Genomic DNA, 125,067 nt, shown 5'->3' with positions numbered 1-125,067 from the left:
AAGAATTTGGGATAGAGTGCACCCCCATGATATATTTTTTAACCAACTTTTTTGTATTGCCTGAAGTGTATAGTTAATGAATCTTGATGTTCCCTTTTCCAAATCGTGTCCCATGGGGTTCCAAATTGGCAATTTTTGGTGGCCATCTTATATTTTTCATGAAAATTAATTATTTTCATATTTTTGCAGACAATGGTAAAATCTTCCATGTAAATGAAAACACTTTTTGCTATACAAGTATACATGTATGCAGTTTAGATAGTAGAAATCGATTGCAACCGTTTTCTAGACAGTCCAGTTAATAATTTTTTTAAAGAATTTATGCCAAAATTTTTATATTTTTTTCAAAAAATTGCATGTGCACTGATATCCATTAGTTTTATCATAAACATCAACGACTAATGAAACATATCAGCATTTGAGACGAAAGAGAATATATTAACAAGTATATTGATATACTTCATGGCAGCATTAATGTAATAATTTTCTTACATGTACATGTAATACACCGAAAAGGTCATTTTCTTACCATACTGTATGAGACAGATAGAGAAAAGCAACATTTGTCCCATCTGTAACCAATATGTCCTATCATTATGTCCCATCAGTCACAATGGAAAGTGTGTACATTCTTATTCTAATTGTTCATTTGTTTGCTAAATAGTTATGATTGTAATTGTCTATTGATTATTTTTTACTTACAAGTATTTGATTACAGTTCTTAAAGCTTAATGACAAGTTAGGAAGCTTTTTGGGGGGTTAATGTTCCCTTTATATATATGAAGTGCATGAAAAGATGTTTCTGCTCTTTGTTGAATTTATTTCTGACACAATGGTATGAATTATTAAAGATGTCATCTTATTAGGGAATATTTATTCATGCAGAAATTAAGTTTGACTTAAAAAGTCATCGAGAGGAAATGTAAATTCCATGAAATGAGATAGGGTCCCATCAGTCACATTTACTTGTCCCATAAGTCACACACGATTGCACACAACTACTGAAACAAATGAAATGAATCAAGTCCAATTCAAGTACTGTTATTGAGCACTATCACTGGTTAATCTCCAAGCCCAAATCTAAGAACATTGTCATAAAACTGAGATAGATATGGCACTTTGAACAAAAGAGCTCAATTTGTGTGGTCCATCGAAGTCCCATAAGTCACAATGACATTTCTGAAGAAGTAGCACCCTATGCAACCAAGCTGAAAGCATACATTTTTGTATGTAGTAAGTTTCAGTATTCTTCTTACAGTTTAATAAAGTAAATCCATGTTTGTGCAGCTACTATTTCAGATATGCACCTCAGTTATGTGGAAAAAAGTATCAAATGTCCCATATGTCACAATGGAATTGACCTGTTATATTTTGTTGCATATCAAAACAACATCCATTGAATGACTGGTTTTGAGGGTATTAATTAGTTTTACATCATTGTTCTTATACTGAAAATGGTCATGCGTCATGAGCTCGCCCCCCAAAAAGGGTGGTGCTGTTACACATTTTGGCTTCGTGCTATAGTAATTCTTAATTATTTTCAAAACCATAGAGGCTATTCCAACAAAGTTAGTATCATTTTAAAGCTGAATTAATAAGGCAATAGCCTGAAGAGTTTCATTGCTGTAGACTTTATAGAACTTGAGTTATAGCTCTCAAAAGTCGGGACACCAGAGGTGATGAGGGGTGGTGCCGGATGCGGCGCTCCCGGAAGCGGCGCCGCCTGTACAAAGTCAATGGGAAAACGCAATTTTTGGTGCAATTTTTGGGAAAACATCAATATTTTTGTCAAAACTTGGCCTAAACCTGCAAACTTGGTATCAAATTAAAGCTAACATACTCTACTTTACTGTCTAATGATTGAAAAGTAGGTTTGGCCATGTCATAGACCTTTGTGATAAGGTTGAAACATAAAAATCTGATAAATTTGCAATGTCTTAATTTTGACATTTCTTCCTAATTGACACATATTTGAATGACAGTTATTGTTTAGCACTAAACTTGCATCAATTACAAAAAAAAAACACTTCCTACAATTCTGAGGGGATGAAAATAATGCTTAGTATCAAGGCAAATCATCCAAATTATTGATGACCTTCAAATATCCAGAAAATGTGTTACAAATTTTAGAAGGTTTAGCATTATTTTCTTAAAAGCACCAAGTTTGTACATCTTCACTGATGTCTTATTACACATTCATGTATACATATTTCACTAAATACACACACTGACATTAAAATAAGTGTCTGTGTGAAATGGTCAAATTGTCATAACCTACCTCACATGCTATCATACCAAAGGACTGCATACTATATTTTGGCTTGAACTCATCAAAACCCGCCATGGCTTTATAAACTATCAAACACAGACTATGTGGATATAATGTGTGCAATTGCACTTTAGAAACTTCTTTCATGAAGCTGCAGTAGTCATATAGATATATGTATGTTTGTACATATAGCATCTGCAAACTTGTTTCAGTCTTTACTCCTGAACCTATAGACATTGTCACTTGCATGTCATCATCACTTGGCAGATCATTGTAATAAGAGCCTCGGTAAGCAAATTGTGTAACTTACATTTCATTTGTTACTTTTCCTTTGAATTGTTTATGTACCTACATGTACCATCAATTCCTTTTAAAATGTAAATAACTTATTAATTCTGATGTACAAGGCAAAGAAAACCCAACAAATGTTGGTATTGCAAGCATTATAACACCTGATATATAGAATACGATTTCTGAAACACATGATTTTTTGGGGCTAAAGTCGGGGTCAATTTTCAGATCACTAATTGAACATGAACCCTACACAATTATATATGGTTAGAAAAGTCTGAATGTGTTCTGTCTTAATATAGCATTATTTTTGTCATAGGGGGACTACACAAAGTTTTATGACAAAAAACATGAGATTAAAAAAAATATCAGAATTTCCCTATTCAAGTCCATGTAAAACTGTTGCCTTACACCTAATGCTATTTTTTGAGTGCAGATTTGGATTCCTTGTGCAATTTCCTTTCAGAAAATGTATACTTTTGCTATCATAGGGTGTATACTTTGTCGGATAAATGTTTTTAAAGTTGAAAGTGCGTCGCGGAAGCAAAAATCACCATGTAACGCAAAAGGGGGCGACCTCATGACACATGACCATATACATGTAATTAACTGCAACAACTTAAAAAACTTGCAAAACTGGGAAAGGGGTTAAATAATTATCAGGGAATTTTTAAACTTCATCAGGGAAAAATCAGGAAATTTTGTTTTCTTTAGAAGCTGGAAATCCTGAGGGTATATCCAGAAGTTCCAGAACCCCCTGAAGTACAGCCTTTGTAACTAGAGGCAACTTTACAATTGTAATGCATGAGATAAGGTACAGGACTGGTTCACTTTATGCACATTTTCTCCTCCTCCAATGCCTATATTTATGTGCCTTGCTAGACCGATAAATCAGTCTATTTCGGTCAGGGATATGCTTGGCTGAGACTTGGTCTTGCTCCGTGGTATCCCCTCTGTCGATAGACCGCGGACGGCCATAGTCCGTATACGACTCGCTTTGTGTTATCGCACGAGCCTTCTTGGTATGGTACTATATTTGGCCATTTTTTATGCTAAAACCTTGCAACTGAAAGCCATTTATCGACAAATCATAAACTGAAGTTTACTTATCAACAATATCTCAAGGCAAGATGACGTCATTTTTAAAAGGTCACCTGACATCTTAATCCCTTGCTTTTCGAGTCACATGACTTGAAGCCGGAATATTCTGGCTTTTATGCGCACTCGTGGTGAAGCCGGTTTCCGGATCAAAGGGTTAAATTAAGATGTATTTCTATTGCGCTCATCACTTTAAATATATATATATACTTGATAAAAATTTTACTTATTAACATTTACGACACAGCTCATCTCAGTCCCTTTCACATTGTTTCATTTTGGTTCTGGGCAAAATATTGGCCTCTAGAATATGAAGCATTTTCTGAATTGCAAATCCTGAGCTAAGGCAACGCATGTGCACACACATTACTATGTTCAGACACCGGTTCGCTCTTTGCCTCTGAAATATTGTGATTTCAGAAAGTTCTGAATGCAAAATCTTCATTGGCGGCGGAAGCAAAAAAATTTAGTGGGGTGTCCACCTGAAATTTTGTGATGGACACATGTAAAAAATTTGACAAGCCAAAAAAAAAAAAGGTTATCAACAAAAAATTAAGCGGGGGACCATCCCCCCCACCTTAAATTTAGGGGGGAACCTGTCCCCTCCGCTTCCGCTGCCTATGAAAATCTTGTTATAGTTTTACTGAATTCACTGACTAGACGCAGTCACACTTCCTGAGATGCTCTGTTTTACCTTCAGAATGATTAACTCTGGGAGAAACAATAAAAATTTGAGCAAATATTGATTGGTGTGGTGAGCAATTCTCTCACAGAATCACTTGCTTCTTCAATTTTGTATCCACCCACACGTTTCCGCGCCACCGTAGAACCACACTCTTTAAAGGTCAAGTCCACCTCAGAAAAATGTTGATTTGAATCAATAGAGGAAAATCAGACAAGCACAATGCTGAAAATTTCATCAAAATCGGATGTAAAATAGGAAAGTTATGACATTTCAAAGTTTCGCTTATTTTCAACAAAATAGTTATATGAACGAGCCAGTTACATCCAAATGAGAGAATCGATGATGTCACTCACTATTTCTTTTGTTTTTTTATTGTTTGAATTATACAATATTTCCATTTTTACGAATTTGACGATTAGGACCTCCTTGCCTGAAGCACAAAATGTTAAAATAATGGAATTCCACGTGTTCAGAGAGGAATGAAACTTCATTTCATATGACAATGACGAGAAATTAAGAATATTTCATATAATAAAATACAAAAGAAATAGTGAGTGAGGATGTCATCAACTCTCACTTGGATGTAACTCGCTCGTTCATATAACTATTTTGTTGAAAATAAGCGAAACTTTAAAATGCCATAACTTTCTAATTTTACATCCAATTTTGATGAAATTTACAGTGTTTACAAATCAAGTTTTTGTTGGGGTGGACTTGTCCTTTAAGTCTTGCAAGTCATTTTTTCTCTTCCAACTCTTCAGCGCTCGTAGCCTATGGTTCTTATCAGAAGGAGCTCCTCTCTGTCCCTTTTGGTGACTACTACAAGTGCAAGTCCTTGAATGCCTCCTTCTACCAATTCGCTGTAAACCTGGCCAATCCTTCGTTCCAGCCGTTTGTCCAAAAGACCAAGTCAGGAGACCTGGGCAAAGGTAAACCAAAGTGTTATGATTGATCCAATCAATCTCAAGTATATATATGGAAATCCATCAATATCATGATTTTTTTCTTTAGAAAATTTGCTCGTTGTCCTTTGAAAACAAAGAGAAACATACTGAATTGTCAAGAAAACAGTGAATATTTATATAATATTGACTGGCCTTGAGGGGAACATCAAATATATTGCCAGCAAAAGAATCATATTGGCCCGAGTCTTTAGACGAGGGCAATATGGGTCTTTTAAGGGCAATATATTTGATGTTCCCCAAAAGAAGAGCCAGTCAATATTTTTATTATCATCTAAATCAGATATCTAGAGCAAAAATCATGGTAATGGGGATATTTCTTTTAAAAATAGAGTTCTATTGTGTCATGTTAATGTCGGTCTAGGCTCTGCACTTTACCATTATGACGTACTTGCAAGCGCTCGGATCCAGCGTTGTCTTTATTATGACGTATATTGTTGGCGCGGGGATCCTTATGAAGCGTATCTCTTTATACGCATCCACAAATGCCCAGATGTGAGACCAAGGAAAATACAAAGGTATATTTTGAGACGTCTCTGCATGCAAAGAAAAAACGCACATTGAGACCGAGGAAAATACAAACAATATACCTACCCTTCCCGATATTTAGAAAATGTAGGGCAATACGGTTTTGCAAATGACCAGCTCAGATGTCTGATACGGGTGATAATTGAATATACATCATATCTAGAAAATATTTTGAACAAACATGTATTTTAGATGTTGAGGTTAAGGCTTCCCATAGTTGCGATTGATCAGATCAATCTTAATTCTTTGAAAGATGGGGCCCTGAAGATTATTACTTTTAGAGCATGTTTCCGTTTCATCTTAGTAACTGATGGTGATGATGAAGAGGAGGAGGAGGGTAAAAATTGTGATGAAGTTAATGAGAGTGACAATGATGATGATGGTGATGGTGGTGTTGGTGATGGTTATGAGGATGAATACGTAAAAAGGATGACGATGATGACGATAATGATGATGATGATGGTGATGATGATGGTGTTGGTGATGGTTATGAGGATGAATACGTAAAAAGGATGACGATGATGACGATGATGATGATGATGATGATTGTGATGATGATGGTGGTGGTGGGGATGATGAAAATATTTAGTAAGCATGATGATGATGATGATGATGATGATAATGATTATAATAACAGAATATCAAGAAGAAATATGATACACGTAATTAGTTTACAATGATATTTTTTATTCTTCCAATTTCTCACAGAATACCTATGTAAGAGTCCATCCACAGGGGTCCGTACCAATGTCATCATCGGAATTGTCATTGGAATCATCGTTCTTGCTGCTGCCATTGCGGTGACGTATTACGTGGTGAAACGCCGAGGAAAGCCTTCCGACCCTCCCTATAGTAGGGTTCAGTGAGATTCCTCCAAACTTACCAATATTTTCAATGCATACTATCAATCTGCCTCAAAGAAAAAGTCATGTTGGGGTTAAAAATTATTTTAGTGGGTATTTGGGCATTTAATTTCAAATCAATTTAAGCCCACTAAACCAATCATAAGTCTGGAATTGATTTTTTTAAGACCCTGTTCTCAATTTATTTTGTGTAAACTAGTTTACTGGAAATTGGTTCAGAAAACTAGTTTGGAAGATCACTTTGTCTTTGGTAGCATTCCCATTTGAATCTGAAAGTGGTTTTCATAAGCGCTTCATGCAAAGGGATTTTGCTGTTATGGACACACTTTCAGTGGGGTGACATGTTTCATGCGAAATTTGCAACCGCAGCGTAGACATTCTGTACTCTGTGGAGTATCGCGCTCAAAAGTGCGAAGATTTCTTCCTGAAGAGCAATTTTGTCCTCACGCTAAAAACTAGTTTAACGAGGCAAAGCAATCTTTGTTCGTTTTTCAAACGGGTTTGAAAGATCCCTTCAGCCGTTATATTTTCATGTTAAACTAATTTCCACTATAAAACTAGTGTTACATGTAGGACGATAGTGACTAGACTAGCTTCCAGTAAACTAGTTTAAATGTAAGATGGTAACGAGAACGGGGTCTAATATATATCCTCAAATAAACTTCTCAAAAAAAATTCTGCAACTTCGATTCGAGGGATGGTATCTTTTTTGTTACTGGACTATGAAATCGGAAACCGGTTACAGTAGAAACCCTCATTGCTTCTCTTACGTTGATGTACCATCTACTGTGATCATATAATCATGGAATGTTACCATGGATTTAGGGCAAAGTCAGAAGTGAAATGTTGCAAAAAATACATTTTTTTCTAAGAAAAACTTCTTTTCAATCCCTTTCGAGTATGCATGTGTTTGGAATATTTCCCTTGTGAGTTGTGGTCAAGTGTTACTTGAAGTGAAAACAACATGCATTATGAATTGTAAATGTTCAACAGGCAATGAAACCAACCTCCCAAACTTGTTTGATATCTTTTAATAATACTTTTCAAAATGATGGGGTTGATCATAATACCAAGCTTATTCAATGTAATGAAATGAGATCACACCATACATGTATGTGGTCTTTCACACATCAGCAAATCAACATCATCCAAATTCCCTCCATCCTCAAAAACAACAAATTTTGTGTTATTTCATTTTTAAAATCAGGTTACTCCATAATTGTATTTGTATAACAAATACTGCATCGTTGTAAAGAGTGATAATGTGGTTCCGAATGCCACCACATTCACATACATGTACATGATAATTGAGCAATACAAACTTTATTACCTTTAAACTTGACTTGTAGTCATGGTCGTATGCAAAATTTGATACCATTTTTCTCCAATGATTTTCTACTAGTAGTATGCAATTTTAAATGTTCATAACATTTATTTTGATTTTTTTTCCAGCCAACCTTTCACTGTACAATTTGCTTAATTCTCTTCCTGTTCATTTTGTTCAAAGTTTTAAAAATGGAGATAGACTCTTCACGAAATTAAATTGCCAAGTTTGATTGTTGTAAAATTGTATATTGATTCTTAACAGCTTTTTATCAGGTTGTTAAATGAAATCACAGAATCTTCACCATTTTTGTTAGTTTTAATTTCTCTCCATATTACCGCCATTTTGCTATTCTATATCGGGTTTCTGGCTGCCTTTTTTCTCTTTTCTCACAGCAACTTTCTTTTTTATCTTTATGTCTTGTGGGTAACATTTTTTGTCACATATTTCCCTTGCCATCTCGTTATTTGTCTCATAATCGCTTCTTTAACATGCTGATACTTCTACAATGTATTTCTCTCAATATTTTCATCCATGCTTGTCATATATTATACATTTTAAAATTACTTGCAATTTTGTTTGTTTTAGGTTTAATAACGTCTTTCTAGACTTAAACTGAAAAATTACAGTGCTTATTCTTGTACTTGTGTACATGAAGCTAAAAAAAAATTGTAACAGGAACTTTATTAACAGAGTGTTTTATTTTGTTCATTCTTTAGTTTGTTGATTCATTACACAATTCTCTTGCTTTTATAGACTTGTTTATGCAGAAATGATTTATGAATCATTTTAAGAAATATAGATTACATTGTATATGTTTTGCATGTACAGTTTTGATTTTGTACGATCTGTGTGCCTTGATGTGGGGATAATAACACTCAGTCTTTCTCAATCTTGTCTCTTTCTTGTCTTGTGATATTTTGTGAAAATGTAAGAAAAAGATGTAAATATAATTCTACGCATGGATGCTAATGTAATCATCAAATATTATCATGCCTTATACCTTAATATTATCGTGCCTAGGATTGAATTGAATTTGCCATTTTTACTTCAAGTTCACTCATACATGTAGGTGACTGTGTCAAGGTTCCATATACAATAGGTATTGTAATTCGTGCGATTCATTATATATACGCAGTGTTGTGCCGTTACGACAATCACCCATCGGCTTTAATCCTGTGAGATTGGTCGGCCACAGCATACTCAACGCGATGCATCAATCACTGTGTTTATCCATGTTTAAATCACTACAATTTTCGTGGAGCTCCTATATTTCTACTGATCAATCCTTATTCTTTCCTTGGGTGGGATTTGTCATGGAGTGAAATATTGTTTTCATCTTTAGATTATCACTAGTAGCACAGGCTATCTTGTATATATCTTACAATAAGAATGGTTGACCTGCAAGCCTCGTTTGATAATGAATGAACTTTGGTGGTGGTGCATGAATTATTAAATGCTTAAATTCAGAGCCATGTTTGTTGTAGAGTTAGGCTGATGTTGGGTAGATTTTTTTTATCTTACTTGCAAAGCAAGACATAACTGGCCATACTTTATACGCAGTTTAAATCAGGTTCATTTCCACAAAACAAACTGCTGAATATTTCATATGTTGTGCATGTTCAGTTCATTTATTTTCCATTAAAAAATGGGCAAAACAGAATAATACACATTTATGGATACAAATCTGAAGGACCTCAAGAGAAGCAGATTTTGAAGGATGGACCCTGGTTGAAAATAAGCAAAAAAGATCAATTTTATGCATCAATCACTGTGTTTATCCATGTTTAAATCACTACAATTTTCTTGGAGCTCCTATATTTCTACTGATCAATCCTTATTCTTTCCTTGGGTGGGATTTGTCATGGAGTGAAATATTGTTTTCATCTTTAGATTATCACTAGTAGCACAGGCTATCTTGTATATATCTTACAATAAGAATGGTTGACCTGCAAGCCTCGTTTGATAATGAATGAACTTTGGTGGTGGTGCATGAATTATTAAATGCTTAAATTCAGAGCCATGTTTGTTGTACAGTTAGGCCGATGTAGGGTAGATTTTTTTATCTTACTTGCAAAGCAAGACATAATTGGCCATACCTTAAAAGCAGTTTAAATCAGGTTCATTTCCACAAAACAAACTGCTGAATATTTCATATGTTGTGCATGTTCAGTTCATTTATTTTCCATTAAAAAATGGGCAAAACAGAATAATACAAATTTATGGATAAAAATCTGAAGGACATCAAGAAAAGCAGATTTTGAAGGATGGACCCTGGTTGAAAATAAGCAAAAAAAGATCAATTTTAAATAATTGCTCATAAGACTGGAGATGATATTTGAGAATACATATTTGGAGTTGAGCCAGTTGTGGGTTAGATTGATTACTGCCGGGTATTAGCCATACTAACCTAGTCTTACCCTGGTTCCTGTTTTATTGATCTAATCAAAGCATAAATTTGGTGAACATCTCATTAAAAGAAACCCTCCAAATTACTGAACATATTTCATAGGATATCCACATTGTTTGTAAGAATAGAGATTATTTTTGAGAAAAATTTCCTCGGTCAGCTGAACTTTTCTGAAGAACATTTCATTCAAATTGATACTGTGCTTTACTTAGAGACCATATTTAAAGTATTTTTTAATTTCATTTTATATAGATTGAATATACATTATCAAGATTATTTCAGATTTTTCATGTTTTTGAATGCCAGTATGATGCCAATGTGTGTAGTTTATCTTTATCGGTAAAATGGTATTGGTTGATAAGCCCGGGGGGGCCACTTACATTGACGAGTGGATACCATGCGCGACCAAAAAAACACGTAAAAAGGATGTCCTTTTCACGATAGGGCACGTTACGTACGTAACGTGAAAAGGGTGTCAAAAACACAAAAATAATGAAAAAAGGGTATCTATTTCGCTAGGAAAATTACGTGTTTAGGGTCGAATTTGCAGGGATGATAAAACAAAATTAAAATGTTTTATAAAGGATGTCCTTTTTGCCCCAACACTACGTGTTTAGAGTCCTATTTGCACGAGGTGTAGAAGGTGGGGTCGTACTAAACCAAAAAGGTAAAGTCGACAATTACCAAAGGACCCATAACAATAAAACATTCCTGTACTTGTTTAGGGGTTCATTTCAGGGAATATTTGCCAAGAGTATCATTTTGTTTCCGATACTTGTTAAGGGTAAGGTTTCACACGCCAATACTTGTTAAGGGGTGCATTTTCAGAATATGGAAATTACGTGTTTAGGGTGCTTTTCGAGACCCCATGGTCGCGCATGGTATCCACTCGTGAATGGAAGTGGCCCCCCGGGTTGATAAGCTTGAATGTTTAGATGGAATCATATTTGGAATATATTTTTCTTTGTATTTCTATGTTATGTTCCATGTAATTTCATGTAGGGCTGTAGTTATAATTAAATTTATATTCTTAAAATAAGAGGAGAAAACTTTTCATTGTTTGTAACTTAGTCTTCTATTTCATCAAGGAATTTGAAAAAATGTACTTTTTACAATGTTACCATGGTAACTACAGATTATTAGTTGAATAAAAGCATGATGCACAGAGTTCTCTTTTTAAGTTTTATCAGATTTTTTTTATAAATGTTTTATTTTTGATTTTCTTGTTTTAATCTTTAAAAAATAGACACAAAGGAATAGTTCAACAATCATGTTGAATAGACGATTTACTTCAGTAGTTGAAAGAGAATATTTTTAATGCAATTAATGCGATCAGACTAAAATGTTTCAACAGGCGTACATTGGATTATAAACTGTGTAATCATATTGTATAGGTTTTGAATAAAATCTAGGAAAGTTTTTAAACATTTATAGAGATATTGCACCATTGTTTTCATTTGCATAACTGCATTTATTACAATCTGTGTGGTATTGTAAACAGTTTGAGAGAGAAAGAACAAACAAATGACATTCTAAAAGAAAGTTTCTTTAATCGTATACGAAACTTGGAAATAATCCTTTCGTATTTGAAGCATTCAACTTATATCTCCCGATTGCTTATATACTGAGCACCTTTGCCTACCCCCCCCCCCCGCGAGCCCGCCCCTGCTTACCCTCCCTTTCTCTTTCGGCTGTCCCCTCTTCCTTATATTTACCCCCCCCCCCGTCACTTCAAACTATCTTTCCTTCTCCCTAATGTTTCTCATTAAAATAATATTTTCCCCTGAATTCAGCCTCAATATCAAAGTGCATTTCTATGGTCATGATGCCCAGTATCAAAAGCCACGTTAACCTCTCCATTAGGTAATCGCCTGTATTTGATGCTATTTCTTCTAGATCTTTTCTTTCTGTGTATATTTAGAAGACAGAAAAGAGCTAGCGAAACCAAAATAAAGGTGGATATGATAACGTAAAATAAATACGTCGGCGTGTCGGCTGCCCCGTCTATCTCGTTGACTACTTCGAAGTTTGGGATTGCCTTGCCACTCGCCGATGTGTGCTCAGTGTAATCTAAGAAGAGCAATAGAGGAAGAAAATAAGTACATGAAAAGACGTAGAGAGAAGCAGGGGCCGCGGAACGGTTTTTAAAGTGGGAGGGGGGGGGGTGCCCATGCAAAAATCACAACCCTATGGTAATTTTTACGTTTTTGTACACGGTTTTGGAAAAACAGTTGGGGGCTGAAGCCACCCCTCCCCCCGCTTCCGCGGCCCCTGAGAGGGGGTGGGAGTAGGATGGGGAAGGTGTGGGGTTGAAGGAGAGAGAGAGAGGTACTAAAGAAATATTAATATAAAAGGTAAGAAATGAATATGCAATTTCCGCAAGAACAGCGATCGATCTTTAAAACAAAATAATGTAGGGCATCTTTCTTAGATTTTAATAAAAATTGAACAAAGGTTGGGAAGATGTACTTGGATTTTCTTGGACATGTTGGATGCACTGCATGATAATGACAATATTCATGGCCTAATAGTATTTCAAGCAAATGATTTTAGAATATGACAGTCTTACAAAATCATTGGCTTGAATTGCTTAATATATTATCGAATACCCTAATCCATTATTTTATTTCTCCAGGCAGTAAACTATTGCCCTAAAAAAAATTATAGGGCGTCATAACCAATAAGGATTGAATACCCCCCCCCCCCGTAAACAAGAAAGAGAAGATAATCCTCAGACATTGTTGAATGCTTACCTCTTGAACACACTGGCATCGTGATAGGTGGAGGGGGTAAGTCACTGTCATTACCCACACGGAACACAACAGCCATACCAAGCTGTATGAGAGGAAATGTAACAAAAGAATATTCTTTAAGTACGACTTCTACGACCTTCCGATCCAGGCGTTACCGAGGGGGTGGGGGCGATGACCCCCTTGATTTCAAGTAGTTAAAAATGACCAAGGGGACCAATTAAAAGTCAAAAAATGATTAAGAAAGTAAAGTATCAGAAAGGGATTGCTTGTGTTTAGGTGTACTTAAAAACACCTCGTCAGAAGGGAAAATCATTTTTGACTCGCAAAAATGTATAAAAAAAAAGTAAAGAAAAGAAAACAAAACAAAAAGAAAGAGGTTATAGCCATTTCAAGAAACACTCTCCAGGAGATTTTCTCACTATAATTTCAAGCAATGAGGATTGTATTAGGGTGCACTCTGCCCCCCCCCCCCCGGGTACGCTAGTGATTTTTTTTCTTCTGTTTTTTGTTCCTTCTTTTACTTTTAAAACATGGTACCCGGTTCAAAAATCCATAACAAATTTACAATGACAGTTTAAAGTACTGAACTTATTTTCATTGGATGGTATTAAATTGATGAAGTAGGTCCTTTACTCACTAGACCAACATCAACCACCCCCCCCCCTCCCTTCCTCCCACCCCTACCCGCTCCTTACCTCTAGATGTACATCCATATGACAATGGAACAACCACCAGCCCGGATTATCAGCTTTGAACCGCAGTATGGTCAACCTCTGAGCCATCATCAATGTGTCTTTTCGTGGTGGGCGATTCAGATTTCGTTTTATTTCACCTGAGATGAGGGGAAAAAGACTTCCATAAGTAGCGCTACTGATGTTCACTTTACCATCATTACCATGTTAACAGAGACTGGCTTTCCTCTCCAAATAACTTGGACTAGACTTGTCAAGTTCTTGACTTCTTTTATTTCCATTTATAATTGCTTCTTTAACGTTATTTTGGTTAATTAAAAACAGAAGTGACAATTCTCGAATTCAAATATGTCGATCTTGGAGTGATTAGAAAGCTGTGTAAAAAATCAAAGAGCGAGGGTGCACTAATGGTGTAGTTCATGCGTTAGTTTCTTTATGATACAGTCTACTTTATAAAAATTACGAGGTCCAGCACGAAAATGATCTTGAAACATATAATCCTTTAGTTTGATACAAATATTTCAATTAATGGTTAGGAAAAATATTTTAATAATTATACATCTTCCGTCCATGTCTTTTATCGTCTGTAGCGGAAGTTGTTCGCCGTTGTCGTAACCGATGACGTAAAAATGGTTACCATGGAGATGGAGTGGGTGTGGCTCGAATTCTCTCAAAGACTTTGTCACCAATATGAGCTCAACAACCTAGGAATCGTGTCAGAAATTTAGGTCGTTTTCAAGTCGACATTATCATTAACGTTGCCTCATGCGATCATGTCAAACCACTTTTCTCATAATATGTACGTGCACATCTATTAAGGACATTGGAATAAACGTTCAATCAATCGCAATAAAAATCTAGGTTCCTGATTAAACAGCTAGTCTTACAATAAACAATATAAAACAAAATAAAACAAACAATAATAAAATTGATCATTGTTCTGCTCCCTGCAATAAATAAACGTTCTTTGATTCCTCTAACTGGTGATAATAGAAGTTTCAACTGAAAAATTCTAATTGACATAATCAAAAGCGACCAACAGAGCCATTAATAGAGTCTGGCCGACCGGGTTTCAATGGCATGAATTGTTTACCACCAAAGCACGATTTCCCTTGAAATGAGCTTGCCTATAAAAAGCATTAAGCGCCATGCTGGTTACCCAGTGAACCCAAATTGACCGAACTCTCTCTATCAATGCCCCTTGCAACTAGCCTCTTGCATCAAGCCTTTTATTGCGTTACCATATAGGCCTATAGATCAATAATCGAGCTTGCGTCTGTATACAGTCAACCATGTTCCGCTGTTTTACCATCTACTGTAGATGGCAGTGACAACCATTATAATACTCTCAGGGCGGATCCAGGATTTTCCAGGGGGGGGGGGCATTTTCGTAGAGAAACCACCCCCCCCCCCTCAAATAGGTCTTCAATCCGGATTAATGGTGATCTACGTCAACAAAAAGGGTCCTCACTTGTGTATGCCCGAAATATTTGTTATGATGGCTCTCAAGGAGGGGAGGGGGGGGGGGGGGGAACACGGTCCGGATGTGCCCTTACCTTGATTTGTAATATTATTCTTTCAATTTGCATTACCTTTATTTGGATGGGTACTGGGATAGGCCATTCGAAACGAACTCATGATAAGAATAGGAAGCAGAGGAGGGCACAGACTGTGTATGCCATAATGGTAAGAAAAGAAGGGGGAATCGTTTCGAATTTTGAACAAAATTAGAGAAAGAAAGGGAGAAGGGGATTAGAAAGAGAAGCGGGGGGGGGGGGGGTGAATAGCAAGCCCATAAGACTTGCTATTTTGACTTGCCCAACCTGGTTCAACTCGACCGGAATGACGTGTGTACACTCGCAGTATTCTTTTTCACAGTCACGTCCGTAGTCCGTCATCATCGTCGATTTCGTACAAAGACCCCCAGCATGGAGATGACTATGATGCGTCAGCAGAGGGACGGCGGGGAGGGCGAAACTGATGTTGTTCATCATATGAGTTCTTTTCGCTGTGTATTTGTGGCCCGCCTTTTCTACGGGGTAGTAATCGTGGTGGTGGAGATGCGGAGAGTTGCGATACACGCTGTCGACTTCGATGTAGTGTGTGACGTCGGGTTTAGGACGAACGATGTCCGGGTCGATGTCACCTATAGGAACAAAGTAATTTTGGTATCAAGCGAATCTCATTTTCGCTTTTTATTGATAAATAATCATTCGAAAATATTATCGCGTGTAACAAAACCCATAACACAAGCCAGAAGATAATTATATCCTACGTAAATCCTGAATGGTTTAATGGCATCATCTGACCAAACATATCCTCACTATTTTGCGATGATGATGAAAATGAAGCACCCACTGAATAAAATTTATACTATTCCTTGACGTCAATGATGGAATAGTACACTATTGCCCCCCCCCCCCTTTTTTTATTACAGCATATATTTTAATGGGAATATGCCGTTAACACAGCATGTCAAATTTTCCTCAGGAAAGTGTCCCCACCCCCCTTTAGAAAATCTTTGATCTGCCCCGGCCTAGATGACTTTTAAAACTATGCCATCCAATAATTTGCAGGTGAAGTGGGGGTAACGGGTAACCCGTTCCTCCAAAGGGAGGAGACAAATTTGGTGCTACGGCCTCTTAAACTCTCCATCTATCTCACCTGCATCTCTGAGGTCATGAACACCAGGTCTTCCCTCACTGCTCTCAACAATCGGTACATTAAGAACGACGCCGTCATCTTCTTTGCCCGCTGGTGACGCCACTTCCTCCGAAGTTGATCCTTCATACCTCAAAGTCGCAATTTCTCCAATTCCTTCACACTCCGATCCATCAACACCTCTCACCTGAATCGGGTATGTGCCAATCGCTCTGTCGGCTGACACCACGAAGTCATACCGCTCTCCTCCTGCGATGACGACGCTGTCTACTGATAAGGCGTCAACAGCCGAGCCGTCGGATGCTATTATAAGAAGTTTGTGATTGGAGATGGATATCTTCAATGGGCAGTTAGTGACCGCTGTATTGATGGTTCGGAAGCGATAGCGTAATCCCTTTTTGACGGAGAATATGGAGTCCGGGAGATGGGCCTCTTCGCCATCTCTTTCGAAAACCTGAAAATTTTGAGAGCAATTAAAACAATGATGATTATCGGTGATATGGTGTTACATAATTCAAATTCATAAAGTATAGACGTTTCAAGTGTAGGAGTAGGAATACTGTTAAATATATAAGCTAGAGAATATATGGTTGGAATCAACAGAACACTATGTAACATTATGTTAGGTTATGAGATAATAACACAGGTCTGGTATAATTATGATCCGTGATGTTAGTTTTTATTTTTTAAAGATCTCTTATCATAATTTATTATCAGTCCTGTCAATCTAATCACAGGTTTTCGTTTGAAAAGTTTTCAGCATCCTTTGTCGAAATTGTTGTAAATACTTCTACCAATAGTAGGGGAAGGCGAGGTAAGTTGTGACAGTTTTTGCTTTTTGCATGTTAGAATTGATATGATTAATAATCTTGTCGAAATAAGTACCTTTCCTTGAAATTTAATTCTTCTGAAATATTTTCCACCTATATATAACTTTCTATCGCCACACTGAAAGTCATCGTGACCTTTGAAAAAAAAAACGATGTCAAATGGCTCAACTTGCCCCATATATGGGGTAAGTTTGAGCCACCTTCTGGGGTAAGTTGAGCCACAAAAACTATGTAGGGGAAGGCGGGGTAAGTTGTGACAGTTTTTGCTTTTTGCATGTTAGAATTGATATGATTAATAATCTTGTCGAAATAAGTACCTTGCCTTGAAATTTAATTCTTCTGAAATATTTTCCACCTATATATAACTTTCTATCCCCACACTCAAAGTCATCGTGACCTTTGAAAAAAACAATGTCAAATGGCTCAACTTGCCCCATATATGGGGTAAGTTTGAGCCACCTTCTGGGGTAAGTTGAGCCACAAAAACTATGTATGAGGGGAGAACCAGCATGTCAATTTTTTGTTTAAAGTCTTTTCACTTGCTAATTCTCTATAAATACTAACATCCTTTAAAAGGAAAAGAGCAGTCATGTAAATTTGCTCCTTTCAGTCAGCATTTCAATCGATTTTTATGGTTTGTTTGTTTTTTAAGATACATTACCATAGGAATTACCATGGCTCAACTTGCCCCATGCTGTTTGGCTCAACTTACCCCAGTCCGAACTTAGTGCGATAATTTTGTATCCACACATTTATTATGCATCCATCATCTAAAAGACTATGACAATGAATATGAAGATCCATACCTGGACTAACAATGTTGTTATCATGTCTTTACTATATTTGAAGACGTGTGTGTGTTTAAACCCCTTATCTTTTTCACACTCTTTTTTACTTTTTTGGCTGAAATTCATGTTTTTCCCTCTAAAAAACTACTTTTTGTTTCAAAGTTGAAAACAATGTGGTGGGGTTAGGGGTTATGCTATGGGTCATCAATACATGACACCACCACAATGTCTGACTCATTCATTATTGGCCTGGGGCTGGTGGCTCAACTTGCCCCTATGCTCAACTTACCCCGCCTTCCCCTATCTATTGTCATGTACGTGGCCCTGTATCTGAATATTCATATTCATAAATCATCACTCTGAACACCACTTTAGCTCGTGGCCTAAAATTATGAAGATTACGACCAGAAGTGGACTCTTTGATCACTGTTTGTATTTTGAAAAAGGTTCCAGTGTACCTTTCTTTTCGTGCCACGCCCATTAATCAGCACGGCATCAGGACCACCAGGTCCATCAGCATGGAGATCTTTCATCATATGCTGCATCGATAGCGTATCGGTCCAATCCGACATCGTCATCACATGGTTGTGGTCATCGACGTCGTAGAGACTAGAATGAACATCATCTTTCTTCTTCTGCCTGACGATAAAGGGACCAAACAAACCATCAGCCCGTTGAAGTCCCGAATGTGAGTGCCACCACTGCGTGCCCGGTGTGTCGGCAACGAAGTCGTAGGTGAAAGTCTGGGGTCGAGGGATGGGGCACTGCGTGATCATTGACGTACCATCCATGTAAGGGGTATTTCGCTGATGCTGACCATGCCAATGTATGGTCAAACCTTCCGAGTTGTCCAGGACATTCCGAACGGTGACACGGACTCGATCACCCTGGCAAACCTGTTGAACAACCCACAATAATGACAAATTAAGGTCTGATATAGTTCAGTCAAGGAGGGTGTCAGGGGCGGGACAGGAAGCGACCGCCTGTGATTTTTATATATAAATCTAGTACATGTAGTAGGAAAAATGGAAAACGAGCGGGAGCAAAAGTTTGAAAAGGAAGAAGAAGAAAAGAAGAAGAGAAGAAGAAGAAATTGAGCCTTTTCACAGTAGTAACTGTTAATCAAGTTAAGTATAGCTGTGGGAAAACTGCATTCACAATATTGCTGAATGGTGCGTGGTGCGTGTGGATGTCAATTGAAAAAAATGCGCGCGAAGCGCATGACGGAAAAAGATACATGTATACCACAATTTTGTACTTAATATTCTTCTTCTCCTCCTTCTCTTTTTATTTGGGGGCGAGAAAGCGTCTTTTTATGTAGATTTGCATACGGATGAAATCAGAATTCTTTGAACCTACCTCAATACTGGGCCCTGGTATCTGTCGATTTATTGCCAAGACTGGTCGCTGAACCCCATTCAGAGCTATACAATGAGGTCGCCTGCAGTCACTTATATTAAAAGGGCAGTCGTAGCAAGCCTTAGACATTGAGTAATACCACTCTGCTACAAAGTGAAAGTCACAGGTTCTCCTCTCGGGAAATCTCGTACAATCTCGTAAACATGATGCACTGGAAGCGCCATTCGAGAGAGTGGTTGATGTAGAATGTGACAGAGCGAAAGGGTAGAAATGGAATAAATCTAGAATAAAGTGAATAAAGGAGTAAGTAGTATTTTAGTGACTCTATGAATGATTAATAATTATTTATTGTTCATTGGTTTACCTATGACTGTTTATTCGCTCTATTAATGTATATCTGACACAGTGCCTATTCACTAATAGGCCTATGATTATGAGTGGGTTATTTTCCTGTTTCTGTCCATACGAAAGTGCACTTTATATCACATTCAGTGGCATTGTATGGTGATCCTTTAATTTGCAACTATTCTTTGACATGGGGGCAAACCGTCTATTGACCCATTATTATTATTATCATTTTTTAGGGGGGGGGTCTCTCGGGGGAACAAAATGATAAAACCATTAAAAAGTTGTTTATCAGACATGGACTTATAACATAAATTAATCATATATAAATGTGAAGTATCAAAATGATACCATGGAGCTGTTAATGGCTCTATGATGATACGATGGCTACGAACTCTCCCCACTCTCCCCCTCGCGTCCCCAAATCTATAAGATATGGATATTGAATTAAATTTGAAACCCTGGCGTATTACATCGAATTTGACAATATGAAAGGAATAAGAAATTAAGTATTTAAAGGGCATTTCAAAAATTGTTATTATTTTAATGTGCCCAATTTCTGCTGAATTCCCCAACGTAATTATAGTCAACATATAAACCTAATGAGGTATATACCATGCAAACGATCTTTACATTCCTTTCTCTACATAATAATATGCCTAAATGTATAGAAATTAATCGAAGCATATAAAAAAAAGGTGTTAGAGGAAAGTCAGAAACTTACGTAATATCTGTATAAGGAAGAACGCAATGCCGAATGATACCATAGAGGCCATTATGAATTGATAATTCATTACACCTGCAAATAAAGAAGGATTTCATTTTAAATGCTAAAATGATCGAAGCGCTTAAAAAGTATATAAATCATGTTGATGAATTTGAGGTACCCCCCCCCCCCCCCACACCCATATCCATGGATTTGGTGCTGTCCCAGAAATGAGTACAACGATATAGTAGGCCGAGAGACAGTTTCATCACTAACATTATTTTGTTGTCTGATAAGTTAGATCTGAAAAATCCCCTTGATTTTGATTTGCTGAGAAGCAATAACTGCATGTGATAACTGTCGGATACTACGCCCGACAAGTCATTTCATGGAATTCTTGATTAAAAAAAACACGGCAAAAAATTAGGTATAAACATATAACTATACAAAAAAAATACAGGAATCGAGTAAAATTGCTTCGGAAATGGAAAATGCTACACCTCTTTCGAATCAAAACCCATCACATATTAGTTCGTTCATTACGCAATAACTCCCTGCTTGCGTAACGTATACATGGTCCCTGAATTTACAGAATGGATCATACTTTTATTCTTAGAATATAATCTCTAAACTGTCACTAAAATAAAATGGTTACTTATTATTATTGACATAAAATTGAATTTATGAAAATTGTCAGCGAGGGATAGAGGGGGGGGGGGGGGAGTAAGGGGATACACAATTAAGAGACAGGTGAGAAGGGGTGGGCATATTACATGATTAATCTCTAGAATGATGATGGACGCACTCACCTTAATTGAAACCGAGATTTATCAAACTGTCATTTGTCCACTCAAGATGATCGAGCACAAGATTCCAAGAAATCTACCTGTTTTCAATATTTCATAAACGTCATTCCATATCAAACGCAATTTATTTGAAATTGCAAATGTCATTGGTGTTCCGTCATTCAAATCTACAGTGCTCTCCTACAAAACTTCTTTAGATGTTTACCCTAAGTAATCTTCTAATCTTAGGTTGGTGTCGATGACTTGAGACCATTGTTGTTGTATGATCTTTGGACGACGTCTGACCCTTCAAAGATAACGGAGGTTTGCAAAGAAAGGTTCAAATACCGTGACACCTTACTGGTTTTAATTGTCTACTCAATAATCAGGCATTCACTATAGTTGTTGATTGAAATATGAGAGATATGAACATTCGGATTAAAAGTCGTCTGGGATATTAGGATAAGCTATATGATAAAGAAAACTTGAAATCATAGCTTATAAATAGTAGTAATAATTTTAATAAGTCTGGCTGAGAATAACGATAATAATAATAATATAATAAACACAGCATTTATTATGCGCCATCTATCTAGTGAACTATTCCGAGGCGCAGAGGGATTGGGGATTACAGATAAAATAATTTGCATATGTATGGGTGCATGAATAAATGAAATTAGCTAACAATATTTAACAAAAATAAGAAGAAAACAGATAAGATTTTAGGTATTTTTTAAATGCTTCAAGTGATTCTGCTGATCGGATCGTCAGTGGAAGAGCATTCCAGAGAGATGGAGCTGATGCGGCGAATGCCTTTTCTCCCAGAGTTAAATTCGTTCTTTGTACATTTAGCTGTTTATTAGTAGAGGATCAGAGATTTCTTACGGGAATGTATTCAGAGATTAGATTTTGAAGGTATAAATGAGACTGACCATGCAATGTTTTCCATGTGTGGAGTAGGATTTTGAATTCTATTCTTTGATTTTTGAGGATTGGAGTGATATGGGTGAAACGAGATGTTCCACTGAGGACCCGAGCAGCAGAATTTTGAGCACGTTGCAGCTTGGCAAGTTGATACGATGTGATCTTAAACAATAAAGCATTTCCATAATCAATACGAGATATTAATGATAATAAATAATATAATAATAATAATAATAATAATGGTGATGATGATAAAAATAACAACAACAGTATCAATGATAATAGTATATTAATAACAATAATAATTGTAATAATAATGGTGATGATGATAACAATAACAACAACAATAACAATGATAATGGTAATAGTAATAATAATAATGATGATAACAAGAATAATAGTTATAATAATAGTGGTAGTGATAAAGTAGCAATATTTGTACGATTTTCACCAATTTAGTTGTTTTTCCTGATAGCACGATCTTGATTGCCGCATTATTCCCGTCCATGTAGAGATGTATTATTTGTGTTACTTGCTCAGTAAAGAAAGACATATTGATATTATATTTTACAAGGCCGCCATCACTTTCATCGCTCACGATGGCGGTCTCCTGCAATCTTTTTTTTATTATCATTTTTTTAAAGTGAATACCGGCAACACATCTTGTTAATAATAATTGTTATATTTCATTGATTATATTACGTCTAATTAAGTTATTGATTTCTTATATGTATTACCAGGGGCCGCGGAGCGGTTTTCAAAGTGGGGGGGGGGGGGGGGGGGCTGACCTAGACCAAAAGCTTCAGTCTCTGTGTTTTGGTTGTTCCGCCGAAATGGGTTGGCTCACTCACCAATACATGGTGAATGGGGATTGTAGTAAAATGTCAGAAATTGTTGAATAAATCCCCCAAATCGACGGTTATTTCTGTCTAGGGCTGACCATGCTAAAAATCACAATCATATGGCCATTTTTACGTTTTTGTACACGGTTTTGGAAAAAGGTGGGGGCCTGAAGCCCCCCCCCCCCCGGTTCCGCGGCCCCTGATTACTATGTTATGTTCCATATTCATCATGAATGCAGAAATAAAATAATATCGAATCAAATTACATGTACATGTATTGTATATTGCCTACCAGATTGCCTACTCATGTTCCCGTCTACGTCTCACCCCTCCCCCTTTTAATCCAGGGGAACCCCCTTACCTTGAACAACTAGTCTTGCTTCAGTTGTTCATTAATTATTTTTTATGAGCATAATCCCCAAATGAACGTTTAGTGTAATAAGATCTAAATATGATAACTATAATAAAATGTTATTTAATTATATATCACCGTGCAAAAAATATAATTTTACGACACATCTGTAATTCCATTTATTGCTTGACGAAAATATAGGCCTATTTCTCTTTTTTTCTGCCGCAAATGCCACGCGTGCAAGCTGTTGTCGGAGATGGAGATTTAACGTTAAATGTGCAGATATTCGTTTTCGGCCTCTTTCACAAATTAAATCCTTCTACTACTACATCAATCAGAACTAAGTCCCCAAGATGTCTACCCCAAATCCTAGGGCACAAATTACTCATGTAATTTTCGACATGGATGGATTGCTGATAGGTAAGAATATAGTCATTTGACATCCGTAACTGCAAATGAGGCAACGTCGGCGCAGCTACATGATTTCACCCCAGGACTTCGGGCATCTACTTGGCCAGGGGCCGCGGGTGACCGTGATCGCATCAGTCCGGTCGATCGACCACATTTGATTATCAATTTGATTATGGGAGTCAAGTGTAAAAAAATAAAAATTTTGCATTTTATAAGTGGGGAGTGTTTAGAGGTGCACTCATATGTACATGATGTATGTGTGACTTGATTCCCACTAATGAACTAAATCATCATCATTTTGAATTTCAGGATCATCCGATCACGCATGCACACTAGCACAGTACCGGTACTAGTTAGTACTTAAACTAAGGTCAAGTCCACCACAGAAAAATGTTGATTTAAATCAATAGAGAAAAATCAGACAAGCACAATAATGAAAATTTCATCGAAATCGGATGTAAAAAAAAATAAGAAGTTATGACATTTCAAAGTTTCGCTTATTTTCAACAAAAGAGTTATATGAACGAGCCAGTTACATCCACATGAGAGAGTCGATGACGTCACTCACTATTTCTTTTGTTTTTTATTGTTTGAATTATGCAATATTTCAATTTTTACGAATTTGATGATTAGGACCTCATTGCCTGAAGCACAAAATGTTAAAATAATGGAATTCCACGTGTTCAGGGAGGAATGAAACTTCATTTCACATGACAATGACGAGAAAATAAAAATATTTCATATTTTATATAATAAAATACAAAAGAAATAGTGAGTGAGTGATGTCATAAACTCTCTCATTTGGATGTAACTGGCTCATTCATATAACTATTTTGTTGGAAATAAGCGAAACTTTAAAATGCCATAACTTTCTTATTTCACATCCGATTTTGATGAAATTTTCAGTGTTATGCTTGTTGAATTTTTCTCTTTTTATTCAAATCAAGTTTTTGTTGGGGTGGACTTGTCCTTTAAATTGTCACTTCTTTACTTGTTTGGTTGTGCAACATGCGTGTGCAGTAACTGCAATGTGAAATGTCAGTTGATTGTGTGACTTTGTGTTTTGTGTTATGATCAGGAATTGCAATTGGGATGGTTCTGAACTCCCATTGAGAGGGAAATAAAGCAGTGGAGATTTTTTAAATATTCAAGAATTCGCACAGGTCACACACAGGCACAGCCGTCTATCTTGACTTGCTATGTAATCATGGTAGATCTAGCGAGCAGTCGATCATACAATGTGTGTCAATGTTAGTGATGTATATGGTTGCAATTCCCCAAGAAATTAAAACCATACCATTTCAGTGCCAGGCCACATTTTGAATCAATCATGTAATAAGCAACATGGCTGCATATAAATCATGATAAATTAACATGGTAAATTTTTTCCTGCCATTCAGAAAGAAATTACGTCCAGAACACTAAGAGATTTGAATAGAATTAGAAAACTTAAATATTTTGATTAATGATTTTTAATATGGGACATCTCTTCATGACAACCATAATCGACTCATGAAGTTGGTAATTAGTTACAAGCTCAACTCAAATAACTTGATTATTTCAAAGTGCCTATTATTGTGTGTTTCTTTCCTCTTCAGACACGGAACGCTTGTATACTGTTGTCTACGATAAAGTGTGTGGGAAGTATGGCAAGACGTTCACATGGGAGATCAAGAAGAAATTGATGGGTCGAAAGACGATGGAGTCGGCTCAGATGATCATTGATCTTCTTGAATTGCCTGTAGATGCGGAGCAGTGGGTCAGACTGATCAGTGACGAAATGACAACAATCATGCCAGAAACTAAAATTCTACCTGGTAAAGCCATTCTAGTTTCAATTACACATTCAAATTTCATGTGTTCACTGAAACCGAAATAGAGAGAGAGATGTTGTGTTATTGGAATTTTATAAACCATTATCAATTAGATATGATTATGTACATCTGTGGATGACCTTGATGTCACCATCTGAAAGACGTGTAGTAAGGGACAGAAAGGGGTGAAGACAAACGGGGCGGAAAGGGGTGAAGACAAACGGGGCGGGACAAAGAGAGTAAGGGAAGAAATAAATTCAGACATTTTAATTTTAAACTTTATACATGAATATCAGATTTTAGATGTTGTCTGTCATACACTAGGTATTTCACTTTATGTAATGATGTCCTATCTCTAAGCCTCCCTGCTTCAGTTAGCCAAGCCTTCACCTCTGCTCATCCCCTCATCCTTGCCACTAATATCTTATTACCCTCAACAACAACAAAGAAGAAGATGAGCTCAAGCTTTGAAAATGAATGTTATTTGGATGGTAAATGAGAAAATTGCTTTGCAACTTGGTGGGGGTTTTGACTCGTGAGCTATGTGATCAGATAGTTTTTCTGATGCAAACCACCTGAACTTTGCATTTGTGGTCTGAATTTTCAGTCTACCACAGATATTTGGATGATGCCAACTTTTGCTTCTCCATGGTAGAACAGCAAACTGGGTTTCATGGTCTCAAAAGAAAAAAAAAAAAAAATCCAAAATTACATTGACAATTTAATTTTCATGCTATTGAACTTGTGCGAGACATCTCTCTGTTAATGCAATAAGGGTCTGTTCTTGGAGACAAGTGTCAAGTGTCACATTAGAAGAAGTGCATTCAGCCATTTAATGTTCTTATCTTCCAGGTGTTGATAGATTTGTTCGTCATTTACACAAGCATTCTATCCCCATCGCCGTTGCTTCCGGTTCATCCACACCTGCGTATGACCTGAAAACAACCAACCACAAGGAGTTCTTCAATCTCTTCCATCACGTCGTCTGTTCCGGGGATGACCTTGCTGTGCAGAATGGGAAACCCGCTCCAGATATCTTCCAGGTTGCCTCCAAAAGATTCAAGGAGAACCCACCTGCATCACCCAAAAATGTAAGTATATGCCCCTGTCACATCTACAAAACAGACCCTAGTCCAACCAAATGAGTGTAATTGGAAATCATGCAATGAATCTGGAGCTTGTTTATCAGTGTGACTGTGATATAAGGTTTGTTTAACTCTGAAGGAAGGATGCTCTACGAATAAAGGATGGTTTTATTATGAAACTCAAGTGATAAAAGCAAATATATATGAAATGTGAGACAAACTTATTTTGTAAGAATGTCAACAATAAGGGGTATGAATTTTCAAGGCCTTTGTAAAGTTCTTGCAGCAAAAGATATTTGATCTGAAAAAAATTATTGTCATTGTCAATTTATCTACCCTGAACGTAAAAACCCTTCTGTGGGTCATTTTAGTCATTACTATGATTTTTAATGAATGTCAGTTTATTTCTCAAATTCATTCAATATCCAACCATCTAGTTTTACCTCCACTTTGGAATTTGGCTCTTGGTTCACAAGGGTATGAAAAGGGAGCAATTTAGAGTTTTTCGGCCACAGAGCTTTGCATTGTTTTATGTAAAAAAATAGCAAAACAGTAGGCCCCATCTTTTCACACTTCCATTTAGTCTTGACAGTTATAAGATCCTGTAATATGAACTTCATAAATTGCCCTTTGTAAGGGTTCATCATGTACATGTATGAGTTCTTGTTGATAGAAGCACAACTGAAGTAATAACTATTTTGAATGCTCAGGGGTAACCAGTATATATTTTGTGTAAAAATGGTACTTAAATAGTATGTACATGTATTATATTATTTTTTGTTTTGATTCAGGTTCTTGTGTTTGAGGATGCTCTGAATGGTGTGCTTGCAGGTAAAGCAGCAGACATGTGGGTCGTCATGATACCAGATGAGAGATTAATAGGCACCGACGACACCATCTCGGCCGATCAGGTACTCAAATCCATGGAGGATTTTATACCAGAGGAATGGGGGCTGCCCCCTTTTACTCAGAGTTGATGAAGAGTGGCTTCCTCCCCCCTGTGCTCCATCATGCATGTAGGCCATGTGATGGAAGTATGTCCCCCCCCCCGGCATCCTATCTCTTATGGCCTTGTGAATTGCGATGAAAATGAATTGAAGATTTTATACCAGAGGGGTAGGAGTTGCCCCCCCTTTCAGTCACAGATGATGTAGTCAAGGTTTGCCCTACCCCTCCCTTACCTTCCTCCCTCTTATTGCCTCGAGATGACAGTGAAAGGAAGACATCATACCACCGGAGTATCGCCTTCCTCCCTCACCGAGATATAATGAAGATCTTTTACCCAATCATCCAGAACTGTTTGCATAAAACACTCATTCCCTAAATGTTAACCTCATTTTGATTTTGCTTGGCTAGTGAGCCATGTTACCAGAGTAATAACAGTTGATTGCAAAATATCATATTAAGGGGTAGGTTTGTCCTGTTCCATACAGACTTACTATTAAGGCAATTTTGACATATGGGAGATTACCATGGTAACAGGACTCAGAATCAAATCAAAATCGAGGTTTCCGTGGGAGGTACTTTCCAAAGTTTGTTTTTATTTCATAACAAGTCCCAGGTGAAATTATTACATCATTATGTTAGGAGCTGACTTCTCTTTGTTATGAGAAGTTTACAACTCTTTACATCCCTTTTGCATTGAACCCTGGAGACATGTACAGATTGGGTGCAATCTGGTGCATTGTGGGTAACACCTTGGGTAAATTTCTCAGGTATATTTCATAGCATACATTTACGCACAACCCAAACTTTGGACACTTTTACATAAATTTACTGAAAATCTGTTATGGTGCAAACTTTAGCTTTTTGAATAAAACTTGGGTGATTCAACAATCCCATAATTTGTTTTCATTTCAATTCGTATGTAACTTGATGACGAATCAAAGAAAAACATATTTGAACTGACACCTAGTATTAAATGTCAACTCCTTTTCTCCAGATGAGAAACTATCATAAAACTGTATTTTAATGTTTTGATATTCAGATGATGATATTTCTGCTTGGTAACGTACACTGAATGATAACCAATGTCACATAAGGAGAGTATTCCATAGACTGCTGGTGAAATATGCATGACTATGTCTATACTGCTGTACTTTGGCAAAAGGAAGCAGGTTACAAGCATATAATTTCTTGTAAATCAGCTATGTGTGTTCATCATTTACGTAAGCATCAATGCAATTTAACAGCATATTTTCTTCAATATCTTTCCATAGAACAGTCATTTCTTCCCCAAATTTTGCCTGAAAGTGCAACATACAAAGGATGTTTCAGAAACAACAATAACTCAAATTTGACAGATGTGTCACTTGCTTCCTTTTGCCAAAGTTGGGCATTATAGAAGACTGAAATATAGGAAGCGAAGTATGTTTTGTAACCATGTTTCAATTGAAGTTGGTAACTACATGTACTTTTAGCATACTGTTAGATGCAGATTATTTGATTACTTTACAGTAAACCAAAACTATCTTCGAGGGAAGATTACATGAAATTATACATATTTTGAACAGTTACTTCAGGAAATTTATCACTAAGATTATTGAGAGAGCTTTATAGTCCAGATTGAATTTTTATGTATGGAAGCTCTCTTTCCCCAAGCTAACATAGCAGGCCTCCTGACTCCCAATTTTGATAAAGACGGGAGATGGATTGATGACACTGGACTAGAGATTGGGAGTCAGGGAGCCCTCTATGTTAGCTTTGGGAAAATATCTTCCATACATCATCGTAAAATCTGGGGCTCGTAACACATTTTTTTCTCCAGATGATTGCATTGACTACAATGTACAATTAATCGTGAAAATTAAGCATACAATTAATTGTTAACCTTTGTGTTAAAGGCCCCTGGACTAGTTTCTTCATTTTTTTTATATCAATAATATTAGTAAACTTTAGATTAAAACCAAGTTTTGATTCTTATGTACCAGCTCTTGAACATCTTGAGAAATCAAACCTTGCTTCAATTTAAACAAAATTCAGCTTGATATTCACAAAAAGTGGCAGATTGTCAATTGATTTTGCACCTTCATTGTTTTATTTATAACGTGATGTATATATATATTTGTTTGATATGTTATGAATGTATCATTGTTTTTATATGACAAGTGTTATAATGGATATTTCTAAGAACCAATCAAAACCATTAAAAAATTGGTATAAAGCAGAAATGAAGGGATAGTGATAACTCTATTTAGGTATCGTTCATGTGAGAGTATTCAAAGTATATTACAGATTATATTGCAATAATGTTTGTACCATTTGAATATAATTCAGTCTGTAAACGGTGTTCAAAAACTTGTTGAAACTTGAAGGAAGTTAATAAAACATGTATTTTCTTACTGCTTAGCATATATGGTGATATTTTCAGGTCTGGTGTGTGTTTCATAAAGCTGTTCGTAAGTTGAGAACAACTTTAAGACTGACTGGTGAAACTTTCTTATCTGCCAAATAGTCACCAATTAAAGGAATTTGAAACATTTGGAACAAGATAGCTTGTGTGAAAACAGAAAAATCAAAGAAACGGATCAACGAAAATTTGAGAAAAATCTGACAAATAATGAGAAAGTTCGAGCATTTGAATATTGCGATCACTAATGCTATGGAGATCCTCACATTAGCAATGCGACAAATACGTGTGATGTCACTTGTGAACAACTCTCCCCATTACTATAGTATATGTTTTCACTTAAACTGCCTCTTTTATCACATCTATTAGTAGATCATGTATTCTTTTTATAGGAGGGCATGTAATACAGATTTTTAAAGAATACATCATGGATAAAGAGTTTGTATCACCATAAGAAAAAGAGACATTTTGGGGGTGTTTTATAGTCCATCAAAGGGAAAGTTGTTCACATGTGACATCACACATCCTTGTCGCATTGCCAATAGGAGGATCTCCATAGCATTAGTGATTTCAATATTCAAATGCTCATAACTTGCTCATAGTATGTCTGATTTTTCTCAAACTTTCTTTGTTCTTATTCTTTGATTTTTCTGTTTCGACGGAAGCCTACTTGTTCCAAAGGTTTCATTTAATGGTCAATATCATTTACCACAAGAAAGGATTCCCAGTCATTCTTAAAGTCACTCGTAACTTATGAACAGCTTTATGAAATGGCCCCCTGGATTGCTAGAGTAAAGCTTTCAAGTATGTTCTGTACAGACCTACTTACAAAACTGCTTCGCAAAAGATAAGTAAAAAAAATGTGGAGCAAATTGCTATACGATAGCAGGAAAATTATTCCCTGCCTTAATACTCGGATATGACCAAAGCGGGGGGGGGGGGGGGGGGGGGGGGGGGGTGAAGGGATTTATGGTGTGATGATTGTACATTGAAAATGAGAAAAAAAAAGAACTGAGGAGAGAGGGAGGAAGATAAAGAATAGAAGGGGGAAATGAGAAGGTAAAGGGTGAAGTTTTGAAAGTAAAAACTGAGAAAGATGGATGTATGTTATAATGACACTCTTATGAGGATGCAGAAAGAGTGAGTCCAGAAGGATGTAGAGAAAGTATTTCAAATTGAGTGGAGGGAGAAAGAGTTGCAATCAATCGCAACTCTAAAAATCATGCGCAACTTGATTTTCAACCAATTAACAGCACGCATTGCAACAGACCCCAAGAGTTTCAAGGTGAGAAGACTACCTTCATTTTTATATTTTATCTCTGTTTAAAACCATAGACACTACATGGGGAAGACTGAACATTTAATAGTGTGCTATGAAACGCTCGGGAAGAGCGCTCTACAGCGCTGAGTAAGTAGACCGTCGCCATAGAGACATATGTCTATGATCGTTGCGTATCGCCATTTTGGGCTGTGTTCAAAACATGAGAGAAATGGTGGAGGGGTGAAGGAATAGATGATTGTTACATATAAAATAATTTCTTCAAATTTTTTATCCTAAAATTAGAGATGAATTTATCTTGGAGGTTTCTGGGGAAAGAAAAGGTGGCATTATCCGCATGCGCTACCCCTGTGCTCTCCAAATCCACCCTCTCATTTTCCCCATATGTTTATACAAAGCCATGTGCCAATGTGCGATGGTTTACTTAACGCTGTTAAGCGCCCCTCCCCATAAGCAAAATCGAGTGTTTCAAAAATTGGCAAAGTGTCCAGTCTTCCCCTTGTACTGTCTTTGATAAAGCATACTTCACTCTTCTCTTTCTGTCTTTCCTTCCTCTTTATTACTTCATGACTATCAATAGTGTACAATATCTCTCCCCCTTTATTTGTTTCATTTCTCTTGACCACCACTTTCCACTGCCCTTTCTTCTGCCAGATTTTGTCTTTCTGTCCCCCTTTCTCCTGCTCTTGCTTTCTCCCCCCCCCTCCTATTTCTCTCTCCATCTCCCTCCTTTTTTCCCCTCTGTTAACTTTTTTTGTTCTTCATTCTGTTTCCCTCTAAAACTCAGCACCCTGAAACATGGCAGATACAATCAATATCATGACCGATATCCATTGCAAATGGCGTTTCATAAAATCTGTCCACACAGACTAAATCGTCAGCTATAATGATTTCAATTACAGACAATCCATGGTTTTTAGCGACTGAGAAGTAATGGGGAGCATTTCATGAAAGGACCAGTCAGATGTTTTATTCGACAATTAATGTTTTATCCGACAGTTAGGAACAATGCTTCTCAGCCAATCAAAATCAAGGAAAGTTGTTGGATAAACATGTTCATGAAAAGCTCCCCTGGTCTCTTGACTGTTACTTTCAGTTGGTAACTGTAGGAGAAGTGTCAGTGGTGAGAAGCATAATGGAATGATGCGAAGGCCTAAAGGCAAGAAAAATAGTAAAATGTATAAGCTGATCATAAAATTGATTGTATCACCGCATGCTTACTTGCCCTGGGTCCTGTTTCACAAAAACTTGATATAATAAGAAATGCACAGTTTCCATAACACGTTTATTATCAGCCAGTCACACTGAATGATTTCAGTAGCTTTAAACTGTTATGGCAAATTTGTTATAAAAACAAGTTTTATGAAACCGGACCATCTGGATATCACAGCAGCATTGTAACAAAATGAATTACATGACAATATTTTCACGTACATAACTTTCATAATAATGATTCAATCATTTATTTCATACATACAGATTCAACCCTTCATCACAAAATAACAACTATTGGGAGTTTTTCAGCAGACAATTTTAAAGTCACACTTGACTCTTTGTGATCCCCACGAACGTCAAGAATATCCTTTACGCACTTTATAAAACATAATCAGTATGGACATTATTATTACACTAATGTATGTCACTACGCGGTCAAAAGAGAATGCATATCGAAACTTTTTAAAAAGGAAATTGCTTGAGGGATCCATCCTTTGGATCTCTACCCAAATGAGACCCGAATAAAATTTCTTATAATTTTTGTGCATATATACCGGTATATATATCATCCTTTGCATATAATCATAAACTACCATGCATGGATACATTTGGTGGTTTTTACTGTTTATGCCTTGTTAAAAGTCATAGCTGCATATTTCCTGCAGGAATCCTGCTAGCGGCTTTTCCTACGCCCTCATTCTTTCTTTCCTTCATAGAAAAATTGTAATGCAGAATAGCTCGATTTTGGTGGTAGCACTGTATAAGACTTGGTTCTTCTAAGCTGTCTCCACATTCTTATATTAATATTTTTGTTTATTACTATGCATATTTATGTGTTTTTATGAATGAAATAAATTGAAATTGAAAATTGAATGAAAAGATGCACAGCTGGGTCCCATCTTCCAAAGAAATGCGATTGACCCAATCAATCACAACCATGGAAAGCCTGCAACGTCAACATTCTAAAATGCATGTTTGTCGAAAATATTTTCTAGATATGTTATTTATTCATACATTCATTCCTTTCTTGAAAAGTGAGGGTGCTTCAATGACATTGCCCAAATTTCCTGCAGAAAAAAATATGACAATGATGGATTTCCATATACTTGATGAGGTTGATCAGATCAATTGTAAATCTTCTTTAATGGGGGCCATGGATTCCTGCCAAGATATGGCACAGACTTGTGACAAGCAGCCTAACTGTTGCCTTTTTACACGTGAATCTTGAATCATCATTGTAATAATGATTGCGATTCGTCTTCAGAATCATCAGACCTTTCACACGCTCACTCGAAAACTGATTTGAATTTGAACTACCTAGTGAAGGTGGTATGTGTCCTTGGTGACTTGTCAATCAAAGCACTGCATCGCAACTAAGATGAGTACATGACAAGTGTATTATCTACGGAAGTGCTTGAAAAGTCACATAAGCTCCATCCCCAAAAGATGTTATGGAGGTCAAGCCTTTCACAGCAAAATTCGTACCGCAATTTGAGTGAGACTTAACTGGAATTCACCTCCGGAGTAGAATTTGAATTTGTGATTGTGATTAGCCTTCATGATTCTAATCATGTTCTAGTTCGGTTTCACAATAAAACATTCGTCATTAGCCTTATTTTTCACTGGAATCATCATTCAAATTACAATTTTTTTACCGTGTGAAAGGGTGGTGTGATTCACTGAATAATGCACACATTATACCTCATAATTGCACATGTACTGTCAGCACTGATTTAACAAAATACTGGATTATTAGCAGTTTAATTTGATGAGATGCTAAGAATCATACAATCTAATCCACTATCATCTGGAGAAACATACTGTAGATGTGTGCTCCAATACTTGGAAAACGTTTCACGCAAATTGTCAGTACTGCATAAATTGTCAGGGCTGACAATTTCAGCAAAATCTTTGGTTTCGTCTGGCTGAGTGTATCAATAGTAATGTTTTATGTATCAAGGGCCACTTAAGTTAGGAAACTACTCTACCAGCAGGTCCAGGGTAACTTATTACCCTTCTCCAATCTAATGCTGAGTGCCAATATCATACAAAGTACATGGAGGTATCAAGAGAAGCAATATTTTATCTACTCAGGCTACCTACTTCAGTAAGGAATCTGCTCTACCAGCATGCCCTGATGTTATTTTTACCCGTCTCCAATCTAAATGCCAAGAACCTAGCAAATGCAGAAGGTCAAATTTTTAAAGATATGACTTGGCCGGGATTGAACCCACGACCTTCTGTTCATGAGGCAGATGCTCTACCACTGAGCCATCATGCCTAACTGGAAATCAGTGTGACAAAATGATGATGGGCTAAATGGAAAATTACACCAAAAGGAAAGTTGAAAACTTGAATGTAGACAAGTAGGATTAGAACAAGGGGGATGAGACTAAATGAAAAGTAGAAAAAAAGGTGTAGACAAATCAGCAATTGTCCCACTAATATTGAAAAAAAAATTGTTTGGATATTCAAAAGCTCCTAATAGCTAAAAATATTTTAATCATTCCAATCCCAACAAAATAAATTGACTATTTGTGTGAAGCATTTTCCTTGTTATTTATAAAGTGCTTCACACTTTTCTCCATTAGATATACATGTTGGCCACTCAACAGTGATAACATTTCACAAGAGACCAGTTTAGAATAAAATTAGTTCATTAACAAAATAAACAAATGGCACATTTAAGATCATCTAATGATCTGAATACTTTCACTTTTGATATCACACTGTACTCATCAAATAATCAGATACATATGTCATTTTGAAAAAAATGGAAACAATTAAAGGAAAGCTTGCCGTACCCTATCTTTTAGCCCCCCCCCCCATCATTATACACATCAGAATGCAACAAAATCTGCACTCTCTGCAACAGTGCTTGGCGGCCAGTGACTCCCAAACAGTGGCGAACCCAGGATTTTCCAAAGGGGGGCAAATTTGTCCGCCAAAAAATTTGACAAGCAAAAAAAAAAGGTGTTCAACCACAAATAAAAGGATTTCGTACCAGAAAATAAATTGACAAGCAAAAAAAAGGGTCTTCTATAAAGGACATTTGTGGTTCATCAGGGATCAGTTGTGACTCGTCAGGGAGGGGGGCAGGGGTACGTCCCTTGCATGAGTTGTGACTCGTCAGGGGGGGGGCAGTCTGCCCCCCCTTAGGTACGCTAGTGCTCCCAAACCTTAAGTAGATTACACATGAGTGCATTATGAATCTTAACATGGATTTCAATAAAACAAGTCTGTATATTCATAATGCAAGTCAATGCCACCAAATGGAAATCATTCAAAGATGCAAAGCAAGCCGCCAAATATTGGTCAAGCTAATGAAATCATGGCATTTTTTATGAGCCACAAACACCAAAAACTACATTTTGATTGTTACAAATTCAGCAAGAATCTGAACAAAATCCACAAAATAAATTTCAGATTTTTTTTAAAGATACTTGATTGTATTACAGTATGTAATTATACTATGGCAAGTCAATCACATTCACACATAATTCTATTTATATCATATTTTTTACATATTTTAAATGTAAGCACACATTTTAGTAGGTAACACAACAAACCAATGAATTAAGCTTCATTAAAAATGTTATACAAAATATGCCTGGTAAACACAGATGCAGACCATTCCTTTTTTTCACATTCGATTAGAATAAATTCTGCCCATGACGCTTCAGATATTGGTCATAATGACAGGATTTATGATGCAGCGTGGCAAAAAATATTAAAATTGGGTCATACATATTCCCTTACTTTGACAAAAAAAAGCAAGTAACAAAATTATAATTTCACGTACAAGAAAAATGTGTCTATAATTTACATGCATGTAGAGTCCAATATAATAGCATGATGATTAACTGGCCATATTTCATTGCAAGATACATTTTTTCCCTCCAAGATAGTTTTCCCGAAAGAAGAAATCAATATGTAAAATGTTAACACATTACAACCTAAATTTCAGTTAATATGTCACTTGATTCCTTTTGTCACAGTAAGCATTCCAAGGTTTCATTAGTGAGGGTGCTAGTCTTATGATGAATTCAGTCTCATCATCTTCTGGGGCCAGTAACACAAAGCTTAGCAATGATCGTAGAAGAATTTTCGATGATTGATTCCATTGACTACAATGTAGGGGAGATCGGGGTTGGTTGGAACGCGGGGTAAGTTGAAACATTGGTAATTTTCTTTAACGCCTGTAAAATAAATTTATGCAATACTGTAATAATGTATTACTAATACAACAGTGTTACAATGTTTCAACTTATCCAGCGTTCCAACTAACCCTGATCGCCCCTACAATGAATCGTAGAAATCAAGCGAAGGATAAATTGCTGACCTTTGTGTTACAGAGCCCTGGTGATAAAGATAGATGCTTATACCAAGTGTGATAATACACTGAAAGAGGTTTGAACACAGTATCATGATTGTCATTACCAGGGGAAGGAAATGCCCACATGACATCCCAAATAGCCCCTATAATCTCCCAAATTGAATGCTTTCGGGCGACCCCAAGTTTTGATACAAACAATATTCAAGATAGTTTAATAGGAATTTTCTAATTAAATGCTTTTAAAGCATAATTGCTTGTTGCACAAGAAATTTCCCTTCAATTGAAAGAATAAGCCCCTAAAATTCAAGAATTGCCCCAGAGTGGAGAAAAATAGCCCCCTAAAGTGAAAAAAAATGTCCTACCCTGAACTTGACATATAAAAAAAAAATGATATTACACAGAGTAATAAGATATATTGTGAAAGTTTTAAAATATCCTACAGAGTCTACGATTTCAAATAATAATCACCACTTTGGGGCATCTATCGCCACCAATACATAAATGTCCAACATGTAAGGAAAACTTGCATTGTTTATGTTAAAGAGTATATTTTCAAGGAAAGTGCAGCATAATTCATGAATGTATTTTTTTTTCTATGTTGTAAAAAGTTGAAGTTTGTAATGAACTCTTAAGGGACCTTACATATTTCAAGGACTAATATTGTTTTAACATCAAATCTTTCTTTGTTACATGTATGTGCATTTCAGCAAATACAATATGTCATCCTGTCAATTTCCAGTGATAAATACTAAAGAAGCACCTTGATAATGTACAATGGAATATTCAAATAATAGTGCATATAAACTTTTATTTCTTGTTGTCTTAGCTATATCATACAAATAACACTCAAGAAGACTATCATAACAATGCCCATGTAATATCTTCTTCTTCCAGTCTGGTACAGTCCCCCACTGGCATATTATCGTACCTTCAATCTTAATAACAATGTGTGTGATTTTTTAGACTCAAAGCTATTTCCCTGATCAGGCATGAGACAGAGAAATTTGAAAAAAAGAGGAACTTCACGGCCCCCCCTGGGGGAGGGTGTGGGTTCCCTCTCCTACGTTGGGAAAAATTTGGAATTTAAGGTATGCAAAACCCCACTTTGATGCATTCTACAATCAAATTTTACTGTTTTGAAGAGGTTATTTTGTAGATAAATATAGTCACCAGAGCTGACTTTGCAAACTCAACTTCATGGTCCAACCACTGCCATTTGAACTTGTTGGAGACATCCTTGTCAATATCACTAACACGAGGGTCATTCTTCTCTAAAGTCTTCATTTTGTAGTTGAAGAAATTACACCACACACCCTACAAATTCTTGTAAAATCCACGATAATCCAACTCGAAAACGCTGTACGTCCGTATCACTTGCATTCAATGTAAACAAATGTGCACACATGTGCATGCAGAAAGCTGCCAGCTGCATAACCCAGGGAGCTCCCGCCCGCGCAGCGGATGGGAGCCCAGGGGCTTACCGTGTATTTGACCATACTCACGGGACTAGCGTGATTTATGGTCTAAATATTTCTCCAAATGAATTGTGAAAATAGAAATTATGCACTAACCCGATTATATGGATGAAGGTCTAACGAGTGGCAGTTTCCTGACATCTGGGCACAGACTGGAACCTCAAAAAACGAAAAGTTACCCCTCTCCTCTCCTGCTACCCCTGTCTCGATCGGCCATTTTTGTTATGAATCGTAACAAAATGGCCGATCGAGACTTTTTTTTTTAGAATTTCAAAATCCACGGAAATCCGCCGATCCGCGGAGAAATCTCATGCCTGCTGACCATTTATCCTCAATGCAAAAAGTTAAAATCATTATTCAAATTGTGCATCTGTATGGTTTCAAAATAAAACTTAATAATGCATTCGATAAATGTACATGTTAAAATAATTGTTCAACATTTTTAGTGTACATGTAAGTAGTAAAATAGCTTGACATATATTGAGAAAAGCGAATGCATACTCAATACCTGATACAAACACATATCACACAATTGTATAACGTCCCTATGCGTCCCTATGGACTTGGATATTATTACCCTGGCTATAGCCCCATAGCCTTTTATAGCTCTAACATATTTCAAGGATTAAATTCCTGCATGGTACCCATTTAGTTTACCTGGGTTGAGGGAAGTGTGTGGATCAATTTCTTGCCGGGACTTGAACCCGCAACTGCTCGATACAGCATATTGCACAGTCTTTTCTTCCTGATATCACAGGAATATTAATTATTTGGTGAGGATAATAATTTGATTATTTTTAAGGGGCTTAAGATGTCTCTTTTTAATATGCAATATAAATATTTTACCCTCGTCATAAGAGTCAATCAGTCTCATATGCTCACAATCATAGGGTGCGTTTATTCGACACTTTTTTACCCTAGAATCATGATTAGAATCATGATTCAAATCACGATTCTGCAGAATCACGATTGCGTTTAGTCGAAAGTGGAAATAAACGTCTTTCAAATCACAAACATGAAACACGGAAAAAGGGGCGTTTGGAAAGACGTTTCTGTAGAATCACGAACGAAAAGGGTCGTATAAACGATATCGTGATTTGAATCATGATTCTATGACGTCATTGTGTCGTGCTTCTTCCGGGTTCGACTCAAAGGCGCGCGCTGTGTTTCGTGCAGGTTAATTTTCGTGTAGCAGATTGCCAGTGTACTAGTACCGGTATATGCCAATTGTCATGTGCATTTAGGAATTATCATTCTGTGTATTGTACCCCGGGGTTGTACTGTAGCGTCATTTGTATATTTCACACAGGGTGACCAGATTTCACAAAATGAAATACGGGACAATTGACAAACGAAGATCAACAAAGAATGTGAGAATCCATAGTATAATTATAAGACTTTTGAAAAAAATATAAAGAATTAGAAGGGAAGGTGAACGAAAGAATGAAGGAGAGAAAGAAAAGAGATGATTGGGAAGGAAAGAAAATAAAGGAAAACAGAAAAAATAACAGAAAGTTAGAATAAAAGGATGAAAGAAATAATAAAAGAGATAAAAAAAGGTTTCCGTCATTCTTTGAAATGAATATAGAAAGAAAGAAAGGAAGGAAGGGAAGATTAATAAATGTCTCGCAAAATAAAGGAGACAATTAAAGGGGGAAAGGTGAGAAAAAGAAGGAGGAAAGAAAGAATGAAGGAAATAAACATGTTTCCTTCATTCTTTGAAAGAAAGAAACAAAAGAAAGAAAATAAAAATAAGGGAAAAGAATAAGAAGGGAAAAATGAAGAAAGGAATAAAGAATGGAAGGGAAGAATGAAGGGGAAGAGAACGAAAAAATAGAAAATAATGGAAGGAGAGAAAGAACGAAAAGAAACAGGAGACGAAGAGAGAAGGAAGCCAAGGTAATTATAAGGAAAGAAAGAATGAAGGAAATAAAAAAGTTTATTGGATAAAGAAGGAAAGAAAGAAAAATGAACAGAGAGAGAGAGAGAGAAAAGGAAATGTCGAGGAAAGAAAGATAGGAAATAAAGATAGATGGAACAAAAAAGGGCAAGCAGAAAGGATAGGGTATATATAAAATAAAGAAAAGGGAAAAGTTCAAACTTCAAGTAAACAAAAAATCCAATCATCTAATAAAAATCATAACTTTATTTGTTGTTTTTTTAAATGTATTTTTAAAATTTTAAACATAAAATGTTTTAGAAATGAATAAAATTTCAAAGTGAAACATATTGTCAAACTTAAAAATTAGATGAAACATCGCGGCATCGTGCACACCAAGACTCAAAACGAAAGCTGAAACAACTAGATCTATGAAAAGTCAATAACATTTTCCTCCGATTACATCTCCAAATCATTAAACTGAGAATCCATAGTATAATTATAAGAATTTCCCGCCGATTTTGTGATTATTTTGGTGGAAAAACTGTTTATCATGTGAGGTGTTTGCACCATTGAGAATTTGCTTCGATCCTCCATGCCTAGCTATAGTAGCCTGCCACACACAGGCAGGAGGCCAGTTCGTTTGCAATGTATTAGCAAGAAATCATCGCAGAACTTGCAAAAGTTTACAGTTATCGATTTAATTGTTGTCCCTGCTTCGTCAGCTGTTGGTTATTTAATGAAAATTCGTCACTTTTAAATGTATTAACTACATTTTGTTCAATATTCTGAAATACGGGACAATCCCGGGAAATACGGGACGTCTGGTCACCCTGATTTCACTGTTTTCATCAATCATGTCTTCAAGTTCCAAAGGCACAAATTGGACTGACGACGAACTCAGGGCTCTGCTTGTGCTTTGGGCTCAGCCTGAAGCACAAGCATCCCTTACCGGGATTCACAGAAATATAAGACGATCTACGAGTCCCTTTCAGCGGCGCTTGCGAGGGAGGAATTTCAACGGAGATGTGGCACCGCCTGTCGAGACAAAATTAACAGAATTCGTGCCCAGTACTACGGCTACCGAACACCATTTTTGATGAACCGACAAGATTGAATACAAGTAAACAAAAACAATACGAGGTACAATACACGGAATTCTGGAAGTAAAAGATTTATTTTTCGGAAGCCGAGTTGCACTTGCACAAACGATCGCGCGTTAGCTCCGGTGGCAGCAAAAATCTAGCAGCCGACGTGAAGTTAGAAACACGCGCGAAAATGTTGACCTATACTTCCTGGGTCAAACTGCGCACTGTGATGCGCACTGGATCGGCCTGAATTCAGGGAGAAACAGCGTTAGAAAGATGGTCGTATAAACGCTGATTCTGTCGGATCGTGATTCATGTTGCTGTTTTGAATCATGATTCAAATCGTGATTCCAATCATGATTCTGGGTTGAGGTCGCATAAACGCAGCCATAGTACATTTTACACTCCCTGGGGAGTATTCCAGCTGAATATATCCTCTTGATTTATCAAATATACAGTACGTAAGTAGTGCCCTATAATATATATAAGTATTATAAAGGAATTGATTTAAAAATTCAACGTTATCAATAAACTAAAATATAAGGGAAAATATCAGAATTGTGATAATAAACTTCCAGCATATGGTGCAGTGCTGCATGGAGAGGTAAAAGGAAGACTCCCCCCCCCCCCCGATCCAATCCTGTGACTCGTTCATTGATTACAGAGGCATTATTTTACCCTGTAGTACTGTTTCCTTGAAACAAATAACCTTTTGATTGATGTTCGCATTTTGGTTGCATTTCTGATCATGGCGTCACAACCCACTTCCGAAATCCCTACATCGTAGAGGTCAATTAAAACAGAATCGATGTTTACTTCTCAGCTGCTTTGCATGGTATACCTAGAGGGACTTCACAGGGAAAATGACCAAACACCATGCTCCAAAACAAGAGGGATTGGTCTCGCTATCATTCTACTGAGCTTGTTTCGTCTTCTCCGTCGACTCTTGTCAATTCTATCAATTCCTCACTGACTGAAGTACCCTGAAGAGAGAAAAAGTTATAAACTAGTGTCAAGTTTAGTGGTTGAATTATTTGCTTTAGATATGAAATTCATTGAAAGCCTGTCACCCTACCCAACTTAGTGTAATATCCTCTTTACTTTGTTCATCTTCAAAATATATACTTAAAATATTGAGAAATATTTTGTTCTCTGTCAAAACAGAAATTTGTTGTCTTTAAATATTATTGCAGACAAGCATGTCGCAATATTCTAAAGATGAAAATAAATTAATGAATGAAAACAAGACGAATTATTCACAGACAGTGGCAATAACAAGCATCATCAAACCTTTATGTTATAGGGATATTTACAGATGTAATGAAAAGGATCATTCCATGAAACTCTGCCATTTTTATACCAAAGGCGCCAGACTGAATAGAAATTAATTACATGGAATAATTTGTCGTCTTCCCGCACAAAGGCCTTTAGCTTGCAGTGAACAGTGAGCGCTAATGCAAGGTTCACAGCTTTTCAAGAAAACAAAATTCCCTGATTTTTCCCGGATGAAGTTTAAAAATTCCCTGATAATTGTTTTAACTCATTCCCAGTTTCACATGTTTTCTAAGTTGTTGGCTTGTTGCAGTGAATTTCATTTAAAAAAAACAAACAAAAAACCGCACCATAACCAGTCATTCAATAAATGTTGATTTGATGCAACAAAATATAACAGAGTCTAAATGACTCCTGTGCTTTCGACTTTTGGGGCGATCAAAATTCAGATTTTTCCCTCATTTGAGGTATTTTTTTCCAATTCCATGATTTTTCCCCAACTGGAAAAAAAGTAAAATAATGTTCCCTGATTTTCCTTATGGGCTGGGAACCCTGGAACGGCCCTTGTGCAAGAAGGCGACGAATTGCAGAATGTGTAGTCAAAAACAAAATCAAAAATAACTCACCCTCTTCCTAACCGATTTGTCCTGGCCCCTGCTGACAGTCTCTGATGGATATCTCCTCCTAGGTGTCAAGGCTGGTTCTGCAGGCACATGACTGTTGTTGTAGATGAAGATAGCCAGGAACACCGTAGGCATCTGCAAGAAGAAGTCTAAGGTCGGTTGGAATCCTGTCAGCCATATTGATAGGCTGATGATGACAACAGTCGTGACCTGCGCACTGTGGACATGGAACATGTTGTCTCTGAACTTGAGCATCAAGGATATCGTCAGTCCAAGGGCGGCTGTGGCGAAGATGAGCAACGTGGAGTACCAGGTGTACCCACTGAACATCCCACAATAAATAACGCGGTTCCGGAAGTTCGGAATGACAAGAAGCGTAAGCGTGTTGAAAATCACCCCGAAGGTATACAGCCGGGTGTTCTGGACAATGTACATGTGGAGACCCTGCTCGTTATGACCTTCCTTGAAGATCTTTTCATTGTATATGTTTGCGAACGATGACAAGAAGCACTGTACCACGATCAAGACATGCCCGAAGCTGACCGTGAAACTGTATTTACTGGCTTCCGAGTTGGATGGCTCTGAGGTATGGCGCAGTTGCCGATGACAGAGGTCCGACGGAATGGCATGTCGTTTCTGGAGGATCTCAACCTCGTAGAGTGTGGCATTGTCTATGGATTCTAGCGTGGCGGACGTATGGTGGTGACCTCTGACTGAGCTCCTGTGATCTTGGTTTGATAATGAAACTATTGCAAGAAAGAGAATCAGCAGGGACGCCCACTGCACCCGACTAAATTTTCGTCTGAAAGAGAAATGAAGGTTTAGAAGAACATAATAAACATTCTCGATTAAATTTTATTTTGAACACTTCCATGAAGAAATTAAATGTAAATCTATGATTGTACTTATTTAGGGATACAACAAATCAATATCATTCTGAGAACAAGCATGGTATATAATCTAAAATTATTGCATTATTTACCTTCATATATTAAAAGATGATATGGTAACTTATGTGTTTATAAGGAGGACTACGAATGAATTTAAAATTCTGGTATGTCCTTAATTCATGTACAGAATGTCAACTCACTAAAAAAACAATATCTATGATACATAAACATATACTTTATACATGTACATGGTTTATTTAATAATCCACTTGCAAAAAGATAAGATAAGCATATATATTTGTACATTATTGTTTTTCATGCCAAATCCATCTGACCCTATTGTGTGGTAATTATCACCATGTAAATATTCCATGATTACAATGTGCATCAAGTTCAAGGCAAAAAAACACTTTGAATCAGATAATGAAAAAAAAATAAATAAAAAACATTGCTCTTTTTACAATGTACACTTTACAGTCCAATGTACAGTTTATAATACACTGGGTTATGATGCAGTTACAAACAGGTGATTTTTCTTGTACTTATTATGAATAATATTGTTTTTAAACACTTACTTTAAAATGAGTCTGAAAAGGAGTGACGTTGATATGATAGTGAAGTTTCCAAGCAAAACAGCAACAGCCTTTATAATGAAATGAAGAAAAACATACATGAGATATAATTCAATTTCAATTTTCAAATTTCAATTGATTTCATTCATAAAAAACATATAAATATACATAGTAATAAACAAAAATATCAATATAAGAATGTGGAGACAGCTTAGAACCAAGTCTTATACAGTGCTACCACCAAAATGTAAGCACAAACATTTTAAAATCAACATTTTAACATAACTAGAAAATAAAGATGATAAATACAAATACAAATTATATTCCAAGACAAACCCTAAACAATACTTGAACAAATAAAGCCTCATAATTTTATAAGTGATATTTTTTTTTAAATAATCGTTTGAAAGAATTGAGTGATACACTTAATATAAAGGTCAAGTCCACCTCAGAAAAATATTGATTTGAATCAATAGAGAAAAATCAGACAAGCACAATGCTGAAAATTTCATCAAAATCGGATGTAAAATAAGAAAGTTATGACATTTCAAAGTTTTGCTTATTTTTAACAAAATAGTTATATGAACGAGCCAGTTACATCCAAATGAGAGAGTCGATGATGTCACTCACTCACTATTTCTTTTGTTTTTTATTGTTTGAATTATACAATATTTCAATTTTTACGAATTTGACAATTAGGACCTCCTTGCCTGGAGCACAAAATGTTAAAATAATGGAATTCCACGTGTTCAGGGAGGAATGAAACCTCATTTCACATGACAATGACGAGAAAATCAAAATATTTCATAATTCAAACAATAAAAAACAAAAGAAATAGTTAGTGAGTGACATCATCGACTCTCTCATTTGGATGTAACTGGCTCGTTCATACAACTATTTTGTTAAAAATAAGCGAAACTTTGAAATGTCATAACTTTCTTATTTTACATCCGATTTTGATGAAATTTTCAGTATTGTGCTTGTTGATTTTTTCTCTTTTTATTCAAATTAAGTTTTTATTGGGGTGGACTTGTCCTTTAATGTCATCAGGTAATGCATTCCAAATTTTAGGACCCTTAAACAATATAGAATTGATACCAATATTGGTTCTCTCAAATGGCAAGTGAAAATCTAATGGCTTTTGCATATTATACAAGTAAAAATCAGAATTCAATTTGAAAAATGTTGAAAGACTAGATGGTATAATTTTATTAAAAACTAAAAACGTGAAAACTGCAATATTAAAATCATTCATATCAAAAATATTCAATAACTTCAATTCTTTGAAAATTGGTTTAGAATGGGCAAGATAATTGGCATGAAAAACTATTCTTATGGCTTTCAATTATAAAGCAAATAAACATACAATGGAACTGTTTTTATAACCATTACATTCTAAGTGGATAATGATTTCTTTCCCCCACAATAAATCCAAAGGTTAAATAGAGAATGTAGATATATAAGTGCATCCTTTTGACACCATATGGTAACCTTAAATAACACTATCGGCATGGAAGGCTGCATAATGACATATGGTATCCTTCAGTCCTCATACAATACAAAATTCTTGTAGAATAAAATTTGCAATATGTGGTGTAATTTTTCACCATATTCACCTACAGTAATATAAGAAAGGTGTAGCCTTCAAGCTTACTTCAAGGTAACATTATTTCAGTAAAATAATGTTCTAGGCATGTCTTCATGCATATTCAACAAGCAAACAGATGATGTCTTATCCCCCCTTGTTTTTTTTCTTTTAATCTTATTGTAATGAAATTATGTTTATTTAAATTTGTCCGCCATGAATAAAAAAAAATGGATTGACAACTGATTTAATCCATTAGACATTTAATTGCTGCAAATTATTTTATCATAGGAGAAACATTCCATGGATATGTATGAAAATATGAACTACTAAATTATCTAATGTAATAACATAACATAACATAAGTGGGGACATGACACCATCAGCCCCCCAAATGAATATTCAAGACGATGTGCATAACTGTTTTCCAAAAAATAGTGCTTAAATTTAAAAATCAATAAACTTCATAATTTGTTATCAGGTTTTGATGAATTTTTTAGCATTTTCTTCAGTGAATGTTACTATTACTTATTTAGATATTTTTATTTTCAGCCCGGAGTACCACTTTAAGTGTCACTATTTTCACAATATGAACATACATGTATGGAGAGGTATGCAGATTAGGGAGTCCATAATGTTACACACGCACTGATATCTTTTTAGAACTTGTTCAAAAAGGAATATTTCATTTTTCTTATCCAATAATGTGAAGCATGGCACTATTCCTTGTTGAACATATGAAACCACCATTAATTGACCTGGGCCCTGTCTTACAAAGAGTTGCAATTGATCCGATCGATCGCAACTATGGACAGCCAGCAATGTCAACATCTATTATGCATGTTTGTTCAAAATATTTTCTAGCTATAATGAATATTCATTCATCGTTGTCTTGAAAATTTACTGTGCTTCTCCTTGTTTACAAAGGACATTGTGCACATTTCCTATAGAAAAAATTATGACACTGATGATTTCCATAGAGTTACGATTGATTGGATCAATCGTAACTCTTTGTAAGACGGGGCCCTGGGCTCCATAGCATTTAAACACAACTCTTTCTGCAACAGGCCCCTGATTATGACTCAATCAGGGACTTCTTCATTACAAATCTACAAACATTGACATAATGATAATTCACCTGTAATATAAAAACAAGTGGAATGCCTCTGGCCGTCTCACCTGCATCACGCAATTCAACATACATGTAGCAGCAGTGCTGACTTTGAAAACTACTATAACTCGCACAATATGTTCAGTGATACTTGGTTACTATTATTTCCATGTTTTATGAACTAGACCAATACACTTACAGAAATAGGATGGTAATTCAACAAATACCCCCAATGTGGCCAAAGTTCATTGACCTCACATGACCTTTGACCTTGATCATGTGACCTGAAACTTGCACAGGATGTTCAGTGATACTTGATTACTATTATGTCCAAGTTTCATGAATCAGATCCAAAAACTTTTAAAGTTATGATGGTAATTCAACAGATACCCCCAAATCGGCCAAAGTTCATTGAGCCTAAATGACCTTTAATTCACCCTAAAAAGACTGGGGGGGGGGCCTTTTAGGCCCCCCCCTGTACATAAATCGCGATAACTTTTTTGCGCATGAAGCGTTCGCGCCGCCATTTCATGACTTTTTTCTCTTGAGTTTTGCGCAACTTTTGATACCAAATTTGTTTACCCCCATGCCACGGTTGCGGAGTTACGTAACATTTTCGTACCACATGTCACGTAAGAAATTGAAATTTGTATTCGTTTGTGTGTAAAGTGTATGGTATTTGAATGAATGTTATACACATTGTTTTCTAACTACATTTTTATTTGTTTCTTTCTATATCATGTCACTTGTGAATTCAAGTAGCAGTTCTAGGATATGAAAATAATGAAAAACATTGCATAAAAAAATAAAGAAATACATAAGAAATGCAAAATAAAGAAATACATAAGAAATTAAAATCAAAGAAAAACATAAGAAAAGTAGTGCAAAATACCAGAATCGCTTGCACAACTATATTTAGTAATTAATTACCGGTATTTGCATAAGCACATCTAATAATTCAAGTATGAAACAACACAATTCCATGATAAACAACCTCTTCTTACAGCTGAAAACCTTGAAACAGGAATTTATGGACCGCAATAAGTACCAAAATATGAAAAATTCAATTTTTTGATGAAAATTTGCATATTCACATAATTAATTATGAATATAATTTGCATAAATTATGTGATATCTCTTATGCTTTGTTTTCACCAGCTAGTGTACATGTAACACATCACTTGTTTATCTTCCAAGATTGCTTTGGCTCATTGCAAGAGAGTGTAATGCAATAAAACATGCCAAATGTTGTATTTCTCTACATAACGCGTGCAGAGTACTTATTTGCATATTTAGTAATTACTAATTTGCATAAGCATATCTAATATTTCAAGCACGAAATAACACAATTCCATGATAAACAACCTCTTCTTACAGCTGAAAACCTTGAAACGGGAATTTATGGACCGCAATAGGTACCAAAGTATGAAAAATTCAATTTTTTGATAAAAATTTGCATATTCGCATAATTAATTATGCATATATTAAAAAATACAATGAATATCAGTATTTTGACTATGTTTTCTTTTAGAGGACATGACAAAGTATGTGTGTGCCAAATTTGGTTGCGATCGGACGACCAACGGCCGAGATCTTAGGGGGGGCCCAAAAGGCCCCCCCCCCCCAGTTTTTCTAGCCTCCAAAATAGTCAAGTCTTATTAAGGTTAACCTTGGTCATGTGACGTGAAACTCAGGCAGGATATTTGGTGATACATGATTAACCTTATGTCCAAGTTCAATGAACTAGGTCCATATATTTTCTAAGTTATGATGGTAATTCAACAAATACCCCTGATTCAGCCAAAGTTCATTGACCCTAAATGACCTTTAACCTTGGTCATGTGATGTGAAACTTATGCAGGATGTTTGGTGATACTTGATTAACCTTATGTCCAAATTTAATGAACTAGGTCCATATATTTTCTAAGTTATGATGACATTTCAAACTTAACCTCGATTAAGATTTTGATGTTGATTCCCCCAACATGGTCTAAGTTCATTGACCCTAAATGACCTTTGACCTTGGTCATGTGACATGAAACTGTAATAGGATGTTCAGTAATACTTGATTAACCTTATGGCCAAGTTTCAAGAACTAGGTCTAAATACTTTCTAAGTTATGATGTCATTTCAAAAACTTAACCTTAGGTTAAGATTTGATGTTGACGCCGCCGCCGCCTTCGGAAAAGCGGCGCCTATAGTCTCACTCTGCTATGCAGGTGAGACAAAAAAGGCAAGTGTGTTAATGTACATCACTGGCTCTCCTATTTGCATATCAACCTTGAAGGGCTGATAAATGTAATCTACTGTGCTATGAAATTAAGAGAAAAATCTAATACTCCACAACGTTGCTATTTTTTCATCCAAATTTGGTGAAATTTCAGTTGTTTTATTTATACAAATAAACCTTTAACAAAGTACAAGTTTAAGTTTATTTTTTTAACCAATCATTAAAAAAATTCAAGTACAAACAAATAATCTATACGAATGCACTGAAAGGTTTGGATTTATTGTCTCCAAAATGCTCAGTGTAACTTACATTATGTTAGAACTTACCGGTTCAAAGAAAGTCATGACAGAAAATCCAATAAGATTGTCAAGGAAATAAAGCAGGCCAGGGATACTCCATTTAAAGAACCTGAGACATTCAGGCCAGCTGAATTGAATGAATTCCTTGAATAAAGGTTTACCTGAAACCAAGGATAATGAAAATTTACTATAATAACAATTAAAACATTACATTTGTAATGAACACAACACTCCAAAGAATGTTTAAAGCCAGCCCACTATTTAAATGAATTCAACACAATATACAGTGAAGGAGAAAAATATGAAGATACATGAATAAAGATTACACTGCAATTCATAGGGAGAGGGAGTCTACTAGGGTATTAAAGGTCAAGTCCATCCCAGAAAAATGTTGATTTGATTAGATAAGAGAAATATAAAATTAGAATAATGCTGAACATTTCATCAAAATCGGATGTAAATGAGAGAGTTATGACATTTTAAAGTTTCACATATTTTTCACAAAACAGTTATATGCACAACTCAGTATGCAAATTAGACAATTGGTGATGTCTCTCACTATTTTTTTTTTGCTTTTTAATGTTTGAATTATACAATATTTCAATTTTTACAGAAGGAACTTTACTGAACCATATAGTATTAAAACAATGCTAATTCCACATGATCAGGGAAGAATTAATCTTTGTTTCACTTGACAATAAGGAAAAAATAGAAAATATCATATTTCATATAATAAAATACAAAAGAAATAGTGAATGGGTGACATCAACTGTCTTCTCATTTGCATACCAACCAGCATGTGCATATAACTGTTTTGCAAAATTAAGTGAAACTTTAAAATGTCATAACTTTCTTATTTTACATCTGATTTTGATGAAATTTTCAGTGTTATGTTTGGTGGATTTTTATCTTTTTATTCAAATTGACTTTTTGTTGGGGTGTACTTGTCCTTTAAAGAAACATTATGAAACATACATACGGCAAGTTTTTGAATTTCTATGGAATGACTATTGAAGACAGGAAGAGATTTGAATTGTGTAGTCCTAAGCAGTAAACTTCAATGTAGTTGTTGCATCAAGAAAGCAACATTTATATCATTCAGGATATATTGAAAGATGGAGAGGGGAAAGAGGGAGACAGCCAGACGGGAGAGGGTAGGGGGGGGGGGGGGAAAGCATGGGGGCTCGGGTGATTTCTCCCCAAAAATACTATTTTACAGCCCTGGAAACTAAAAAAAAAACTGAAAAGGGGAGCCATGAAAATCCCAATTCATTGACATGTTAAAGCTCATCCCATGTTGCAAAATCAGGCAGTAAGCTGAGAAAAGTAGCCCCCTGATAATAAAATGTTGTTTTGCCTGGAGAGACAAGGGCAGAGAGACAGAGGGAGAAACAAAGAAACAGAGAGACAGACAGAGGGAGCATCAAAATACTTTTCAGCGTGATTGATGCAGTCCATTTGAGATCTAAAACGACAGCAAATATTATTACAGATTAAAACCACTTCAAATGTGTATGCTAGCTTGCACCTATCATAAAACCTGTTTACATTAATATGTCATAACTACATACACCCTTTACTCAAAAGTAAACAGATGAAATACCATCCATTTATCTGGGGGCAGTTCAAGAATGATATGAATGGGGGAATGACTGGAAAACTGTTCCATTTCTTGAAGCAAATTTTTAGGAGAGATTTTTTCAAAGGTAAACCAATCGTGAAAATATATTGCCGGCATCGCAACTCTCAGAAGAAAAAAAACACATCACAATCCCAAGGGGGAGGAGGGGTAGTGTTCTAACCCGTACCTGTTGCGGTACGGGTAACCTGTCAGTATGCCCCTGATGATGGGTTGCGAGCCAGGCCGTGTTCATTTTCCACCCCACAGACCGGTGTTGATGAAAAGGGAGAAGAATACAGCATTGACACACACAAAAAAAAATCACAAATGAAAGAAGGTAAACTCAGGATCCTGTGTTTCTCCTTGGTTTCGTACATGGCAGATTCCTTTAGAGATGCTGATATTTTCTTTAAAAAAAATTTCTGGCATACTTTTATCATGTGAACGTTGTGTGGGGCAATGAGTTCGGGAAATATCACCTTCACCTACTACCTACGTACCACCATCCATGGAATCCACCGCCGAAGTTATTGGCTGATTTTCATTATTTCTATAGTCAATTAGAGTAGCTTGTTTTTGCAGCACATGTGTACCAATGTATAACGTAAATTGATCACCGATTGCAATTGGTGATTCTTAAAGACAAGTCCACCCCAACAAAAACTTTATTTGAATAAAAAGAGAAAAATTCAACAAGCATAACACTGAAAATTTCATCAAAATTGGATGTAAAATAAGAAGGTTATGACATTTTAAAGTTTCGCTTTATTTCACAAAACAGTTATATGCGCATCTCGGTAGGTATGCAAATGAGGGAACTGATGACATCACTCACTCACTATTTCTTTTTTTTTTATTATATATGAAATATGAAATATTTTCATTTTCTCATCATTGTCATGAAAAATGAAGTTTCATTCCTCCCTGAACACGTGGAATTGCATTATTTTAACATTTTGTGCTTCGGGCAAGGAGGTCCTAATCATCAAATTCGTAAAAATTGAAATATTGTATAATTCAAACAATGAAAAGCAAAAATAATAGTAAGTGAGTGACATCATCGACTCTCTCATTTGGATGTAACTGGCTCATTCAAATAACTATTTTGTTAAAAGCGAAACTTTGAAATGTCATAACTTTCTTATTTTACATCTGATTTTGATGAAATTTTCAGCATTGTGCTTGTCTGATTTTTCTCTATTGATTCCAATCAACATTTTTCTAAGGTGGACTTGACCTTTAAATTGACACCAACAGTTATGCATGATTCTAAACAGATGGGCACAGACCTATTTCGTATTACAATGTCACCCTCAGGCCCCAGAACTCTCAAATGAAAGTGGATTAAATCAGCAATTTTAGAAGTAAAATCACAGGAGTAGGGGAAGAAGAGGAGCAGGAACTGATGGGGGAAGAGGACAAGGAGCAGCCTGGGCAGGGGAGGAGGATCAGGAGTAGGGGAAGAAGAGGAGCAGGAGCAGGAACTGGGGCAGGAAGAGGATGAGGAGCTGGAGCAGGAGTAGGGCAGTAAAAGGAGGAGTGGGGAAGAAGAGGAGCAGGAGCAGGAGTAGGGAAGGAAGAGGATGAGAAGCAGGATTATGGAAGGAAGAGGAGAAACAGTAGCAGGAGTAGGGCAGGAAGAGGAGCAGCAGCAGGAACAGGAGTGGGGAAGAAGAGGAGCAGGAGCAGGAGTAGGGAGGGAAGAGGATGAGAAGCAGGATTATGGAAGGAAGAGGAGAAACAGTAGCAGGAGTAGGGCAGGAAGAGGAGCAGCAGCAGGAACAGGAGTAGGGAATGAAGAGGAGCAGAAGGAGTAGGGCAGGAAGAGGATGAGGAGCAGGATTATGGAAGGAAGAGGAGGAACAGTAGCAGGAGTAGGGCAGGAAGAGGAGCAGCAGCAGGAACAGGGGTAGGGAATGAAGAGGAGGAGCAGAAGGAGTAGGGCAGGAACAGGAGGATCAGAAGGTGTAGGGCAGGAAGAGGAGCAGTAGGGAAAAAAGAGAAGCAGGAGGAGAAGCAAGGTCAAACATAGGATTAGGAGCAAAAAGAGGAGCAGCAGCATCAGCAGTAGAAGGAATGAGGAGTATCACATGAAATAAATCTCACCACTCATCTCCAACTTGAGCATGATAGAAAGACATACAACCAGCTTGACGGCCTCAGCACACACATTGACTGTCACAGGCAAGTAGTCATATTTATGATCTGAAGAAAATGGTGAAGAAAAGAAAATAGAACCATTTTAATTATTCACCTCTCCATCACACAATATCGTGAAAGTGGCTGAAAACATATAATGTGCGTAACAGAATAGGTCACTCCTTTAACAAAAGGAGCAGAAGATTTATGTAGAGATCTATGCCCAATTTATATTCTCCATGTACTATCATTGTACAATAACCATGAGCCAGTCATACTCTTCTTGTATTAAATCCGGGGGGGGGGGGGGGCATAAGAAGACAATCTAATCATTTTAGATGGACTGCCTCCATAGCCTTTAAGACTTTTTTTGGTGGAATTGCATAAATTTTGAAAATCATCAGATCTCTTTACAAAGGTGGCATTATTCAATTGTGTAGCTTATATATGGGAATATATGTAGCACAATCTAGATTTGTTTAATACATGTGTATACTACATGAATGTTACAATAACTGTGCAGAGATTTCACAATCTTTCTATAACCCCTCTACGATCACTGAAGATATCAGGGGTGAATTAACCCGGAGCCCAGGGGGGCCAGTCAAATATATTGCTGTACACATGCGTGACTAAGGAATTCCCAAACACCCCCTAAACAAGTTTTCTGTGTGCAAAATAACCCCCTAAACAAGTTTTTCGCTGGCTTTATCGACACATTTTGGCCCCTAAACAAGTTGTCGCCAAAATAAAATATCACAGGGAAAAAGCTTGGGAAAAAATACCCTAAACACGTTTGGCTAGTCTTAAAAAAAGCTTTGGGGAAAAAAATACCCTAAATACATTTGACCCCGCGATAGACCACTGACCAGTCTTTCAAAACCACCCTTTTTCTTGAAAATCTGTGTTTTTGATACCCTTAACAAGTTCACGTGCGGACCACATCAAAAACTGAAAAAACACCCCTTTAAACACGTTTTTTTGGTCACGCGTGTCTACAGCAATATATTTGACTGCCTCCCCCCCCACAAATATGTTTCCCTATTCCTCTCTGACCTTCATTAGCTGATAATCTCATAAGCATGACTCTTCCAGCTCCAAGTACAATGTAAACGGCTGCCAAGGCGACAGTCGTCGTTGAAGAATATTCCATGGTCAATGTGGACTTGGCTCGTAGTTCTTACAGACGCCCCTCCTTGCTATATCCAGGCTGGAGTTGGAGTTTGATGATCATGCGATGAACTTCAGATCATGATGTTCTTTGTCATAAATCTGCTAGCCCTGTAGCCATAAAAAATTGTTTGGGGGGGGGGGTAATATCAATTGAAAATATCACTTGCAAAGTTGCAGAGACTTGCGTGCGCTCAGCCATACTGTTCATTTGGTGGCCAATGAATGTAGAGGGCGTCAACACTTTGCAGTGAAATGCGACCCATTAACAAACAACATAATGACTGCACACATGCGCCAGGACTAAAATGTTTCGGGCCAATAAATTCAAGAAAAAAATTTGAGAAATCCTGCTTCATACTTTTATTTTCATTTAATTCTCCTTGGTTGACCAAGGTTTTAATGGCATCATATGAAACTTTTGATTTAAATAAGGAAATAAATTATGTTAGACCTCAAGGCCTGTATTCTTAAAAGAGGTTTCAATTGTAGCACATGTGTATTAACATATTATCGTACTTCAATTAGGCACCCTTTGCCGAAAGCATGCATTTACAATTGATTTTCAATAGTGCACGCGATAAAATATGCGTTCTGATCCAAATCTGTTTTTAGAGTTTTGGACCCCGTGTTCTTGGGGGGGGAGGTTTTTCTTAAAAATTAGAAAAAAAGAAATTTTAGTGCTCTCCAGTGGAAATTTTTGGAGGGTACAACAGGCAATAGTCGCTCTAATTTGGGTGGCCAAATTTTGTCCACATCTTCTTCATCATTTAAAAAAAAAATATGTCAAAAATTTTTCAAAATGGGAGGTCTGTAGTAGGCCTAGCAACTTTTTCCCCTATCTCGCCCCTACCTGGACTATTATGACATGTTTGAGAATCTGACTCGACAATCAAGCAGGGTTGTTTTGACTGTATACAAGCAGCTATGAGTGACGTCATCCTTGCTGCGATGGGACGTGTCGAGATTAGTCTAGGTATTCAGACAAAGGTTTCATTCGTTGTATTTTTTTTTATTATCGGAAAATCGGGTTTCCGCCGAATGTTAGATCTAACGTTACTGCTAATACGTAGTCTGTACGTACGGGCCACCAAGCTCTTCAGTCTATGTATTCGTGAGTGAGCCAACGCAGTTCAGCGGAACAACCAAAATACAGAGACTGAAGGCAGCTTTCGGTCTAAGGTTACTGTCGTTAGATTGAAACCAAGTCTTGACAATCTTTTGTCATGTTTGGTAAGGGTGCATATGGAACTCTTTCATACGATTGTACTAACACTGTGGTTGGTGGATAAGAACACAAACCGCGTGATTTGCGTGCTGTCGCCAAGCGGAAGACAAAGAAATCAAGATGGCGACGTAAACACGGCCGTAAGCTCTTCCCATCTTTTCATAGCAAATCTATCGTTTTTTTAATGAATTCTTCTTTAAAAATGAAATCAATATCGAAGAAATGTTGGAAATGAAGTTGGACCCCATGTACATGTTTTAGGGCTAGATCTTTTAGAGGGAAAGTAGAATTCTCGGGGGCGAAAGTTTCTGGTTTTGTACCCGTATGTGGGGGAATATAGGTAGGAGTACCAGGCGTTAGTGGGGAGTGACCTAGACCAAAAGCTTCAGTCTCTGTTTTGTTGGTTGTTCAGCTGAACTCCGTTGGCTTCACTCACCAAATACAGAGACCAAAGTTCTAGCGCGATCTGTACAGGGGACTCAATAGCCATATGTTTATGTACTTAAGATCAGATAAAACGGGGAAGTGAATTTGCGCGACAGCCAAGGTAACTCACTTGTTCACTGCTACCACCCTGCCTGTGGGGAATCTTCAGGTAGGACTATGGTATGCCAAATGTTGTACAGAGCACAAACTTTGAAAAATCATTAAAATATCACTTTTGTGAGCAAAATTACTCATTTCCATACAGTTGCAATTTATTTTACATTAGTAACTTGGGAATAATTTTGTATTCACCAGAGTGCTCAAAAACTTGAATTTTGGGCAAATTTTTGTGTACGCCCTCTATTGGTGGAAAGTAATATGGCAAGAAATTTTTCATTTTTTGATCTTTAGTTTTAATTAAGAAAAAATTATTTAAAGTGTCAAATTTAAATAAGAGCCAAGTTATATATATGAATAATAGGTGTAATGGAAACTGTCAGTGTAAAAAAAATCAGGCATTTGCCCCAAACAAAAAGAGAAAATAAGCCAAACATTGCCACCCTTATTTTGCCACACATGGAGATATAACTGAGAACAAGGTTATATCATAACCTTGTTCATTGAATGAGTGAGGTAAGTCACTGTTTTTGTTCCTTTCAACTTCATTTTTCTCTGTTTTTTGGCAATTATTGCCAAGAGGGAATATAAATTTGCATTTTAGTCGTGTTAATTTTCAAATTTTTTATTCATTAAAGACAAAAATTGAAGAGCCCCGACGGCCGACGGGGGGATTTTGCATTGCAAGTCCCCTAATGTTGGCTGCACGATAGCGAGCCGTCTGTGTACGAGCACTCATCCTACGAACGAATGTTAAAAAACTCCTCGAAACAGACGGCTGCCAGCTGTCTAGGAGTGACCATACGTACAGTAGGCCTACCGTATATGACTTTCACTCCCCAAAACGCCCCAGGCTACACGCAATGTCAATGCAATGGCTATGATGATTCTGGGCACAGGCACAGCACAGCACAGTTGACAGTGGCAGCTGCGCTGATCGTTTCCTGCATCCTGTGGCTGTGTAGCTGTCGCCCGAGCTGTCGTATCCCACTCCCAGTTATTATCCATCGAATAGTCCTACACACGGTCATATTTTGCACTCTACCCTACCCTAGGCTAATTATTGATTCTGTTACTTTAATGGCTTAGGACTAGAAACTTACCCAAACGGAGTAACGTGAGAGATGTGTCCAGATCCAGACAGGTCGCTCGACTTGCAAGCAAGAACAGCAGAAATTAATTGTTGACAAACAGAAGGTAGAGGGCGTGAACACTTTTGTTTTATTTACTACACTTTGTTTTTTACGCCAGAATTAAAAATTTCGATGAATGTCGAGTTCATTTTTACTTTTTTTTTCTTTCTTTCTTTTTTTTTTTTGGGGGGGGGAAGGGATCAACAATACCCTCTCCCACAGGCCCATAACCAGGGGCCGGTCCCTGGATTAAGCGGAACCCTGCCGCTTGCAAACTGCATGCCCCGCGCCCCCCCCCAAAAAAAAAAGAGAGAGAATATAAAAAGAGGGAAGGAGAGGGAGGAAAGGAATAAAAAGATGAAGTCAACATGATGCACAAATTATTCTGCTCGTGATTTGAGTTTCATTACTGTTTCAACGAGATAAAGCAATTAAACATTCTGTTCATGATTACAAAAAGTGCTGTTCAGCTCGTGCTACATAATTGCAGTGGTAGGCCTCATAAGTGAGATTCCTATATTCCAATCTTTGAAATATGCACTTTTCAGGTTATGGGCCTCTATCAATTATTCAGATAGGGGCCCTGGAATGGTTTTGAAAGGAGGGGGGGGGGGGCGGTGCAGACCCATGCAAAAATTGAAATCAAATGGTCATTACATTTTTGTACATGATTTTGGAAAAAAGTGGGCCGGGGGGAGCTAGGCTGAAGCTAGCACACTCATGCAGCCTCCCTCGATCGGCCCCTAAGTTCAGCTCTTTATCGCTCATCCTGTTCATGATTACAAAAGTGAGAATGTTCTTTTGAACCATACCTTAATTTAGCCGAGCCTGCAATAAAAATTCTTCCCTGGATGCCGGGGGTACATATGCCCGTCCCCATTGGACAAAGGCCATGTTTATCTTCAGAATAAGTTCTATCCCTGTGCACCACCATATCCATGTTAGACCACTATAAATCCAAGAATTTTCTTTGCATCATTCAAAAAAAGTGTCAGTGTTTTTAGCCTGCTATTATAATTTCATGGGTTCTGTGGGTTTTTATGCCTGTCAGAATTTCTTGCTTTCGCATAATTTTTTGGAAAAAAAAATTGAAAGTGTACACATTAGATGATTAATACATCTCTACTCTCCCCCCCCCCCACACACACACATACACAGCTGTGTAGCTCCACTATTTCTTGAATTGTGACCCCCCCCCCCACTCTCTGTCTCTCTTTCTGCCAGTCTCTCTCTCTCTGTATCCCCCCTCTCCTCACTCTGTCTTTATCTGCTGGTCTATACATCTCTCCCCCCCCCCCCCCCCACCCCCCCCCCCCCCTCTCTCTCCCTCTCCCCTTCTGTCTCTGTATCTCTCTTTCTCTCATATTCCAGAAAATGCAACTATTCTAAGAAGAATATGCAAGCCAATATTTGCAAGTATTGCCAAATATTTTAATATCCTTAAAAATCAACAAGGCAAACATAAATTGTACAAGGTTTACACATTAAATGAAATCATTCAGCCACTCGGCCTATTAGCCCACAAGTGATATGCGCAAGAAGAAAAATACAAAACCTTGCTGATCGCAATGGCTTATGGCTTATAAAAATACAAAAAGTTGGTCCATGGTATTCACATATTACAATTTTGTATACAAATAGCATAAATAGATTAATAGTAATACTAATAGTGATAGTAATAATAAGAGCAAGAAATGTCACATACATCAGCCTATAAATCTACTTGGCCTACTTTAGAATTAACCGTGCAGATATAATGAGAGCATCCATAAACATACAGTATAAGCAAAGGTTGATTTTCTATTATTCTACACTGCAGCCAGACTATATTATCAACAAAATCTACAGATTATATCCCCAACCAGAGTAGACTGAACTTCAATATGTATGCCAACTCAATGATCTACATGCAACATACTCCTTTAACAGGGTATTTTGGGCTAAATGATGCATCAATGTTTAGATTCAGTATAATGATAGCATATCAACATTGATCAATTCAATATACATGTACAATTGTATTCTCTCTTCTTAAAAACATAGTGGATGTTGAATGATCACAATAACAATATCACATGTGAATTATAAATGAATAATACAGAAAATGAACTGTCAAAAGAGTCTTTTCCCCTTCAAATGCAATCTGACAAGGGTGTTATGTATACAGAGAATTGCAAGTCTGTTTTATTGTTCCAACGTGTGATGTAGTGCACATAAGCCTATAAAAGATATGCAGGTTCTATGAACATGCTTGATATATATTTTTTTTAAAGGTGTCATGAATCAGAATATCTCAATAGTAAGAGTATAACAGCATGAGAATATGCCAATGATTGAAATTGCATGCAAGTATGTACATTTCATAAACAACTTTTTATGATTATCAAATATGGTGCACTTATTCATGATGCATTATCTACATATAATAAGATAAGCCTAGTAAGCAGATTGCTACATGAATTTGCATGAATGGGGGGGGGGGGGAGGTGTTCAGATAATTAATATACACAGATGAGCAATCTACATTAAAACATGTTGATAACCACTATTGCTTTCTTTCCCTTAATCATATGAACTTTTTACTGCTCACAATTTTAAACAAAACCATTTTAGTCAAGAGAAAATCTGTCCTAAATTTTAGAACTTTATTCTGAGAGAAAACTATTCCTAATATCAGAAACTAGTCTATCAAGCAATTAAATTAGGATTTGACTAACTTTAGTCTCCATCTATGACTACGGGATAAGTGTGAATAATCACTTACTCTCATTTTTCTATTAAAGTACTGCAGCATTTTTTTTGTTGTATACAGCCAGAGATGAAATAGCATTAATTTACATATCCATCTGTTAAAAAAACACATCATATTGACCAGTTCGTAGTTACTTCATGGACAATTTTGGTCAAATGACCTTTCATTTATTCCATTATGATAGGCAGATTTCAAAGCAAGATATTACATAAGCTTGCCTTACATAGCAGGATGAAGAGATTGAATAAAACCAGGTGACTAGAATAGCACACCAATGAACACTTCATGAAGGTATTTGTTGCATTCCTACTTTGAATGCATACCATAGCACGTCGCACAATGTACTTGGCAAACTGTGAAATACCAGTCGTTCGTGGACGCATTGTTTTTTGTGGATGTAAATGAAAATCACAATTCAAAAGAATATATGAATAATCAAGACATCAAAGTTGGTGCTTATCTCATTAGATTTTAAACAACCATGTCACTTTAGTACAAATGACCTTCTTCTGATCATGCGTAGAATCTCTTGATCATGCGCAGAAAGGAACAACGAACTGGCTTATTAGTAATAGGGGCCACAGAATGGGGGAGGCTTTTCAATTAAATGTGTACAAACGTATCAAAACTGGATGGTTTCTGATTTCATCATTTTATTTATTTTTTTTTTTGGGGGGGAGCGGGGGCCATGGTCACCCCACCTGCCTCCTCTTAAAACTGTTCTGCACCCCTAGAATTGGTCCATAATTACCAATACCAAATGGAAAGAATCGACAATGACTGACCTTGCTTTCTATTCATAAATAACAAAGGAGGGCTATCTGTTAGGAGCCAAAATTGGTTGTTTAGTCTTTAAAAATATCAAAACTCACAAAACTGTGTTATTTGCCAAATTAACCTCCTGACAATACTCAACCAATAACAGGATGCAGAAATGTATGTGAGACTGTTTTTTTTTTCTCTTTCTCTCTTAAGACCGCTGAGTTTCAATAGGTCTTGCCACCTCAAGCTATAGTAAATTATTTTAAATTGATATTGGAACTCCAAACTCTTGTCAGCTCTTTATTTAAATATCTTCCTCAAATCTTTCTTAAAAATAAAAAGCAGTTGCCAGGTTATGTAGCTAATCAATTGCACCAAGTTTGAGGGGCTACAGAATAGTTTTGAAGGGGAGGGGTGGCTGACCATACAAAATCACAGACAGTTTTTCACTTTCATTTTTGTGTTTAATCATACAAATTTGATTGAAAAGTGGACGTGCCCTCCCCTACCCAGTTCTATTCAGACATTCCCCATTCATTTACTTTTGATATCTGATATTCTGTTTTCATTTGAAATACAGAATACTATAAAACAAGATTGCAATGCCATTAATTTTTGTCGAGTCCTTCAGCAAAAATCACAAGAAATTCTCTCTCTCCTTATCCTTCACTGATGTTCGTCCGTCGGGAATGTCAAGGACCGTCTAGCCGTCCTTGGATTGGATGGGTGAGTTCTATGGGTGCGAAGATGGCTTGTCAGGCCAATCTGTGCCCGGAAAGTTCTATCGCAGTGTGGACATGGAATGACACTAGCTGTAATTAGATATGACATGTACATGGGCATTTGCAATGTTAAAACATCATTGTTTTACTGACCATATTACGAGACACCATAGAATAAAAAAGGCAAGATGGGTCAAACAAAGATGATGCATAGAGCATATTAAAATACTGTCAGTGTTTTGTTTGCACATAATAATTTTCCCTGTTTGCTTAAAAACGTGTAGCACATCGAAAGCATGGAGCACATTATTAAGCATATTTACATAACACACTGTATTTACATGTCAAGAAAAAGATTAAAGTTACTGGTTGAACCCATGGTCATGATTATCAATAAATTATCAAAATTATTTTCAAACTTTATAGTCCTAAATCACTAAAATTAAATCTTCATTCCAAGACTATATCTATTATTCAGATGTATATTAATATTGTTATACTAAATGTAATATTTGCCATGACACCTCTGTCATAATTGTTTCAAAATTAGCTTTAAGAAATGCAAATGAATATGGATTGTTGGAATAAGGATAACTTATTTCTAAAGATCTAAAATGCATAAAATTTAAAAACAAGATGCATTTCATCATCATGTGAGATGTAGCAAAATAAATATACCATTACTCAAAATATCTTACGGTAATACTTTCAAACTTATCAACTGGAACACATATTAAGGCAAGTCCCAGTTTTAGCAATTTCAGAAATAAAATCATTAAATAAGAAAAACCAGCGCCAAGTAGGGAGCATAAAAATAATATGAACAAATACATACATTACAAGCCATATCAATTTAAATCCATGATTATGCAAAATATTGTGAATACAAAACAATAATAAATACCTTGTACTGAATAGTTATTTAATAAAATGCAATACTGAACTTGTTTACTACGCAAACATAAATAATACTTAAATACTCATATGAATGTCCATACAAAAAATAGAAGAACGATAATTGGATATAGAAATAGATACAGTGATCTTATTACTGGATGATAGCTCCTTGATAACTTCACTTTACATTTATGAAGCAGTATAGTCAGTGCAAAATATAATCAAATTTGAAATGCCGAAGTGCAGCAGGTGACAGTTTAAAATGGAAGTCTAAAATAAATAACAAGAAAAAATGTGTTCCCATCTGAATATTGGATCACCATAAGAACAGAAAATACTTAATTTTAGCATTTTGTTCATTTTGTATTGTTTTTTTCTTTTTAAGTGAGTAAAACGTTGAGAAGTTAAACAGCAACATTGAAAATTCTCTTTGATCTGTCCTGTGAAAGGCAGGGGACCATTTCACAAAGCACCTTGTCTGCAATTTGCTAATACTGACTTGCTCTTCACCAATCAGATGCAAGAATTTCAGTAGATTACAACAAATCATCATTGAAAACTATTGACATATCACTTCATGAATCATCCCTTGTAAAAGTCTGATGGAAATCAAAAGAGAACTCATAATGCGTTGGTTTTCATGATGAAATATATTATAAGCTATTGAAATCCTTGCACATAATTGGCTGAGAGCTAAATTTGCCAGTGAAAGTCATTGGAATGACTTTCATGAAATGGGCTGGAGTACTAAAATGTTATCACAAAGGCAAGAAATGATTATCTAACTGAGAATTCAAGTAATATGTTAGATACTTTGTAAAATGCTTGAAAGATATTGAGAAAAAAACAACATTAACACAGAAAATGGTAGCCAAACATCTTTAAATCAGGTGTATGATCTTACTGATAATTTTGAAATTCAAGTATATTCAAAGAAGAAATACAATCAAGAATTGGTCTCATACCTTAGCAATAATAAATATAAAGGTTATGAATTCAATCTGAAAATCCCAAAATGCAAAATATATATGGAATTAAATCATAAACAATACATTTGAAATTCATCAATTAAACAGAATATAAGGAAATAACAACGGTCTCCGATATCTTCTCAGATAATATATGAAACATGGAATCTAGGGAACTCAAAAGTGACTTGCTAAATTGGTCAGTTTGAAGATCTAATGGAGTCATTTCTAAGGAATGCCATTTGGAAATGATTAAAAAGTACAAAACTTATTAAGAAATGAGCACATTTGAAAGGTAACACATGATACTTTTCATAAAGGTTAGTATCATGGTAGTTTTATTATCAAAACGGTAATGGAATCCTTGATTTTGATTGGCTGTTTGGCATGATCACCATGATAGATCTAACTGGAAGACAAAGTCTCTATTTTAGAAACTTTTATGCAACAGGGTCCAGCTGTTTTCTATTGCTGAAAATATGTTGCAAAAAGTCAGAATTCCTTCTAACGCTGAAATAGTGGCACCATTATGTGTGATTTAGAAGTCAACCACTGTAAATACGTGCTCCATATACACTAGCAAACTACCAGCATCAAACAAATAGTTCAATATGAAATATTGTATTACGGGAAAACAGCCTTGCAGGTGTAACAAACTGCCCTAAATCTCTGATGATCCAGTTTTAAAGATGTGCAATAATCATTAAAAAGAAAACAACAATTGGAGGTCAAGGATCGGTGGTGTAAATGAACTGTTTCTTAAGGGAGTCCACTAGTCTTAAAAAATGTGTTCTTTCTTAATTTTCTCCTTTTTTATATACATACATGTATAAAAGAGATACAATTACATTCCATTGATTAATACATTCAAATGTGCTCTCATTTACAAATATATAAAACTGATAGTCAACAATTTAGTGGGCTTATAATATTCCAGGCAAGATAAAAATGCAATGGGACCACAATGATGCTGGAATGATTACATTTTCAGCCTTAACTTGCAAAGAAGAAATTGTCTTGGAAGGTTTAATAATTCAATTCGCAAACACTTTGTTCTTTGCGGAATAATTTGATCCGATGGGCCGATATGAAAATTTCCACCCTAAAATGATAAATAAGGAATTGTTTTGAATGTGTGATTATTCAAATTCACAAACACTTTGTTCTTTGCACAATGATTTGATCTGACAGGCGAGATTCAGTGAAAATGAAGAAATATACAAGATGAGCGATATCATTGCATTGAGGATGATGTGGGGTTTCATAAAATCCATTTCTTTATTGGTGCTGGAATTCATCCCTCTGTGTTTATTCGGTTGCCTCAGTCTCGTCCTTCTTATCCTCTACAGATTAGATTAAAAGGAGTTAAGACGTCATAAGATTATCATGAAAGACATATGAACATATTTGACCAATCAGTTGAATTTACGGTATTAGAAAACTAGAATTAAAAAAAGAACACATACACGTATTTGGTAAGAATTGAAACAATTATCACATGAAACAGATAAAAACAGGCATGTGTTTAAAATGGAATAGAAATGTACTACAATTAAAATAGAAACATTAAAACTGAAAAAAAGTTGTATTGAATTAAACTAAATTGTATTGAATCATTGAAAAAATTGAAATATTTCCTATGAAAAGGCAATATATTTAAAATCAAGTTGAAACATTGAAAATGAAATAGAAACAAACAAACAAAAACAAGTGGAATGCCTCTGGCCGTCTCACCTGCATCACGCGGTTCAATATAGCAGCAGTGCTGACTTTGAATACTACTCTAACTCGCACAAGATGTTCAGTGATACATGGTTACTCTTATGTCCACTTTTTATGAACGAGACCAATAAACTTACAGAGATATGATGGTTATTCAACAAAAAACCCCAACATGGCCAAAGTTCATTGACCTTACATGACCTTTGACCTTGATCATGTGACCTGAAACTCGAACAGGATGTTCAGTGATACTTGATTACTCTTATGTACAAGTTTCATGAATCAGATCCATAAACTTTCAAAGTTTTGATGGTAATTCAACAGATACACCCAATTCGGCCAAAGTTCATTGACCTTTGACCTTGGTCATGTGACCTGAAACGCGCACAGGATGTTCAGTGATATTTGATTACTCATATGTCCAAGTTTAATGAACTAGACTAATAAACTTTCAAAGTTATGATGGTAATTCAACAGATACCCCCGATTCAGCCAAAGTTCATTGACCCTAAATGACCTTTGACCTTAATCATGAGACCTGAAACTTGCACAAAATATTCAGTGATGCTTGATTACTATTATGTCCAAGTTTCATGAATCAGATCCATAAACTTTCAAAGTTATGATGGGAATTCAACAGATATCCCCAATTCGGCCAAAGTTCATTGACCCTAAATGACCTTTGACCTTGGTCACGTGACGTGAAACTCATGCAGGATGTTCAGTGATACTTGATTAACCTTATGTCCAAGTTTCATGAACTAGAACCATATACTTTCTAAGTTATGATGACATTTCAAAAACTTAACCTCAGGTTAAGATTTCGATGTTGATTCCTCCAACATGGTCTAAGTTCATTGACCCTAAATGACCTTTGACCTTGGTCATGTGACATGAAACTTTAATAGGATGTTCAGTAATACTTGATTAACCTTATGGCCAAGTTTCATGAACTAGAACCATATACTTTCTAAGTTATGATGTCATTTCAAAAACTTAACCTCAGGTTAAGATTTGATGTTGACGCCGCCGCCGCCGTCGGAAAAGCGGCGCCTATAGTCTCACCTGCTAAGCAGGTGAGACAACAAGCTATTAAAAAAAATTAAAATTAATATATTCAAAATGAAATACATGTAGAAACACTAGAAATAAACAAAAACATCAGAAATGAAATAGAAAGGAAATTCGAATTGATTCTAAATGAAAACATAGCATATAATAAATAATAATAAAACATTGCTTATATAGCGCATATAACAATGATAAAATCATGTCTCTATGCGCTTTAGAAAGAAGAATAGAAAGAATGGAGAAGAAAGAAAAGCCTGTTCAGAGGAACAAATATATAATCAAACAATATCTAACCCATACCTTTGTTCTCCTCAGCTGCTGGCTTAGCATCTTCTGTCTTCTCTGCTAGAGTCTCAGGTGCCTTTTCACTGTCTTCAGCCGGCGTCTCTGTCGGTGCCTCTGCCGGTGTTTCTTCTTTAGTTTCTGCTGGTGCCTCTGCTGAGGTTTCTGCCGGTGTATCTGCGGATGTTTCAGCGGGTGCTTCTGCTGGTTTTTCAGCCGGTGTTGATGCCTCATCGGCTTGTTTATCTTCGGTCTTCTCTGCCGGTGTACTGTCGGTGGCGGCGGCATTCGCTGCTGGTTCTTCTGACTTGGGTTCTTCCTTTGCTCCTTCTTCCTTCTCATCTGTTTTCTCTGAAATTATAAATCAACATTTTCAGAATTATGTCAATGTCTCAAGACACAGGAGAGCTTTCATCTCTTGAGTAATTTCCATTCAAGCATATCGAACGTCAGATTTCATGCGAAATATGACACCATTAACACTTAATGTCCATCACCCAGAATTAATTGCAATGTTCATTCTTTACAGCAGAACATCTGATAATTCAAGTTAACTGTCTATTTTGGTCAGAAATTAGCCAATTCAGGCAAAGGAAAGTTTGAGATTTAATTGCATGGTACATGAAACCGGGTTTCTATCTGTTCTCACAGAGTATGGTGTCTGCAAATTGTGATCTACTTCCAATGAATGGTCAATACAGACTGATATAACATACCCTGGTACAGAGATGCTGATAGCAAATATCTGAATTGTAAACTGCTATGGAATTTCAGCAATTTAGAAATATAATTCTGATTTCAGGCTTTAAATTTTGATATTTTCAGTTAGGGCAAGGTCACTTTTCAGTAGGACACATCCCTATGTAGCAGCACCATGGGAAATGTAAAAGGGCACAATAAATCTTCAAGGACAATGGAAGGTGCACCAAGGTCAGTCAACTGGACATCCATAGACATGGGCTTTGATGGTCTTGGGTTAATTAGAGCCCTGTTGTTTTAAAGACAGTGTGTATCACACTTGATATGAATCATTATGATCATTACATTACTTTGCAATGAACAATGTCTTTGACCATGTAAGAGGTCATCCTGGCATGGATGTCAAACACCTCTTACATTTAAAGTGTGAGATATTTGAAATGTCAGAATTTTATTGGTCATCTACACAACCAAAAAATACATATTTTCATCGAGAGGAGGGGAGGAGATAGATGTCTGCAATATCCTCATAGATGATAAAACATGCACAACTTACAAAAATAGAATAACAGGCTGATGATTAGTATTTTACATGACTTTGGGGAGTTTCATAATTTTAAGGGTGATTAAGAGTCGTGCTTAAATTCCAGTTGTATGCAGTACATAAAACATCACATATTGACCTGAGAGACTGCGCATCAATCAATGAGGTTGCGTTTTACATATATGCACATCGTCATTCAAGTAGGTTATACTTAACTCTTTGTGAAACAACAGTTATAGAAAGAGATGCAATCAAATTCAAGCCAAAAACATGCACATTTGATTGGATGTACATCAATTTGCGCTTAATTACAACACTTTTTGAAACAGGTCCTCAAATCAATTTCAATTTTCAATTCAATTCTTTATTCCATTTCAATTCAAAACATAATACAAAGTAATATAAATACAAATCAAGTACAATTTTACAGACGAGCATTCTTACTTCGTAAAACAAAAAACAGTATAATATTGAGCATTATTGGAAATGAGAGGGGTCCATTAAAAAGCAAAGCTTGTAAAGTGTGGATCCCCTTGGAAATTAAGAAAATATAGCTGACTTATTCATGTATGCGTATACATACAGGGATCTTCGCACCAAACCTCACCTTCTGTTTTGGTTTCCTCTGGTTTACTCTCCCCCTCTGTGGTAGGACCATTGGCGGCAACAGCAGGGACTTCCCCATCCCCATTGGCAACAGGCTCCACCCCTCCTGGGCCTTTGTACTTGGGTGTCTTCTTGACGATACCAGCTTCAATCAAGCTGTAAGCCATGTCAATCAATGATGCCTTCAGATCTCTAGGTTGGATCTTCAAGACCTCTACCATCTAAAAATGTTAAAATGAATAATAGTATTCAATAATGAATAAAATTACAAGGGACAAGGGTCCAAGTGGAAGATCATCAACCATAACTCTTTTTTCTTAAATATATTGCTAGGTACTATTTTTATCGTCAGGTTTCACAAAGTGCACAAATTTCATTTCTACCTACATTGTCAAAGTTCAGAGTTATAGATTTTTTGTTTCAAACTTTTTAATCTGATTTAAGATGCCCATTGCATTTTCATCAAATTAGGTGACTTTCAGTATGTAATTGTGGCAAAGTGGTAACTTTTGGCACCAGTCTATGTAAAAAAAAAACTTTATCAAGTGATTTAAATGTATGCAGGGCTTCGTTCCTAGGAATTATGATTTCTTATAATAATAATATGAAAAAATGGAAAGTGGGGACATGACATCATCAGCCCATCTAATGAATATTCATGATGGTGTACATATGCTACTGTTTTCACAAAATGCAATATTCCTTATTTTTTACCAGATTTTGATGAAATTTTCACCATTTGCTATGTTTTTTCAGATATAATTATTTTCAGCTCAAAATGCATTATTCCTTATTTTTTACCAGATTTTGATGAAATTTTCACCATTGTACTATATTTTTTCAGATATAATTATTTTCAGCCCAAACAGATTTCTGTTTTTACACAAGATTTGAATTAGGCAAAGTTACCTGTATGAAAGGAAAGATAATTCTTACCCTTGTGTTATCAAATTTAGAGACTTTATTCCAAATTGGGAGAATCATCTTTGTCTCTTTCATGAACGGACTTGCCATGCGGATGAAGATCTTTGGTGATAACATGGTAGGAACATTGTAACCTGACAGATAGATAGATACACCACTCAAGTCAAATTCAAATAAAAATATATCAATAAACATCAGGACATTCTAGGATATCATCAAGATACTAAAAGCAGAAAATATCAATCAAAAAATATATATCAATCTTAATACAAAGTGTATCTTTGTCAGTGCAATATTTGAAAATGATTTATATTTCATAAACAAAATAAATGTAATATGAGTGGGTAAGAAAATGACAATGTTATACAATCACGAAACATCCAACCCTGACAGGCAGAAATGAATGAAAAATGTTCTGCTCAATACAAACACACCTGAAAACCTGACATCCTGGGAAATTAGAAAATGTGAGGTATGTCAAACAAGATGGGAGCTCAAGCATGCCAGAGATAAAAAAAGTAAAGAGAGTGAGAAATGGAAAAAAAATATGCAAAATGTAGAAAGAGATAAATAAACAGTCAGACAGACAGAGTAAAAAAGACAAAGAGCAGGAAAGAGAGATACAGGCTGTAGATGGGACACACATACAGACAGACAAACACACAGACAATGATACATGTAGAGAGACAGAGACAAACAAACAGAAAGAGAGAGAGAGATAAAGGGGGACAAACAGAATACAGATAAAAGAGACAGAGATGGAGGGGCATGCAGACAGAAATAAATAGAGAGACAGACAAAAAGACAGGTGGAGAGAGAGATGGGATAGAAAAACATACTGAGAGGAGACAAACAGAAGAAATACAAAGAGAAAGAGGGGAGTCAGGCAAACAAACAGAGCAACAGACAGACAAACTATCCAGCATCATCTAATGTAATAAAATAATACAATAAAATCACTGTGTATATTTAACCTGTAATGTACCGTATGACTACCAGCATATGTAACAGAATTATTGTCTGAGTGCAATTTGTAATCGAGCCCGTTCACATGATCAGGTGACACTTTTTTCTGTCATGTGTCATTATGCCCATCACAAAATGATAATTTAGCTTCCATAATTATTCTGGTCAACTGTTTATTGATTCATTTGTGTTGCACATTCATGTCATCATAGATGAAAGATACTATTAAACAATGATTTAATGATTTTTTTCTTATTGTATGAGTTAATAGCCCAGCGCACACTATGCAGTGCGATTGCAGAAGGATCCGACTGCAACAAGTTGCCAATCCCATCTCAGTGAAAACGCATCAGAGGCCAGCGCACACATTACAACAGCTCTGCACCACGCTGCATCTCATGGTGCCTCTTCTTTTGTGCTTATGTCGTCTGCGCTGCAGAAGCGCAGCAAATTGGCCATGACGTCATTGTCTAGGACAAACCTCATTGGCTGAAATCAGCAAAATCGTAGAAAAATCACAGAAAGATTTGACAGGTCAAATGTCTGAGATTGGTCTGCAATCCTACTCCAACAAAGCGGGTCGCAGTTGCAGCATGTCAAAGGTTGGCGCACTATGTGATTTTGTTGCATCTTATTGCAATCATGTCGTATAGTGTGCGCTGAGCTTTACTGGTAAAAGTTAATGCACCAGATTCAACAAAACATTAATTAATGGAATATGAAAACAACAGAAATATTTGAAAGGAAGGAAGATTTTAAAGGGATTCAATTCACAACATTGGCTTAAATATTACATAGAAGAGTCATCATTAGTATAGAAGACTTGGATTGTTTGATACACTTGTAATATCTAATTAATCTTCCATTTTGCCTTTTAAAATCAAACTTCATTCTAGTTTTTAAGTAAGAGAGATATAGACAGGCAGACAGACAGACAGACAGTCAGACAGAGTATTTCCAGTTTACCTTGTGATTTGAACTCGGTTCTTAATACTGATCCCATTTCGTTCCACCACAATTTCCACCGCATAAAATATGCCTGTTACCTGGAGTGAAGACAATACCAAACATTATAGTGCAACAAGGTGACGACTGTCATTCACAGCATTTGAGTCATTTTCTTGCAACTCTAGATGGTAATGAATGGCATTGATATGATAGTTCTATTATAGCTTCAGATTTCAGACACTTCATAATACATGTACAAGCTGCCAGGATTATTATTATAATCATGACCACCACCACCACCACCATCATCATCATCATCATCATCCATCATCATCACCATCATCATCATCATCAACGTGATCATCATCACCATCATCATCATCATCATCACCATCTTCACCATCATAATCATCACCATCATCATCATCATCAACATTATCATCACTATTACCATCTTCATCATCACCACTATCATCATAATCATCACTATCGTCATCATCATCATCATCTTCACCATCTTTACCATCATCATCATCTTCATCATCATCATCATCTTCATCATCACCATCATTATCATCATCATCATCCATCATCATCATCACCATCATCACCATCATCATAATTTTCATCAACATCATCATCACCACTATCATCTTCATCATCACCACTATCATAATCATCACTCATCATCATCATCATTATCACCATCATCATCATCATCACCATCTTCACCATCATCACTATCATCATGACCATCATCATGACCATCATCATCATCATTATCATCATCATCATCCATCATCATCATCACCATCATCACCATCATCATAATTTTCATCAACATCATCATCACCACTATCATCATAATCATCACTATCATCATCACTATCATCATTATCATCATCATTATCATCATCATCACTATCATCATTATCATCATCATATCATTTTTTTACTATCCAATTAATGGACTGATTGTCTCTGGTTATAAAAAAAAAAAACAGGTGTACAAATATATGCAATACCATGACAAATCTCTCAGTCATCGTTTTTATCAAATATTTACTGATTGCAGTAGCGTATCCAGCATTAACGAGGAAATGTATGGTACCATGCACAAGCATAATAGAGTCACTATTGTCCCCAGACAACGTGTATTGGGCCAATAAAATGCTTTGTTGGAGCTCATGAATATGCATCTGGATTAAGTACCAGTAGTGAACCCATGTCTTACAGATGTGGATCAATTGGATTTAACATCTGAATTGAAGGATTACAAAATCTAGAAATTAAACCAAATACCCTATACTAATATCAAATCCTAAAAATGCTTAGGACTATCATTATTCTCTGTACATCAAAACACAGACAGCAAGTCGGGTTACTCCGCTTCCCCATGTTTCCATGGTAACGGCACTCTCTACTAGCAACTCACCAGCTGCTTCGGGGCATTTCATTGCAGCGATGTGACCTGCTGCGACATCACGGACATCTACGAGAGGAAGGTTGACCTTGGGTAGGAGGAAGGGATTCCTGAGAAGAAGTCTCTTGATGACCTCTGTACTAGTTGATGCATTCCGGCTTAGAATGGGGCCGACGACGCCGACGGGATGCACCACCACAAGCTCAAACTTCTCCTCATCTGGAAGAATGTGATAATAATGATAATGGTAATTAATACATGTACTATGACTTAAAATGATAGAAATTATACAATAATGATAATAATTTAATTGAAATGAATTAAATATTGATAATAACAATGATAATGATGATGATGATGATGATAATAACAATAATTAATAATAATATAATAATAATATTAATAATGAAGAATGTGATAATAATAGTGATCATGGTCATCAATACTCTGACTTAAAATGATAGAAATTATATGATGATAATGACGATGATAATAATAATTAATAACAATAATGATAAAAATATGATAATGATAATAATAAAAATAATAACAATAAAAAATGACAATAATAGAGAATTTCTAGTTAAATGCCAGACAGAGAAATTTAGTTACAATTGTCTTTGGGACACATGATCGAGTTTGTATCTGGTAGTTGTTGAAAACCCCCTAATATGCTTTTCACACTGTACTTTTTGTCCTAAATTGGTGGGGCTAAGGGGGGGTCTTAGCCCCACCAATTTAGGACAAAAAGTACAGTGTGAAAAGCATATTAGAGGTACAGTGTGAAAAGCATATTAGAGGTACAGTGTGAAAAGCATATTAGAGGTGGGGCTAAGGGGGGGGGGTAAGACCCCCCTTAGCCCCACCAATTTCCCGGGTCTAAGCTTAGCCCACTTCGTTTTCACACTACGTTTTAGCAAAGTGGGCTAGCACGGTAAATAGTATGGTACTATCTGGCCCTGCAAAAAAGCAGGGTTAGCCGGCTTATTGCTAGCACCACAATTGCGGTGCTAAGAGATGCAGTGTGAAAACGAAACAGGGCTAAGGAAAGTGGGGCTAAGCATTAGCCAATCACAGAAGTCATATTGCACGTTAATCATGCTCTGTGTGGTAAAACCATCAGTATTCATGAGCTGAGGGATAGTCCGGGGTTAAGGCATTAACCTCGGTTGAGCAGATAGTATGGGGTTAAGAAAGACAGTGTGAATCGAAAAAAAGATAGTATGGGGTTAAGGATAGTCCGGGTTTAAGGATAGTATGGGGTTAAGGAAATGCAGTGTGAAAAGCATATACCCCGGTAAGAGTAATCATTGGTAAATCCTTGTTCGGTGAAGTTTACTGACCTTTAAGATTTTCTACAAAGTCCCAGGCTGCTTTCTCTGCAAGTGTTTTACTCTTTGGATAGGGGAGCAAACTATCAACATTATCTGGCCAATCCTTCTCACTGTATTCCTTATTTGATAGATTACCTGCAAAAAAGGGGAATATTGATTATTCAGTAATAAAGGCATGCTGTTGTCTCTTTTCATGGGGAGTTTGATATCATTTGGATCAATGGCAGATCAAGGGGGGGGCATAGGCTGGAAATCCCCCCCCCCTTGATCTGCCATTGATCCCAATGATGTCAAACTCCCCAGCATCAGAAATCCCCCCCCCCCTTCCTTTGAGTCACTTTTCTAATGTAAATATGTTGTAAAAATACAAGTGTGCCCCCCCCCCTTTTAAAGGAACAGCAAATATTTACAATGAAAAGATATTGTTGAAGCACAATTGAGGACCTTCTCTTTTTTTGCTTGTCAAATTTTAAGTGGGGCAAAATGACAATTTTTTAGTGACAACTTCAGATTTTTTTGGGGAAAATGTGCCCCCCTTGGAAAATCCTGGATCTGCCTGAGTGGGATATATATTACTGAGAGATTTATGACCGAGAGACATTATGCAATGCCACTAGAAATTTTCTCATGGTAATTGTATCAAATTTCTCTGCCTTGACAGTTGCCAAAGCGAAGCAGGCAAGGCTGGTACATGTACACACTGAGTTTGCTTTCCCCCAAAGATTGTCTCTGTTACGGGTATTTCCATTCCTTTTCACAAAGTCGGGATCAGCAAATAAAAATCCACATCCCATGAACGCTAATGACTATATGACTTTAAAAGGAGACTCCAAACTTGGTTGTAGAATATGTCCAAGGACGAATTTGCAGAAACAGAATGATGAAGAGTTTTTTTTAATTAACATGGAATAAAAAATATACTTTTTTTGGAAATGAAATCACTAAGACTAGATTTCAAATAGGCAACTCGGTGAGGTGATTATGACAAGTGATCAGCTCTTTAAAGTTACATCTTCTGAGACAGTATAATAAAACATCATCATCATAAAGTCCATAGAAATTTGCATTTACTTTCAAGGCGACCACACACCTTACGATTGGTCTGCGACCCGATTTCAGAATAAAATATAGTAGAATTTGATGCTAATATTGAGACTTGGAATATCTTACAGTGTAAATGCTCTAAATCATCGTACGAATACCTATGTTCAATTCTGTGACTATGCTATCATCCTTCTTAGAATAAAAGAGAATTCTAGTCGTAATGACGTCATAGCAGTCGTACGATTGGCTACGATTTGAAAAAAATTTGGCCTTTACTCCAAAATAAAGGCTTGCAATCTTTCAAAATGGTTAGGCCTATATCAGTTTTCTTTCAATTAATTTTAACCTCAAATAAAATGATATATTCCATTCACATTTTCAGAAAATGAGAAAAATGGGATTTGTTCCAAAATCGGATCACGAACAGTCGTAGATGTGCGGTGGCCTTTAGGCGACTAGTGTGCATAAATGGTTATTTAACATCCGTGAAATACATTCAGCATTTTGTGAATATTGTGTAAAAAAATGTCACAAAATTATACTTCCATACTAAAAAGAGTCAAAGATTTTGTTCGATCATGACTCTTAACAAATGCTACCCTACACACTATGCTGTGCCACTCAAATATTCTTGCTCATTGCACCACTGATGGTTGGATTGGATTTCCAATGTTTCCAATAATGATGATAGTAATAAAATGGTCTAAATATAGTGCTGCTACTATAATTGCATATACTCTACTGCGCTTGATAGTTGGTATCATATTATTATCCCAGCTGTAGCTGAGCCGCCATATACATGTAGGCGCTAAAACATTCAAGGAATAAATCCTACCGGGTACCCATTCACCTCACCTGGGTCGAGTGCAGCACAAGGTGGGTAAATTTCTTGCTGAAGGAAAACCCGTCATGGCTGGGATTCAAACCCACGTCTCTCTGATGAAAGACGAGTGTCGTAACCACTAGACCATGACGACCCAATATGAATATAAAAATCAATATAAAGACAAATTGAAACATATACAAACCACAGATGGCCAATCCCGCGCTTGTCACCACCACTCGTTTGACTTTCCCGTTGGCTGCAACCGCCTTGAGCACGTTAGTGACGCCCTCTACTGCTGGGTTGATGATATCATTCTCGTTGTTTGGGATGGCTAGCGGGAACGGGCTCGCTGTATGAAGGACATATGAACAGCCATCTACAGCACTGCAAAGAATATAAACAGAGTTCTTTTAATCTGTTGACTTATGCATCAAATTGCCATAGGCTTTAATATCACAGGGGCAACTGGTACCAGGGGCCTGTTACATAAAACTTGTTTATCATAACAAATCTGCAATACCAATTTCAAGCTATGGGACTCATTCTATTTGATTGGCTAATCGTAAATTTTTTTGATAATTACATGTATGCATTTGCTATAATGACAAATCTTAATAAAAAAATACATATGCATATTTTTGTTATTATGACAAATCTTTGTGAAACTGGACTCAGTAGGCAATGGGTTAAAGGGACTGTCTTCAAGAAAGGTTCATTGCAATTACGGTCCTGTAATAGATTCTTAACTAGTCTTGACATAGATTTTGAAAAAAAGATAAAAACTAAAAATATATTTTGAAATTTGATAAATAAAAATGAGTGTTGATTTTATTAGGAAATGAGGTCAAAAGGCAATCATCAGCAATGCTCATTTCATCCTTATTATTTTGTAATATTGTGGGATAAAGTTGGCACATCATTGGGCATGGATTATAAGACTATGCATTGCAGTCTGGGTAATCTGTTTTAACAGTTGCTATCGAGCTGACATTATACTCAAGGTGGCATTCATAGGTTGAATGATACATACATGTATCACTGCATGAGCAATTGAGACCAGTTCTCTCAATGAAGAAATTTATTTGAGTATTAACATACTTACCAAAATGAAACAAGACACAAGCAGGGCAAGCACCGTCAGAAAGTAAAACCAGAATTTCATTTCCTGAGTGATGCACAAGTTGTGATTTTTCTATACATGTATTTCTATCTTTAGACAGTACACCTCAACCAATTCAACAGATTACACAAGTGGAATGCCTCTGGCCGTCTCACCTGCATCACGCGGTTCAATATAGCAGCAAGGCTGACTTTGAAAACTACTCAGTGATACATGGTTACTCTTATGTCCACTCTTTATGAACTAGACCAATAAACTTCCAGAGATATGATGGTTATTTAACAAAAAAAACCAACATGGCCAAAGTTCATTGGCCTTACATGACCTTGATCATGTGACTTGAAACTCACACAGGATGTTCAGTGATACTTGATTACTCGTATGTCCAAGATTCATGAATCATATCCATAAACTTTCAAAGTTATGATGGTAATTCAACAGATACACCCAATTCGGCCAAAGTTCATTGACCTTTGACCTTGGTTATGTGACCTGAAATGCGCACAGGATGTTCAGTGATACTTGATTACTCTAATGTCCAAGTTTAACGAACTAGACCAATAAACTTTCAAAGTTATGATGGTAATTCAACAGATACCCCAATCGGCCAAAGTTCATTGACCCTGAATGACCTTTGACCTTAATTATGAGACCTGAAACTTGCACAAAATGTTCAGTGATGCTTGATTACTATCATGTCCATGTTTCATGAATCAGATCCATAAACTTTCAAAGTTATGATGGGAATTCAACAGATACCCCCAATTCGGCCAAAGTTCATTGACCCTAAATGACCTTTGACCTTGGTCATGTGACATAAAACTCACGTAGGATGTTCAGTGATAATTGATTAACCTTATGTCCAAGTTTCATGAACTAGGTCCATATATTTTCTAAGTTATGATGACATTTCAAAAACTTAACCTCAGGTTAAGATTTCGATGTTGATTCCTCCAACATGGTCTAAGTTCATTGACCCTAAATGACCTTTGACCTTGGTTATGTGACATGAAACTCGAATAGGGATATTCAGTAATACTTGATTGACCTTATGGCCAAGTTTCATGAACTAGGTCCATATACTTTCTAAGTTATGATGTCATTTCAAAAACTTAACCTCAGGTTAAGATTTGATGTTGACGCCGCCGCCGCTGCCGTCGCCGCCGCGGCGCCTATAGTCTCACTCTGCTATGCAGGTGAGACAAAAACCAAGGTGCTAGTTGCTTATAAATTCTGAAATACCTTTTGAACATTATTCAAAACACTCGTGCCATATATGAGACCCAAGACTTATACTATGCCTGTACATAAAATGAGCAGGTATTTTAAATGCACCCCTCCCATTTCCCCAAGCATATATATATCACACATTACAAAAAATGCCAATATCAATGAGTATCATATAGGCCTATGTAAAGCATTCTTATGGCTTATACATTTACAAATATTTTTTTTTAAATTATACAGAACTTCCCATCCAACCATTCTAAAAGAAGTGGAGAACGCAAAAAAAAATGTTTGTTATCATAATAGGGGATTCCATGCTAAATCAGCCATTTTTACAACCTTTTTCAACTTGATGCCCAAACAAACCAGAAACTTCACTTATTTTGTGGTAATAATAAAGTACTTGTGAGTAGTCTTGTGAAAAACATGACAAACATCAAAAATATGTTGTCCATGGGTGAATTAGAGGTGAAAATGTTGCGTGTATTACACTTCAGGACATCCCGTACGACACACAATTTTTTCACCTTTAACTCACCCATAAACAGCAATTTTTTGTTGGTCATCATTTTTTTCACATGACTAAGCTCTAAAATTTTATCATTGCTAAAAAAGAGCAAATTTTACTGCTATTAAAAAATCCATTAAGGTATTAAAGAGACTAGAAATGTTCCGTACGACGCTTATGGAATCGCCCACTCGTATCTCACAGATCCAAGTGCGTGCAACCACATTTTTAAGTGGAAATAAAGATGCTCTTGAATATAACAACCTTCACATTGAGCTTTTCCCCTTTCCAGTTTTCAGTTAAAGGGAATTATGAGAAGTGTACTTGGCCCAGAGTGAAAACTGCTCTCTGCACTGCCATTAAATGGACCTGTGTCTGGTTTCTTTACTTAAATATAGATAATACTCAACACATTTGTTTTAAAAGTATCAATTCATAATGAAAAACATGAATCTGCTTTCCTCCGGGGGGGGGGGGGGCCACTTCTATTCACAATTGGATACCATGCGCGACCATGGGGTCTCAAAAAGCACCCTTAACACATATTTTCCATATTCTGAATATGCACCCCTTAACAAGTGTTTGCGTTTGAAACCATACCCTTAACAAGTATTGGAAACAAAACGATACTCTTGACAAGAATTCCCTGAAATGAACCCCTAAACAGGAACAGCGATATTTTATTGTTATATCACGGGTCCGTCGGTTTTACCTTCATATTACACACCATTTGGTTTAATTAGTACTGCCCCACTTCCACACCTCGCGCAAACTGGACCCTAAACACGTAGTGTTGGGGCAAAAGGACACCCTTTATAGAACATTTTAATCTTGTTTTATCATCCCCTTTTTTATTATTATTATTGTGTTTTTGACACCCTTATCAAGTTACCTACGTAACCTGCCCTATCTTGAAAAAGACATCCTTTTTACATGTTTTTTTGGTCGCGCATGGTATCCACTCATCAATGTAAGTGGCCCCCCTCCCCCGGATCCATACTTAACAAGAAACTCAAATTACCAAGATTAACTAATGTGTTATGGGATTTGTTATTTCCTAATCAATCCCCCCCCCCCCCCCCTTCATGTACATACACACATGTACACATCAAATGTTCAAATTTATAAACACTGGAAATTTAACAATTTTCATTATTTCATTTTAGGGAGGGGTGAGGATAATGATCATTCAGTATGGAATTTCTTCTTTCATCAAAATGTAATATATTCATTCTAAATTATAATAGACATATATTATATAAATACATAGATTTATTTAACAGTCACTGATTTTGGTATCCCCATTGTCCATAAACCCAAACCAGTTATTAATAGGAGGCAAGACATGGGAAATTTCAATTTTGAAAAAAATACTATGTACAAAGAAAAGTTTATTATCTACTTGGATCAATTCAACATAAGGACAGAAATTTTCATGTAGGAATTTCCTTTTTTCAAACTAATTCATGAAGACCATTAGTTTTATAAATATTCTTTTTCAAGAATTCAAAGGTGTCGCAAAGAAAATAATCAGTGTATAAAGAACTACATTAATGGATCTTTAAGATATTTCAAGGATAAACAACTGTGGGTTCTTGACACGATAGAGTACTCCATATAAAAGACAGCTCTTTTGAGAAGCACTCCATACTCCTCAGGTTACAAAGTTTGCTAATAAAACTACTTTTAGAATAATGATTATCTACATGTATTTTATTACCTCTACACAGGCCTACACAATACACAAATGTAAGGTACATTTGTCAGAAATTTCATTTCAACCAGCACAAATAAAAAGGGGGATAGTTTCTTCTCCTCTTACACTTTTAAAAATATCATTTTATTGCGACTTTTGATTTATGACTTTCATAATCAAACATTTATTTTCATCTTCTAAATTTAAAATTATTTCTTCCTGTCTGTCTCTTTTAATTAATTCCTTGATTGAATCCTTGATCAATTCATTAAATGGAATGAGCGCTATTGATGACGCAATAGCTCAAACTCAAACCTGTGGTAATTAAAGTGCTGTATCAAGCGAGAGTATTACTTTTGTTGGAACTTCGAAAGATAATGTAATAAATATTTTATTCCATTGTGTGGTAATTTGAACAATGTGCTGCAAATTGTGTAACTTGAGTGTTTAAAGGGGAAGTTCACCCTGACAAAAAGTTTATTGTAAAAATAGCAGAAAAAATAATAAAAAATATTGCCGAAGGTTTGAGAAAAATTCATCAAATAATTAAAAAGTTATTAGAATTTCAATTATTTGATTTGTGACGTCATATGCGAGCAACATTCCTACATAGCGAATGGTAAAAAATCAATGAAATGTCATTTTCTCAGAAAATTGAAAATGGTTTTCACTGTACCTTTTGTATATCAATAGACAAATCATTTCACACCCGATCATGAATAGAAAACAAAATTAAGTCATCAGGAACCATACAAAATTTGAAATTCATGCATTTTATATTACATAACACACTGGGCAGCTGCTCGTTTATGACGTCACAAATCCAAAACTTTGAACTCTAATAATTTTCTTACTCTTGAACAGATTTTCCTCAAACCTTCACCAATATTTTTTACTATTTTTTCTGCTATTTTTTCTGCTATTTTTACAACAGAGTTTTCTTCAGAGTGAACTTTCCCTTCAATATAAATTTATGAAATGAATGGTAGAATTTTATCCCTATTAAAAAGGAGGGTGAAATTATGATTTCTAGAGACCTGTATATACAGTTATGGTGTAAAGCCTTTTATATCCTAGTGCTTAGCATCAATACCTCTTTGATCTACCTTGTACAATGCTACACCCGGGTGAAGAGTGGCAACGTTTTACCAAAGATTGAATGCTTCTTTTGGCTGGCAAGTTGAATGTTACATGTTTCTATTAAAAATGAGAATTGTGACAAATGATGCAGTATTTGGTACCCTGGGGTACCAAATAATAATCCGCCATTTTGTTGAATTATTTATTTTATTTTTTGCGCTGTACCCTGGGTTACCAAAAAATGACACTAATATTATCTATTACGTAAATTATGATTATTGACGTTAATCACAAGAATCAAAGTCCATAAATTTAATTTTAGCTCTCCCCCAACATTGCTCGATCATTATACAAAAACTAATGGCTATCTTCACTTTTGGAAATTCATGCAATACCATTGCAAATGCGATGCACATGCACTGCGCTGTGCCTGTGATGACCGAGTAAAAAGCCTACACCACCCCCATCGCGTGTACCAGGGCAAGTTTTGGGACTATAAGCTAATCTTTTGTGTAAGTTACATGTAGCTGTCGAAAAGTATACTTAAATTCTTAAGTATAACATAATTTGTTTACTATTATTGGCATTAGATTGTATCAAAGAAAGGAAATAGGCGTTGTGATCATTGTCCCTATTCATTATCATGATTGTTGCACCGATCGTGATCACCATGACAACAAAGTAACTGTACACTTTTACAACACGAGATGGCGCTGCACAACGCCGTATCCCGGTGTACTACGGTACCCCGGTGTACGGCGTGTTGCATCATATGCAGTATTCATATTGGGTCATTGGGTCTAGTGTGACTATTGTGATGCACAGAGGGATAAAGAAAGTTAAAGCAATAAGGAATTATAAAATAAAAGGAAATATTCATAGCTTGTGTCTTTGTATCGAATACCAGCTGAAGCAGCCCCCCCCCCCCCCCCTCCCGATGGCTTTGCAGACTCCTTCTCTCCATCATTACCTCTTCCATGACTCCTCATTCTCCAGGTCTGCCTCCACCAGCTCCAGCTTATGGGTTGCATCAGGGCATAGCTCCTTCAGATGCTGGAACCTAGCCTCATTCCCCAGGGTCCTCACTGTGCCTCGCACTGCATAGTCCCTCTCCAGCAACTGCTGTACTATGTGAGATGCAATGTAGCCTGATGCACCCGTCACCAAAACTCCTGGGGTGAGAGAGTAAGAGATTGAAAAACAAAAATTGCAATAAAGGATAATGAAATATATAAGCATGTATCTCCAAGGTATGGAATTTTCGAAAGATTTCAATTTACTTATACATCAATATTAATAAAGGAATATTTCAAACTGAAAATAGTACGGTTGAAATGAATAGGGTAACTTCAACATACTGAAAATTTCATCAAAACTGAAATAGAGAGAAAAACTAAAAATTGCAAAAACATTTAAATTTATTGCATTTTTTCATTGAAATAGTTCAATGCAGGTTATCCTGACGCAATCATAAAGCAGATGGGTGCATAATACTACCTTCTCACCTGAATTTTGTCATACAAATTTATACTGCCTGTCACATGATGAGATATATTTCAAATCAAACCTATACAGATCAAAAAGATCGCCAGTTACAGAAGAAGACAAAGAATGAGTTAAACGTAGAAAGCCCTACAGATACTTTCAAACTCATCAAATCACAAAAAAACTTTTTCTGATCCTAAATTCTACTCAGATCAGAAGGTATCAGGGATTTTTGCCACAGTGAAAGGGAAGTTCTAAAGCCAGCCTGACACTTGCACGATTTTGTGTCACGCATTGACACGACTCAAGTCGTGCCAGTGCGCAAACTATTCGTGAACTGGCGTGAAGTGTGCGTAAACACTCGTGACTGCGTGCCATGTCGGGACGAGAATTTTGAAATGTTCAAAATTTTGGTCACAACAAAATTTAGCGACCGGGTCGTGAACTATGCGCAAACTGTTCGTGAACTCGTCGGGATGATGCGTGCCAGTGCGTGGCAGTGCGCGCCATGCCAATACTGTCAAGAATAGTTCACGAACAGCTCACGTCGTGTTCACGAATAGTTCAGCACGACACCGTCTGAATTGTGCAAACTCGTCGTGCCAATGCGGGGAGTGTGTAAACTATGCGCAAACTATGCGTGAACTCATCGTGCCAGTTCATGTCAATGTGGACACTGACGGGCACGATTCGTGAACTATTCGTGAACTCGTCGTGAACTTGTCGTGAACTATCGTGAACAAGTCGTAAACAGTGCGGGAGCCTCCCAGTTCGTGCCCCAAAATGGCACGACTTGCCACGACAAAATTGTGGCCAAAAGTCGTGCAAGTGTCAGCCTGGCTTTAGACTCATATTATTCCCCACAATACCTACAACTAAAGTACTTATACCTGAACTTTCACAAAGCATCTGCAAGATAGCGGGATATTTGTAGTACAACTATGAAAGCAATTTGATGTGAGGAAAGGGGAACGTACATCATTTGGAACACCATGTCTGATTGCAGGCTAAAAACTACAAGAACTCTCTGGTTCAGCTCGGTGTGAATACATCCACAAATAAGGTGATTTGTGTCCTACATTATCTAATTTCTCATAATAATACATGTGCATGTATGACTATTTTTTTGATCTGGTGGGTGTGAAGGTGGCCTGTCCTGATATGGGACAAACCACCAATTGTATTATCATCAAATGAAATCAATATCATAACTTGAATGACAAGGTCTACTTGAAAGCTGAAACCAAAGACCCAAGACATGTATAGTTTTGAAGGCCAGTCTGTAAAGAAACAAAAATCCAGCATGATATTGATACTGTATTGGACTATACATGCAAGGTTGTGGGAAACGTTTTCTTTCTTTGATTTAAAAAGATGTAAAATTTTGCTTTAAAATGATTTTGAATTGCATCAAATATATGAAATTCATTTATGTTTTTGAATAAATTTTATTGTGCCAACATGTCACCTTATACCCCTTTCATAAACCCAATTATGCGGCTAATAGCAGCATAATTCGGTCGTAAAAGGAGGACCAGAGTTATCTGCATTATTTTGATGCTGCTATTATCCGCATATATAGCAGCATCGGGACAAGATTTTGAGTTTATGAACGCATTTCCAAATAATGTGGATAATTGCCATGGTGCGGTCACAAGGTCACCTTTTTCCAACACAACAGCATCGGAGGGGGCGTGTCCAGTTGTCATGACGATTATCCACCTTTTTCAGGACGGGCGCTCGTAAAAATAATGTGGCTTATTTTCGGAATTTGTGAACGCAATTTTTATTGAATTATCCGCATTACTCTTAGGCGGCTAATTGAAGGATGGGTTTATGAAAAGGGTATTAGCCACAAGGAAACTATAGTCTGGAGAAACAGACCTTGATTTAAACTGTAGACAAAGAGAGGGTCTAGAGACAAGTCTACAAGTTCTTTCAATTTCGAAGTCAGAGAGATCAGGCATTCCCAGTTGCGCCTTTAGGCTATAAATTCAGACCATATTTCTCATCTGAAAAAGGTTTGCATTGCAACTATAGGGAAAGAGGGGAAGGACACGAAGGGGAAAGATAAGGTGGGGTTTCTAATGAGGAAAGGAGGAAAGGAGGAGAGGGGTGGAAGATGAGACAGGTAATTTGACAAAGGAAATACATTTCCATGTCAAAGTGAAAGGGGTGGGAGAGAGAAGGAGGAGGAGAGGGGAAAGGGGGGGGGAAGGGTAGACACTTGACAGAGAGAGAAACTCAAGATTATGTATTTACTGAATCGATAGACAATGCTTAAATCCTTCTTGTAACAGATGAAAATTAGGGCAAATTCAACAAACAATGCATAAAACTAATCAACAGTTGGTTAGCAGCCAAAATTCTATTCTTTCTTTGAGCTGTTTCGGGTATCAGGTGTCTGAGGCAAACAGCAGGACAGAGGCCCTTCTAATGTATCAATTTGATTGGATGTATAATATGTTTAATACAAGTAACAATGCTACTTTTAATTGGTTGATAAATATATTTCTCCTTGACCAAATGAACCAGGTGATGGGATAACCAACTTTCATAATTCCTGCTTCAATTTTGAAGGGATTCAAATGTTTACAAAGTTAACATCCAAACTGGCAACATTTCAAGAAGTTATTGCAAGAAGCAGACCTACATATATTTCATACACACTGTGTTGTACAATACATACTAGGAGTATAGATATACATTGGGGGTTAAATGTTGAACTACATTTGGGGATTAATTGTTGAACTACATTTTGGGGATTAATTGTTCAGTTGAACTACATTTTGGGATTAAATGTTGAACTGCATTTGGGGATTAAATGTTAAACTACATTTGGGGATTAATTGTTGAACTACATTTGGGGATTAAATGTTGAACTACATTTGGGGATTAAATGTTGAACTGTATTTGGGGATTAAATGTTAAACTACATTTGGGGATTAAATGTTGAAGAGAAGTTCCATCATTCATTTGAGGAGTTCGTCTTGAGGGTATAGATATTTCAATAAATAATGAAAACCGAAATGATGGTCTTTACACAGTAAAAACACTGTTTAAAATTTCATATTAAAAATGCTGTTTACTACATGAACATCACCAGATAATGTATGATATATTATAGGTATCAAATGATGTCTCCCATACAGTAATGGAAATGTAGAAAATATGATACGAGCTTAAAATCATTTATCATATCAATTATCCTGTCGCTACCACTATTTGTCATAACTTTAAAAGTACTACCAGTACTTTTAATAATGAGAATACAGGTATTACATGTTGTGAGCTTATGTTACATTCTACATGTAGTTCTTCTACCAAAGTCTGAAAAACTTGGAGAGACTTCATTAGCTATATAAAAAACAATTGATGCTTTATGGAACTCTTCCAATGAAATACACAAAAAAAGCAACTGGCATTTCCTTGAGAAAAAAAAACATTTCAGGAAGCAAGAAAACAAAATATTTCAGGAAGCCAATATCAAGAGGAAAATCATTTGTTTAGCCAAGATATCAAAGGAATAAATTAACATGATTATTTGCATCATCTTTTTCGTACTGCTGGAATCTCGGATTATAGATAAAATTTTAAATGAGGATCCTAAAGTTGTAAATCACACCAACACAGGAAGTCATTCCCACTCATTTTTCAAGTGGGAAGTTCCATCATTCAGGTTTGAGTTGAAACCTTTTTAATCATGTATTTCTCACATCACTGTGTTGATCTAACCATGGTCAGGTTTTCGAAAGACAGAGTTTTTCACTCACATATTTATCATCATCTGCAACTCAAAATTCAAACTGTTATTTCAGTTTACATTGAAGAATAGAACAGGCTAAACCATATTAAGTATGACATAGACAACCATCTTGACAGAGAAATTACAAGGAGAAAATCGGTCTGAGCCCCGTCTTACAAAGAGTCATAATTGATCCGATCAACCGCAACTATGGAAAGCCAGTAAAGTCAACGTATAAAATGCATGCTTGTTCAAAAAAATCTCTAGACATGAATGTATATCCATAAACTCGTTGATTTCTTGACAATGTGGTGTGTTCTCCTTTGTTTACAAAGGACATTGTGCAAATTTCCTGTACATGTAGAAAAAAATTATGACTCCGGTGGATTTCCATAGAGATAGGATTGATTGGATCAATCATAACTCTTTGCAAGACGGGCCCTGGTGGCCCTGGTGAACCTTCCCCATCATCATCTCCATGGCCTTCATCTTCACCATCATCCTTATCCTAATAATTTGGTAGTACATATTTGTATAGAATGCTGCATTTTTTTCAATCCATTTTTATTCTCTTCATGGTTCATGCCAAAACAGTAAATCAATGTATTATGTTTGTTATGTTATGGAAAAATGTATCAAAAATATGAATTATATGAATGCAGAATAATGCGTTATTCAAATCAATTAAATGCTCATCTATCATAGACACTATATACTGCATGATTATCTCCAGCTGGCAAGTATGGGATTTTAAAGAGAAATTTGTAAAATCAAACCAAAAATTTTTAGTAGGAAGAGGACATTATTTAAAAGTCGTTCATTCAAGCTGGCATCATTTACAGGAAACGATCTTCCGTCAGTTGAAGTAGAGATTGGAAAGGTTCCTATTTCATCAAGAACTTTTGGGGAAGTTTGTGACTCTAGCTAGAAAAAAAATACCCAAACTTATTGCTGTATAAAGAATAAAGTCAGTTTTTATGATGTCAGGCTAATCAGACAAACTCGGTCAAGACATTTACAGAAATAGGTTTAATATGTAGCATATAAAAGCCTAATATCACTTTTCACATTTCTGTACATGTGTGTTGTAGAGTGCCCCACCCCCAAAAATTGGCCTGTAAATCTTGGCTATTAATTATTGGATAATAGAATCGTTGAATCCCTGTATCTCTGTCACTATGACTCTGAATGATGGATAAGATCAGTAGTCTCGCAATTCAGACATATTGGAAACTGGTACAAGTATGTTTAGTTTTATGCCAGCATCATGCTTTATGATACATGTATGTTCAATCACATATGTACTTTGTAGGAAAGCAAGCCTAATCAGGAATGGAATTAATAAAGGATTAAGTACATCCACGGTGAGATATACATGTAAACCTCTCTTTTAACACGTACATCATGAGCAACTGGGGAAAACTGTCTTCCATCTGGCAAAGGACCAATTTCAAAACAATTGAGGCATGCACCGGTGACCTTTAACCCTCGTGAGTCACATGCAACATCTATGATTTCTTTGTCAAAGCCCTTGGTTTAGTCTACAAATGTAAACCTTATCAGTTATTCATTCAACACAAAGTCTGTAATGATAGACTAAGTCGACCTCCTGGTTTAATGCTTTACTCTGCCATGGAAACTCTCCTGCTTATGATGGATACAGTTGAAGAAAACTAGTCTTTGCTCCAGACTACAATGTATGTACAACACTGTAACAGCATTGCGCTTAATACAAGTCTGTGGTGGTAGACTACTCTGGCTCCCCCCTTCACTACTTCAGGTTTTCTGATTCATTCTCCATCAATGTACCATTCAATGAAAAGCTCTCTCTATCTTATATCATCGAGAGCCATACAGAGAAGGGGTTTATGAATTCCTCCTTTATGTGTATTGTAAATTCACTTTCATTTTCTCAACTGCATGCAGGTTTTATTCTTTCTCATTACTCAAATGGATGACAAATCTCCGGCAAAACATTTGAAAACAGTTTTCATGTGTTGAGCACAATAAACCCATAAGTACTTCATACTCGGGCCAACACATACTGACATAGTCATCAAGGATAACTACATACAGGGACCATGTACATGTACGTGTACATGCATGGGGCCTGTTGCCCCTATCAAAGTTCTTCAAAATAAAAAGGTGACTCGGGTCACGGCATGTTGGAAAACATTTAGGATGCAGCACGCAATGTAATGGTACCTCCAATTCAGCTATGATAACGGTGAAAATATCATTTTTGATGCATTTTTATGTTTATAGACAATTACCCCTTGGGAAAATATGGAACAATTCGTTGGCGGTCATTCGAACCATCAAGTCAGTAAATTTTGGTCAAAAATCAATTTTTGCAGAAAACTAAAGTACAAGTTCTACTTTATTCATAAATGAATTTCTAGGCAGCAATTATTTTATTTTCTGAGATATGAGATTTTCATGGCGATGCCAAACATCTTTTTTAATGAAATGCGCGAATCCCATTGGAAACGTGTACTGTAACATAGTGATATGACGTTTTGACTGACCGTGATTTCAATGCACGCGGTCAGTCAAACTGTCGTATCAGCCATCTGCACTGCATTGACTTTGCATGTGAAAAGCGATATCACGTTTTGACTGACCGCGCGCATTGAAATCACGGTCATGCAGAGTTGTTGTATTCCCTATGCCGTTTTTTAACGTAAGAAATCTAAACCACTCAAACCGAAATTACAAGCATGTAGCTCTTTTGCAATATTTTCTCTGATCCTTGCTTTTGTGTAAAAATAAGGATAGCATTGTCAAGCAATTGTCTTGGTCTTTCCAACCATGTATTTTTCTAGCAATGAATATGTTGTAAGGCTGGGGAACTGAGTGTGAAAATTATAGTAAACTTTGAAGTCGATTTTTCTGTGAAACGGGTTTGCACCGTCGTACATGTATGTGTGATACGACGGTTCGGAAGACCGCAGACAAATTACCCCCTCGTCCCCCACCCATTAAGGATAAGCACCCCATGGAGCATGACCAACGAGGACAGTCCAACTAAAAAAAATTAAAAACAAACAAAAAAAGACAAATAAAAACAAAGGAATGAATAAATGAATTCATTCATTAATAAGTAAAAAAGTATTAATAAATATTATAAATAAATAAATTGATCAATGAAAACAAAATAAAACAAAAAACTAACATATAAATAAACAAACAAACAAACAAATAATACTTTTCAAAGATTTCAGAGTGAGGAGCATCAATCATACTAGTAAACAAATTATCAGGTTAGGAGGAAGAACCAGAAAGTCTGTCAAAAAACATCTGTTCGTTCTCCATTCTGTCTGTGTTTTAATTACACATACATAAAATTCAATCAACAAAACACTTTTCCTAATTCATGAGTAATCTACCTACTGGGATAACAGATTGTTCCGTCAGAAAAGCAGCTTTGAATGTACAATTACATTGTAGTTTCCCCAGGATAAAAAACACGTCATCAATGACAAAATTGAACCCCCCCCTCCCTAACTTTGACCAGCTGAGTTTGTGTTTGTTTGTTTGTTCATTTGTCTATTGGCTTACAGTAGTACAGAGGCTAAAATAATTATTTCAACCCCCTTGCCCCAACGTTTGTTTCCATCACAATTGTGTTACATGTATATAAACAAATTTTAAGGCCCAAATTTCAAGAAATTTTGATCTTCCCCTGATAACATTTTACCCAAACTTAAAAGGAAATATAACATGTACTAGTATCACTGTCATCTTGTAACTTCTTTCAAAGATAATTTCCCAATGAACCATTGGTTGTTCAAAGGCATAATTGAATGCAAGTCCACCCCAGAAAACTGTTGATTTGAATCAAGAGTGAAAAAACAAAATGAGCAAAACGCTGAAAATTTAATCAAAATCGGATGTGAAATATTAAAGAAAGTTATTTTAAAATTTTGCTTACTTTCAAAAAACAGTTATATGTACAACTGGGTAATATTCAAATGAGAGAGTCAATGATGTCCCTCACTCACAATTTCTTTTGTTTTATTGTTTGAATTATACAATATTTCAACTTTAACAGATTTGACAATAAGGATCAACTTGACTTAAATTCACAAACTGTTATTAAACAGTGGTAATTCCACATGTTCAGGGAGGAATGAAATTTTGTTTCACATGACAATGAGGATTAGTGATGTCATCAGTCTGCTCATTTGCATACCAACCAGTATATGCATAAACATGTAACTGTTATGTGAAATTAGGCAAAACTTTAAATGTTATATCTTTCTTATTTTACATCCAATATTGATGAAATTTTCAGTGTTATGCTTGTTGGATTCTTCTCCTTTTATTCAAATCAATTTTTATTGGAGTGGACTTGTCCTTTAAATATGTTTAATTGATGCATGTAGTATATATGATACACACTACCCAATAAAAATTCAATATTTGGATCACATTTACTCGTCACTTTGTAGGTCAATTGCATGTATGCACAAATTTAGTAGCTGAACATAGTACAAAGTTTATCATTTTCTCCCAAAATAAAATTTACTGAATATTTTTTAGCAATCGTTGGGGCATATTGGCTATGTACATAAGATGTCAAATTATTGGGAAGAGTTAGAACATAAATTGCATTTGAAATCATTTGACCCAGAACTTGTTCATAAAAGTGTGTTTCCTGGAGCAATTATCAACTTCTAATTTTGTATTTTCCCTCTTCACTTCCTTGGTTGTTGCCAATATTACTTTCCAGAGTGTACTTCCTCTTTTAAAAGATTAAAATCTTGTGGTGTATTTGAATCCTAGTTTTAGCTGACAGAAAGTCAGGATTGGAAATTGCCATTGGGGTGTTAAAACCCTGTATCACAAATTTAAACATGTTGAGAGCAGCTCAGAAAGAATTGTATTTTAGAAATATACTGTACCGAAAGAGGAGAATTCACATTTGGTCTGTAAACATCCTCTGTATTCCTGTAGAGTGCTCTTTCTAGACCAAAGAGGGTTGCCACTTACTTCATATTTCTAAAATCAAGCTATGCCTTAGCTATCCTCCATATTTATTATTTAATATTTGGAGATATTAAAGATAAATTCCAGTTTTGGTAACGATCTCAAAATGACTTTTGACAGAATCTGATATAATGACCACCCAAGTGTCTGTTTGTATGAATTAAAAATATGTGCCAAAGGATTCTGGAAGAAATTGTGTAATTGCTGAGAAATAAGCAAAATAAGCACGGATTCGGTCACTTCCGTCGGGTCTTTATTCCAGCAATATTGATACACTGTCCCACGTGTGCCTATCTGTGTTGGTGATCTTCAGTGTGAACATTTTTCAGCGTAGATTTCAAGATTTCACAAAGTTCAGCTTATGTAAGTGTACCAGATCTAGATCCTCGATTATATTCTGACAATTAATCCTGGTTTTACAGACTTTCTCAGTGTTTACTGCATCTACTGGTATTTCTCTTTAATGATGTGCAACAGAATTCCAATGACCACTTTAGCTGTTTCACCATGTTATTAATGTTGTTTGTGCTTTTAGTAATAAAAGTGTACAAATAATGTTTCAGCCTCATGTATATTCATGATGATTTGTTATTGTTCATGCTCTTCTGGATATTTTGTAACTTCCCAGCGGAAACCCAGTTTCTGTGTAATCATGGTAACAGTGACCAACTGCTACAAAGGTATTGTTTAACTTTGTGAGCAGCCGATTTAAAAAATTCTCAAACCGAGATGAAACATGTGTACAAGTGCATGTATTAGAACTAATAAACCCTGAAAACAACCATTATTGAGAATGAAAAGCTAAAACTACAAGGCAAATCCCGATTTTGTAAATAGGCGTCTTATAGACACCTAAATAGTACGCATAAGTGTATGGGATGAAAATAAGATGTTGTTTCCGGTCACTTTATATTTCAAATCAATTTTTGAAGCACTAAATAATTATTTTCGAACGCATTTTTTTTCTGGGCTTCATTTTTGTAACATATCACAGACACAGGTGACAAGTGTGACCTTCTAGCTCAGATTTACTTTACTTTATATTTCAAATCAATTTTTGAAGCACTAAATAATTATTTTCAAACGCAATTTTTTTCTGGGCTTCATTTTTATAACATATCACAGACACAGGTGACAAGTGTGACCTTCTAGCTCAGATTTCTTTAAAGTCAAACAAATGTTAACCAATCACTTGAACAGTTTACACTACTCACTTCTTAATAGCAACTTGTTGTGGGTTTTTTACATAATATGTATTTATTGAAAATGTAATAATATAAAAAAAAAGCTACGAATAAATCAAAAGATTTATAATACTACTAGATAGGCATTTATATAGCACCATCTATCTAGAAATATTCTATTCCAAGGCGCATTGTTATTATTATCATCCCAGCTTTAGCTCGAGCTGCCTTTCGGCACTCATGCATTCAAGGGATGAATCCTGCTGGGTACCCATTGACCTCACCTGGGTTGAGTGAAGCACAATGTGGATGAATTTCTTGCTGAAGAAAACTGTGCCATGGCCATGATCATACATGTACATAGTAATGAACATATTTATAGTGCATTAAGAGTAGACTAGACAGAGAATGTTAAAAAATCTAACTTCCATTACCGAAATGTAAAAGCTTACCTTTTTACAGCAATGCCATGTACTATGCATTTTAGGTTCAAAGCAAGCAATATTGGGATTTTAATTTTAAAATTTACTAAATTTATAAAACTGTGTTGTTGTTGGGGAGAACTGGGCTTAAAAAAAGACTGAAGAAAAATTACTAAGCACTAATTTCCTCAGCAAAGCTGTACTGCATACTGTACAATTCAGTGATTTGGATCATGGATTGACTGTCTATTGTTCAAGGAGAGTTTGAATATTAATGATTGCGGTTTGTATCATTTATTTCTTCTCACTTTATAAACCTCATGACTCAAGTGACATTGAAGGGAGTATTATTGATCTCTTTTATTACTCTCATATCTCAGATTAATTATGTGCATAATGCATGTGACTTTGTATTCTGTGTCATATTCAGATGACAACGACTGTATCTATAGTCAGGCCCTATACCATTATACCCAAACAGTATTTTTTTCAACACTGTTTCTGCCTGTGTCTTCTTTGTCTGCACAGTATAGTTTTTTTTTTTTTTTTAATGTAGTATAGTTTAAAACTGACCAGGGATATGCATTTCAAAGCCCTTTGTATTTTGGAAAAGGTGCTAGAGAAATGTCTAACAACTGACAGGTAAAACAGCCTGGCTGAACAAGCAAAATTATTTTCTTTTGGTAGCAAGAATAAACAAAACATAAATTATATGAGGAAGTGATCTAGTTGACCAAGTGCTAAATATCAGACTTCTTTCCTAAAAAGGTTTACAATTCATGTGGATATTTCATAAATTTTCCATTAAAAAAAGTAGGACATGAATATTTCTGGGGGAACAAGTAAAATTAGTTTCCTTTAGTAGCAAGAATAAACAAAACAAAATTATATGAGGAAGTGATCTAGTTGACCAAGTGCTAAATATCAGATTTCTTTCCTTAAAATGTTTACAATTCATGTGGATTTTTAATAAATTTGCCATTAAAAAAGTAGGATATACATATTTCTGGGGAACCAGCCCCCCCCCGCCCCCTCCTCAAACATGTACATGCATGGCCATATGTGTACGCAGGTGAAATTATCTTCAATTGTTTGTTTGTATATAATGTTTGGTACTCATTCTGATAGTGTGTAAATGGTCCATATGCAATAGAATGAATAAACAAGCATATATATACATTTCCTTTATCACATTTCAGTAAAAACTTGTTTGTGTCTGAACAGACTCAGGGTGGGCCACAGAACATGGAAATCCATCCATACATCCACCCGGTTACATTACTTAATGTTATGATTTAACGCTTCCTGTTTCCCCATTGTCAAACTTTTCTTTCTACACTTCATCATTTTGACATTAACATCCCCCCCCCCCCCCCGCCATCCATCTTACAGATCCTTCACTCAAGTTTAAGGGTATGAATGTGCAGCCTAGTGAGCCTTGTATCCTGAAGGCGAATTGAAACAACAGGTTTTATGTGTGCTAGTCTTTGTGTGGAGACCCATTTGTTCCTTAAAGTTTCAATCAGGGTCTGTGCCTGCAGACTACCCCCTCCCCCACCCTCCCCTTCCCCATTTAAAAAAAATTACTAGTAAAGTTAAAATTTTGCTGTACAAGTTGGTTCATATCTCTTTAAATATCGGCCAATTATTTTGCTCATATACAGAGTGCTCTATTGAGTTTGACGGGCCAAATGTGTAAGATTATTTTAGGAAATGATCTTGGTGACTTGGCATGTATTTCCACATTTTCATGGAACTTGTCTTCCTTGTCCTATATACATATTTGTGAACATACAAATCAATTAATCAAATAATTACAAAATGCTTCAGAGTCTTTTGGGAGCAAGCCAAAATTTTGAAGAAATTAAAAGGGAAAGGTTTTATTTTAAATCATAGAAGAAGGGCTTACATAAATGTATTTCTGGAAAGATATTTATCAAGTTTTTGGTTCTACTTTTAATATAAAGGTGGCATATTTCAATGGAATATTTAATTCGCCCAAATAAAGTTAGCAAATGAGTGCTTATGGTAATACAGGCCTTGTATCTAGCCATTCATTAGATCATATATTATTTTGGTTAATTCATTTTTTACTTAATCAAATAAAACTTTGTTACATATGAACTGGGTGTGAAAATTTTAAATTTGAACCCAAATAAAACAAGGTTAAGTCTAATCAATATGTAATTAATTTAGAAGAGGTATTTTACTTTAAAATATCTTCAATTTATAAATAGAACAGTTTGCTAATAATTATAAATATGTATGAACTTGATTGACAATTTTAAAAGGTCTTTTTTGAAAATCTCTAAAATTCAAAGGCAATTACAGTAGAAACAGAGAGTTGTATCAATGATACATGGTACAGCTGTAAAATAATATTGTTTGATATTACTGGTGCCCTCTTTTATTTTTGTCATTTGTGTTGTAACATAGAAATACAGTGGTGCTATAAGAAGTTTGTGAACCCTAACCAGAAAATGCACTCCTTCATCATGTTCATGATGAGCGTTGAATGGGGACAACAACATTACATGTTCTGCAAGCCCAGAGAAACAAACTTTATTGAATGTAATATTTTATCACCTGACTTCACAATTACTTGTAAGTCTAAAACATGGCGAACACTGGAAATATGTTCATTTTCCGGTGGAGCACCACTTTATGCCCTACAGACACACACTAGCATTGTCCTCTGATTTAGTGGAAATATTTTCCACAACATACTAGTATTTTAGTTGTTATCAGAAGTACTTTCACTAGCCCCCCCCAAAAAAAAAAAAAATAATAATAATAATAATAAATAAATAAAAAAAATTAATAACAAAAATAATAAAAATAAATAAATATATAAGAATAAATATTTAAAAAAAATAAAATAAATAAATAAATGAAATAACTAAATCAACAGTTCAAGGAATAATTTGTTCTTAATGGAGAACAAAATCATTCATAATGTACTCCGGTCAAAATTAAAGGATCAATTCTTTCAAATACAGTGTAGTAGCAAATTAATTTTAAGACTATGATGTGGATAGCAGATAATTAGATGAAAATCTCTATTTTAGCCCCCAAAATAGAGCAACCATTAAAAAGGATAGAAAGTACTCAATAAGAATTGGCCTCTACACGAATTTTTGCTTTTAAAAACAATTGTCTAAAAAGTCTCATATTTGGATGATTGGATCCAACCAATTACATGCCACTCATCATTCTTTCCATTGCTTAGGATTGGTTTATCCTGTACCTGTACTTATGCTTGAATTATGCAATTATAAATTCTTAATTTTTCTTGCAATTCTTCTCTGATTTATAAGGTAAAAGAAAACAAAGTAATTGCAGCAAACAATTATTTCATGAGAAAGTCTTTTAAATCAAGGTTAACTGTCAAAATATCATCATACATCTAGAGCTGGTAGTGGTATATTAATGTAAACTTATAATCTTAGCTCAAAATCGATAATTCTGATTATCACTAACATAGAAAAAACATATGAGGGAAAGTGTGTAATATATTAAAGGAGAATGAAACCATTGGAACAAGATAGCTTGTGTGAAAACAGAAAAATCAAAGAAACAGATCAACAAAAGTTTGAGAAAAATCGGACAAATAATGAGAAAGTTATGAGCATTTGAATATTGCGATCACTAATGCTATGGAGATCCTCCCATTGGCAATGCGGCAAGGATGTGTGATGTCACTGATGAACAACTTTCCCTTTAGTGGACTATAAAATACCCTCAAAATGTCTCTTTTTGCTTTTTCTTACGATGATACAAACTCTTTATCCATTATTTATTCTTAAAAAATATGTATTACATGCCCTCATGTAGAAAGAACACATGATCTATGGGTAGATGTGATAAAAGAGGCAATTCAAGTGAAATATATACTAAAGTAATGGGGAGAGTTGTTCATCAGTGACATCACACATCTTTGTCGCATTGCCAATTTGCTATCTCCATAGCAATAGTGATCGCAATATTCAAATGCTCATAACTTTCTCATTATTTGTCCGATTTTTCTCAAACTTTCTTTATTCTTATTCTTTGATTTTTCTGTTTCTACACAAGCCTATTTGTTCCAAAGGTTTCATTCCCCTTTAATATTACTTCAAAGAGTACCCGACATTTGATGTCATTCCATGCTTATTTTGCACATTTCTAAGCAATTACACATTTTCTTCCATAGCTATTTGGCACATATTTTATACATACAAACACTTTGGTGGTAATTTAATTGGATTCTGTTTGAACTCATTTTGAGATCATTACCACAACTGGTTTACAGTGGGGTTTGTTTTCTTTCTCTCATGATTTACTGGCTGATCGCACAGAACATACTGTAAAGAAGGTCAGAGCAAATAGAGTGCAATAAGACCCTGTTCTCATCTACTTTTTTAAACTAAGTTTTAGTAGAAACAAGTTTAACATGCGATGGGAATGCTCAAAGCGGACTTGGAAACGATCTCACATTAAGAAGTCTTTCAAGCCAATTTGGAAAAACACCTTCTGTTTCAAAGGTGAGAGTCAGAACCAATAGACCACGATGTACCCACAATCTATACATGTTGTGTAGAAACCTGATCATGTTTTCAAATTATGCATGAAACATTTGATTCCAAAGGTTAAAAACCAGTTTACATGAAGTCATTCTGGAAACCAGTCTAGGAGACAGTAATGAGAACACTAGTGACACAATCTTTATGACACCATTCTCACTACATTCCAAAAATTAGTTGAGTGGAAAGTAGTTTAACGTATAGTGAGAATGGTCAAAGCGATCTTCCAAACCGGTTCAGAACCACCTCGCGATGTAGTTTTCAAAATCGCTTTGCCTCGTTAAACTGGTCTTGGCCACAGTGAGGACACAACCGTTCTTTGGGAAGCGATCTTCGCACATTTTGAGCACACTAGTCAACACGATAGGTGTAGAGTGCCTTCGCTGCAGTTTCAAATTTTGAGAGCATTTCCATAGCAACAGTCGCGTGATGTGATTTTGAAAACCCCTTTCGTGTGATCAAGTGGAAACGCTAGCAACGCGATCTTCCAAACTGGTTTCCTGAATCGGCTTCCAGTAAACTAGTTTTAGAAAGCGTAATGAGAACAGCCTCTTAAACTACTAGAATCCTAAACTGGTTTAAAGGAAACCAGTCCAAGAAAGTAGATGAGAAAGGGGTCTAAGATAAAGTTGATAAAAACTGACAAATTTATGACAATGCTATGCATGAAATTTCTTAAAAGCAGCCCCACCCTCATTCATACTACAATAAATCTTGAAATCTGAACTGCACTTTACCTAAGTGCATGGAGACCTATATTAAAACTACATGCAAAGGCCTGTATCGGATCGGCCTATTAGGCCTAAATCTATGCAGTATGGATATTCTTTGGAGCCTTTAACCAACAAGCTCTGCTTTTACTTTTGGCTCCTTATATCCACATCTCTCATTTTCTTTCTTTCTTTGTCATTATTTTAGAACCAATTACAAGAATATATTATAGTACTTTTTTCAATTGTTTATATATTTAATAGGTATACATTTCATATTTTACAATATCTATTTATGCTTATCTATGACAATTTGTATTGTATAATATTATTGCTTGTATTGTATAATATTATTATTTGTATTGTATTGTTTGTATTAAGTTGTTGATTTTGTTGAAAATGTGAAATGTTGATATGAATAAACCTTGAACCTTGAATATGTTGAACAATATTATTCTTGTAATTAGTTTGAAATTTCACTAGATGCATATGTTTGCATATTGGGAATTGCTTGGTCATGTACCCAGGTCTCAAGTCATATTTGCCAAGAGGAGTAGGCCTATATAGGCCTACATGTATGTACTTCAAAAATACAGTCATCAGGTGGTTTCAGACCGCCTCGAAGTTCGTCAGTTCCAGGTATTCTCTGATCGGGAAATTCACCCCGATCAGAAAATACCAGGTATTTTGGTAATGTGAAAGCAAACTACACGTAATTTCCCCGAAAGAAAATACACGCTAAATAGTAGGTACTTGGCGAAATTACGAGAACTTTCGCGGGGAATTTTCCAAGGTCGCAGGTATTTTGGCGATGTGAAAGCAATTTACGGGAACTTTTAGCCCAGCGTGTCGTTGGGCGTTGTTGAGCGCGGGAGCTGTGGGTGGCTGCTGGGCTAGTGATTTTGAATCTCGCGCCTTGCCTGTTTATCAGACCATACTGCACATGCTCATAACTTCAGGAACTTATCCCGAAGGGTATGTTTCAGGGCGATGTGAATGCAGGAATGATTAATGGGTATTTTTTAGCCTACAAATGTTCTCGTAATTTAACGGGGATTCTTGTGATCGAGGCGGTTTGAAACCACCTAGTTATAGGCCTATTGGAATGTGAAGTCAGAGATACTTTTGGGTTTCAAACTTTCATTAACTAGATTAGAAATTAGCATAACCCATAAATAAATTGTTTTCCAAACTATTAGTATAAACATGTATGTAGGTTTAAAGACAAGCTTAAGTGCACTATGCCGACAGGTAATTACATATAATGTAAAATCTTCATATCAGGGACAACATAAATTTGTTTGACCTACCTCTAGATCTAGACGATGTTCACGTTTTAAATAATCTAGTCCCCAAAACTGCCTAGATTTTGGAAAATTTTCAACTTTACATACATTGCAGAAGAACAACTTAAATAGGCTATAATGTTACCTGCAGTCTGTACCTGAGCAACATTGAAATCAGTTTTAGATTCTTGAGATTAAAAAAGTTTGCTGTTAAATCTCCATGTGAACACAGCTACCTGTGGTAATAAAATTTTCAAAATGCCCCCAGGAAAGGCTATGGACATTCCTTAGACTGACTGACACTTGAAACTTGTGTGACCTAAAACTCAGCCCAATCACAGAGGTCAAACGGGGTCAACGTCAGGTGCAAAGATACAGCCATCAACTAAGCATTTCATTTGTTGTCAAAATATCTTCTCACAACGTTTCTGGTGTACTTATCTGTACACTAAACTGTTTCAGCTTCATGCACTGCCCATGATAAAAGGAATGTAAATTTTGAAGTACAGGCCTCACATGTCCTACATCTCTCTTTTTTTTTATACTTCCATCCCCCTCTTTTATTTTCACTCTGAAGCCATATATACAGTACTGTGACAAGCATTGTTTGCAAGTAGTATTTTGCATACATGTGCTATAATTATTCTCTTTTGTGAAGATGTTTCAATATAGTTTTCCATGACAGCAAATAGTATTTGTCCAAACAACATGTCAATTGAAAATGTGAAGTTAGGTACCTGCTTGAACATCTAAATGAATAATAAAGGGGGAAAGTTTGTTTAATAGAAAACAAAGAATTCAGAGAAACTTAGATGAATGTAGAAGTTGTAATGCACTGTATTTGCCACAATAACATGATATTCTGATCAAGTTGCCAATTTGAAATAATTTGATAGTGATCTCATTTAATTCAATCATTCATATATTTCTTTCAAGCTTCCCCGACTCATACCCTTTTCATAAACCTATCCTCCAATTAGCCTCCTAAGAGTAATGCGAATAATTCAATAAAAATTGCGTTCACAAACTCCGAAAATAAGCCGCATTATTTTTACGAGCGCTCGTCCTGAAAAAGGCGGATAATCGTCATGACAACTGGACACGCCCCCTCCAATGCGGTTGTGTTGGAAAAGGGTGACCTTGTGACCGCACCATGGCAATTATCCGCATTATTTGGAAATGCGTTCATAAACTCAAAATCTTATCCCGATGCTGCTATTATGCGGATAATAGCAGCATCAAAATAATGCGGATTACTCTTGTCCTCCTCCAAGTTTACGACCAAATTATGCTGCTGTTAGCCGCATAATTGGGTTTATGAAAGGGGTATCAATTTCCCTTTATTCATCTCCCCCTATACATTCAATAACTACTAAGATTTGATTGCCTTTATTTTATTGTAAATTGTGATTTAATCACACATCTGACATTATCTGAAAACACTTGAGAAGAAAGCGAAACCAGAGAGTTTGGAGCTTGAGTGTGTCATTCAATACAGAATTCATATAAGTGGAAACAAGATTTAACAGTGCACGGTCTGAGTTTAATTTCATTTTAAAACTAATGTCATCTTCTTTGCTGCTTGAGGTTTTACATCTTGATTTGAGAGGCGAAGGAATATAACTGCATGGCACACGAACATGGAAAAGGATTCAGCAGCAATCTCATGACTTGTGCATGAATCATACATTCAAAATGCGAGTGGTTTAATAACAAGCCTGGGCCCTACATGATATACAAAAAATATTGTCAAGTTCTCTGCACATGATGGGATGAAAACGTGAAGCTCACTTTGAAGCAATTAAAATCAAATCTAGGCCTAAACAATACATGTAAATGATTTTCTTTTGAGGGAATTGACAATTTATCAATCCAACAAACATGAATTATAAACTATTAAAGTGCAGTGAGTTAATTATATCATTCCATTCTTTGCAAAAAAATTAAATTCAGCCATTCCCTACTCTGTTGGGTGATTCCACACTAGAACTTCAAAAATATCATAAATTTCAACATGCTTTCAATAAGTCATAAGTAGTGTAATATTTTACTATGATACCTAAATTTTATGAAAATTATGAGTTTTAACCAAAAGTGAAGACAGATATAGTTTTTTTGGGGGAAAACAATGGAATTTTAAATTTTCAATAATTTTGCTCATTGAATAGTCAAGTACAAATTCCACCTGAAACAATTATTTGCAAAGCAAGAGAAGATTGAAAATATTGCAGGTCAATAGAATAATATGTCATTGATGGTTCCAAATAATATCTACAACATTTTCATGATCCATAATAGGGGCAGCCCTGATTTTTCCGAACCTATATTTGGCAATGTCCCGTACGACACATGACAATGCAAAAGTTTTTCCTACAATTTTATTTTTGATGATGCAATTTCATAAAATGAGTTTCTCTTTGTTTGACCCATGGGTGATCGATTTATCCCATAAGGATCTAATTTCTGCCCTTCATTTTTCAATTATTGTCCTATTAAAAAATGTCCCGTACGACACACGCTGTGTCGTACGGGACATGTCCCGTACGACACACAATATAATAATGCATCTAATTGCAGGATTTGGATTCAGAAACCATAAATAGTAGGCATAACATAAAGTGAACTGAAAAAGTACTTTGTTTATCTCCATAGAACATGAAATAGGTGATTCTAAACATTTTAATTGATTTCATGTAGGCTTATTCTTTTGTGAATCCCTTCAGCTAAACTGGTGATTTTCACTGATCAGAGCAGGTTAATTTCTTTTCATTGAGCATGAAAAGAAAACCTTTATAATTATTTCAACCTAGCCTGGAAGATAACTTCCTCTTGCATGCTAATGTGGAATTATTATAAGATGTAAAAAAAATCATATCAATCATCATGATCATCTATTTGGACTTCCCTTGATGATCACTATTTTTTATATACAATATTGAAACTCCTTACTTTTTTCAAGTTGTAAAAAAAATCTTGAAAATAAGACAAACCATATGGTTTCATGAAATGCAGATGGGTTTGAAAAAGTAGAACCGCATTTCTTTAGACAAAAAAATTGTGACCAAAAAAAGGGAAAAAAGTGACAGTTGTGACATATATCATGTAGATATACATTTTATATAAAAAATCATAACATCATGATCAATTTAGCCCCATAATTTACACAAAGTTTCATTCATTTATTGTTTAAATAGTGTTTGGAAATCATCAATTAGTTCCCTAAAATATAACTTCACACAAAACCTGAAGTTTTTCAGCTCGTAAAAATGATGTGAACACTTGTACATTTCCCATCATGAAAAAAAATATAACATATTGCTCCCAATTGTATATATTGAGGTTACTTAATTATATTGTCCTGAATGACTGCTTATTAAAAGATTATTCATAAATAAGCAAGAATTTAGGGGCAATGCTCCTTCTGATTGATAAAAAGTTCATGTTTATTTATTCAGGCTGCCCAGTACAACACGCAAGTGCCTGTACAACACACAAGTGTCCCGTACGACACACAAGTGTCCCGTACGACACACAAGTGTCCTGTACGACACACAATTGTCCCGTACGACACATTATTTTGTTTATGATATATTGACAGAAATATTCACCTAATAGCGGTTTCTAACCTAATGAATGTCTTAGTTTGATGGGATTATCATTATCATCAGCCAAATAATGTGATTGAAGAAGTCAAAGTGACATAAAGTAAGAATGTTTGGCTTCAATTTAGAGATGTCCCGTACGACACATTTTGAATGTCCCGTACGCCACAATGTTCTCGAAAATTATAATTTGCTTTATTTATTCATGAATGTTTATTTTGCTTTCTTTTGTAAATGTGTTTGTTCTTGGGTAATTGAGTGTCAATTTGAGTTCAGTTTCTATGAAATTTATCTGCCCAACTCACAGACTTTTGAGTACAAACTTGAGGTTTCTAAAAAAGCCACTTTTTCTGCGTCCGTACGACACATTACTATTTTTAATCTGTATTATACAGGATGTGAATTCAAGTCATGTTAAGTCTTGGTTTTTCTTACACTCTGGTAGTAGTTGATGACCACCTATAGTTACTGGAATATTTTTTGTTTTTTCTTGTCAAAAACTGTCAAATATTCTCTAAATGTCCCGTACGACACGTATGGAATCACCCTGTTGTGTTTTGATAAAGGTCCCTTTAAATACAGATAAATCCTGACATTGTTATCCAAAATTAAATGGATGACGTCATCAGTCTCCTCATTTGCATACTAACCAAGATGTGCATATAAAGTTCAGTTTTGTGAAATTATGCAAAACTTTAAAATGTCATTACTTTCTTATTTTACATCTGATTTTGATGAAATTTTCAGTGTTGTGCTCTTTTAATTTTTCTTTTTTATTCAAATCAACTTATTTGTTGGGGTGGACTGGTCCTTTAACAACATCACCCTCTCAGCTGGTCAATCAGCAAAGATACATGTAGCTCTAAAACAGACTTGCACCACCTGATCAATAATTAGTCATTAATCTTACCAGCACAAATTAGGGATTGGCTTTCATTAGGGTGACAGGGTCTACTGTCAGTTTTGTGTTTACTTTAGATGCAAAAGGACAGAAACTGGGCATTCTCCTTTGTTAGGGTATGGTAGTTCTGGGTACCGTCTTACAAAGAGTTGCGATTGATTCGATCAATCTCAATTATATGGAAATTTATCAACATCATAGTTTTTTTCTCCAGGAAGTTTGCTTTATGTCCTTTGTAGACAAAGAGAAGCATTTGCACTAAATTTTCAAGAAAACGATAGATGCATGAATATCTATCATATCTAGAAAATATTTCGAACAAACATGCATTTTTAGATGTTGGCGTTGCTGGATTTCCATAGTTGTGATTGATCGGATCAATCGCAAATCTTTGTAAGACAAGACCCTGTGTCATTTCTCTATTCAAAAATGGGAATGTAGTATGGTAAGAGATTATTCACAATTGAGCTGTCAAAAGAGAACAATATAAAAGGGGAAGTTCACTCTGAAGAAAAGCTCATTGTAATCATAGCAGAAAAATAATAAAAATTATTTGTAAAGGTTTGAGGAAACTCCATTAAAGATTAACAAAGTTATTAGAATCTTAATTTCTGAATTTGTGACATCATAAACAAGCAGCTGCCCCATATGTTATGCAATAAAAAAATGCATACATTTCAATTATTTAATTGTTCCTGTAACTTATTTTTGTTTTCTTTTTAGGAACAGGTGCGAAATGATTGTCTAATATACGCAAGGTAAAATAGAAACCATTTTCAGTTTTCTGAGAAATGACATTTCATGATATGTTACAATATGTAGGAATTCTGCTCACATTGTATATTATGTCACAAATCAAATAGTTGAAATTCTCCTATTTTATTCTTTGATGGATTTTTCTCAAACCTTTTTCAACATCTTTTATTATTTTTTTCTGATATTTTTACAATAAACTTTTTGTCAGGGTGAACTTTCCCTTTAATACACTAATCAGTTGTTATATGGAAAGTACATCAGGCGAGGGTAAAGCATGCATATATTAATAATTATTGTACACACTATTGCCATAGGCCTACATTTTATGTACAGAGTACAGGTACATGTATGAATGAGCCAATACAATTTAGCATACCGCTACACATGTACATGTAGGCCCTATTTCTTAATTACTTAAAGTATATTTCATCTAAGTAATCAACAATTTGTGCATCCCCTCAAAAACAGATACATATTTGTCTAGAATCTTGATGAATAGGCCTACACAATGTCAGTTGCTCATGCCATCTGTATGTTAAACTTTTTGCATCTACCCCCCCCCCCCCCCCCCCATCCTAAAGACCTGCTTCTCTTTCTAGCCGAGGTTACATTGTATTCACGATGCATGTAGTACATGTATGTAGACAGACGTTTGAAATGGTATAAACTGCTGTTGTTTTCACAGTTTGTTAAAAGGAAACCTCAAATGACATACACTGAACATGCTTTACAATCCAGAGTTCTAAAAAAATCCTGAGAAGCTCTCAACTCTTCACATTCCTCACCCCTCCCCCACCCCCCAAAATAAATCACTTTATTCTGAAAGGATAACTCAATTTCATTTCTGAAAGGATTACTCAATTTCATTTCATATTAGGCTTGCAATCACAACCACTCACATTTTTCGGTTGTGAACCACACACATTTGTAGTGGGGTACTGGTTACGAACGTCATCACTCAGAAAGCCACTCCAGCCCGCCACACTCAAAAGATTTCTTCCCAGCAGCAACCTGAATCAATCATTGAGCCTCTCATTGTAACACAGACTCAATAAACCCCTCTGTGAATCTGTCAAGCACATCATTGTACATTTGTATAAAGTAAGTTTGGGGATTATCTCAAGCCTTAAAGCAACAGATTATCACCTAGTGTTGACTTCCATGTCATGCCTCCTGCCTCACACAATACATCAAAAGAAGGACTTGAAAAGCAGGATAACAAGAGTTTAGACAAAAGAGAGGAAGTCTGTCTTTTGGAGCTGGCTGGTATGACACACTACCAGAGAATGGGGTAATATTGTTTATGTATGGATTGAAAAGGAAAGTAGTGGACTCTCAAATCAATAACTGTTTGGGGTTAATTTGGACAAGACAAACAGAAACACAATGACACTACAGTGGGGTAAAATCAGCAGTTAACATGTAGATTAGATTTACACATTTTGTTGGGTGCTTTGTACGGAAACTGGGAAGAGGGATTTACAAGCACTGTAATTATGGTCAAAGTGAATGAATGTTACATAACACTATGATGACTGGTGAGAGGATTAAATAATAAATGAGTTCTGCACAGCGGTTTCATGAAATAAATTATAGTGACTAATTTTGTTCTGCAAGGTTTTCAGTAGCTCGTAATTTTTTATTTTTCAAATCACTACTTGTAAGATTGCAACTTGGCCTATTTGTTTCATGAAATGCTTCCCTGAGGAGCGTTTCATGAAAGGACTTGTCAAACATTTTATCTCACAAGTCTTATTTTATCTGACAGTTACTACATGTACAGGAACTGTGCTTCTAAACCAATCAGAATCAGGGAAAGTTGTCAGATCCGACAACTTGTAGGACAAAAATGTTGATGACATACTCCCCTGGTTATGTGAATAACGTTTAAATTGTGAAAGAAAATGATGTCTGAAATAAGACATTGTCATTCATCAAAAATTATCTGTAAATTTTATCCACAAATATTTGACTTCAACATTCTATCAGTGTTCTTCTTTTAACATTTTTTCTTTCCTATTTTTGTAGTTGCTTGCTTTCTTTCCCAGTTTTATTTCTTATTTTCCATACTTATTTTTAATAACTTTTAAAAATATTAAAATAGGGGCACAAAGTGTAAGTGGGACCTTTTATTTTCATCCTAAAATCATGAAAATAATTTGAAAATTCATAATGATTGATGTTACCTTTCTAACAGTGAGGTTCTCTCAAATAATAAGTTCTCTCAAATACTAAAACATCTCTTTCAAACATGTATTTTACGATGGATTTGCAGATCTCTAAACAGAGGTTCTGAGAAAAATACTGTGCTTAGTCCGTGTGTTGCCTATGTATTTTTTACCTCAGAAATTGAGTTTGTCCTTGAGTTTGCTTTTGCTTCTATAGCCCTTTGTGTATAACTGGCAGCTTACAAGATTAAAATGTAAGCTCATTTGCTCACCAGGAAAGAATGAATTAGAAAATTGAAAGGAACAAGCTAATTTACATATTGTACTGCTTACACAATTGTCTCTATAATGATTAAAGATTACTAACAAATCAAGACAGGCTTGTCTAGCTTCCTGAAGTAAGAAAAAAGGTGTTACTGTAAATCATAAGTTGCAAATGTTTGATATTTTCTTGAATTTCTAATACCAATCAACAAACACAATCAATTTAAATTCACATTAAAATACAAGCTATGCTTTTTAGTGAATCACCCATTTCCACAGATACCCTTTTTTCTTTTAGATCATATATTATAATTTGTCTACAAAATGCACCATTGCTGATGTGGTTTACGGTGCACCATGTGGAGTGTTATAGAAGCAGTGGATAGAAGAAGAGAAGGAAGTGGATAGGCGAGAAAGTGGATGTTTGAGAATAGAGTATTCTTTCTTGAGAATAGTCCTGAAAAGGACTGTAAACCAGAAGGAATGTTGAGTGAGAACAGCTTGAGTAGTAGAGCTGATGAGGAGATGCTGGCTTGCGTCGGCGAGTAGAGATGATGAGTAGTAGAGAGACTCGACGTTTCGGACAGGTTGACTGTCCGTCTTCAGGAAAGAGACACCGCATTTACTCCTGAAGACGGACAGTCTCTCTACTACTCATCATCTCTACTCGCCGACGCAAGCCAGCATCTCCTCATCAGCTCTACTACTCAAGCTGTTCTCACTCAACATTCCTTCTGGTTTACAGTCCTTTTCAGGACTATTCTCAAGAAAGAATACTCTATTCTCAAACATCCACTTTCTCGCCTATCCACTTCCTTCTCTTCTTCTATCCACTGCTTCTATAACACTCCACATGGTGCACCGTAAACCACATCAGCAATTGTACATGCCACCATGCAAACCTTCAAACAACACCCAAAATGCACCATATTTTAATTCTCATGGATGTTTTTTAATATGATTTTAATGACAATGATTTGTATCGCAAATATTTGTTATAAGTATGAAAATGATTTGTATCAATATTTATGTCATTTCTGTCGGAAATAAATCTGTATCTGAATAAAATCAAGGCCCTGCACATACATGTAGTCATGTCATGTAAACATACATGTATGTTAAGTCCTAAAATCAAAATGTAAATTTTGGTGGTCCTACTGTGGTGCAGAATTATTAGAAAACTTAGAATCCTTACTTCCAAGTTATAAATAAATGTTCAAAATTGGCCATCATTCCAACAATATTTAATCATACATCTCTTTCGTGAAGTTTGATCAGTACTAGATTACACAGTGAGATCTACGAAGCAAAAAAAAACAATGATAAAATATTGACAAAAAGGACAGATCAAGGCACTTTAGATCTCGTGCATCATGCCACTTTCACAGAATTCTGAATGCACATTTCATACCTCCCCCTCATTCTTCCAGCTCTCAAACAATCACTCTCAGAGATACCAAGTTTAAAGACCACATATGCGTGAGATTTTCTGTGAATCTGAGTGAGATCACAGACATTGTGTACAATGTATATGGGGATAGACTGTGATAGTTGCTTGAGACAGAGATTTGAGGGGATGAACAAGAGTCCAAATTGCTTGAGTCTCACGCATTATGCATGAGACTTGGTAGCTCTGCACTCTAGATATCTTTACTTCAGAGAAAGTTGCAAATTGCAATAGATCTAGAACTAATACGTAAATTGCAGGTTAAACATAACATCACTTCTTACATTAGTGATGAGATGGCCCTATACTCTGCCATTTTGTACTCTGTAGAGTGTAGACAGGAATAACCATCGACATCATTTCAACAATTTACTCAACATTTTCCTGTTGGTGAGTGGAGCCAACAGTTTTATTGCGGAGCCACAAATTGACAGAGAATGGAGCAGTTTTGGTCTGGCCATTTTAGCGTTAATATTGCTCCTCGACAACATCAGGAGTTAACTCAATCTCAAGTCTGATATCACGTACTGTAATCTGTTACTCTGTACTGTAGAATCTATAGCCCTAGCCGATGATGAAGCTTGAACTGAAGCTCTCCTAAACCAAATTTAAATTGGAGCAACTTTACAATCACACACACTGTCGTGTAAGAACGAGGCGTTACACTTCAGTTCATGACATTGGATTCTAAAGGTATGCGTATTTCAATCATGTTTTCATACATAAATGTTGTCTTGTTGACTTAAAAAGTGAACACACGCAAGACTGCACGGCGGCCAACGACAAGCCGCATGCAGCTGCGGCCAACGACAAGTCATGCAGCTGCAGCCAGCGCCCACTGCCTGGGATGGAGATGGGCACCACTCCCACCCATCCCATCACTTTTCTGCCGCAATCCGTCGACGTTGCTGGACAGATAGCAGGCTTCACTTCACTTAAGTGAACTTCTTTCTAGAATATTACATTCACATGATTCATATTAATAAATTTGAAAACTCAGTTGCTACTTACTCTCAATTTCAACTTTTTCTGCCATTTCGGAATCGTCTGCTACTGTTTCTTCCTCCGTTACGTTTGTGGATATGCGATGTATGCGAATATGCACGCCCGGTGTACGGGTACGTACACGACAGGCTAGGCAAACTTGCTGCGCTACTACTATGACAGGCCATTGACTGCATATCATTTTGTTTGCGGCGGACCGGTATTTACTGCAAGCGGTTCTGCAGAAATAGAATAAAGTTCTTCAAATATGTGCCAATTTTCATACATATTTTTGAAAAAAAAATAATTAAATAAATGTTCAAGATAATATAATGCAGTGTAATACAAAAATGTTTCCTCGTCTCAGCCTATTTTGTCAAAGAGATATCAGTTATTAATAATCAAGTACATGTAGGCCTACATTAATTATAGAATTATCAGCAAAGAAATTTTAATTATTGAAGGTTATTTTTCGGTATATACAAGCTTGAACTTCCCGCGTATAGGTGGCAACCGTATTTATTTTTCACTCATAAAAAGCAATCAACAAACATATGAAAAGCTCACTTGCAAAAGGGGTTAGGTCCATATTTCATCAAAATTTGATTTATATGTCTCAATGTATAGATTTTTAGTAGCTCTATAAGATGATACCGAAGAAAAGTTGAAATTCCTATTGAAAAAGTTAACTAAAATGGCAAAGAAAACCCACTTTTTTTCAAAAGGGGTTAGGTCCATTTCAGTTTAGTTGCAGAAGGGATTAGGTCCACACAGATTTTTTTTTAAAAGAATATCATAAAATTATGAACAGGTATTTTATACCAAATTTTATGTTCTCATGCGAGTTTATCATGAAAATTTAGTTTCGTATAAGAATATTGCAATATGGGAGGATTAAAAAAATGATTTTCTTGGAGTGAACCCCTTTTCCAACAAAAGTCTTCTAAGGAAAACCTTTGCTTTAAACATGCAATATTTCTCACGCTGTCGCTCCGCGTCCGGGCTCAAAATATTTCACCTGCATCATGAGTGTATGGTTAGAATAAGTCCATTTATGAAATGGATGATACCAATTATCTTTAAATATGGTTACAACTTTGGTCATTAAAGGTCAGTCCACCTCAGAATAATGTTGATTTGAATCAATAGAGAAAAATCAGACAAGCACAATGCTGAAGATTTCATCAAAATCTTATTTTACATCCGATTTTGATGAAATTTTCAGGCTATGCTTGTTTAATTTTTCTCTTTTTATTCAAATCAAGTGTTTGTTGGGGTGGACTTGTCCTTTAACCAAGCAAAACTTCATTTGAATGCACAGGCGTGAATGTGCACGGGGTCGGCATAAATATCCTCGATATACTTTGTGGAAGCCGCTCGGGGGATATTTTGTACAAAAAAAAATAGAGGCACACCCTATGCTCACGTTAATGAGTTACTGATGGCATTTACCAATCAATGCATGCCGTTATCAAAACACAGAGACAAGGTAACACGGTAATCCCACAAACTTTACAATTTCATTCGTTTATCGGAGACTTTAAATCACATTAATTCCATAAAAATCTAATAAATAATTCAAATATGATGAACGTTGTATCTCTTTCTGGAATATTTTCCTTTTCATTTTATACATTATGTGGTATTTCCACTTTTTGGAATTTATATTGTGTCCTGTGATGGCCTAAATTGTCATCCAATTTATTTTCAATCTTTCAATCTTATCTCATCTTTAACCAGTGAGCCAACAAGTTTTCGTTGAACAAAATGTGGACTGTTTATTACTTATTTATACTGTGATCTATATTATATACATATATATATTCAAGATTACTCTTTCTATAGATGAAAAAACATTATTTATAGGTTATGATCTGCAAAATGCCAGCAATATTATGTGTAATCTATTTTGTGTTATTGCTCAATTTGTTATTTATCGAAATTATATAAAAAGCATATTCAAAGGAAAATGATATGATGCGAATTATGGATTGAATTCAAGCTTACTATGATTATTTATTTAGAAAGTTTATGTAAACAAAAAACCAAGTTCAGAATTTTGAAAAAATGTGATATTCAAAAAATTATTGCATTATTGAATTGAATTGATTTTTAAAAAAATTGTTTGTATATAAATGTACATGTTATTGTGAATAAATACCTCGTTTAAGAGGATAAAAGAAAAAAATACTGTAATCTATATCCCAACAAATTCATTACAATTTAGCCACCGAAAATCACGATCGGCTTTAAAGTAAAAGATTGTCGTATAAGGCACATTTACAATACATGATATAGGCCTACATACGTACCCAAGGATACGTACTCATTGCCCGTGATGTGATAATTACCCACCACTTGTAAGAGGATCTTGGACATCATTTTGTCTTCCAACTGAATATTTGCTCTCTCTCTTCGCCAGCTCGCATATTGTTAATAACTATTATTCATTACTTTATATCGTGACAGATCCATTACACTATAGGAATCGAAAAGAGATGTAATAGGGCTTTAACTTAAAGATGGTAGTATCATATACACTTTTATACATCCTTGTATAGATAGTGTGGGGTGTCCACAAATTTTGAATTTTCAGGTCAAGATATTGCTACCATCTCCCTCCCTCCCCCTGCTCGGACAGGATTTACGCCAGTGGTTTTAGCAAGGTGTATATGTGACCCATGAACTTACTAAAGATACAATAAATGGCTGGGAAAGCACTGGGTACCCCCCCCCCCCTCTGTGAAAAAAAGGAGAACTTGCGGAAAGTACTGAAATGAAAGGGAAAGTTTCATTTTTTTAATATTACGTAAAATCTTTCATATCTCATATGACCTGATGAATGTTTGGTAGTTTCATGCCCAAGAAAAAAAAACAGCGGCTAAAATTATATAAATTTTGAAATATCAGCTCAATTTAATGCTATCACCTCCACCCCACCCCATCGATTTTACGACACTGTTGAGAGAGAATAATGTTTGTCTTAGCCTTCCAGTGCCAGACACGCTTGCACACAACAAAGCAAAAGAACACCTGCAGCGGTGTGTTGGAGTAGGGCGTCCTCTTTCGCGAAAAACATTACAGTTGTCATGTATTGTCTCTTTCCTATCAACAGAATGGATGTGTCAATTTCTTTGCAGAATGATTGATGCATAATATGGGTGGTCAAAATATAACAGACAATAACAAAACACAGGGCGAATATACATAAGAAGAACAAACTAAAAATTCTAGAGCAATCAGGACTCAGATTATTTGTTTTATAGTTAGATATTGGGTTTATTCGACACGCATCCCGATCATGTCTGATTACAAGACTGTCCTGTTTTGGGATAATTATTTTCATCAAAATCGGATGTAAATAAGAAAGTTATGACATTTCAAAATTTCGCTTATTTTTAACAAAATATTTATATGAACGAGCCAGATACATCTAAATTAGAGAGTCGATGATGTCGCTCACTCACTATTTCTTTTGTTTTTTATTGTTTGAATTGTACAATATTTCAATTTTTACGAATTTGACGATTAGGACCTCCTTGCCTGAAGCACATATTGTTAAAATCATAATGGAATTAACGGTGTTCAGGGAGGAATATAACTTCATTTCATATGACAATGACGAGAAAATCAAAATATTTCATATTTCATACAATAAAATACAAAAGAAATAGTGAGTGATTGATGTCATCAGTTCCCTGTTTTGCATACCGATCGAGATGTGTATATAACTGTTTTGTGAAATGAAGCGAAAATTTAAAATGCCATAACTTTCTTGTTTTACATCCAATTTAGATGAAATTTTCAATGTAATGTTTGTTGATTTTTCTTCTTTTTATTCAAATCAAGTTTTTGTTGGGGTGGACTTGTCCTTTAAAGGAATTTTACGATCACTAAGGCTGCGGAGATCCTCACATTGACAAGGCGATAAAGATGTGTGATGTCACTTGTTAACAATTCTCCCCATTACTTTAATATATATTTCAGCTAACTGCCTCTTAAATTTATCACATCTATCAGTAGGCCATACAGCTTTAAATATGCTTTAAGCTTTAAGCAATGGAAGTGACAGAGTCGAAATCATGAAAAGGATAAAGAATAGATTGCAGGATAGAGCTTGCCAATAGAACTTTATAGAGAACTAATGATGTAGCTTAAGCATGTTAAGGAATGGAATACATTAAGATTTGTTTAATGGTCTATCCGTTCAATTCTTTAAAGCTCTATCCATTCAATTAAAAGCACTAACCATTCAAATGACTGAATCTATAGAGCTTTAAAGAATGGAATAGATTTTAGCTCTATTCATTGCATTAGAAGCACTAACCATTTAAATGACTGAATGGACAGAGCGTTAAAGAATTGAATAGATTTTTCTAAAGGTCTATCAATTCCATTCTTTAAAGCTCTATCCATTCCATTAAAAGCACCAACTATTCAAATGACTGAATGGATAGAGCTTTCAAGAATGGAATGGAAAGACATTTAAAGAATGGATGGGAAAGAGCTTTAAAGAACTGAATGGAGAGAGCGGTAAAGAATCTAATAGATTTTTCTAAAGGTCTATCCATTCCATTCTTTAAAGCTCTATCCATTCCATTAAAAGCACTAACCATTCAAATGACTGAATTGATAGAGCGTTAAAGAATTAAATAGATTTTAGCTCTATTCATTCCAGTAGAAGCACTAACCATTTAAATGACTGAATGGATAGAGCGTTAAAGAATTGAATAGATTTTTCTAAAGGTCTATCCATTCCATTCTTTAAAGCTCTATCCATTCCTTTAAAAGCACTAACCATTCAAATGACTGAATCTATAGAGCTTTAAAGAATGGAATAGATTTTAGCTCTATTCATTCCAGTAGAAGCACTAACCATTTAAATGACTGAATGGATAGAGCGTTAAAGAATTGAATAGATTTTTCTAAATGTCTATCCATTCCATTCTTTAAAATTCTATTCATTCCATTAGAAGCACTAACCATTCTGACTGAATGGATAGAGCGTTAAAAAATTGAATAGGTTTTTTTTAAGGTCTATCCATTCCATTCTTTAAAGCTCTATCCATTCCATTAAAAGCACTAACAATTCAAATGACTGAATGGAAAAAGTTTTCAAGAATGGAATGGAAAGACATTTAAAGAATGGATGGGAAAGAGCATTAAAGAACTAAAGGATAAAGCGTTAAAGAATCTAATAGATTTTTCTAAAGGTCTATCCATTCCATTCTTTAAAGCTCTATCCATTCCATTAAAAGCACTAACCATTCAAATGACTGAATGGATAGAGCGTTAAAGAATTAAATAGATTTTAGCTCTATTCATTCCAGTAGAAGCACTAACCATTTAAATGACTGAATGGATAGAGCGTTAAAGAATTGAATAGATTTTTCTAAAGGTCTATCCATTCCATTCTTTAAAGCTCTATCCATTCCTTTAAAAGCACTAACCATTCAAATGACTGAATAGATAGAGCGTTAAAGAATTGAATAGATTTTTCTAAAGGTCTATCCATTCCATTCTTTAAAGCTCTATTCATTCCATTGAAAGCACTAACACTTCAAATACCGAATGGAGAGAGCGTTAAAGAATTGAATAGATTTTTCTAAAGGTCTATCCATTCCATTCTTTAAAGCTCTATCCATTCCATTAAAAGCACTAACCATTCAAATGACTGAATGGATAGAGCGTTAAAGAATTAAATAGATTTTTCTAAAGGTCTATCCATTCCATTCTTTAAAGCTCTATTCATTCCATTGAAAGCACTAACACTTCAAATACCGAATGGAGAGAGCGTTAAAGAATTGAATAGATTTTTCTAAATGTCTATCCATTCCATTCTTTAAAGCTCTATCCATTCCATTAAAAGCACTAACAATTCAAATGACTGAATTGATAGAGCTTTCAAGAATGGAATAGATTTTTCTAAAGGTCTATCCATTCCATTCTTTAAAGCTCTATCCATTCCATTAAAAGCACTAACCATTCAAATGACTGAATAGATAGAGCTTTAAAGAATTGAATAGATTTTTCTAAAGGTCTATCCATTCCATTCTTTAAAGCTCTATCCATTCCATTAAAAGCACTAACCATTCAAATGACTGAATGGATAGAGCGTTAAAGAATTGAATAGATTTTTCTAAAGGTCTATCCATTCCATTCTTTAAAGCTCTATTCATTCCATTAAAAGCACTAACCATTCAAATGACTGAATGGATAGAGCGTTAAAGAATTGAATAGATTTTTCTAAAGGTCTATCCATTCCATTCTTTAAAGCCTTTTCCATTCTATTAAAAGCCCTAACCATTCAAATGACTGAATAGATAAAGCTTTAAATAATTGAATAGATTTTTCTAAAGGTCTATCCATTCCATTCTTTAAAGCTCTGTTCATTCCTTTTAAAGCACTAACCATTCAAATGACTGAATAGATAGAGCTTTAAAGAATGGAATAGATTCTTCTAAAGGTCTATCCATTCCATTCTTTAAAGCTCTATTCATTCCATTAAAAGCACTAACCATTCAAATGACTGAATGGATAGAGCGTTAAAGAATTGAATAGATTTTTCTAAAGGTCTATCCATTCCATTCTTTAAAGCTCTATCCATTCCATTTAAAGCACTAACCATTCAAATGACTGAATAGATAGAGCTTTAAAGAATTGAATAGATTTTTCTAAAGGTCTATCCATTCAATTCTTTAAAGCTCTGTTCATTCTATCAAAAGCACTAACCATTCAATTGACTGAATAGACAGAGTTTTGAAGAATGGAATAGATTTTCTAAAGGTCTATCAATTCCCTTCTTTGAAGTTCTTTCCATTCCATTAAAAGTAACCATTCAAAAAACTGAATGGATAGAGCTTTAAAGATTTGAATGGATAGAGCGTTAAAGAATTGAATAGATTTTTCTAAAGGTCTATCCATTCCATTCTTTAAAGCTCTATCCATTCCATTAAAAGCACTAACCATTCAAATGACTTAATAGATACACCTTTTAAAGAATGGAATAGATTTTTCTAAAGTTCTATCCATTCCATTCTTTAAAGCTCTATTCATTCTATATATTAAAAGCACTAACCATTCAAATCAGAATGGATAGAGCGTTAAAGAATTGGATAGATTTTTCTAAAGGTCTATCCATTCCATTCTTTAAAGCTCTATTCATTCCATTAAAAGCACTAACCATTCAAATACTGAATGGATAGAGCGTTAAAGAATGGAATAGATTTTTCTAAAGGTCTATCAATTCCCTTCTTTGAAGTTCTTTCCATTCCATTAAAGTAACAACCATTCATAGAGCTTTAACGATTGAATGGATAGAGCGTTAAAAAATCGAAAAGATTTTTCTAAAGGTCTATCCATTCATTAAAAGCACCAACAATTCAAATGACTGAATGGATAGAGCTTTCAAGAATGGAATGGAAAGACATTTAAAGAATGGATGGGAAAGAGCTTTAAAGAACTGAAGGAGAGAGCGTTAAAGAATCTAATAGATTTTTCTAAAGGTCTATCCATTCCATTCTTTAAAGCTCTATCCATTCCATTAAAAGCACTAACCATTCAAATGACTGAATAGATAGAGCTTTAAAGAATGGAATAGATTCTTCTAAAGGTCTATCCATTCCATTCTTTAAAGCTCTATTCATTCCATTAAAAGCACTAACCATTCAAATGACTGAATGGATAGAGCGTTAAAGAATTAAATAGATTTTTCTAAAGGTCTATCCATTCCATTCTTTAAAGTTCTATTCATTCCATTGAAAGCACTAACACTTCAAATACCGAATGGAGAGAGCGTTAAAGAATTGAATAGATTTTTCTAAAGGTCTATCCATTCCATTCTTTAAAGCTCTATCCATTCCATTAAAAGCACTAACCATTCAAATGACTGAATGGATAGAGCTTTAAAAAATGGAATAGATTTTTTTAAAGGTCTATCCATTCCATTCTTTAAAGCTCTATTCATTCCATTAAAAGCACTAACCATTCAAATGACTGAATGGATAGAGCTTTAAAGAATGGAATAGATTTTTCTAAAGGTCTATCCATTCCATTCTTTAAAGCTCTTTCCATTCCATTAAATGTAACCATTCAAATGGCTGAATGGATAGAGCTTTAAAGATTTGAATGGATAGAGCGTTAAAGAATTGAATAGATTTTTCTAAATGTCTTTCCATTCCATTCTTTAAAGCTCTATTCATTCCATTGAAAGCACTAACCATTCAAATGACTGAATGGATAGAGCGTTAAAGAATTGAATAGATTTTTCTAAAGGTCTATCCATTCCATTCTTTAAAGTTCTATTCATTCCATTAAAAGCACTAACCATTCAAATGACTGAATAGATAGAGCTTTAAAGAATGGAATAGATTTTTCTAAAGGTCTATCCATTCCATTCTTTAAAGCTCTATTCATTCCATTAAAAGCACTAACCATTCAAATGACTGAATGGATAGAGCGTTAAAGAATGGAATAGATTTTTCTAAAGGTCTATCCATTCCATTCTTTAAAGCTCTATTCATTCCATTAAAAGCACTAACCATTCAAATGACTGAATAGATAGAGCTTTAAAGAATGGAATAGATTTTTCTAAAGGTCTATCCATTCCATTCTTTAAAGCTCTATTCATTCCATTAAAAGCACTAACCATTCAAATGACTGAATAGATAGAGCGTTAAAGAATTGAATAGATTTTTCTAAAGGTCTATCCATTCCATTCTTTAAAGCTCTATTCATTCCATTAAAAGCACTAACCATTCAAATGACTGAATAGATAGAGCTTTAAAGAATGGAATAGATTTTTCTAAAGGTCTATCCATTCCATTCTTTAAAGCTCTATTCATTCCATTAAAAGCACTAACCATTCAAATGACTGAATAGATAGAGCTTTAAAGAATGGAATAGATTTTTCTAAAGGTCTATCCATTCCATTCTTTAAAGCTCTATTCATTCCATTAAAAGCACTAACCATTCAAATGACTGAATGGATAGAGCGTTAAAGAATCGAATAGATTTTTCTAAAGGTCTATCCATTCCCTTTTTTAAGCTCTTTCCATTGAATTGAAAGCACTCACCATTCAAATTACTGAATGGATAGAGCTTTAAAGAATGGAATGGAAAGACATCTAAAGAATGGATGGGAGAGAGCTTTAAAGAACTGATTGGATATAGCATTAAAGAATCGAAAAGATTTTTCTAAAGCTCTTTCAATTCCATTCTTTAAAGCTCTATCCATTCCATTAAAAGCACTAACAATTCAAATGACTGAATGGAAAAAGTTTTCAAGAATGGAATGGAAAGACATTTAAAGAATGGATGGGAAAGAGCATTAAAGAACTAAAGGATAAAGCGTTAAAGAATCTCATAGATTTTTCTAAAGGTCTATCAATTCCCTACTTTAAAGCTCTATCCATTCCATTAAAATCACTAACCAATCAAATGACTGAATAGATACACCTTTAAAGAATGGAATAGATCTTTCTAAATGTCTATCCATTCCATTCTTTAAAGCTCTGATCATTCTAAAAAGCACTAACCATCCAAATGACTAAATAGATAGAGCTTTAAAGAATGGAATGTATTTTTCTAAAGGTCTATCCATTCCATTCTTTAAAGCTCTATTCATTCCATTAAAAGCACTAACCATTCAAATGACTGAATGGATAGAGCGTTAAAGAATGGAATAGATTTTTCTAAAGGTCTATCCATTCCATTCTTTAAAGCTCTATTAATTCTATTAAAAGCACTAACCATTCAAATGACTGAATGGATAGAGCGTTAAAGAATTGAATAGATTCTTCTAAAGGTCTATCCTTTAGAAAAATCTCTCCCATCCATTCTTTTAATGTCTTTCCATTTCGTTCTTTAAAGAATCTAACCATTCAAATGACTGAATGGATAGAGCGTTAAAGAATCGAAAAGATTTTTCTAAAGCTCTATCCATTCCATTCTTTAAAGCTCTATTCATTCTATTAAAAGCACTAACCATTCAAATGACTGAATGGATAGAGCGTTAAAGAATCTAATGGATTTTTCTAAAGGTCTATCCATTCCCTTTTTTAAGCTCTTTCCATTGAATTGAAAGCACTCACCATTCAAATTACTGAATGGATAGAGCTTTAAAGAATGGAATGGAAAGACATCTAAAGAATGGATGGGAGAGAGCTTTAAAGAACTGATTGGATATAGCATTAAAGAATCGAAAAGATTTTTCTAAAGCTCTTTCAATTCCATTCTTTAAAGCTCTATCCATTCCATTAAAAGCACTAACAATTCGAATGACTGAATGGATAGAGCTTTCAAGAATGGAATGGAAAGACATCTAAAGAATCGATGGGAAAGAGCTTTAAAGAACTGAATGGATATAGCATTAAAGAATCGAATAGATTTTTCTAAAGGTCTATCCATTCCATTCTTTAAAGCTCTATCCATTCCATTAAAAGCACTAACAATTCAAATGACTGAATGGAAAAAAGTTTTCAAGAATGGAATGGAAAGACATTTAAAGAATGGATGGGAAAGAGCATTAAAGAACTAAAGGATAAAGCGTTAAAGAATCTAATAGATTTTTCTAAAGGTCTATCCATTCCATTCTTTAAAGTTCTATTCATTCCACTGAAATCACTAACACTTGAAATACTGAATGGAGAGAGCGTTAGAGAAGTGAATAGATTATTCTAATGGTCTATCCATTCCATTCTTTAAAGCTCTATCCATTCCATTAAAAGCACTAACCATTCAAATGACTGAATGGATAGAGCTTTAAAGAATGGAATAGATTTTTCTAAAGGTCTATCCATTCCATTCTTTAAAGCTCTATTCATTCCATTAAAAGCACTAACCATTCAAATGACTGAATAGATAGAGCTTTAAAGAATGGAATAGATTTTTTTAAAGGTCTATCCATTCCATTCTTTCAAGCTCTTTCCATTCCATTAAATGTTCCAACCATTCAAATGACTGAATGGAAAGAGCTTTAAAGAATTGAATGGATAGAGCGTTAAGGAATTCAATAGATTTTTCTCCAAGTCTATCCATTCCATTCTTTAAAGCTCTATTCATTCTATTCAAAGCACTAACCATTCAAATTACTGAATAGATACAGCTTTAAAGAATGGAATAGATTTTTCTAAAGGTCTATCCATTCCGTTCTTTAAAGCTCTATTTCTTCCATTAAAAGCACTAACCATTCAAATGACTGAATAGATAGAGCTTGAAAGAATTGAATAGATTTTTCTAAAGGTCTATCCATTCCATTCTTTAAAGCTCTATTCATTCCATTAAAAGCACTAACCATTCAAATGACTGAATAGATAGAGCTTTAAAGAATGGAATAGATTTTTCTAAAGGTCTATCCATTCCATTCTTTAAAGCTCTATTCATTCCATTAAAAGCACTAACCATTCAAATGACTGAATAGATAGAGCTTTAAAGAATGGAATAGATTTTTCTAAAGGTCTATCCATTCCATTCTTTAAAGCTCTATTCATTCCATTAAAAGCACTAACCATTCAAATGACTGAATGGATAGAGCGTTAAAGAATCTAATAGATTTTTCTAAAGGTCTATCCATTCCCTTTTTTAAGCTCTTTCCATTGAATTGAAAGCACTAACCATTCAAATGACTGAATAGATAGAGCTTGAAAGAATTGAATAGATTTTTCTAAAGGTCTATCCAATCCATTCTTTAAAGCTCTATTTATTCCATTAAAAGCACTAACCATTCAAATGACTGAATAGATAGAGCTTTAAAGAATGGAATAGATTTTTCTAAAGGTCTATCCATTCCATTCTTTAAAGCTCTATCCATTCCATTAAAAGCACTAACCATTCAAATGACTGAATAGATAGAGCTTTAAAGAATGGAATAGATTTTTCTAAAGGTCTATCCATTCCATTCTTTAAAGCTCTATTCATTACATTAAAAGCACTAACCATTCAAATGACTGAATGGATAGAGCGTTAAAGAATGGAATAGATTTTTCTAAAGGTCTATCCATTCCCTTTTTTAAGCTCTTTCCATTGAATTGAAAGCACTCACCATTCAAATTACTGAATGGATAGAGCTTTAAAGAATGGATAAAAGACATCTAAAGAATGGATGGGAGAGAGCTTTAAAGAACTGATTGGATATAGCATTAAAGAATCGAAAAGATTTTTCTAAAGCTCTTTCAATTCCATTCTTTAAAGCTCTATCCATTCCATTAAAAGCACTAACAATTCAAATGACTGAATGGAAAAAGTTTTCAAGAATGGAATGGAAAGACATTTAAAGAATGGATGGGAAAGAGCTTTAAAGAACTGAAGGATAAAGCGTTAAAGAATCTAATAGATTTTTCTAAAGGTCTATCAATTCCCTACTTTAAAGCTCTATCCATTCCATTCAAATCACTAACCAATCAAATGACTGAATAGATACACCTTTAAAGAATGGAATAGATCTTTCTAAATGTCTATCCATTCCATTCTTTAAAGCTCTGATCATTCTAAAAAGCACTAACCATCCAAATGACTAAATAGATAGAGCTTTAAAGAATGGAATGTATTTTTCTAAAGGTCTATCCATTCCATTCTTTAAAGCTCTATTCATTCCATTAAAAGCACTAACCATTCAAATGACTGAATGGATAGAGCGTTAAAGAATGGAATAGATTTTTCTAAAGGTCTATCCATTCCATTCTTTAAAGCTCTATTAATTCCATTAAAAGCACTAACCATTCAAATGACTGAATGGATAGAGCGTTAAAGAATTGAATAGATTCTTCTAAAGGTCTATCCTTTAGAAAAATCTCTCCCATCCATTCTTTTAATGTCTTTCCATTTCGTTCTTTAAAGAATCTAACCATTCAAATGACTGAATGGATAGAGCGTTAAAGAATCGAAAAGATTTTTCTAAAGCTCTATCCATTCCATTCTTTAAAGCTCTATTCATTCTATTAAAAGCACTAACCATTCAAATGACTGAATGGATAGAGCGTTAAAGAATCTAATAGATTTTTCTAAAGGTCTATCCATTCCCTTATTTAAGCTCTTTCCATTGAATTGAAAGCACTCACCATTCAAGTTACTGAATGGATAGAGCTTTAAAGAATGGAATGGAAAGACATCTAAAGAATGGATGGGAGAGAGCATTAAAGAACTGATTGGATATAGCATTAAAGAATCGAAAAGATTTTTCTAAAGCTCTTTCAATTCCATTCTTTAAAGCTCTATCCATTCCATTAAAAGCACTAACAATTCAAATGACTGAATGGAAAAAGTTTTCAAGAATGGAATGGAAAGACATTTAAAGAATGGATGGGAAAGAGCATTAAAGAACTAAAGGATAAAGCGTTAAAGAATCTAATAGATTTTTCTAAAGGTCTATCCATTCCATTCTTTAAAGCTCTATCCATTCCATTAAAAGCACTAACAATTCAAATGACTGAATGGAAATAAGTTTTCAAGAATGGAATGGAAAGACATTTAAAGAATGGATGGGAAAGAGCATTAAAGAACTAAAGGATAAAGCGTTAAAGAATCTAATAGATTTTTCTAAATGTCTATCCATTCCATTCTTTAAAGTTCTATTCATTCCAGTAAAAGCACTAACACTTCAAATACTGAATGGAGAGAGCGTTAAAGAATTGAATAGATTTTTCTAAAGGTCTATCCATTCCATTCTTTAAAGCTCTATCCATTCCATTAAAAGCACTAACCATTCAAATGACTGAATGGATAGAGCTTTAAAGAATGGAATAGATTTTTCTAAAGGTCTATCCATTCCATTCTTTAAAGCTCTATTCATTCCATTAAAAGCACTAACCATTCAAATGACTGAATGGATAGAGCTTTAAAGAATGGAATAGATTTTTCTAAAGGTCTATCCATTCCATTCTTTAAAGCTCTTTCCATTCCATTAAATGTTCCAACCATTCAAATGACTGAATGGATAGAGCTTTAAAGAATTGAATGGATAGAGCGTTAAGGAATTCAATAGATTTTTCTCCAAGTCTATCCATTCCATTCTTTAAAGCTCTATCCATTTCATTAAAAGCACTAACCATTCAAATGACTGAATGGATAGAGCGTTAAAGAATTGAATAGATTTTTCTAAATGTCTATCCATTCCATTCTTTAAAGCTCTATTCATTCCATTGAAAGCACTAACCATTCAAATGACTGAATGGATAGAGCTTTAAAGAATTGAATAGATTTTTCTAAAGGTCTATCCATTCCATTCTTTAAAGCTCTATCCATTCCATTAAAAGCACTAACCATTCAAATGACTGAATGGATAGAGCGTTAAAGAATTGAATAGATTTTTTTAAAGGTCTATCCATTCCATTCTTTAAAGCTCTATCCATTCCATTAAAAGCCCTAACCATTCAAATGACTGAATGGATAGAGCTTTAAAGAATTGAATTGATAGAGCGTTAAAGAATTGAATAGGTTTTTCTAAAGGTCTATCCATTCCATTAAAATCACTAACCAATCAAATGACTGAATAGATACACCTTTAAAGAATGGAATAGATTTTTCTAAAGGTCTATCCATTCCATTCTTTAAAGCTCTATTCATTCTATTAAAAGCACTAACCATTCAAATGACTGAATGGATAGAGCGTTAAAGAATTGAATATATTT

General features: G+C 35.4%; 4 protein-coding genes and 1 long non-coding RNA gene across 5 annotated transcripts; 2 read left to right on the top strand and 3 right to left on the bottom strand.

Annotated features, from left to right (window-relative positions):
• Positions 1-5,064: 5,064 nt before the first annotated feature.
• LOC121430377 lies at positions 5,065-10,564 on the top strand. The gene is made up of 2 exons (XR_005972024.1): positions 5,065-5,272; positions 6,542-10,564. It is a non-coding gene; the product is annotated as an uncharacterized LOC121430377 (long non-coding RNA).
• Positions 10,565-12,142: 1,578 nt separating this feature from the next.
• Positions 12,143-21,833, bottom strand: LOC121429868 (L-ascorbate oxidase-like). Its single transcript, XM_041627125.1, has 10 exons — positions 21,374-21,833; positions 20,583-20,657; positions 19,514-19,794; positions 18,613-19,050; positions 16,540-16,990; positions 15,699-16,021; positions 14,435-14,579; positions 13,879-14,015; positions 13,184-13,265; positions 12,143-12,500 (listed from the first exon to the last, which is right to left on the bottom strand). The coding sequence occupies exons 2-10, from the start codon at positions 20,650-20,652 to the stop codon at positions 12,232-12,234; spliced, it is 2,196 nt and encodes a 731-aa protein (XP_041483059.1). The 5' UTR covers positions 20,653-20,657; positions 21,374-21,833; the 3' UTR covers positions 12,143-12,231.
• A 1,849-nt stretch (positions 21,834-23,682) lies between these two features.
• LOC121430059 (pseudouridine-5'-phosphatase-like) lies at positions 23,683-30,118 on the top strand. Its single transcript, XM_041627333.1, has 4 exons — positions 23,683-23,887; positions 25,477-25,695; positions 26,545-26,783; positions 27,569-30,118. The coding sequence occupies exons 1-4, from the start codon at positions 23,821-23,823 to the stop codon at positions 27,752-27,754; spliced, it is 711 nt and encodes a 236-aa protein (XP_041483267.1). The 5' UTR covers positions 23,683-23,820; the 3' UTR covers positions 27,755-30,118.
• An 11,953-nt stretch (positions 30,119-42,071) lies between these two features.
• Positions 42,072-57,867, bottom strand: LOC121430002 (probable UDP-sugar transporter protein SLC35A5). The gene is made up of 7 exons (XM_041627272.1): positions 57,785-57,867; positions 54,797-55,021; positions 53,708-53,806; positions 50,008-50,141; positions 44,759-44,826; positions 43,297-44,095; positions 42,072-42,381 (listed from the first exon to the last, which is right to left on the bottom strand). The coding sequence occupies exons 2-7, from the start codon at positions 54,891-54,893 to the stop codon at positions 42,307-42,309; spliced, it is 1,272 nt and encodes a 423-aa protein (XP_041483206.1). The 5' UTR covers positions 54,894-55,021; positions 57,785-57,867; the 3' UTR covers positions 42,072-42,306.
• A 3,617-nt stretch (positions 57,868-61,484) lies between these two features.
• On the bottom strand, positions 61,485-110,585 carry LOC121429565 (anthocyanidin reductase ((2S)-flavan-3-ol-forming)-like). The gene is given in 11 exon segments (XM_041626650.1): positions 61,485-65,258; positions 67,009-67,341; positions 68,841-69,060; positions 69,776-69,897; positions 71,696-71,746; positions 71,749-71,775; positions 73,113-73,319; positions 74,444-74,569; positions 76,507-76,688; positions 82,906-83,107; positions 110,471-110,585. Coding segments are annotated over 11 exon segments (1,530 nt in total). The 5' UTR covers positions 110,496-110,585; the 3' UTR covers positions 61,485-65,223.
• Positions 110,586-125,067: the final 14,482 nt, after the last annotated feature.

This window comes from Lytechinus variegatus, chromosome 16 (genome assembly GCF_018143015.1).
Source record: "Lytechinus variegatus isolate NC3 chromosome 16, Lvar_3.0, whole genome shotgun sequence".
Taxonomy (NCBI): Eukaryota; Metazoa; Echinodermata; class Echinoidea; order Temnopleuroida; family Toxopneustidae; genus Lytechinus; species Lytechinus variegatus.
Note: the sequence above shows the minus strand (reverse complement) of the source record. Positions and strands in the feature narration are given on the sequence as shown.

Coding starts and splice junctions, on each gene's coding strand:
- LOC121429868 (XM_041627125.1), bottom strand. CDS start 20,652: ATGAATTATCAATTCATAATGGCCTCTATGGTATCATTCGGCATTGCG. Junction 19,051..19,513: donor TACCAGGGCCCAGTATTGAG/GTAGGTTCAAAG, acceptor GTTGTTCAACAG/GTTTGCCAGGGTGATCGAGT. Junction 16,022..16,539: donor TCATGACCTCAGAGATGCAG/GTGAGATAGATG, acceptor TTGTTCCTATAG/GTGACATCGACCCGGACATC.
- LOC121430059 (XM_041627333.1), top strand. CDS start 23,821: ATGTCTACCCCAAATCCTAGGGCACAAATTACTCATGTAATTTTCGAC. Junction 25,696..26,544: donor AGAAACTAAAATTCTACCTG/GTAAAGCCATTC, acceptor CTTATCTTCCAG/GTGTTGATAGATTTGTTCGT. Junction 26,784..27,568: donor CACCTGCATCACCCAAAAAT/GTAAGTATATGC, acceptor GTTTTGATTCAG/GTTCTTGTGTTTGAGGATGC.
- LOC121430002 (XM_041627272.1), bottom strand. CDS start 54,893: ATGGAATATTCTTCAACGACGACTGTCGCCTTGGCAGCCGTTTACATT. Junction 53,807..54,796: donor GAGATTATCAGCTAATGAAG/GTCAGAGAGGAA, acceptor CATTTTCTTCAG/ATCATAAATATGACTACTTG. Junction 50,142..53,707: donor GCTCAAGTTGGAGATGAGTG/GTGAGATTTATT, acceptor CCTTGGTTTCAG/GTAAACCTTTATTCAAGGAA.